This window comes from Cotesia glomerata, unplaced genomic scaffold (genome assembly GCF_020080835.1).
Source record: "Cotesia glomerata isolate CgM1 unplaced genomic scaffold, MPM_Cglom_v2.3 scaffold_13, whole genome shotgun sequence".
Lineage (NCBI taxonomy): Eukaryota > Metazoa > Arthropoda > Insecta > Hymenoptera > Braconidae > Cotesia > Cotesia glomerata.
The window spans coordinates 524,222-646,197 of record NW_025401664.1 but is presented as its reverse complement, the minus strand read 5'-3'; the positions used below and the strand labels follow the sequence as shown (position 1 = coordinate 646,197).

At 35.5% G+C, this 121,976-nt stretch overlaps 1 protein-coding gene across 1 annotated transcript; it reads right to left on the bottom strand.

Annotated features, from left to right (window-relative positions):
* Positions 1 to 5,620: 5,620 nt before the first annotated feature.
* On the bottom strand, positions 5,621 to 102,424 carry LOC123273767 (glutamate receptor ionotropic, NMDA 2B-like). Its single transcript, XM_044741245.1, has 6 exons — positions 102,181 to 102,424; positions 101,671 to 102,060; positions 88,156 to 88,599; positions 49,831 to 50,014; positions 6,933 to 7,071; positions 5,621 to 5,674 (listed from the first exon to the last, which is right to left on the bottom strand). Exons 1-6 carry the CDS (start codon positions 102,422 to 102,424, stop codon positions 5,621 to 5,623), a joined length of 1,455 nt encoding a protein of 484 aa, XP_044597180.1.
* Between the last annotated feature and the right edge of the window lie 19,552 nt (positions 102,425 to 121,976).

The following is a 121,976-nucleotide window of genomic DNA, read 5'->3' as shown; positions in this document are numbered from 1 at the left end:
CCGTAGCAGATGGGAGAACGCTCGCTGTCCTTGGATGACACTAGGTCTCTTAGTTGATGAAGTACAGAGGGTAGGAGCGAAATAAAATACGCTACCGTGGATAAAAATCCCCCCACCCCCTTTAATAGGTTGGTCACACTAACTAACCTAGCAAGACGATCATCCCCTGCTGTAACTCACTGGGAGTGTCCGGAACCCGTGTCGATTATTTCCGACGATGCAGGCTACGGCTGATGTGAGCTTGCTCTGCCGAGGTGTAAGTTGCAGTAGCGGATTAGGAGCCAGCCATTTCGGGCCTTGATCAGGAAGTACGCAGTGAGTGTTAGAGATCGGAATCTTCACCGCCCCGAGCGAGTCTAGTCCGTCCGTGTATTCCGGGACTGGCTAAGTGTCGGCTAGGCCTCAGGGAACTGGGGTAGGAGTACTATCTCCGAGGGTACACCCGTTCCTAGTTATGGCAACCCGCTCCACTCCATACGATGCGCTGGTAAATCAAAAAGTATGAGTAATTTACAGGAAACAAACAAGAGTGGAAACAAGCTTCATGCCCAACAAGCAGCGATTGAAGCAAGTGCTAAAATGAAGAGAACGCAAGCGCTGGAGCGCCTGGAAAAGCTGACCATTGAGCTGCAAGAGTTTTGTCCAAGCTAAGGTCAATATCCACAAGGAGATAAAGACCAAGACAACCAGTGTAGTCAATGCTCTTGGAAGATTCTAGAAACTGGACGAGGAATGGCAGTCATCACAACGACGCATTCAAACTGAAGTTGAGACGGAAGAAGCAATGGACACTGGAGCCAACGGTGACGGCGAATATGCTGCTGAGGACAAGGGTGAAACTGACACAAGGCCTGGAAAGAGAAAGGACCGAAATTCGCCAGAGCTAACTGACAAAGTCACAAAGAAGAAGGACTTGAAAAAAAGCCCTCCCCAACGACTAGCAGGGTAGGGCGATGAACCTAAGAAGGTGACTGATTGGGAAAAAATAGCCCAGGCCAGAGCCTAAGCGGAAAAAACCACGTAAATGGATCAGACCCGATGCACTGATCATCCACCCGGCCGAGAAAACAAAGTATGCCGAGATTCTGCGTCACATAAAGCAGGACGTCCCAGCTGAGCAGGTTCGTTCAACGGTAGATAAGATCAACAAGACCAGAAGTGGCGACTTGTTGATTATGATTTCGAGGAAGAGCACTGACAAAGGCCAAGCCCTCCAAAAGACGATCGGAGATATCCTTGAGGAGGAGGCCAAAGTGATCTGCAAAGGACCACAGGAGACCATCGAGATCCGAGATGTTGATGACACGACGAAAGAGCATATTCAGACCGCTCTAAAGAGGGAAGCTGGAGAAAGTTGTGAATCCCACTAGATGCAATCAAAATCCGTAAAGACTTTAGGAGTACGCAGACAGCCACAGTGTTACTACCAGCAGCTGCAGTACAAAAGTTACTGGATGGAAACTGCAAAATAAGGATCGGCTGGGTCAATTGCCGAATAAGAGCAACGGAGAGACCCATACAATGCTTCAAATGCTGGCATAGTCAACGCTCTCAGTATTTGACTCACCCGTACAGGACCATTCTCTGTATTTGACTCGTCCTTGTCCATAAGAGCTGGGTAAAATCGTCAAATACAGAGGAAGAATGTGGTCAAATACAGAGAGCGGTCAAATACAGAGAGCGTTGACTGCACTTTGAGCACTTCGGATCTCAGTGCAAAAGCGAAGTCGACCGGTCTAAGCACTGCATAAGGTGCGGAAAAAGCACGGCGTAGAGAAGGCGGCTCACCATTTAGGCAAGAACAGATGCCCCGTCTTCCAAGAAGCGCTCCATAAGATAACGAAACAAACTGTGCGTGAATTAGAGGCAGACGTAGCACTTATAAGTGAGCCTTATAGACACCTGAGTAACCAACCCTGGGAATCCGACAGCACTAACAAAGCCGTCATCTGGTCCTGCGGTAAATGTCCTTTTCAGAGAACAGTCAACAATAAAGAAGCCGGCTTCGTAGCAGCATGGGTAGATGGCCTCCGCTTCTACAGTTGCTATGCACCACCTAGTCTCACTAATGAACAGTTTAAAGACTTCCTTGATCGGCTAACTGAGGACGCAAGAAAACACTTGCCATGGCAATAGCTGGTGACTTCAATTCCTGGGCAGCAGACTGGGGCAGCAAGTTCACTAATACACGTGGAAAAGCACTTCTCGAGGCAATGGCCACACTGGACGTGATCCTTCTTAACACCGGTGACACGCCAACGTATACTAAGGGAGAGGCAAACTCAATTGTCGACCTTACATTTGTCAGCAGTTGCTTAGCTCGAACAGGTTTTTCTTGGAAAGTATTGAACATCTACACAGCCAGTGACCATAGTGCGATACTATGGGAAATATCAATTGGCCAGAATCTAACAAGAGTCAACAGGAACGCCAGCGCGGTTGGGTGGACAGTTAAATCTCTCGCCCTCACTGCTTTAGTAGTAGCCCTAGAGTGCGATCCAATCATCGTAGAAACTGCTGAAGAGAAGACCAAGGACCTAATGAGAAGAGTCACCCTGGCTTGTGACGCCAGTATGTCTCGGAAACGTGGCATGAATTTAAGACCTTCGGTACACTGGTGGAACGATCATATTAGCATTCTACGTTCAGAGTGTCTTAAAAAAAGAAGAAAGTCTCAGTGTGGCTACAGACGACCTAACTCCGCAGAGCTGTTGGCAGAGTATGAAAAGGCCCATCGAGAACTTAACAGAGCCATTAAAGAAAGCAAAAGACGCTGCTGGAAGGAACTGGTCGCAGAAGTAGAGAAAGATCCATGGGGCAGACCGTATAAGGTGGTTATGACCCACCTGAAGTGCCAGCCAATGCCATCACCTACGTGTCAACAGCTCCTAGAGAAGACCTAATGTTACTCCGCTGTTTCCCCAACAGCCGGTATTCACCTACAAGTTGGAGCAGCTCAACCCTGAAGACATCCCAACTATCACATTGGACGAAGTGATAGAGGCAGGCAATCGAGTAGGGAATAATAAGGCGCCGGGATTGGACGGAATCCCTAATATTGCCCTGAAATCAATCCTTAGGGCAGCACCGGCATTATTCCTGGACGTTTACGATACATGCCTGAAGGAAGGGACTTTTCCCCAGAAGTAGAAACAGCAACGGCTAGTTCTACTTCCGAAGGGGAAAAAGCCGCCGAAAGAACCGTCATCTTATCGACCACTTTGCATGTTAGACACGGCCGGCAAGATATTCGAGCGCATAACTCATCAGAAAATAGAGGCTGTAGTCGATCCACTCCTGGCAGAGAACCAGTTTGGTTTCCGAAAAGGACGGTCGACTCTAGATGCGATTAAATTGGTTGTTGATACAGCCAAGGATTCAATCGCCGGAACGAGATGGAAGGGTGGAAAGAAGAAATACTGCTTGGTGGCTGCTTTGGACATCAAGAATGCCTTCAACTCCGCTAACTGCGACTGCGTTGTGCAGGCTCTAGAAGAAAAAAAAGTATCAGGATACCTTCGCAGAATGGTAGCGAGCTACTTCACGAATAGGGTTCTAACTTTTCCGTAAAAGTTGTGATTATTTTCATAGAAAAAATTCGCTATAGCAATCGTTACCATAGCAACGGTTACCATAGCAACAGTTACCATAGCAACGGTTACTATGGCAATAGTTACCATAGCAACAGTTACTATGGCGACGATTACCATAGCAACGGTTACTATGGCGACGGTTACCATAGTAACGATTACTGTGGCAACGAAAAGCGACAACAATGAAAACGTCACATCAACTTTTTATTAAAGGATTATATTTGACGCTCTACAGATATTACACGAAACATCAAACTATAAACTGCGTTCGATTGTGTAACTTGGTTTTACCACGATATGCCAGAGTCGAGTGGTCATTTGATGAAAATTATAATTTTTCACAAAACTTCGGCGTTTCTGGAAGTGCCTAGGTTTTTCATGGAATGACGAATTTTACGAAATGACTACGAGAGATATACATCTTCCAAATCAAACTGCTGCCTACTGTTTAATAATTCACGACCGAATAGAAAACTTACTTAAAATGGGTGTACAGTTTGATCCTAACCCTGCCATACATAACATGTAAGTGTGATACTTTGCATCCAGACAAGCAAGGAAAGGTCCATGGGAACAAGCATCAAGAGATAGAGAACGATTTCGTCGACAAATTCAAGAATTAAATAAAATTATTGAACCTGTATTAATTAGTAAACTTAATGTAATAAAAAATAATTAATAAAAAACACTTTTTTTTATAATTTAATGATTGTTTATTCATAAAAACCTTATTAGAATAATTATTTTAAGATCCATTAGCACATAAAAAAAATTTATTGTTACTTTTATAGCAGTTCTTCTTTAATAGATAAGGGCCATCAAGAACATCATTATACATAGTCTTATAATGCTTGGTACATCTTGTGTAATCGATCAATTTTGAGTCCATCTTCATGTGATGAGGGAGCTTTGGCCCTATAGCATTTATTTCATGTTTTGTGAATTGAAGTATGAATGATTCATCCAAACAGGCAACATCTTGTGGATCCATCATGACTAAAGACTGGAGCTGATAAAAAAGCTGTAATGATTTTTCCAGCGATGGACTTAGGCCCCAACAGCTGAGAAACCAGCATTTCATTCTCTGAACTGTTTCGTAGGCACCAGCATAATTGCTTTTCCGTAAGTGATTTTTCTTCAGGAGACACGGTTGGATAGGATCAAAGTCTTCAAGATGGTTGATAAATCTCATTTTTGATAGATCAATTATTTCGGATGAAAAATTAATTACTTTTTCGAGCCAATGTTTTTTTTTCTCACTCCGAACGTAAACGTATGTATTGTGCTTGAGAGTCTCTCGCAGCACTTCTTCGAGTTCGTTGTAGAAAAATGATCCTTCATCCCATCTAACACCATGGCTTCTCAATTAAAAGTCTTCGGTCTCCAAGACCATAAATCCATTGGTGTACTCTGCTGGTGGTTCGAAAGTTGCTAGTGCAGCAGAACTTTAAAAACCACTTCATTACTAAGCGAGATAACAGCAAGCTCTATTGTTTTGTCGGAAAACACTCAATTTGAGTGGTTCCCGTAATTCTTGTTTTATTTTATTAAGTTTAATTTAGGTTAGGTAGGTTGATTTTTTGTAAATGATTACACTCGATATTTGGGGATAAATTATGATAATTTTTATTGCCCCAAGAGGAGAAAACCCCCAGCAAGTGCTGAAGGAAAAAACTCCTCGAAGTTGTACAGAATAAATGTGAATGAGTTGTGTGTGTGTGTATGAAAAATGTGTGCAGAACACAATAGGGGTGAGCTCAACTGCCGTAATAAATTGCTGGTGTGGGAACCAGCTATGATAATTACTAGTGTAAGAACTAGTTGATGCATAAATACTAATAGTTCGGGGACTAGTTAGTATGTTTGCTAGTGTAGGAACTAGCTATGAATAATTACTAGTACAGGGACTAGTTAATATGAATAAATACTAATAGTTCGGGGACTAGTTAGTATGTTTGCTAGTGTAGGAACTAGCTATGAATAATTACTAGTACAGGGACTAATTGATATGAATAAATACTAATAGTTCAAAGACTAGTTAGTATATTTGCTAGTGTGGGAACTAGCTGAGCAATGATTTGCTATAAAATTTAAGTTAAATGTTTTAAATGCGTATAATCAAGTAAGCTATGGACAATGGCCGCGATGCCGTTTAATTATTAACTACGACGCAATTGACTGCCTCGATGGCGTCACCCACAATTATTCCGTTGATTTTAATTATACACTAATATTTATATGTTAAATTTACTATAAAGACAATGAAATAAATTAATATGATGTTAAATTCAGTTATTTGAAATTATTTGTGGCAATAGATGCAAATAGATTTATTTAGATTAATTTTGTCACGAATGCAACGACAGAAGGTCGTTCTAGGACAAGTGTTCCAGCACAACTGTTGTGTGCAATCCACGCTGCTGCGTACCTCGTGCCGGCCGGCTTCTCTCCCGCTTCTTACTCTGCGCATGTGCAGCAGCCATAATGTTGAACGTGCAGCTACGATAGTCTCCGAAATAACCCGAAGTTACTACTCTCACATATATTGACTAATACAATTAAATTCTAAGTATGTATGTGGAGATCGCTGTCAATATTTGAGGCATTAGTCGAAACATCTATTACAATAAAAGATCCATCGAGCGTGTAGAAGCCTTCAAAATCAATGAAAATCACCATCTTCTCGACTTTACTCAATTGCTCAAGTTCAAGAACAAAAACATAATAACGATCTCATGGTCACGAGCTGACTTTATATCATTGATTCCCCCACCACAATACACGATAAAAGTGGGGTTAAATTGCGCAGTAGGGATCGCATCAGAAAATGACCACATAAGTAAGTCCAAACTAGTTTTATAAAATGGTAGGGGGGAGGGGTTAAATGGAGCTGATGAAATAGTGGGTTGAAATGACTGAAAAAATAGCAGTAAAAGGGTTGTAGATAAGGTCAAAATGGTGGCTACCAGGTGGCAGACCAAAAGGGATAATGTAGTCGCGGAAAATGGCGGCTACCAGGTGGCGGACCAAAAGGGGTGACGTAGTTGCGGGAAATGGCGGCTACCAGGTGGTAGATCAAAAAAAGTGGCGGGAAATTACGGAAATAAAATTCAAAAAGGGGAAGGCGAAAATGGTGGGAATAAAAATTAAAAACAGTTGGTAAAAAAGGGTTGAATATATGGTCAAAACGGCGGTCGATAATTTAGCATAGACACGGACCATTCAGTCGGTGATGCAGATTCCTACACTATCGATATCCAAAAGCCCTCGCTATACTACTAAAAATCATTACTTGTCTGCTAGTTATTATCAATTAAAAAAATAGTTAAATTTACTCACCTCTTCCCAAATCAATTGTTTGCTAAGCCCAGGTCTGAGATTCATGATTTTAAGCTCAGTCGCTCTAAGAACACCATCCTGAGTGAATTCCACGTTTGGTTTTGCTTGATCACCCTCAACAGAAACATTTCGTAGATATCTATAAAAGTAATAAATCACTGTTTTTTTGATAAATCATTTCATTATAATACTTTTCCGCTTCACTTTTCATAAAATAATATTTATAAAAATCTATATATGGGGTATTCCATGTCAACTAATACTCCCAATTGACTTTGCATCTCCGATTTGGCTAAAACTTGGGCATCTATTTGTACCTTTCGAAAAAGGTTTCTGTGATTTTTTTCGAATTTTTTTATCTAGCTACTTCGGAGATATAAATTTTTCAAAATTTTGAGTTTTTTTTTAAATAGCCGTAACTTTATGACAAACTAGCTGATACCCGCCCGCTTCGCTGGGCATGCAATAAAATTTTCTTGTGTTTCCTAGACGAAAAATATAAACAAAATAATTAATTTCAACAATCTTAACGAAATTATATCGCTTTTTATCTATAAAATAATTGTTTTTACAGCTCTGAATTTATCAAGAAATTACATAAATAAATATGTTATTATTCTTTTGTTTAAGCGTCAACTTCAATAACGTTATTAAGATTGTTGATTCAGATTATTCTTTATTATCTCAGTGCCATTTTTTATAAAAATATGAATATTAGTAATCAACAATATGAAATTAATCACATATTAATTGAGAATACAAACAGCAATGTTATTATATTAATTTGACTGAAAATTAACATTGATAAGTTGATGAATAAATTTATTTCTGCTTGTAAATATAAAAATAAATATTTTTAATCTTTGTTATTGAGAAATTCGTCACAAATTAAGTGGTATTAAAAAATATATTTGTTAATATTAATTTTATTAAGAATTAACCTAAATTGACTGTTTTTTATAATTTAACGATATTGTTGTGAAATTTTAGAGAAGATAAATCAGATACAATTTACCATTTCAGTTTTAATCATTAAAATCAATATAATCATTTAACAATATCAACTTAATAAATTAATGTTTTATTTAGTTGTGTTATGATATAATCGAGTTCATCCTTTATGATCATTACAATACATATTAGCTATTTCAGTTATTAATGATTTATCTAGTCTTTCTTAAAAAAAGTACGATTATGAATTCCTACTATCCCATCAAACAATCGATAAAATTTGAAATCAAAATGTATTTGCCTAACGTAAGAATATTAGTATTTAGTAACTTTCTACCTTTATTCTAATCATTCCTCTGAATTTAGTTGACAACCGAATTTGTTATTACAATTTATTTATTTTGACAGTTATTATGGTAACATTAACCATGGTGACTGTGACCATAGTAACGGTTACCATGGCAACGCTAACCATGGTAACGGTTACCATGGCAACGGTAACCATGGTAATGGTAACCTTGGCAACGGTAACCATGGTAATGGTAACCTTGGTAATGGTAACCTTGGTAATGGTAACCTTGGTAATGGTAACCTTGGTAATGGTAACCATGGTAATTGTAACCATGGTAATGGTTACCATGGTAATGGTTACCATGGTAATGGTTACCATGGTAATGGTTACCATGGTAATGGTTACCATAGCAACGGTAACCATAGCAACGGTAACCATAGCAACAGTAACCATAGAAACGGTAACCATAGCAACGGTAACCATAGGAACGGTAACTATAGCAACGGTAACCATAGCAACGGACCATTTCTTTTATGAGCGGGAGTCAATAAGTGAAAATCCATTTCCGATAGGATTTCCGTAATATCGGTTCTTATCTATTATCTACGGTGAAAAAGGAGTACCTATGCAAAATTTTGAATGAATCGGTCCAATAGTTTCGGCGATCTGGTGATGAGTCAGTGGTATTTCACTTATATGTATATAGATTATGCAATTTGGGTTTTTTTTTTAAATTCGTGTTTTAATGAATTTTCTGAAAATTTCATACAAAAAATTACACCGGCCCACGAAAACAAAGGTTGTCAGTACTTCTGACGGGACCCATGTATTTTTATGTATTTTGACCCGTATTTGAGGTCAGTTTGACCGGTACACCGTCAGATTTTCGAGGAAACATTCAAAAACTGAAAAAAATGACAAAAATCGGACGTTTAATACTTATCTGAAGTTTATTTAGACCATAAGCGATTAAAAGTTTAAGTAAATTCCAAAAAACTCTGAAAAATAATGAATTCCTTTTTTTTGTATTTTTTAATTGTTTTTATTTTATAGAATACTTTATTTGTTGAATAAATAAACAAAAACATTCGAAATCACTGAAGTTTTTATTATTTAATCATTCAGCTACTATGTGGCACTGCCTTCGCCTGTCATCTGATGTTTGTTTTGGTTCTTAATCTTATTCCAGTCTGCTGCTAATAATTCAGTGATTATAGGTTACAATATCTACTTAAGTTTTATGATAGCAAAGATAATGAGCAGCAGCCAGAACTAGTCTTCAGTTAGCATTAGATAAACGAATTTCAAACGCCTGAGAGTTGTATGAAATGGCCGTGCAACCAAATAACTTGCCAAAATTGAAATACGATATTCAAGTACTGCTGATTATGAAAGAGCAGCAGAAAGTTTAAATGTATGATATTCTCGAGCTAAAACGATCACAGGTACACAAAAGTATTATTGCGTTGTACCAAAAACAGGTGGATCTCTCACAATGGAATTGATTTCATGTTCAATCACAATATACTCTTGTAAAATATTTAAACGCAAAAAAAAAAAAATTTTTAGGTTATTGATACAATTTACCCCGAAAATTTTAACTTTGACTTTAACTATTAATTATGTTCATGTATGCACTTTTTTCACATAACGATTAATTATTTTCATGTATGAGCTTTTATCACATTTCGTCTGAAAATACGTCGATGATACATTAATGTAGTACTACCGGTTTTAGAATTGACGTTCAGAATTTAATGAAATTTGGCATATTGATACTTTATAATATCAAAATTAAGCAGTAAAATTTTTGGAAGCCTGGTGTCCTGAAAAAAAAATATTAATATATACATATTTTTGCTTTTACCATTGATCTTTATGGAGAATCACAGACTTTATTTTATTTCACAAAACTGGACGTTCACATTTTTATAAAAATCAAAACAACGAGAGAAAATAATATCTAAAACATATTTAATAACAATCAGTATGGTTTCCAAGAATATGAGAATATTTGTTGATAAAAAACATTCAAAATTTATCTCTGTCTCTCTTTCTCCAACGTGATTTAGTATAGGGAAATCTACTACGTTAATCAAATAAGGTTAGGTTTTGGAGTTTGACTCTTGTGGTAACAGTAGTGCTACCTTAACCGTAAAAAAACACAAAAAATAAAGAATTCATTATTTTTAAAATTCAAAAAAAATTATATACCATCATTATCCCCTTACCGGACTAGGCTTAAAATTTGTGTTTTTAAAAAAGACCCAAATTGGACAATTTGTCATAAAGTTACGGCTACTTAAAAAAAAACTCGAAATTTTGAAAAATTCATATCTCCGAAGTGGTGGGATAAAAAAATTCGAAAAAAAATCACAGAATCCTTTTTCGAAAGGTACAAAAAGATGCCCAAGTTTCAGCCAAATCGGAGATGCAAAGTCAATTGGTAGTATGAGTTGGCATGGAATGCCCCATATATATAAGAGATTTCCACATATATAGTCACTCATCACGATATCTTTGGAACCATAAGACCTAGAGACTTTTGGAAATTCGGTAGGAATATTCTTTTTACCGAGTAGAGGTCAGCTAAGAACGGATTTAACAAAATTCCAATCAAAAGGAGGGTTGTGGGGGCGTTAACAATTAAAAATTCCCGTTTTTAAACTATAGCTCCTATCGACTCCAAATTTGGTAGGAATTTTCGATTAGTAATGTAAAAATAATTTATGAACCAATTTTACGATATCCCACCCCACAGGGAGTTGCGGAGGTAGGTGTTAACAATTAAAATCTTTAATTTCCAAGCTATAGCTCCTATAGACTTCAAATTTAGTAGGAGTCTTCTATGTGTGATCTAGAAATGATTTAAGAACGGATTTTACAACGAATCACCTCCAATAAGGATCGCAGGGATGGGTGTTAACAATAAGAAATGTTAATTTCCAAAATATAGCTTCTAAAAACTCTAAATTTGGTAGGAATCTTTTATTTCTCCTGTAGAGATCATTTCAAAATGGATTTTAATAAAGTTTACTTCCGATAGGAATTGCGGGGGTGGGTGTTAAAATGTAAAATTTTAATTTCCAAACTATAACTTCTACAGACTCTAAATTTAGTGGGAATCTTCGTGTATGATGCAAAGTTCAGCTAAGAATGAATTTTATCAAATTCTAACCCCAAAAGGAACTGCGGGGGTGTTAACAATGAAAATCTCTCTTTTCGAAACAATAGTTTCTATAGACTCGAAGTTTTGTTGGAATCTTTTATTTATAATGTAAAAATCATATCGAACAGAATCTTACGAAATTTTTTTCTCACATCGGAGTGCAGTAGTGATAATTGTCAAAAAATTTATATTCTTCAAATACAGTTCCTACAGATATAAAATTTGATAGAATCTCAAGAGAAACAGGTAATTACAGGGATGTCCTCCAAGATTAACGGATTAAAATATTTTCCTTTTCTAATAATTATATTTTCTTACAACAATCGTCTCTTTGGCAGCGGCGAAAAAGTCATTGTCAGGTTTTCAAAATTTAACTTTACATGTAGCTATATAGCCAACGGACTAAGTATTTTGCATATATTTTATTTTTGCTGATCACATAACCGATGAATCGTTCTTATTACGGGATTGCAGGAATGTAACAGATCAAAATAAATACATTTTCTAAACACTTGAGTTGTGGAAAATAACTTTGGCTACTCATTTTAAGAGAATTCGTAGAAAACATGTACAAACAATTTTCTATGAAAAATTGATGTAACAGAAAAAAATTTAATTAACGGCAAAATTCGTCGCCCCTCAAGCTAGGCAGATTTCAATTTTACTTATAAGACATTTAACTGAAACTTTCAATGCTCATTTCAAATTTTTTTGTTCGTCTCAATTATTATTCATTTTTGAAGAAAGCCACGGGAATGTTATAGTTATTTGCACATTAAAAGTTACAATGGATATTTGCTAGAATTATGACATGAATAAAAGGTACAGGCCAATCCGATAGAATTTGGAATCTATGCAAAGTCAAAACAATACTCTAATTGAATTTCAAGTCTAGATCTCAAAATACAATTCTATAAAGTGCCCAGCGGAGCGGGCAGGTAACAGCTAGTAATATATGACTTAATTCATCGATTAAAAAAATAATAATTTAATAATAAATCTAAAACTATATAGGACTAAATTTGTTGAAAAAATTATTTGAAAAGTAAAAAGTTTTTCGAATATTTATCAAAGAATTTTGAAGATTATAAGATTTTATTTATCAATGTCCAAATTTTACGTGACTGCTTAGAAATGACAGTTTCCAAAATGTTCAGAATTTTGAAACCAGATGAAATTTTAATGGAAGGAAACAATATTCCGAACTAATTTGTGACATATGATTATTAAATGTCAATCCAATTTATACTATGATACAACCAATTATAAAATGGCTGCAACAGTAAAACTGTTTCATTGAACAAACTCTAAAGGGAGTAATATTGAGGCTATTACCACTTCTATGAAATGAAAATTGAAGCTTAATAAAAGAGCTTTACGATGCAATTTACCGAATTCGAATATCTTGTATAGTTCAGTAATTACACCAAGTTAAAGTAGTAGAAACATCAATTTTTACGATTTTCAAAATTTCAAAATACTGTCATTACCGAACTACTCGCCTGATTAAGCTTATCTTTGAACTTAACCATGGTCTTTATCGATAGATGAAGCATGTTGAGTTTGAAAAGAATCAGTTAAAAACTGAAAACGCTATTGTGCTGACATGCTGCGTTATACCTTATAGAAACGTCTAAAAATGCGTTTAAAAAAATTAAATTTAAATCGTTTTTATAATAAATTAGAATAAAAAAATTTCAATAGTTTCACTGTGAAATTCCGGAATGTAAAAATTGAGCGATTATTCGTCGTTATTTGTGTAAGGAATCATTGGGTCTTAAAAACGCATTTATATAATATACGTTTCATATCATTCGTCGTGTAGATCATAACCCACTTGGTCGTTTGCAAAAATATTGGCTACCAGTATATGAAACCTGGAATTGACCCTTTAAGGGGGTCATCTTTGGGGGTTGGTTTTATCCCCTAAGAATGTTTTTCCGCCGATAAAAAAAATACGTATAGCTTAGAATTTGGCCGAGAATAATATATTTCAGTAGCATCAAAATCGGAGGTGGACACCTGGGAACCTTTCCTTGCAAGTAATAAAAACGGACATATCATTCTCTATTTCCAAAAGTAAAGCTTCCTTACATTTATGAATAGGGTAAAAAATAGTTAAAAACCTCCATTCTATCAATATGAGCTAAAATTTTTATAAAAATATCTATAATTTATTAATTTAATAGATAAATTTGAAAAAGTTATTAAAAAATTGTTGAAATCAGAAAACATCGGAGTTAAGTTACGAATATCTTTCAAGGGTTGCAGTAATCAAGTAAACATATCAGACCTTTTTTGTATTGCGTTAAATTTCCTATTAAAATATAGCATGTTCATTTAACAACTATTATTTTCCAATGTGGTAGGAAATTTAAAAAAAAAAATTAAGAAAACGGTTGACCCTGAAAGCCATCTCTGCAACTTCCCGCTACTTTTATAATTAAGCGCTCGAAATTACACTTACTACGTTTTTGAGATCTTAATGCTCAAAAATATAATTTTCGTGTAATTTTGAGCTCTCCGAGCTCAAAAGTCTGATAGAAGTTTAATGAAACACTATTTTTTGAATTTTCAAACCGCAATAACTTTTGAATCAATGTACTGATTAGCGGTTAGCGGCATTCGACGCAGTTTTTCAAATTCTATAATATGTTTTTAAAAACAAATTCATCAGACCGAAAATTTCGGTGTGATTCGAAAAAAACACTTTTTTTCGATTTCTTTCGTCAACGATAAATCACGGATGAATCAACCGATTTTGACTGGCTTGGTGGCGATCGACGTAGTTTTTTGATGTTAAGAGGTGATTAGTTTTTTAAATTGATCGGTCAAGCCGTTTGAAAGTTATTAAAAAAAAACCACATTTAAAAAAAAAATTTTTTCGCAGTTTTTTCAAGATTTCTCAAAATCGATCGGTCAGAATCGATCCAACTTGTATTTAAAATCTAAGTTTACTCAAACCCTTTTGAATGGCACCAACCGCGATCAAATCGGTTAAGCCGTTCAAAAGTTATGAGAAGTTTACATACATACACACATACACACACACACACATCGGTTTGGCAAAAAGTTCAGTCCAAGAAAGAGCTAAAGCGACAGATGAAAGAGGTACTCTCAAAACAGATGACAAAGGAGCCCCGATCTGAACCCAAGCGAAAGAAGCCGCGGAAACGGATCAGACCGGATGCCCTCATCATCCGGCTGACAGAGAAAGCAAAATACGCCGAGATCCTGCGCCGAATAAAACAGGACGTCCCTGATGATCAGGTCCGCAGTACGGTAGAGAAGATCCATAAGACCAATGCTGGAGATATGCTGATAACTCTTTCGAGGAAGAACACCGACAAAGGCCAAACATTGAGAAAGACCATTGCAGACATACTGAAAGAAGACGCAAGAGTAACCTGCAAAGGACCACTGGAGGTAATTGAGATCCGTAAGGTCTATAGAGGTACTCAAATTGCCACAGTAATTCTACCAGCAGCAACAGCACAGAAACTACTGGATGGAAGTAGCAAAATCCGGATTGGTTGGGTTAATTGCTGAATAAGGGCAACGAAGAGACCTATCCAATGCTTTAAATGCTGGCATTTCAGACATCATGGATCCCAGTGCAGAAGCAAGGTGGACTGGTCGAAGCTTTGCATCAGGTGCGGACAAGAAGCGCACAAGATTGCTGATTGTAAAAATCCAGCCAAATGTGCATTATATGCTGAGATTGAAAGTGCAGAGAATGATGCCCACCATGCCGGTACTGATAAGTGCCCGTTATTTTAGGAGGCACTTCAGAAGTTGACGAACAAACAAACATGAGGATACTGCAGCTCAATCTCAACCATTGTGAAGCAGCGCATGACCTGCTCATTAATGCAGTCGACAACAGCAATGCCGGCTTTGTAGCAGTATCAGTAGAGGGCATCCGCTTCTATAGCTGTTACGCACCACCTAGCCTCTCTACTGTCGAATTCACCACATTTCTGGATCAACTTACCGAGGACGCGAAGCATTACCACACAGTGGCAATAGCCGGGGACTTCAACGCCTGGGCAGTAGACTAAGGGCAGCAAGCATACAAACGAGCGAGGAAAGGAACTACTAGAAGCCTTTTCTACATTAGATGTAGTACTGCTCAACAATGGTGATACACCAACCTACCCAAAGGAGACGCAAGTTCTATTGTAGATCTCAATTTCGTCAGTAGCAGCCTCACCAGAGGTAATATCAACTGGAAGGTGATGAATATCTACACAGACAGCGACCACAACGCAATTCTCTGGGAAATATCAAACGTCCAGAGCCCGAGAAGACCTAAAAGTCAACTTAACACCATTGGTTGGAAGTGTAAGGGAGTGATCGTTACTCGGTAAATTCCCCTATTTCGGTACCCAGTTATTTATCGACTGCTCACAGTGCGCTGTGATCTAAAGCTCGTTTAAAGCTAGTAAGAAAGGCCCCAAGGTGGAGAAGCCGGCGTAGTGGTCGTGGGGAGAGCAGAGGGAGCAATAAGTGTAGAACTAAATTTGGTAAGAATCATTGTGACTGAGTAGCTCGAATGGACGAGACGCAAATTTTTCCAAAACATCCAGCTAAGGCGTAATAGATACCCAGAGAGCGAGTGTTGGTGACCAGAGTTTGCCGCCAAATTGAGAATACCTCACCGAGGAAAAATTCACGCCAGTACCCGAAGACTAGGAGTTGCAGCTCACCGTTGGAGTGTAGATCAAAATTATAAAAACTCCAGGTACGAATAACGAGTCTTAATTATTCCTCGGGGCTGCGGCATCAGCCAGGCAACACGTCGGCTGAAGGTCACCGCTATTTCGTGCTCAGTCACAATCGTTAATTTTATTTAGTATCAGATTTAATATTAATACTAGAGAAAATTATAAAAAAATTAATTAATAATACCAGGACAGGTTTCGGGTTATTGATTAATTTGTTAAGGAAATAATTTGTCTTGTCATTATACATTTTATACGTAGGCCTGTCGGGGTTAATAATACTAGGCATTTAGTTCGGGTTATTAATTCCAGATCTTTACGCTATGTGTAAAATTTATTAATTGAAAATCTTTGAATAATAATTTGGCTTAAGCCAATAGCAATGAAACTGAGTAAACCTCTAAATTAAAATTATTTAAGACTACAATTTATTCCGATCTAAAATTATTTGTAATAAATTATTCGGCACATTATTTAATATTCGTCTTAATTTAAATAAATCTAGAGTCAGGAAATAATCATTAGAATCAATATAATTGTTAATCTAAATTATTTAGTAAAAAAAGGGTAGAAAATAAAAATGATAAAAATTCGTCAGAAAAAAAAATTACCCTAAAAACTTGCGACAGAGACGCAAGACCGAGCGAGAACGTCAGCCATCTTGTCCCGCGCGAAAACGCTTAGTAGAGAACATTCAAGGTTGAAACAAAATTGTCTCCGTTCGTTTGAAATGAAATAAACTCAAGTAAAATGAAATATTAAGTTTTAAGAATCACATAATAAAATACAATAGAATAATCTTTTGCCAAGTTTCACTTTTGCGTTGGAAAATAAATTTAGTAAAATTTACTGCTGATTACTGAATTAAATAAAATAGGTCGGAATAAAATAATTTGGATTAAATTAAATAATATAAAAGATTTAAGTTTACTCGATTATAGGAATTTATTTAATTTTGTTAAAATAAAGATTAAAATTTATTTAGTAATATCTCGGACACAATGAATGGATTTAATCCTCGATGAATTGGAATTTTAATTTGGATAATTATTGTTGTAGAAATTGAAGATACGGCAGTAATTTAGATAATAGGAATTTGTAATTTATAATTCGGAAAATGATGAATAAAAATTTTAGAAATATTAATTAGGAAAATAATATTCTGGAAATTAGTTATAAATTGGAATTCAAGCGTTATTATTATTATTATTATTATTATTGGAATTGGAATAGAGTGTGTTTGTGTGTGAGTAAAGGGGCTATCCTGCTTCGGGGTAGTTCTCTTAGAGTAGCGTGAAGTTTGGGGGACAGCGTGCGCTGTGTGGACAACGTGTGCAGTCACGTCCGGGTCCAGCTCAGTGGCGTGAGAGTCCGTGAGACCGCGCGAACTAAGTTAGAGTAGCGTTAGAGGTCCAGGGGACGACGCGAAGTAGATAGAGTACCGTGAGAGTCCAGTAGGCATCGGGTACTGCAACCACGTGAGGGTCTAGCTGGACAGCGTGAAATATACCGTATAAGAGTGAGTGTGAGTGTGATTGTTATCTATGAAATTTTATATGTTGTTATCTTGGCCATTATTTCAACTGTAAAAGGGAGTGGGAAATAAAGAATTTTGTTAAACGAATTTCTGTGTCTAAATTTTAGTTTCCTTTCAGCAATCTCTCACGACCCTGACCTAATACTCCATGTTCTGGTCCAGTTTCTGGATACTGAGTCCAAAAATCCAGTGGCGCCCTTAAGAGTAAAAAGGGGCGACCAAGGGAAACATATCATTCCGTTTCAGAAGGTAAAAACTCTTGACCCAAGTGCATTGTTAGTAGCTCTCAATAGTGACCAGATTATCGCGGGCTGCGCAGAAGAGAAGACCAAGAACCTGATGAAAAGAGTGACCCAGGCTTGCGACGCCAGTATGTATCGTAGACGTGGCATGAACACAAGACCTTCCGTTCACTGGTGGAACGACCACATCAGCGCCCTTCGTAAAGAGTGTCATCAGAAGAGAAGAATATCTAAGCGTGGCTACCGACGACCTAACTCTGCGGAGCTGGTCGCAGAGTACAAAAAGCCCGTCGATCCCTGAACAAAGCCATCAAAGATAGCAAAAGAAAATGCTGGAAGGAGCTCATCAACGGGGTGGACAGAGATCTGTGGGGTAGGCCGTATAAGGTGGTCATGACCCATCTTAAAAACCAGCTAATGCCATCACCCATGTGTCCTCAACTCCTACAGAAGATCGTAAACGCGTTGTTCCCCGAACAAAGCAAGTTTAACTACCTATTAGCGCAGAATGAAATGGATGACATTCCATCTGTCACGGAGGGAGAACTGATGGAGGCTTGTAATCGTGTAGGGAACAATAAAGCGCCGGGATTGGACGGGGTCCCCAATATTGCTTTAAAAACAACTATAAAAGCAGTGCCATCATTGTTCCTGGACGTCTACGACACATGCCTCAAGGAAGGGATTTTCCCTCGGAAGTGGAAGCAGCAACGACTAATACTACTTCCAAAAGGGAAAAAGCCACCAGAAGAACCGTCATCTTATCGACCACTTTGTATGTTAGACACGGCAGGTAAGATATTTGAGCGTATAATCTACCAAAGAATAGAAGCAGTTGTCGATCCACTCCTGGCAGATAACCAGTATGGTTTTCGGAAAGGACGATCCACCCTGGACGCAATCAATCTGGTTGTTGCAACGGCTAAGGAGGCAATCGACGAGATCAGATGGAAGGGTGAAGCAAAGAAGTACTGCCTGGTGGTCATTTTGGACATAAAAAATGCCTTCAACTCCGCCAACTCGGACTGCATTATGCAAGCCCTGGAAGAGAAAAACGTACCAGGATACCTACGTAGGATAGTGGCTAGCTACTTCACGGACAGAATCCTGAGATACGACACGAAGAATGGTCCAAAAGAGTATGATATTACCGGAGGTGTACCCCAGGGTTCCGTTCTGGGTCCACTTCTGTGGACTGTCATGTATGATGGCCTGCTGAGACTGACTCTTCCAAGAAGTGTCAATCTTGTTGCATATGCAGATGATGTAGCTGTCGTAATCGTTGCTAAACACCTAGATGAGATATACCCCATGTTCAGTATCACCTTTGAGAAAGTTAACCGGTGGATGGACTCAATGAATCTACAACTGGCTAAACAGAAAACTGAGGCTGTGCTTATTACCAACAGAAAAGTGATAGAGACCATAAAGCTGAAAGTCGAAGAACAAGAAATCACATCACAACCATATGTCCGAAATCTGGGAGTGATGCTTGATGCCCGACTCAACTTTAAGCAGCAAGTCGAACACGTGAGTGCAAAAGCATCAGCAGTGGTAGCTAGCTTAGCCAAACGTCGGAGGCCCAAAGCAGAGCAGAAGACTACTGCTATCATCTGTAGTCACATCAATGCTTACTTACGGAATATCTATCTGGGCGGATGCACTAGAGAAGCAAGAATCATGGAGAAAGGCTGGACCAGTCTACCGTCTGAGTGCCTTAAGAGTAGCAAGCGCCTTCTGCACAATATCTACGGAAGCAGTGTGTGTCATTTCCGGAACTTTGCCTCTCAGAGTCTTAGCTGAGGAAAGACGGATCCTTTACCAACGAAAGAAGTCAACCACACTAAACGCTGAGGAGCATAGAACAGAAGAACGGCAGAAGAGCATAAGTCGATGGCAACTATAGTGGGATGCCACAGTGAAGGGTAGGTGGACGCACCGTCTCATATCAAGGATCAACATTTGGCTTAACCAGAGTCACGGTGAGGTCAACTATCATCTTACGCAGATGTTATCAGGACACGGCTGTTTCCGGGCGTATCTCCACCACTTTAAGCATGATAATTCCCCAGATTGCCCGTCCTGACCAGGAGTCAATGAAGATGCAGAGCATGTCTTCTTTGAGTGCCCACGTTTTTATCCACAGCGAGATGAGCTGGAGAATATCCTGAAGAGCAAAATCCAACCAGAGACAATAGTAGAAGCAATGCTGTCATCAGAGGCTGCCTGGAACGCCACAAACACGTTTGTCACGGGAGTCCTCTCGAATGACGCCAATAAGAAGGAGGAAATAATAACACCTTAGCCACCAGAAGAAAGAGCAGTAGCTAGATCCTCCCCTCACGAAGTACTGCCTGACGGCGGTTTCCATGAGGGATTAGGGAAAAGAGGAAAAGGGGTTTAGGGCTTAGTGGGTAGGGGCGCTAGCGTCGAGTTTTAGTATGACACTGCGTCGAGTCAGCACATATCCAGGCCAAACAACTATGCCTAGAATCCGTAAAAAGAATTCCCCCCCCCCTTAAAAAAAAAAAAAAAAACACATACACACACACACACATACATACAGACAGACATACAGACACCATCGCGGGAATAGTCAGGGAAGCTTCCTAGGACCTCAAAACGTCAAGATCTTATGACAAATCGATTTTCGAAAAACGGGGTAAAAACAATAACTTCCCGATTTTTGAAAATTTTCAATTTTCTTAGCGGGAAGTTAAAAATTAGAAAAACGGTTCACCCTAAAGGCCATCTCTGCAACTTCCCGGTATTTTCGTAACTAAGCGCTCAAACTTGCATTTATCAAGTTTTTGAGCTCTTTGAGCTCTAAAATATAATTTTCGTGTCATTTTGAGCTCTCCGAGCTCAAAAATCTGATAAAAGTTTTATAAAAGACTATTTCTTGAATTTTAAAACCGCAATAACTTTCGAATGAATAAACCGATTTTCACGCGGTTAGTGGCATTCGACGCAGATTTTCAAGACTCATGAATAATCTTCAAGTTTTAATCGATCGAAGTAAGAATTTCGATGTAATTCTGAAAAAAAAAATTTTTTCGGGTTGTTTTCGACAACGATAACTTACGAACGAATTGACCAATTTTTATGAGGCTAGCGGTGATCGACGTGGTTTTTTGATGTTTAGAGCTGATTAGTTTTTGGAATTGATCAGTAAAGCCGATTGAAACTAATTCCAAAAAAACCACATTTGAAAAAATTTTTTTTCAGTCCAAATTGTATTCAAAATCTAAGTTTGGTCAAGCCTTTTCGAATGGCACCAACCGCGATAAAATCGGTCGAGCTGTTCAAAAGTTATGAGAGGTTTACATACGGCTACACACACACACACACACACACACACACACAGATGGCAGCTCCAGTGGGACGCTGCAGAAAAAGGAAGATGGACGTATCGTCTTATACCGAGGATCGACGACTGGCTGAACCGGAGTCATGGAGAGGTTAACTACTACCTTACGCAGATGTTGTCAGGACACGGCTGCTTCCGAGCCTATCTTCACCGCTTTAAGCACGACGATTCTCCGGAGTGCCCATCCTGCCCAGGTGTCGCTGAAGACGTGGAGCACGTGATCTTTGCATGTCCTCGTTTTAACCAACAGCGCGATGAATTAGAGAAGATTCTAAAAAAGAGAATTCAACCGGAGACAATAGTAGAAGAAATGCTGTCATCAGAAGCTGTCTGGAACGCCACGAGCACCTTTGCCACTGAAGTGCTTACAGAGTTGCGGTCCATCGAGAGAAAAAGAGCAGAAAACAGAAACTAGAAGGGAGATAGAAATAAAAAACATCTTAGCCACCAGAAGGAAGAGCGGCAGCTAATTCCTCCCCCCGCGAAGAAATGCCTTACGGCGGTACCATGGGGGATCAGAGGATAGAAGAGAAAGGGGTTTAGGGTTTAGTGGGTAGGGGCGTTAGTGTCGAGTTAGTATGACGCTGCGTCGAGTCGCCACATATCCAGGCCAAACAGCTATGCCTAGAATCCGTAAAAGGATTCCCCACAAAACACACACACACACACACACACACACACCTCGTGTCGGGCTTGCTGGGTCCCGCATCGGAAGCCTCCCCAGGTGGCGGATAGGGGAATGCTCGGCATATCTGCACGCCACATGCGTCGGGTACCGAGGAAATAGAATACTCGGGGTGGACCAAAACCTAGCAAAAGATGATATGAAAATGCCAGATCAATTTCAAACATCGTCTACGGTGCAGAGGGGGGATACCTCAGTGCCGGCGAGGGAAGGCGTGCAAACGGACCTGAACTCGTCGTTATCAAGCGACCGTTTGAACAGCGGAGTAGACCCCATGGCTCTACTGTCTAGCAATGCTAGCAAGGTTACAGGGAGTACAAAACTGACTCCAATATTAAAATTAATCCGGTCCCTTAATTATAAATTATTTATTTGACTAGTAACATACTTTTATTTACAGAAAAAAATTGAATAATAAGTCAAAACAAATAAAATTAATAAAAGAGATAAAAAATCATTTTATTTTCCTTTATAATTTATATTTTACAAAAAAAATTTTTTAATTATTATCAAATTATGACGAAGGATCAGTTGAAAAAATAATTATTCAATCAAATTACTTTTATTACAATTTGGGTATTTTTTCCGATGTTCACTAACGGCTAACAACAAATACTGAAGTTTTTCTTCGTTTTTAGTGAGACACTTATTGTAATCTTCAATTAATGATACACCACGTTCTGCAACATTATTGACGACAGCTAATTTTCCAAAAAATTCCTTACACTCTTGAAAACTATCATTATTGGACCAATTGCTTATATCTTCATCGATAAAATCATACGGCAAATCAAATTCTTTGAATATGGTGAGCGATTCTACAGAAATGAAGTCACTGATATCTTTTTCTAGCAATTCATCTGAATCGCTTGCTACTTCATATTTTCTGGTTTTAGTATTTGATGATTTATTATTTATTAGGTTTTCAATCATTTTTTTCTTCACAGTCAGGTCAATCGAATCATCAAATAGAGACATTATGGCTAATTGATCACTCAAATACCATAAATGTCTCACCATTTTCTTGAGAGCAGCTTCCGATACAGTCGAGTTTATTTTTTTATATAATATCAATTGTTGCATCAAAGTCAGATCATTATTTGGAGACAAGATTGCCGAGTATGAATTAAACCAAGCTTTTATATAAGTTGCAACAATGAAAATACAAATATGACGAAGATTATTTAACTCATAAACTGTCATCTTAAACTCTGTTCGAAAAATAAATATTTTCAAACAATAAATCGCCTTCGACATTCAACGACATCCAACGAGAAGTTGAAATCTGTAAATTATTCCAGCAGTCTTAAACGACACTAGCAGTTTTTGAAGCACAATCATAAATTTTTAATTTGAGAACTTTATGTTGATAAAAAAATAATTATAAAACTTCTTTGACAGTCGGAAGTTTACGGTTATTAATTTTCTCAATAGGAACGCCAATCAAATAAGTTTTCCCCAATGACATATTGTCGATTTTTTTATCAAATCGAACTTAAACGTAACAAAGTAACGTAATGAAACAATTTGTAACAAAAATTACGATCCAGCTGACAGTAGAGCGGTCAGTGGACACGTAATTTTGTCCAGGTCACCCAAAAATTGACCAAATTACTAAATAAACAAACCAATGACTTGGGAGGTAGCTCTTAGCCTCCCAAGTAACCCGCAGCTTTTCCTCAGGCTAGGTTAGTGCACGATTTTGGACGCCAGTTGTTCTTTTAACTAGGGAAACAACAAACCCTTTGATTTTCAGGGCCGATCTGCAGGTATTCAGGGGAAGATAAATAATAGACTAATATTAGGAGAGAAAGGAGGAAGTAATTTACGTAAATTAAATTATTAATCAATTAGCAAATATTAATAATAAAACAAATAAATTATTTGTTCAAAAGACCAGAAATTACTTAAAACTAAGTCCAGTGACGAATTTCTTAGCCCGATGCAATATATATCAATAATAATAATAATTTTGCCGCGTACAAATGTTGATTATTAATCTAAATCCTGAGTAGACCGTTTCTTTACGACGACGTTGATTACAAAATAGAAATTATATCTAATAATATTGAACAGAGATATACCCGAAATCCCCAGTCGGGTTATCTCGACAAAAGATAATAAAACAATAAATAAATACTGGCTGACTCAAATAATTAATACCAATTTTTAATACCAATTTGTTCGCCAGGAAACAACGCGGTGCATGGTTAATGAAATGGCTCAACTTGTGAGTACTCACCAAAAAAAAAGGGAGCTCGAACGAAGGTGCCAGATCCACACTCCTTACACTTTGCGGGTTACCGCGTGTCTCCCGATTTTTATTTTATCGAAACCTACGAGACCTCGTGTCCGATCACGAGAGCCTCTCAAGTCATTTACCAAAATTAATGGTCCCTGTCCTCGCAATCGATACTTTAGGGAATTACCCGTGCGAGCAAGGGCTATGACATTACCAATAATCAATGTACAATGAAATAATAAAATTATAAATATTCCAATACAATTTTCTGAAATTGTGACGGGTGGGCTTACCCTCCCGTCAATATTGAGATAAATCATATATATTTCTATAAATCGATGGGCCAACTTGCCCACCTGAATTGGACACCGAATTTCCGTTGTATTTCTAGCCTGACTCTGGTTATCGAGAATCGCTGCTTGCACGTGTTGCTGAGGAGACGCTTTCTCATGGGAACCGAGCGAACAGGTACTCGAGCACAGGGAACCGCTTTCGGCGCCTTGATACCATTTTCTGCTGACTAGGGAACTTGACAATAACCACCTAGTTCCTAAGGGCGGAATAATCTGCGTTCAACCGCGGAATAATACAAGTTCCGCGCAGTGATACAGGTGTTTGGCGGTATCCACGACCAAGGTTACATAAACCTGGGACCTCCAGGAGGAGCGGCCACTTGTAATCAGTCAGTCGTTTAGTCTGTCCGAATCTATGTCGAGTCCGAGCTGTCTTGCATCGTGATTAATTGTCTCCTAAGACTCTCATTCTCGTTGCTGTCCCATCTCTCTCTCTCTCTCAATTATAGAATCAAAAGTATTGCATCAAATGGATTATTGTACTGGATTGGATTTGCTTTCATAAATAGAATTAGGTTGTAAAAGAGACTCTCAGGGCCATTTCGGGCAACTCCCATGCTTTGGGAACGCCCAAAAAACAATTAGTACCGTAATTCACGAGTATTCTTCATTCACTGAGCGACCTACCCTCTTATCAACATCTAAATATTTTTCAGTGAGACGCTGAGCTAGTCCGGAGGTCTGTTTACGTGACAGGTAAATAACCAGGTGTAGGCTCACACGTAAGAGAAAAATTGGCGCCCAACGTGGTTGTCGCCTAGCTAAGTGAATTGAGTGAATTGAATTGTGCGGAAAATTTAGTGGTGAGTACACAGAAATCGGAAAAACTGAGAACACTAGGAAATACCCGGGTATAAAAGTACAAATTATTGAAGAAAATTAAAAGTGAAAATGAAAAAGTGAATTGAAATAAAGAAGACATTTGAAATTGAAACAGTAAACTGAAATAAAGAAGATAATTAAAATTAAAAAGTGAATTGAAAAAAGAAGATAATTGAAATTGAAAAGTGAGTTAAAAAAAAGAAGATAATTGAAATTGAAAAAAAGTGAATTGAAATAAAGAAGATAATTGAAATTGAAAAGTGAATTGAAAAAAAAAAAGAGAAGATAATTGAAAATGAAAGAGTGAATTGAAAAAAAGAAGATAATTGAAGTAGGAAAAGTGAATTGAAACAAGAAAAATAAGTGAAATAGAAAAAGTAATCCAAGGCAAGGACAAATTTGGAAAATGCAAAAAAGAAATCAAAAGAATACTACGACCGCAACGCAAAGGAAAGAGTTTTCAAAGTAGGTATGAAGGTGTAGCTATTAAAAGAACCGCGGGCAGATAAGATAAACTACCATTATGAGGGTCCATATGAAATAACTAAGGTTTGTGATCCACAGATTCGGTAGAATCTGGCGCCAAGTTCCGTTCAAAAATCCCGTTGTAAACGGAGCGCCAGACTACCGACTGTGTTTACTGTAAGCAGAACGGTATTTCGAGGTTGCAAAATTTTATTTAATTATATGGTTCTCCTTTTTCCAAAATGATATATTATAAAAGTAATTTATACTTTATTTTACTGATATTAATTAATTATAATCAATTATAACACTTAATTCACTTAAAATGATTAAATTTTATCAGCACAAACTATAGTAAGCCCAGAAATTTCGATCCTGACTTTTTTTCGATGGGGAATATCAGCGCCACAGACTAGATAAAATGAATATGTGTAGTAATCCTTCCTATAGACACGCAACTACAGTAAAAAAAAAGTGATTCGTAGCTTGCATCTATGGCCGCCAGGGTGCACTGGAATTACATCTACATAAACTGTAGCTTCAAGGGGATAGTTTGCAGTAAAAAATGCAGTCAACACGAGATTTAAGTTGTTATCAATTGTAAATTTTCATTATAATTACAAAAAATACTAAAATCCGAACAAAAACAGTTTCACTGTAAAAAGTCGCGCCAAGTCCACGTTCATAAGACTACTAGGAAAAAAAATTTTTTTTTCTTTACAAAAGATACAAAATAAAAAATTAAAAATCTAAGTAACCGATATGATTGTTTATGATTTTCGGAAATTAAAAAATTTTATTGTAAATTTAAAAATTAAAAAATTTTTAGAACGTACTTGGTGTGCGTCATTGTGTATTTCAATTTTTTTAAAGTCCTAGTAAATAGATTTTACGAATTTCATTAAAAGTAAAATATTTTGCAACCACGCACACTAAATACGTTCTAAAATTTTTTTTTTATTTTTAAATTTACAATAAAATTTTTTTTAATTTCCGAAAATCATAAACAATCATATCGGTTACTTAGATTTTTTAATTTTTTTATTTTGTATCTTTTTGTAAAGAAAAAAAAAAATTTTTTTTTCCTAATAGTCTTATGAACGTGGACTTGGCGCGACTTTTTTACAGTGAAACTGTTTTTGTTCGGATAACAATAACGTCGAAATGAATGTAATAGGGAAACTTCGAGTGGTACACCAGGACAAGATCAAACTGACGCAGACAGCTCCAGACTCTGAATCTGAAGACTTGCTATTAAATATAAGTTCTGCATGAAGACAAAATAAATTTCTACCCCCGTCATTAAACAAGAACGCAAAATTATATGTTGACAGGGACTAAAATTTTTTTTGGAAAGCACCCACGAATAGAACAGGAAACCATGGACGTCAAGGCAGTAAACAGGAGGATGATCACAGCGGTTATGGACGAAGACATCAAGCAAATAACCAACATCGTGCAGGACTATGGCCTGGGATACGTACCAGAATGGAACTACGGATGAACACTTCTAGGGAAAGCCTTGGCAAAATGGAGGAAGACATCGGCGAGTGAGTTAATCAGATTAGGAGCCAAAATAGATGAAGCAGATCAAAAAAATTCAACAGTGCCCTTGTGTAGAGCCCTAAGCCGAGAAATGATGGAGGAAGCCTGGCTTCTTATACATCGGAGAGCACGACTGGATGCCGACAATGATGACAGTGGTAATCGGCCAATACACGAATTAATAATAGACAGAGATTTTGAATCAAGACGCGTAAGAGTCACGAGCAGAAGAATGTTATACCACATGATCTGACAAGGGGCGGATCTATCAGCAAAGAATAGAGAAGGTCAAGCAGCAATCCACCTAGCCGCAAAGCAAAGTATATGGGACTTATTCAACGTCCTGCTGGAGGAATGCTCAACAATCAACCTAGAAGACGACAATGGAAGAACAGCATTATTCTACGCAGTAGAAGGAAGACAAGAGGGAAAAGTGAATAAACTACTTCGGATGGGGGCTGGAGTAAATCACACTGATAACCAAGGAATGACGCTATTTATGATGGTCTTTAACAGACGGGTAGACTACGTCTACGCAATAAGAGATGGCTGGAGCAATGAGTACACAACACTCTTCAATATTGTAAAAATTTTGTTAACCTTTGGAGCAAAAGTGAACCGGTGTACCACAGAAGAAGGCATCACAGCACTGCACATGGCCAAACACAGAGAATATGAAGAAATAACCAGGATATTGCTAATCAATGGAGCAGACATCAATGCTAAGACAAAAAAAGAAAGGTACGTCCCGCAGTTCAGCAGGTATCACAGAGAAGTAGCCGACATGCCAACGGGTTACGACTCTGGCATCCCGAGGAATACAAGGAACCACGGAACCCGCGGTCAGACACAAGTACGCGACCTAATCATATGCTGGCTTTTGAAGTTTCGGGCAGGAGGCAGAGAAATAGTGGAAGAATTAAAATCAGAAATAGCATGTGTTGAGGAAAAATTCGAAGACTACGAACGCGAAGTACTGAACGAAATGGAGATTATGAAGAGTACACCTACGACAAAATAGTCGATAACCTTGTTCGACATCAGAGGAGCAGATGATTGTCTACTGCAGGAACGCGGAATTCCTGAACATCCTAGAGGAGAGGTTAGGAAATACAAACAACTTCAGAGAAGAGTTGAGAGAGAAAGTGAAACGGGCATTACGAAGAAAGAAGATGATTGATACTGCAAGAGAAGAGTTAGAAAAAGTCAAGTCTCTGCGCCATCTACAAGGGCATGAACTAGATAGGGTCATGAGCTACCTGGAAATAGAAGAATTGGTAAAAATAGTGAACCCGAAAAACATCTCAACTACGGAAGAAGAATAGTGAGAGACAAAAATACCAACAATGACCAACAACACCAGAGCATGAAACGACAAGTGAAATAGCTGCATAGGTGATGTAATCAGGAAATTATTAATAAATCTTAATACTATAAATATTAATAATATATCATAGATATATTTATATTTATATTTGTAGTTATATATATTTATCAGATGTATTTTTCCTTTCTCTCTCTTTTCCGTGCTGGAAGATAATTACATAACCAAACTATAATAATACAGCATGCTAATTAGGAACACTACTCTTCGTACACACTATCTTTCATTTTCATTTTTCTCATCTCAAAATCCAGCAGGTAACTCTTTCACGCATAAAATAATAAATATTCTTTAAGCTTATACTAAAATGAAACTACATATACTAACGCATTACTTGGGAAATGTAATTCCTTCCAGAACAGAAATTGATATAAAATAAAATAAGTTACACATTATAATGGTCTTTTCACCGGCACTGGCATCGACAGGGCCGGAGAGCACCACCTAAAATGGCTTACTTAGGTTTTGACGGTAGTTGGGCGCCAGGAACTTACCGTTCCACGATTCGAAGTCGTTGTCGTTTGTCGTCGGGCAACGGGTCGATGACGAAGAGATTTAAAATTCGAATGAACGGCGAAACGTAAAATGCTTAAATTTAAGTAAGCTCGGGAAAAGAAAAAAAAAAACAGTAATCGCTGAATGCCCAGTCTACAATTCATTTCAACAGTCGCCAAGAATTATTAATAATTTGCCAAAAATTACTATAATAACAGTTAAATCTTCGCCGAATGAACGAACAATAATGACTAAAAGAAACAACAATAATATTGATACGTCGGTGGCTCGCAGATAATAATTTAAATGACATAATTAATACTACGAGGACGTAAGCAATTAATCGATCTTCAAATTACTCAATCATAACCCAAAATTATATTCGCTCCGTCAATGGCACGCAGAATTCCCAATTTAACTTATAATTAATAATACAAGGTAATAAACAAGTAGTTTTGCTCAAATTAATTAATAATTAAATACAGAATTAAATTCGGTCCGTCAACAGCTCGTAAGAATTCCGAATTAATTTATAATTACTAATACAATGAAATAAACAATTAACTTTGCTCAAATTAATTAATAATAAAACAAAATAATAAACTCAATTCGGTCCGTCGGTGGATCGCAAATGCTCAAGAGCAATTATACTTCATAATACAATACTCTAAATAATTAATTTATCTCAAATTAACTAATAATTACTTATACGATGAAATAAACAATTAATTTGTCTCAAATTAATTAATAATTCAATAAAAGCTTAAAGTCGGTCCGTCAATGGCTTGCAAATTACCACATTAATTTGCAATAGCAATTTAAACACAATGTAGCTTTAATTCGATGATGATTCGCAAAATAATAATTCAAATAAGTCAAAATTCAACAATTTGGCGGGCTCGTGGTGGATAACTAATTACGGTCGGTGAATCGACTAAGCTTGCAGGTAGTTGAAGCTCGAGATAAGTTTGGGCTCGCACTCGGAGATGGCGCGTCGGTCGGGCTAGCTGTCTTACACAGCTCCAAATTTCTCGGGCGTTACGTTTAATAACAACAACAAAAAGAAATTAAATTCAATTGTTGGCATATATCAATGTTCCAACCAATAAGACCATTAATAATAGTAATAATCATGTCAAACAGTTGGTTCAATGACAGCGTCTCGAACAAAAAAAAATGAATAGTAAGAAGTGAACGCTCGACTTTGAATCTACTTTTTAATGTACGAACACACACACAATTACACCCCGATGGTATTGTGCCTCTGAGTGTCATTACACACGTCTAGATAATCCGAAAGGAATTCGATAATTACTTTCGTAAAAAAAACTATTAATAAAATTTTATAAAAAAAAAATTACACCAAAATCAAACTGGTGAAATTTACTAAAATTGATCGCGAGATCGCGGTGAAGACTCCCTGGGGCTAAATTAGCGATCAGACTCACCCTGCGGCAGCAGTGAACCCCTCGGGTCGGTACTCGTCCAGGTAGCTGACTCTCAACGAAGTTGGCGGGATAGCAGACGTAATAGCGTCGATGTCTTGGCAATGGCGTCTCCCACGTGCACGTAATAATAATAATTAATCGTCATTCGGCAATAATCCACACAGTGGTCGTGAACAATAGCTTCGACAAGGTTCAATCGTAAATAAATCTTAACAATGTGCAATATTTAACTCAGTAATGATGGTTAATTGCGTTGTAAAATATTTTAATGCTTGTAGCGGAATTTTTGCGACTAACAGGCATGGCGTCCAGATCAGAATCCCTTTTAATTACGGCTGCCCCCTCGGCAACATGTGTTCTCTACTTTTCCGTTAGTTCAAAAACTAGCATCCAATCAGCTCACGGCTTCTTCTAGCCAGCCGTTATATTACGGGATGCGTCCAGTACTCCGTTGCGATCGATGATCAGTCGATATGTCACTCAGTTCGGCTTACGGCATCCAGATGGTGCCTCGCTCGACTTAAGTTGCTGAAACGCCGCCGTCATTCGTCGGTTTCAAATTTTGCTTCGCTCTCGCCGTGGTTCTCCTTCAGATGTCACACTGGTCGTTGCTGGCTCCGTGTAAATTCGTGGGTTCGTCTGATTGCTCAACTGATTTTCGCTCTCACTCGAACATACTCTCTACAATATTCACACTCATGCATGCATACTTTTTAAATTCGGCGCATTTTCTGTTATAAGCCTTACCTCGAGCTTCACACTCTGATCAGGAGGCCGCTTGGGGCGATACAGGCACGTCGAATCTCCGCATTCCTTCAGCTTATCAAAAATAATTAATAATGATAAAAAAAAATAAACTAAACCAAATAGCCAAACTAGTCTTTTGATATGGGGAATTTTTCCCATGTCACAACATGTACGTGTATATATGTGTGAAAATTTTTCTCTATAGAGAAGGTAAAAACAACGACTGAGTACAAAAAGGGGAATGAAATGGGGATTTTGCATTAAAACCGGGATTTAATGCTCGAAATAAATTTTCCTTTTTCTTTCGGTATCTACCGATAAGGGCCAGCAATAGGACCTGACTTTAAAATAGTAATATGTTGAAAATTACTAATTCAGCAGCGAGAATCCCTACTGACCCACATTTAAAAGATTGAAATTCCGTAAATGATAATTCTGTAGGAATATAGACGGTTAGAAATTATACTATCATATATGTATAGTTTCTGCTTTTTGATAGTTATTTCAATTCTGTTTATGATCGAAAAAAAAAGATTAACTGTATTGAAACAGAATTATTTTCACACGCAATTTTCACAAGTTTTTTTGCAAAGTTGTCGTGTTATCAAGCCCATAGCTCCCGTGAATACCATGCTCTCATCCGAATTCATCAAAAAAAAAAACGAGTTTTCTGAGAAGTCTCATTTAATCGATAAGAATTTTTTTTTTAACGCGTTCTGTAGTTAGTATTATTTATTTCAATATACTTTTTATCTATAATTTTTTCGTTTAAATTACGAAAATTATGAAAAAGCGCTTCGCGCTTAAGGCATGCAAATTAATACTAATATTATTGAAAATAAAAATTAAAAGGATACGATTAGGTTGTGTGGTAGATACCACCCAGAACTGTGAGGAAAATGAAAATGCTCAAGCGTCAGAGCACCACCATTGCGCTCTAACAGTGGAATTGTCATTACCAACAGCAGCAGCAGTGACGAAAAGGATCAGCACCATTCAGCCATCAGCAAATAAAACCTGGAATAATTTTTTTTTCAATGAAACAAATGAACATTAATAAACGACGAAAGGAATAAACTCACCATCAATCACGAAAATTATTAACAGCATCAGTAACAGCAACGCCATCGGCGGCAACGGCATTGACCAGCGACAGAAACAACGGCAGTGGCAGTCAACCACGAAGGAGTCATCGAGGAAAACCGGCACGAATTAATAACGGCAAGGAAAATTACAGACATTAGAAGGGAACCCTACTTGGAAAAGGGGTCTCTAAAGAAAAAATGTAGACAGAGGAGACAAAATCTTTAAAAAAATTTTATATTTTTTTTTTCCTCTCTTTCGGTTAATTTTTCTTATCAATTGTCCCGAGAAAATGTAGCTACCTGAAAAAAAAGAGAAGAAAAATTATAGAAATAGGTAAGACAACTCAAAAGATAACATGTGGGACCAAAATACGTACTATAGGAGCAGAAATGGACTGAGCCATGCTCACAAGGCTCTCTGACAGGACCTCAATGTCAGCGATGTTGGACAATCTCAAAGGCTCGAGCTCAGGCGAAGGCATCTGGAGGATGGCCTTAGCCAACTTCAGCTCAGGCGGCAGAAAACCACACCTCTCCTCGATCACATGGATTGCATCTAAGGCCGCCGCAGGTTGGTCAGTAGTGGCCACGAGTGCGACCATAACGACCATTCGCAACATGTCCTAGAATTTTTTTTTCTCTCTCAAAAAAAAAAAAGAACAAAAAACTTTTGGAAAATCCCTTCGCCCTACCCATATTTTTTTTCCCTCTCTCTCGAATTATTACCTCTGGACTGCAATCGACTGCTGCCCACTGGAAAAAGGTTGTAAACCCGTTATAACTCTCACCATCAACGTACATAGCGACCTGGAAACGCAAAATGTTTCAAAACTTGGGTACACTTGTACAGAATTTTTATTCGTTGGAACAACTCCGTACAGTAGCTGCGATAAGCACGTGAAGAGTGAACAAAATTGAAGAATAAAGACATTGGAAAAATTAACACGGGGAAATCAAGTAAAATAATTGCGGAAATAAGTACACAAGAATAATATTCATTATTAGAATTTTTATCAAAAACGGCGAAATTATAAGTGAAAGAAATAATGAGGAACTAATTCATAATATTCCAAATAAAGAACTTTGATAAGACCCACTCGTAAAAATTCTCGATATATTGTAATAATTCAATTTTATTATTAAAATATAATAAATAACGGCAAAATATAAAACAAAAAAAATTATTACAAGTAAGACTTTCAAACGAATGCGCGACACTGGCTGTGCACCAGTTCGGGACAGATACATATAGATATACACACACGTACTGTTGTATCTCTTAAAGCGTTACAAGACATACGATATGTATATATGTATATATATATATATATATATATATATATATATATATATATATATATATATATATATATATATATATATATATATATATATATACTTACCTCAAGAGAACTTGTAAGTCCTTTAAATTTCGTTTTCACAATTCACAATTTTTACGCCTAATTCGGTCGAGATTTAAAAACACATTAATTGTAACACCGGCACACAAAAAAAATTAAGTAGAATGTGCATTTGACCGGACCTACCTAAGGGTACGTATTTTGGTCCGCTGAATCCGAATTCGATGTCGGTTTGACCCTTACACCCTCGAAATTTCGAGAAAACTTCAAAAAATCGTAAAAATGATGAAAATTGGCAGTTTTAATGATAAAAAAGTGTTTTGGAACTAAACTAAGCGTGATTTTCATGTATTTCGATCCGCTACATATGAATCGTAACTTTATTGAGACCACGAGCCATTTTAAATGTAAAAAAACCACACAAAACTCTCGAAAATTCCGAAAAAATATAGTTTTCATGATAAAAAAACTTTTTCTGGTCCAATTCAGATAAAATTTTATATCTTTTGATGTCTTCAATTCGCATCTTAATTTTTTTAGTCTATTCACACTCTAAAGCTGGAAAAATTCAAAAAAATTGTAAAAATTACCATTCATAAGAGAAAAAAAATTGATTGAACATGATTTAATGCCTAAAATAAATACTCTATAACGTAGATATATCAAATAACTTGAAATCTGTGAAAAACACAAGACATAAAAAGATAGAAAGAAATGATTTTTACGAATCCTAAATTTTCCTTCGTTTGTATCACACTCTTTTATCCTCAAATGATCTTCGTAGTGGATTCCTCTTTCGTTTACGATTTTTTTCGGGTACTTCTCTTTTTAACATCCAACAAAAATCTGCCATCATGTTAACACTCCAATTTCCTTGATATCTACTCTCTATTTCACTGATGTCTTGGTGAAAACGTTCTCCCTGTTCTTCACTATAGTCTCCACAATTGTCAGGGAAGTGGTCAAGATGAGAATCTAAAAAGTGTAATTTGAGATTCATTAAACAACCCAAATTTTTGTAGTTTTCCAGCAATGCGTCAACTAAATTGCTGTAATCCTCACTTCTGTTATTTCCCAAAAAGTTTTGTGAAACATTTTTGAAGCTTACCCAAGCTGCTTTTTCTGTGTCGTTCATTGTTCCTTCAAAATTTGCATCCTGAAATAAAGATCGTATGTGGGGTCTAACAAAAGTTCCCTCTTTCAATTTCGCATCACTTATTGCAGGGGACTTTCCTCTCAAGTACGCAAAACAATCACCATCTTTATTCACAGCATTCACGTACTGTTTTATGAGTCCCAGCTTGATATGTAGTGGTGGCAGCAAATATTTGGAAGGCTGAATTAAGGGTGGTCGTATAACGTTATGGGAACCTGGATTCAATGCAGATCTTGATGGCCATTCTTTTTTGACATAGTGATTTTTCCGGTCTCTGCTATCAAACAAACATCAATAGCAAGGATATTTGGTGAATCCCGATTGCTGACCTAAAAGAAGTGTTGCAATTTTGAGATCACAAATTTTCCAGTTATGCTCTGAATATTTTATTCTTCCCAATACAATCTGTAAATTTTCATAAGTTTCTTTCAGTTTTGTCGAATAAGCTATTGGAATCGGGGCAAATTCATTCTCAATATGAAGCAAAACAGCTTTAAGACTTCGTTTCGATGAATCGATAAAGTCTCCACTCATCATCCTTACACGTGTTCGGTTTCAATTCATCAACTAAAGCTTTAACATCTGAACAGTATACCACCGAATTTTGATTGTCGTTCATAAAAAATTTCCGGAATTTTTTTTCCCTATTTCGATAGAATGTCACTGATATACCTTTAGCCAACAAATGTTTTTCTTTCAACCTTGACGCAAGTAATTCAGCTCCATCTTTCGGTAAAGCCAAGTCTCGAACCAAATCAATAAGTTCTTCTCGGCTGAACGTTTCAGGGTCTTTTGTTTTTCCGCCAGGTAAGTACTCTTCATCTTCTGAATATTCTTCTTCCGAACTTTCTTCAACTGGCGTATCGTCTTCTTCTACATCCATTTCTTCTACCGTATTAATTTCCTTGACAACTTCTATTTTCTGCGGCTTAATAGCTGATGAAACATTGGCGTATACAATTTTGTTTTTTGTATTCCAGGTGAACCCGGTAGTATCTGTCATACAGAAATAACAATTCTGTAAACCAGTTGGTAAAGACCATATCATTGGTATTGTGAATTTCAAGTTGTCCTGTTTCTTGTTTTTTTTCCTACCGGGTTAACATCATGTTACATCGACTACAAATCGTATGTGGAACCCATGCTGAATCCAAATTAGTAATTTGGAGACCAAAACATTTTTCATAAATTTGTTTGATCTTATCAGATAACGATCTTCGATTCGTTTCCAAATTAAATTCTCCACAAATGTAACAAAATGAATCAGGACTTTTATTACACAGATGATAATTACTTCTTGTGATAGTATATTCTCCAGTAGTCAAGTTTTCCACTTCTGAAGAGCTGCAGTCGCTTGATGACGATGCCTGCGAGCCTGCTTTCTCACCCTGACTAGACGCCGATACTGGGGCTCCAACTCCCTGCATCGTAAAGTACTTATCACTTGTACCTGCCATGACGGCACACACGCCGTTAACCCAGGGACTCTGCCAGATGGTTCTGTTGCCCACGATCACCACGTGGAGGTGCCCTGGTTACAGGCACAAGCAATTAAGTCTTCAAAAGTCAAAAACGAGAGTAAAAAAACAAAAAAAATTACTTTCTTCGGAATTTTGGAGGCTTTGTGTGATTTTTTTACATTTAATATCAAATATCTCACTGAGAAACTCAATGGACAACAAAAAGGCCGTGATAGCTAAAGAGCGACACAAACCAACTCGCAGGAACTATAAACGTCGTCATGTTGACATCCGAGGTTTCGATGAGACTTGGCAAGCTGACTTGGTTGAGATGATTCCATATGCAACATTTAATAAAGGATACAAGTATCTGCTTACAATCATAGATATTTTTTCAAAGTATGCCTGGGCAGTTCCAATCAAGTCAAAAAGTGGTATTGATGTCACTAGTGCTATGAAGTCTGTACTCCAGCAAGGTCGTATACCGAAGAATCTCCATGTTGATCAGGGTAAAGAGTTCTACAACAACGAATTCAAAGATCTGATGAAGCAGCACAAGATAAATCTTTATTCAACATTCAGCAATCTCAAAGCACCCATATGTGAACGTTTCAATAGAACACTCAAGAATAAAATATGGTGAGAATTCACAGCTCGTGGTGGTTACAAGTGGACTGATATACTGGAGGACTTGGTGAATACTTACAATAACACCAAACACCGTACCATCAAAATGAAACCTGCTGATGTTACCGCTGCTCAGGAGAAACAACTGCTTGAAAAAATCTATCAACCTCTGCAAGCTAAATCACAACAGAAGAAAAATAAATTCAAAGTTGGTGACAAGGTTCAAGTAAGCAAGTATAAGAATGTATTCGAGAAAGGATATACACCAAACCGGACGACTGAGATTTTTACCATCAAAACTGTTCAGAATACAAGTCCAACAACATGCAAGCTTGTTGACTACCAGGATCAACCAATACAAGGCGGATTTTATGAAGAGGAACTCAGTAAAGTCAAATATCCAGAGGTATACTTAGTTGAAAAAATAATTCAGAAACGTGGAAATAAATACTATGTTAAATGGTTAGGATTTGATACTAAACATAATAGTTGGATTAATAAGACAGATATATAATTAATAAATATTTATTAAAAAAAAACTAAAATCTATTCATTTACAACCTTAAATCTAATTATATACAACCTTAAATCTAAGTACTTACAATTATTTACATTTTTCTACTTTTCTTGCTAGGTCTACAGACATTTACTTGGGTATAACCCCAAGGAACTGTATCAGAGCTATCACTAAGCAGTTGAAGTTTGTTATCATCCCAACTCAGTGCTAACTTCTGTTTTTGTAAAACTGTTTTAACTCCATTTCTTACACTTCTAATGAGGTATTGATCTCTTTTCACTTCAACATGATCAAACAGACATCGCTTGAAGTCATCAAACGTGATGCTTCGTAAGGTTGAACCTTTAACACCCATAAGCCCCCGAACTTTTTTATGTGCTTGAGGCATTCTAAATTTATTATCAAGAGGGTAGTCAGAGGTGTCAAACTGATGAATAAAGTCGTCCCAGTGAGAGTTTGGACCTCGGGTTTTTTCAGATTTTTACCCCCACTATAGCGCAATATTCATGCACGGTCTAAAAAATGGTTACTCCGCCTGAATGAAATAGTCCTCATGTAGAGAGCCTAACAAACGTCATTTTTTGTAACCTGCAGGTGGCGACGGTGGTTATGGCAACTGCGAAGGTAAGGTAGGTTACAGCTGACGACTAGTGTTTCGTAAATTACCAATTAAACTATGATTCAATAACAAATAATAGATAAATGAATAAAAAATTGTTAAAAAATATTTGAATTTTGTATAAAATAATATATATGGGTCATTCCACCAAATAAGAACATTTTTACGGGGCGACCCTCGCGGATTATGTTTAAAATTTATGGAGGTGTTCTCTATCATAAGACAAAAATTCCCTGAGAGTTTTAGCTCTTAATGCGCAGCGGTCTTGAAGTTATGATTTTTTGAAATTTGGGAAAAAATTTTTTTTCAACTTTTTCGTCAATTTTTCTGATATGAAAAACATTTTTAAACAAAATCGAAAAACGTTGTATTTTGTAGGAAAAATTCTCAGCTTTTGAATGAATATATTTATTTTTTCATAAACTTATCAGAAGACCCTTAAAAATTGAATTAAAGTGGAAAAATTGATTTTTTTCGGTGTGCAGCCCAAAATTCTTCAAATTTGAATTTTTTTTCTGAAAGCTGAGAGTTTTTTACACAAAATGTAGCGTTTTGCCGATGTGCATATTTTTTGTTTCGTCACAATTAAATTAAATGTTAGATTCACTATGCAGTAATATAATTCAGAATAGTAATATAATTTTCTCTTTAATACTAAAATTATAGTACTCAGAAATTTTGAACCACCTGCTTAAAAGATGAGTCTATACTTCGTCACTTATCATGCAGATGGCGCTCACAACTCCCTCTATTTACTTTCATTTTGAGATTCTTTCTTGAGCGATTTCTTTTCGGATCGTTTGTTCTTAACAAAAATATAATTGCTCAAGTTTTTAAGTAATAATTATTGCGTTACTTTGATATTTCATCGCCATGAGTAAACGTATACGGTCAGTAAATTGTTGTAATCCATTCAATGAGTCACGTAAGTAACTAATACAGTGCACTTGACCTCTTATGTATAACCTCTACGTAGAACCAATTAAATTAATAGCCTTGTGTTTAATATTGACTTTTGACATCTAATTAAACGAAACTTTTAGATAAAAAAGCATTTAAAGATTTAAGAAAATTCCCGACGAAGATCGTTGGAAATTTCCTGACTTAGATGACACTTCAATATTATGTGTGCGTTGTTGATTCCGTGTCAAAGAATATATTCCGCCGGCATCAGAGGAAGAGGAAATTATTTCAAGTCAAATTAGTGTTGAAAGTATGAGTATATCAGCTGAAATTTGTACTCAAGGAAGCAGTTTATCTCGAACTGTCAGTAAATTTAGCGATAATCTATGTGATTACAATGATCATTCTTTAGAGCGATTTTTGAAAATTCCTCTTATTGAAAAAGACAGGTAAAAATTTTCTATTGATTAAGTTTTTCATTTACTGAGTGAAAACTTACTTAATTATTTTTCTATGCGTTTAATTTAAGGTTATATTCTGAAAAAAATTATGGAGTAAAAAAACTTGATGAGAGCTATGCTGCCCTAGAGAATAAGTTCCAATCACAATTTGGAATAGTACCTGAATCTACCTCCAGAAAGATTAATCAAGATCATTGTTCCATGATAGCTAAAGTGAAGAAATTATATAACGCTGAAAGTGTTATTTTTCATTTTCGTGTTTTATGCTATTGTTCATTTTTTCATATTAATACAATCGATCGTTTGCTTTACAGATCAATAAAAAAGAAGCTGCTTTCAATTTTACCCGACAGTTGGAAAGTCAGTCGTATAGCATCTGAATTTAACTGTTCTCGAAAAATGGTACTGAATCTTAAAAATGATATCAGTGAATCTGAGAATGTTGATTTAGACTCTGGTGAAATGACTACTAATACTTTGAATCCCACAAAAGTTCCAGGCAATCAGCTGCTTAAGTTAGATGTAAAAAAACTTGTCATTGATTTTTATGAAAGCGAAGAAAACTCAAAACAATTAGCGGGCATGAAAGATTTCAAATCTGTGAAGGATTATGATGGAATTCGAACTACACATGTCGTATGTGTTTGTACTATTCATCAAAATGTAAAATTGATGTTAGAAGGTACTTGTGTATTTGACATTCTCTATAATTGTACTAAAACTAGTCATTAATCTTATTACATTTATTCCATTTAGGATGTAATTTTCCAAAATTTGCGAAAAACACCGATTGGGTTGTAGAATCTCAGCCAATTTACAAAAATTTATTAAATAAATTAGTTTGTAACAATCCAAAAGAATCGTGCTTTTCCAGAATGTGCAATAGTTGTCCAAATAATGAAGAAATCGCTGATTATTTTCGTTTGTCGTTTAATGAATCTGATGTTAATGAAATCCAATATAAAATGTGGACAATCAACAGACCGTTGTACTATTGTGAATGTTACTTCAGATTCCGAAGACTTCATCGAGACTTTAGTGACGCAACTTGATAAGCTTTTGAAACATGATTTTATTGCGAAAACACAAAGTCGATTTTTTTCTGATACAAAACTAAATTTAAAGAGCGGGGAATTCGCCGTAGTATTTGACTTTGCGGAAAATTATGCATTCGTTGTGCAGGAAGCAGCTCAAGGCTTTCATTGGAATAATGATCAAGCTACTATATTTCCAATGGTGATTTATTATAACGAAAATGATACTATTAAGCATTTGAGCTTTGTTGGTATTTCAGATTGTCTTAAGCACGACACAGTTTTAATTTATTTATTTCAAGAGAAATTGATTGCCTTTCTTAAAAAGAAAATTGCTGTCATCAATACGATTTTTTACTTCTCTGATAGAGCTCCACAACAATTCAAAAACAAGAAAGCATTTACAAACTTATGTTATCATTATGCTGACTTCGAAATCAACGCTGAGTGGCATTTTTTTGCAACTGCCCATGGCAAAGGACCATGCGATGGTCTTGCGGGTTCATTAAAACGATATGCCACTAGAGCTTCATTATGAATGAACAATAAAGAGCATATACTGAAACCACAAGATTTGTTTTCCTGGGGAACGAAAAATTTTACAAGCGTTGACTTTACTTTTATAGCTAATGACGATTATTTAATAAAAAAAAATGTGTTAGACGTACGATATTCTCAATCGAAAACAGTGAAAGGTACACAGTCATTACACACTTTTGTGCCTTTAAAATATGAAATTGGATATGCTTTCATTAAAACTGTGTCCACATCTCAAAAAAGTTCAAAAATAAAAGTATTTTAATTATAATGAATTTGCGTTTAATTTAATTGTGACGAAACAAAAAATATGCACATCGGCAAAACGCTATATTTTGTGTAAAAAACTCTCAGCTTTCAGAAAAAAAATTCAAATTTGAAGAATTTTGGGCTGCACACCGAAAAAAATCAATTTTTCCACTTTAATTCGATTTTTAAGGGTCTTCTGATGAGTTTATGAAAAAATAAATATTTTCATTCAAAAGCTGAGAATTTTTCCTACAAAATACAATGTTTGTCGATTTTGTTTAAAAATGTTTTTCATATCAGAAAAATTGACGAAAAAGTTGAAAAAAAATTTTTTCCAAAATTTCAAAAAATCATAATTTCAAGACCGCTGCGTATTAAGAGCTAAAACTCTCAGGAAATTTTTATCTCATGATAGAGAACACCTCCATAAATTTTAAACATAATCCGCGAGGGTCGCCCCGTAAAAATGTTCTTATTTGGTGGAATGACCCATATTAAAAAATAATAAGTATTTATATTTAATTTCTTTCGTAGATTTAACGCAAAAAATGAATCGTAGCTACTTTTATTTTTTGTGGTATTTAACAAAAATAACGTAATAATTAAAACAAATGTTATATTATTAATTGCGTTTTTAACTATTTTTTAACTATTATTAATACTTTGTTAAAATATTGCATTGACTTCGTTGATCTTGGTTAGATTTTAATTGTTAAATCGTCAATAATCATAATTTTTGTATTAGATAGCCAGCATCAAATGAAAAGAGGGAGAAGACAAGTGGCCAAATTTGTTCAAAAAACGATTATAACATTTCAAACCAAGGATATTGAAAGCAAGAAAGCAGAGGAAGTTGACGAAATGTTATGACTCTGATGGAAAAAATGTTGTGATAATAATGCCTACTAATTTTCAAAAATTGTTATTCAAACGAAAAAATATTTATTAATATTTGCCATGTCTTTCATTTTTTAAATTTAACAATATTGTAAGATAATATAATATTAATGTATCCAATATTTTTTAAGCAGTAAACAAAAATATATCTTAACTTAAACTATAATTCTCATCCTTGTGCATATTATTTCTTATTTTTCATAAGCTTTAGTTATTACAGTTTTATTCCAGTTGATATTTTTATTAGTATAATAAGTATTTCGTTTTTCCTGCATTAAATAACAAATAAAAATTGCACTTCAATATTGTTGTAATACTTTTGGTATGACATTATATTTTAAAAAATATGTCATTCTCATTATCATTTTAATGAGTAACTCCAGAACCAGATTTATTGTTAATTGATTAATATTCTTATATATTTTCAATTTTATTAAATGTAATGTGGAAAACGAGCGGATAAAATTTCAGTACATTATATTAAATTAAAAAAAAACAATCTACTCGAGCCAATAAAAAATTTTAGTGAGAGCGAAGTTCTTTTGGAGCGAGATACAATTTTATTATTATATGTCAAGAAAAATTTTACTTTGTTCAAAGCAAGAAACTTTAATTATTTCAAAATATTCTCTTGAGTTGAAAATTTTTATTTTCTGTGCAGAATTTAATATGATATGAGTTATTATCATTATCACTCTCTATTTTTTACAATAATGAATCAGCTTTGATTTGTTTCCTTTTTATTATTTGAATACTGCAAACTTTATTGCAAATGCTAATAATTGATATCTGTTGACAGTGATTGGACAATGTTGTAATTATGTTGTTATTTATGTTAATTCACTGAACTATTGAACTGATTTAAATGAATTGAGAATTTAAGGTATAATTGAAGCTAATATAATTATTTATATTTAATGAATAATTTAAATATTTAAATGAAAGTGAGATGTAAGTAAGAAATATCAGAATCGATTCGCACAGAGTAGTCGTACTAGTACAAATGTCCAAGCACAACTGTTGCAGCCGACCACGTGAGCCGGCTTCTCTACCGCTAACCAAGGTGCGCATGGGCGACGGCCATAGCGTGATACGATTATGCCCGAGTTTTAACGATTAAGCCCGAAGGCGCAATTCTTCTTATAAGTATGTGACTAGATCCTTTTCCTAGCGGTTAAACATACTCCCCCCGTTGCGAAGGTTGAGCAAGATATTATGAATAGTGTTTACAATCAGTGATATTACATGATTACAATACTTTGAATTTACAGATTTTAAGAATTGATTGGTAATGGACATAACAGAGTAATATTCCGTTTATATATGCCTTGAGCTGTTCGAATTGAAGCCACTCGTGTTATGTTATCCTCTCCTGGATGAGTCTCGATCACTACTCCCAGCTGCCACCGCATACAGGGTTGGTTTTTGTCCATCAGTAAGACAATTTGATTGACCTTAATATCCCCTCGATTGGAGTCCCATTTTTGGCTTGTCTGCAACTCATGAAGGTATTCCAAATACCAGCGTTTCCAGAAATCTTGTCGCGCCTTGACAGTGAATTGCCATGAGCTTAGTCTATTATCTGGAACGTCAGAAAAATCATTTTCAGGTAGCATAGTGAGAGGACGACCTATTAAAATGTGTGCAGGAGTTAAAGCAATAGGATCATTAGGATCACTTGACAATGAACATAAAGGACGAGAATTTAATATAGATTCAATTTGTATAGCCAGAGAATTTAATTCTTCAAATGTTAAAAGTTGCTCTTTCACTACTCGTTTAAAATGATGTTTAAATGACTTGACTGCCGCCTCCCAGATACCCCCGAAATGAGGAGATAAAGGTGGATTGAATTTCCAGACAATGTTTTTCTTTATTGCATAGTTGTTAACAATGTCCTGATGGGACTTAGAGTTGAATAGTTGGTAAAGTTCTATTAATTGATTATTTACACCTACAAAATTGGTACCATTATCAGAATATACATGAGATGGAACCCCTCTTCTACCAATAAAACGTCCGAAAGCTCCTAAGAAACCCTCGGTAGTTAAGTCACTTACGATTTCTAAATGTACAGCCTTAGTAGCCATGCAAACAAAAACACATCCATAGACCTTGACTTTAGTTCTGTTTCGAAATTTACGTTCCTTGATAAAGAGAGCTCCAAAATAATCAATTCCTACGTGAGAAAATGGCGGAGATTCCGAGACTCTAGAACTAGGCAAATCGGCCATTTTACTTTGTAAGAGAATTGGTTGATATCGAATGCATTTAACGCAATGCCTAATGATTTTACGTACTTGATTTTTGCCATCTAGCAGCCAAAACTTATGTCTAAGATTTGAAAGTGTACTTTGTATACCCGAATGATACAAACTTTCATGAGTTTCTCTAATAATTAGATCAGTAACATAATGACGTGAAGGTAATAAAATAGGATGTTTTTTTGAAAAGGATATAGGAGCATGTTTCAAACGGCCTCCCACTCTCAATAATCCGTTTGAATCAATAAATAGATTAAGGCATCGTAATCGTAGATTTTTAGTCTCTCCGGTTTCTTTAATTTGTTTGATCTCATCATGATATTGTTCGTTTTGAATCAGAGTTAAGATTTTAATTTCAGTTAATAATTTTTCTTCTACGCTTAAAGGTTTGTGTTTGAATGGATTATCTTTTAACATTCGTAAACAATAGGAAAAAGAATTTATAAGTTTAGAATATGATGAAAACCGTTTAAATAAATTGTCAGTGGAAGCTAGTAAACAAGTAATTTTTCGAACACCAGGAAGTTCAGAAAGAACTGCCGGCTTTAAGTTAGGCCAATTGAGAGGATCCTGTGATAGCCATTCAAATAGTTGAATGATTTCGTCACGCAATTTTAAAATTTCGGTCAAAGAATTGGATCCGGTTAATAAGTTGTCGACATAAAGATCTCGTTTTAATATTTTTGAAGCTACAGGAAAATTATGAGATTCGTCATCAGCAAGTTGATTTACAGTGCGTATAGCTAGAAATGGAGCTGCAGAAACCCCAAATGTAACTCGTTTAAGTTCAAAGGTACTAATTTTGTCATTATGATAATAAAGGATTCGTTGAAATTTATGATGATCCGGATGTATGCAAATTTGTCGATACATTTGAGCGATATCAGAAGTCATAGCATAGACAAAAGTGCGAAAACGTAAGAGAATGGTGAAAAGATTATCTTGTATAGTAGGCCCTGTTAGTAAGACTTCATTCAAGGAGATACCTTTATCGGTTTTAGCTGAAGCATCAAATACAACGCGTACCTTAGTGGTAGTGCTGGATGTTTTTATTATCGGATGATGGGGCATGTAATACCCTGGTCCACTATCATCCGGTACGTGTACCATGTGGCCAAGATTGATGTATTCATTCATGACTTTATTGTATTCGGATTTTAATGATGAGTCTGAATTTAATCTCTTCTGTAAAGACAGAAATCTATTTAGAGCCTTTTGTTTGGAATTCCCGAACTCGACATCGTCTGCGCGAAAGGGTAGTTTTACTATATATCGACCGTCTGTATCGCGAATAGTAGTGTTTTGATAATAAGTCTCACATGTAGAATCCTCAATAGATCGGGAATCACTAGAACTTATGTCTTCAATAGTCCAGAATTTTGTTAATTGACTCGACAGATCAGTTAGTTGATAAGTTACAGAAAGTATATTTTTGTCGTCAATGACTCCTCCCGCTACAACCCATCCTAGTTGCGTTTTTTGTAATATTAAATCACAATCATTTTGTGAGCAGTTAATCTGTCCGACAGATAGAAGAGAAAGTGTGGTACCTGAACCGATAAGGACATCTACGGGTCTTGGTATATGAAATTCCGGATCAGCAAGTATTATCTTTTTAGGTATGTCTATTTTATTACGCGGAAAGATTTCATTTGGACTCAGCTCTTCAATTTCGTTAACAGTTAAAAATGATAATGATCTTTGAAATTTATTATTTAAAGATTTACAACTTATTTGAACGACATTTTTTGAAAAGGTTTGCATTCCATTAACAGCCCCGATCGGAATAGAACAGTTTTGCATTGGCAATTTTAATTTGCTAGACAAATTTTCAGTAATGAAATTAGCTGTTGCACAGGTGTCAAGTAAAGCGCGAGCTTGTATGAATCCACCCGTTGAATCACGCAACTGGATGAGTGCGCTCATCATCAATTGGAAACGCGGTGTTCTGAGAATTGTCGTATAGTTGTGTACTACTAGTCAAGATGTAGATCCCTTATCAGTTGTAACAGTAATAGGTGACTCGGATTTTACGGCATTGTTCTTTGAAGTATTCGGATTAGAGGGTTGTTGAATTGTCTTTTGTTGAATGTGCAATTTGGTATGATGGAATTTCTTACAGGTTTGACATCTACTGCTGGAAGGGCAAGTTCCTTTGTGTTCGCGAAGACAATTATTGCAAAGTTTAGCAGATTTTACAAATTTTATGCGTTCTCCTATAGTTAATGCATCAAACTTATAACATTTATAGAGCGGATGAGATAGTTTGCAACATGGACAGGCAGTAGAAGTGGTTGTTACTAAAGCTCGGACTGGTGAGTCTGTTTTTTGTTTCTTGAAATTGTTACTCGAATGTTCATTACGTCGTCTTTTAAAAGAGCCATCGGAGTCGCGCTGTTTATTAGGTTTACGTGTACTGAGTCGGAAAGCAGTTTTTATTATAAATTTGCTAAATGCGTCAAACGTTGGGAGAGTGTTATCGTCTTCATACGTTTCGTCCCATTTGTCTCTAATTTCTGTTGGTAATTTAAGTTCTAATAATCTTACTATAAATGCGTCAGTTGGGTTTGCTTTTAATGATTTTAAATCATTCAAGTGTTGTCGAGCATCATCTATGAATTTAGTGAGATTTTCATTAGTCGGGGTTGATATTGAATTAAGATTTAAAAAAGCGTCATAATGTTTAAAAACTAAAGCGCGCTCTTTCTGATAAGTTTCTGTTAAAAGGTCCCAGGCCTGTGTATAGTTTTCTGCACTTGCATCCAAAAGCGCGAGCTTGTTTGCAGCAGAACCAGTTAAACATCCGCGAAGGTATAAAAACTTATTAAGATCATCTAAATCTTTACGTTCGTCGATCAGTGTCTTAAATGTATTTTTAAAAGAAAGCCAATTTTCAAAGTTGCCATCGAATTTTGGTAAATCCGTGGTAGGGAGCTTAGTAAGTCGTTGAGTCTCGAGTGTTCGATTAAGAGTCGAAGCGTTAATTGCAGTTTGAATAGTAGCATTGAGAATATCTTGATTAGGAATTTTTATTTTAGTTGCAAGATTGTAATAAATTTTGCGAATTCCGTCCGCGAGTTCTATTTCTGGGTCCTCAGGTTTGTTCACTTCTAATTCGTCGATACTGGCATCGTACTGATCGAACATTTTTTCGATTTTAGGAAAACGTAAAGAAGCAGTCTGAATGTCTGTGATCTTTGCTGTTAATTCATCGTTCAATGCGGTAATTTTAGCAGTTAATAGAACACGTGTTTGTTCTAAAGTCATTTTTGTTTTAGTCATTTTGCGATAAATTTATATGATAATAATAGTAATAATAAACAATAATAATAAATATCAATTGATAATTAATTATCCTATTTCTGTAATAAATAGATCACTTACAGTAATCAATTGATTTGAGAAACAATTTAAATAATTAATTATAATTAAATACTAAATAATTTGAGAATTGATAATTAATTATTCTGTTGCACAACAATTAATCCCCGGACAATGATCAATTGATTGTGAATTGTCGACTAATTAATTAAATTAAGTTATACGTAAATAATTAAAATAATAACGTAAATAAATATTTGAATGATAACCAATTGCACTAGTTGACCGATGAATTGATTGCCAAGTGACAATCGATCAGTCAGCCAAAGTCAAACAATTAATTAAATTACAAATAAATAAGTTGGATATATTATCAAATGATTAAATAATATATTAATTAATATTATAAATGATTTAGTGTTAAAGACTTATCTTATTTGTATTGAAGTCCAACGATGCTGGCAGCAGCTGGGTGGTATAGTGACTGGATCTTCGGCACGTCTTGCTCGTCTTCGCAAATCAGGGCTCGTGTACACTTCAAACCTCACAGGAGGCACCAGATGTTTTGTCGAAAACTATCCAATGCGGATAATTCCCGTAATTGTTTTAAATTATACGATAAAGTTGGGATTAGGAAATTAAATAAAAATACTTGGATTTTTTGGGGAACAATTTAGAAGAATTTATTTGTCCCCAAAGGAGGAAAACCCAGCTAGGCTGGGAAAAAACCTCCTTGATGAAATTATACAAGTAAATTGTGTATGTGTAAGTGTGAATGTGTAAAATTACGTTGCAATAACGCAATAGGGGTGAGCTCAACCGCCTTAGATAGAAAATTATCGATAATTTGAATTAGATAAGTCCCAAGGTGGGAGCTAGTAATATCTAATCACTTTGAACTATCTCAGAGTGAGATCTATTAATATTCAATTGTCTCAAGGTGAGAGCAAATAATATTCAATTGATAACAGAATGTTAGTCAATTGAGTTTGATGTTTTTCGTGTAGAAATTAGTCAAATGATTTGAAGTTTGACTTTAATTATTTATAAGCTAAATTAAATAAGATCATAATTAAATGTCAATAACTAATTTAATGTAATTAATTGTTAATATCACGCGTCAATTATGGATTGACTAAAGCCGCGTGGCTGATGCAATCCTTTGTTAACGGTGGCGCGTAATGGCCGCGTGGCGTCACTAAATAAATTTACTTGATTTTATTTATGTTAATTCACTGAACTATTGAACTGATTTAAATGAATTGAGAATTTAAGGTATAATTGAAGCTAATATAATTATTTATATTTAATGAATAATTTAAATATTTAAATGAAAGTGAGATGTAAGTAAGAAATATCAGAATCGATTCGCACAGAGTAGTCGTACTAGTACAAATGTCCAAGCACAACTGTTGCAGCCGACCACGTGAGCCGGCTTCTCTATCGCTAACCAAGGCGCGCATGGGCGACGGCCATAGCGTGATACGATTATGCCCGAGTTTTAACGATTAAGCCCGAAGGCGCAATTCTTCTTATAAGTATGTGACTAGATCCTTTTCCTAGCGGTTAAACACTTGTGAAAAAATTTTCAATTGTCTTCTCATGAAATTTCGTTGATCGTCAGTAGAGAATTGAAGGTCATTGCCAACATAGTATCCAAGGTCACAAGTAAATTAGCTGAGATCTAAGAACCGACAATTTATGAGAGGAAATTTTTAAATTTGTTAATCGTGTAGGGCTTGAAAATTCTACAATTTGTGACAGTGGTTAATTTGAAGTTAGAGCAAGGAGTGTCAGTGGAATTGTTTTTTCCTCGAATTATCATTGTAACTAACAGGGTTTATTTGAAGTATACATGATTTTTGGCAAATAATTAAGATAACGTATAAAATTCAATATTAATTCGATAATATGTTGGATTAAATCAAATACTTACCGGAAAAATCTATCTCCTGTATTCCATCGAGATTCTCCTAAGCCCTCACAACTAAGAGCTGTATTTAAACTGTAATTGAAGTTTTTTGGATCATTGACAAAGTCTTCGACACCGTATGCATATACTTTTATTGCTGTTGATATTTCATTTACAAGACTGGTACTACTTGTATCAAAATGAACTCCTGGAAGTAAATAATTTTTATAACAAAATAACGTTGATTGCTTATTTGAATCTGTGTCAATAGATTTCACCAGCGTACATAAAACATTTGGCCTTAACCGAGATAGAAGATAGATTTCATAAGAATAGATTATTTTTATATTTAACTTCCCGCTAATAAAATCGGGAAGCTATTGTTTTCACCCCGTTTTGCAAAAATAGAGTTTTCATCAGATCTCGACGTTTTAAGGTCAAAGGAAGCTTCCCTGACTACCCCTGCGATATTGTCACTGTGTGTGTTTGTGTGTGTGTGTGTGTGTGTGTGTGTGTGTGTGTGTGTGTGTGTGTGTGTGTGTATGTGTGTGTGAAAGTATGTGAACCGCTTATAACTTTCGAACGGCTCGACCAATATCATCGCGGTTGGTGCCATTCGAAAGGGCTTGACCAAACTTAGATTTTGAAAACTATTTGGACCGATTCGAACCAGTAGATTTTGAGAAATCTCAAAAAAACGAAAAAAAAATTTTTGGAAATGTGGTTTTTTTTTCAATATCTTTTAAACAGCTGTACCGATCAATTCCAAAAACGATTCAGCTCTTAACTTCAAAAAACCACGTCGATCGCTGCAAGTCCAGTCGAGATCGGTTGATTCGTTCGTGAGTTATCGTTATCGAAAGAAAACCAAAAAAAGTGTTTTTTCGGAATCACTCTGAAATTCCTAGTTCGATCAATTCATACTCAAAGATTCTTCATGAAGCTTCGAAAACTGCGTCGAATGCTGCTATGTGAAAATCGGTTCATTTATTCAAAAGTTATTGCGGTTTGAAAATTCAAAAAGTTATGTTTTATTAAACTACTATTAGAGTTTTGAGCTCGAAGAGCTCAAAATCATACAAAAATCATATTTTGAGCCCGAAGAGCTCAACAACGTAATGTGTAATTTTGAGCGTTTAAGTACAAAATGAGCGGAAAGTTGCAGGGATGGCCATAAATTCAAACACGGTTCGATACTTGGCCCAATGCTTCAAACACTGATAGAAGAATTTAATAAATAACTTGTCAACAAAAAAATTAGAGGTGTGCGAATATCGTTCGAATCGAAAAAAATAGAACAATTCGAATTCCGACGAATAATTCGAAAAATTCCGAATAATTCGAAAAAAATCGAATACTTCGAAAATTTTGATTAAAAATCAATTACCCGGAGAAAACAATTACTCAATTTCAATATATGTCAGAGTGGTGAGTAGAATGTAAAAAAATGTTTTCGTTTATAATCTAGGATTTCTTGAGATAATTAATCCTTTATTAAAAAGTTGATGTGACGATTTTATTGGTGTCGCTTATCGCTGCTCTAACAACCACTTCGGCAACGATTACCATGGCAACGATTGAATATTAAAGAATAAAATTTGTAAAAATATTGATTAATTAAATTTTTGATAGTAAACATTTTAACAGAAGCGTACTCAAATGAAGGGTCGCGATGAGCGTAACATCAGGATGAGCTTATATCTTCAAAAATGTTAATAATTAAAAAATGATGTTGTATTTTGTCTGATGATGATATTTTTAACTGTATAAGCTCATCCTGGAGTGACACTTATCGAGACCCATCATTTGAATACCCTCACGAATTTTTCCATATATTTTATACATATAATATTTTTCATGCTTGTGAAATATATAAAATATATCAAAAATTCGTGTGGGTATTCAAATGAAAGTTCTTAATGAGTGTAACATCAAGATGAGCTTATATCCTGATAAATGTCAATCATTAAGAAATGATTGCAAACAATTGATTATATTTACAATTGTTTGATAATATTTATTTAATACCATAAGATGGACGGCGGAGTTCCTTGGGTCCACCTTTACAAGCATGAAATGTGAGTGTATTCCATACATTCTTGTAAATTAATTGATCTGAGTTATTTATGTATCACGTTGTATTTTCTCCATAGTGATGATATTCTAACGATATAAGCTCATCCTAGAGATACACTTATCAAAACCTTTCATTTGAATACCCACACGAATTTTTCCATATATTATGTATATTTCATAAATATGAGTAATATATATATATATTAGGGTGTGCCAAAAAAAGACGATATTTTTTTTTTTCACTCTTAGCCCAAAATATGATAGGATATGTCTAAAAAAAAATTCTGTCAAAAGGCCAGCTCTTAATTTCAATTTTAAGAGCTCCTTCATCGAACTTTAAGTTTTCCCATATAAATAACATGGAAAGTACGGTTTTAAACAGTATTTTACCCTGCAAGCTGTGAAGAAAATTTTTTTTGATAAAATGAATGATTGGACCTTTTTAAGCATTAAATTTCTGAGAAAAAATTTCATTGAGTCATAAATCAATCGTCATTATTTAAGTTTTTACGGATCTTTGAAATTTGAATTTTTTGAAAATTTTACGTTTTTTGCATTTAACAGCCAAACTATTGGAGATAGAAAAAAAAATTAAATAGCAATTTTGTAGTTCGTTTGATGCTCTATAACAAAGTTTTTAACAATTTTTTTGTATAATCAATAACAAAAAAGCTACAGACCTACAAAGTTTTGTTTTTATTATTTTTCACTTTTTTCAATTGAACTATCGATGATATAGAACAAAAAATTTAGTATAAATTTTTTAGTATATCAAATCTGCAACAAAATTGTATAGGTGAGATTTTTCGTATTATTAATGGTTAAAAGTTACAGGCTCAACAAATTCTATTTTTATGATTTTTCATCTATATCATGTAGTATATCAATAATATATATAAAAAATTAATAATAAATATAAAGTACATTCAATTTTTTACAAATTTATGCTTGGTAAACTTTATATACTGTCTGCAGTTCCTAGATCAAAAATTGTTTACTAAAATCCAGTAAGAATCAGAAGAACTACTATAAGAATTTGTGAAATAGAACCCTCCTTCAAGTTGTTTACTATGACTAGATTATTATAATTATGGTTTATGATGAAATATACACGATTAGATTAAATAATGATGATAATAAATTTATAATTACTTTGCAAATAAAACAGATAAAAAAGTTTTTATAGTTTTGATTATATATTTAGACTCTAAAGAAATATGTTTCCTTTTCAATATCAATTAATCGTAATTTAACCTCTCCGTTTAAAAACTCAACATTTCAAAATACTATTTTTGTCTCTCGTTCAAGCAGTTATTGATGAAAGTACCGCCTTTCAAATATCACTAAAAAATTAAAAAAATTCATTTGCTCCTTTAGACTTTTGACTAGTAGTCGAATTTAACTAATACTGAAAACTGACATGAGATTTAATACTAGATCATAGTGGTTTTTTCAGATAACAAATGACTATTCGTTGTAATGTATAATTTGATCGTAATTTTTGAAATAATTTTCTAAAACTTAATGAACATTTTTATATTCCAGAAAAAGCATGACAGAGATGATTATAAAGAGCTTTTGGAATTAGTGTTAATATTCTTAGGTGGTACTCCAAAAAACGGGATCAAATTTAGAGCTCCAGGACCAAATCATCATGCAAGATGGATGGCTAAGGCTCTATATGCTTTAAAAATCTTCATTTTTAAAAAACAGTTTAAAGTCAATGCAACTGAAGTAAATGGACTGAGATATGTCTGCTTATTTCTAGTTAATTTCTACACGGTTTCATGGTTTAATGCACCTTCTGCGATAAAGTCATCCTATCAAGATTTAAATCTGATCAAAAATCTTTATGAATTCCGTTCTGTCCATAAAAAAATGTCTGAAGCAGCAACGGTGACATTTTCAAGACACTTATGGTACTTGTCAGAAGAGTTGGTCGGGTTAGCTTTGTTTGATGACAGAGTTTCCTTACATGCTAAGAGACAAACCGTAACTGCAATAAAAACGCGAGAAAGTAATGCTTCGAATTCAAAAAAATTTATCGTCAAAGACGTAAGCTTATTATTATCGAAAAACATCGAAGATTTTGCTAGCAAGCAATCTCTATTTTTGTTTGAGCAGTATCAATTACCGTATCAATTTATGGACAAGGATCCAGAGCTCTGGGCATTTGATCAAGATTATCTACATTGCAAATCTGTGTTTTCAGACTTAAAAGTTGTCAACGATCTCGCTGAAAGAGGTGTTGCATTAATCCAGGACTACAACAACTGCTTAGCGAGAAATGAAGAACAAAAACAATATTTATTGCAAGTTGTCGAAGAACACAGAAAAAAATTTCCTTACGTTACCAAAAATAAAATTGTAGCTACTTATTCAAAGAAATAAAAAAAAATTTAACTACACGATTGAAACTATGATAATCGTTTTTGTCTGTTATTTTTATTAAGTGATTATAAATTTATTATCATCATTATTTAATCTAATCGTGTAAATTTTATCATGAACCAAAATTATAATAATCTAGTCATAGTAATCAACTTGAAGGAGGGTTCTATTTCACAAATTCTTATTGTAGTTTTTCTGATTCTTACTGGAATTTAGTAAACAATTTTTGATCTAGGAATCTCAATCTTGCTGATTAAAAAAATTAACCATTTGTCTCGATAATCACTCAATTTGTATTCATTGAATATTTCTTTAACGCAAAACATTACTGAAGTAACAATAATATTGTAACGATATTGAACTGCAGACAGTATATAAAGTTTACCAAGCATAAATTTGTAAAAAATTGAATGTACTTTATATTTATTATTAATTTTTTATATATATTATTGATATACTACATGATATAGATGAAAAATCATAAAAATAGAATTTGTTGAGCCTGTAACTTTTAACCATCAATAATACGAAAAATCTCACCTATACAATTTTGTTGCAAATTTGATATACTAAAAAATTTATACTAAATTTTTTGTTCTATATCATCGATAGTTCAATTGAAAAAAGTGAAAAATAATAAAAACAAAACTTTGTAGGTCTGTAGCTTTTTTGTTATTGATTATACAAAAAAATTGTTAAGAACTTTGTTATAGAGCATCAAACGAACTACAAAATTGCTATTTAATTTTTTTTTCTATCTCCAATAGTTTGGCTGTTAAATGCAAAAAACGTAAAATTTTCAAAAAATTCAAATTTCAAAGATCCGTAAAAACTTAAATAATGACGATTGATTTATGACTCGATGAAATTTTTTCTCAGAAATTTAATGCTTAAAAAGGTCCAATCATTCATTTTATCAAAAAAAATTTTCTTCACAGCTTGCAGGGTAAAATACTGTTTAAGACCGTACTTTCCATGTTATTTATATGGGAAAACTTAAAGTTCGATGAAGGAGCTCTTAAAATTGAAATTAAGAGATGGCCTTTTGACAGAATTTTTGTTTAGACATATCCTATCATATTTTGGGCTAAGAGTGAAAAAAAAAAAATATCGTCTTTTTTTGGCACACCCTAATATATATATATATATAAAATATATGAATAAAATCTTGTGCGGACTCAAATGAAAGGTCTCGATGAGCTTAACTTAAGGATGAGCTTATACCTAAAAAATGTCAATAATTAAGAAATCAAATTTATAAAAATATTGATAAATTAAATTGTCGATAATAAACATGTTGGCAAAAGCGCGCAAAATGCGCTCGATTTTCTAGTTTTCTATAAAAAATAGATGTCACGGAAAAAATTTTTATTAATAGAAAATTCGTCGTACTTTAAGGAAGGGGGGGGGGGGAAGGGTTAAGTTAATTCGTACAAAAAAAAAGGCATGTTTTTTGTGATTTTTTTGCGACGACGCAGTTAAAATCTCTTTATTAAAACTAATGACAGTAAAATATGACATTCGAAGTATATTATATAAAATTTTCACGAAGAAATATTAAAAAATACGGCAATGGCAGCAATTATTCGGACGTGTCTTGGAAAAAAAAAGTTGAACTGCGGTGCCTCTCATAACTTGGTGCTGAATCATCTAAAATCAAAAAATTATAGTTCATTCGTTAGGTAATAGTTTTCCCCAGGTAACGCTGTCGAGGTTTTTTCGAAATTTCAATTTTTCACTTTTTTGGAACACTTTGAAGGCTCAGATTTTTTTTTGTAAAAATGGCGTTTTTCCCTTTAAAGTGTTCCAAAAAAGTGAAAAATTGAAATTTCGAAAAAATCTCGACAGCGTTACCTGGGTAAAACTATTATCTAACGAATGAACTATAATTTTTTGATTTTAGATGATTCAGCACCAAGTTATGAGGGGCATCGCAATTCTACTTTTTTTTTCGAGACACGTCCGAATAATTGCTGCCATTGCCGTATTTTTAATATTTCTTCGTGAAAATTTTATATAATATTCTTCGAATGTCATATCTTATTGTACCATTAGTTTTAATAGAGAGATTTTAACTGCGTCGACGCAAAAAAATCACAAAAATATGCCTTTTTTGTACGAATTAACTTTACCCCCCCCCCTAACCTAGGCAGATTTCAACTTCACTTTTTCCATGTGCCAATTATTGTTTATTTTTGTAAGAGAGCCACGGGAATGTTATAGTGATTGCACATGATAAATTACAATTAATATTAGCTAGAATAATCACATTGATAAAAAGTAAATGGTAATTCGATGAAATTTTCAATCTGTGCAAGTCAATATAATAATCCAATTATGCAAGTCTAGATCAAAAAATGCAATCTTATAAGGCGCCCAGCGGAGCGGGCAGGAAACAGCTAGTAAAATGTATATTAATTGTTGATTTTATATTTGAATATCAAACATAATAAACTCTAAATTTAAAATACTTAAGATTTGCGAATAATATGATAATTCACGAATAATTTGGTAAAAATTCGAAGTATTCGAAATTTTTCGAATTATTCGGGAACTTTTAAATAATTCAAATATTCGAATTATTCGATTCGAGTTTCGAATCGAATATTAATATTCGATTCGGAACGGATAATTCGTAAATTCAAATTATTTGCACACCCCTAAAAAAATTTTTAATAAATATATTTTGTAACGGTTGTTTATGCCTGTTCATTGGCCTCTAATTAATTTAAATAAAGAACAATCCAATAAACAAAATGATTCTAAATTAACAAGGGCGCCACCAGGATTTTTCAACACGGTTCCTGGAACCGGAAACCAGAGCTGAGCTTATAATCTACAGGGAGAGAGAGTGGAAGAAGGTGATCATTCCAGGAATGAATAAACTTTTATTTAACAATATCCGGACTTTTATTAATAACAAATCAACTTCAACAAATTTGCTGACTATTCAGCTCACTTATAAACTAACAACTTATTACCTAGTGACGCGGAGAATTGACTGCGAAATAAACGATATTTACAAACGACCCTTTTTCCAAACGACGATACAATGACTAGCTGGGATGTTCTAACCGACGGTCTCCCACAACCTGGTTACAACTAGTTGGGCTTTTTCAGAACGAACGGTCTCCCACACCTGCCTAAAACTAATTGGGCTTTTTCAGGACGAACGGTCTCCCACACCTGCATAAAACTAAACTTAATCCTGCAGTACCCTCCCTTGAGCGTCTATCTGCAGTTTCTATCTTATTACCGTGGTACCCCACTTGGCGTCTATACCATGGCTTCTAACTTACTGCCGTTGTACCCCACTTGGCGTCTATAGCACGGCTTCCAACTTACTACCGTTGTACCCCACTTGGCGTCTATACAACGGCTTCTAACTATATCGCGTTGTCCACTTGGTACACACGCTCTGGAAATGCCTCACAGAACCCGCACGATCTTCACACACATAACCCACTCACACACACACACACACACACACACTGTCTCTACTTAACTTTTATTTTTGACTTATAAAATTAAACTCCAAAAATTACAACATTCATTTTTATTAAAATTTTCAGTCATTAGCTCGTAATTAAATCATAAACCATTTTCACAACTAATAATTTAATTCTGAAAAAATCTACACTAAAAACCGATGCTTGAATTTATTCTAAATTATCCACGAGTTTAATACTCAACTTTAAATAAATTCTCAGAATATTCCTTATAAAATCAACCAAATCTTCTCGGACGTAATCCACACTGATAAATATTTTTACAAAGAATTTTTATCGGAATTCCTTATTATTAATTATAAAAAATGTGATTATAAAAATTTTCATCAATTAAATTTGGCTAATTGTAAATTCCCAGAATTAATAGCCACGTAATTAATTAAATTCTAAGGAATTTTTATGAATGATGAAATTGCAACTACTGATTAATTTACTTAAACATAACCCAAGTTTCAATTTTCAAGGGAAAAATTAACCACGTGGAATTTTCGATTAGCAAATTATTATTATTGTTATTGTCGACTAGATAGTTGATTAACAATAATTTATCTCGATGAAAAATAACTTCCGAAAATTTATCCACGGGTGTTTCAAATTTCTAGTTTCGTCGCAATTTCTAAATAATTAAATTTTCAGTAAATAAAATACTTTTCAAATAAACAATATTATAAAACAATAAAAAATAATAATTAAATGATAATTCAATTGTTATAGTTTATAATAATAGTCCAGTTGTTAATTTTGTAAATTGTTGCGTAGTAAAATTCACAAAGGAATTTGCGCGCTCAAAATGGACGCCGTTGTTCGTAACTGCGTAGCACGTTTTGGACCTCGGGTACCGAATGCTATGTCGTGTCGATTGGAACCTTCTCGATGTTCAGAATTTAATTAATAAAATAAATTTATTTAAACCAATCTAAGATGTTAACAATTATCAATTGGCCAAATTAAAAAATCAATTACTCACGACTTCCAAACCCAAGAGGTCTAGAACATCCCTCAGGTATAAAATCCCCAAGAAGAATGTTCAAACTGCTAACGAACCAAATTAATTAAATAAATAATTATTATTAAGAAAAATTATTATAAACAATTGAATTACCAAAAATTAAATTAATAAATGAGAAGTGGTACTATTAATGAGCCGGGTATGCACCCCAAGGCTCAACAAAGAGACAAAAGTCTCAATACCTTAATAAGTTATATACTTGAAGAAAACTCTGGTACCGAATCAGCTTCCTTCTTTTTGGATACTTTGGTTGGTGATGTTGCTTCAGTGGACACTGCACTACTTCTGATTTTCTGCAACTACTCAACTGACCGAGAAACCCAAAATTTCCCCCACTTAATGCTAGTCGGGTCCCGAAGACCGAGACGCGCCAGTGCTACGTCGAATAATTATCACGCGTGTGCGGTTTTACCGTCACAGGGTGTAACGGGTATTTTTCCGCTCATTGGCCCCTTAATTAATTTAATAGAAATAAAACAATACCTAGCAAAAATGATTCTAAATTAACAAGGGCGCCACCAGGATTTTGTATCTCGGTTCCCGGAACCGGAAACCAGAGCTGAGCTTATAATCTACAGGGAGAGAGAGTGGAGGAAGGTGGTCTGAAAGAAATAAATTTTTATTTAACAAAAATGACCGGTATTTATTTAACAACAAAATATGATAACAACTCGTGCCCTTGCACGTACAATTAACAACTTAAGACTACAGCCTAACTAACGGCTGACCAGGACTTCTTAAAACTAACAAAAATTCTTAATCCTACAGTACCCTCATATGGAGCGTCTATACTGCACGGAGAAAAAAATTTTGCTATAGGAACTCTATAGTAGTTAGTTAGTTGTAAAAAGTTCCAGTAGGTTAACGTAGTCTTGTGGTAACTATACCGTTGGGCTCCTGCAACTCTACATCGTTGAGCTGTGAGAGCTAAACGTTGTTTACCTCTCACAACTCTACAGTATCGTTCTGAGACTATAACAAATTTTTGGCGGTCTACTTATTTCTTAAGCAAAAGTGCTGTAGTACGTTTTTTATTAAAATAAAAAAAAAAAGTGTTTTGAAATGTAAAACAAATTATTAATTATGGATTTATATGTGAAAAATATTCTCACCGAGTGGAATTTTTTTAATTATGTGGATGCTTTCATTGGTGAGTATTGCTTTTTAATATTAATAGTATCAATTTCTAACCTAGAATTCAGTGATACGGAAATAAACAGATTTTTTTTGGTTTACTTAAATAAATAAATAACCAAAAAAAAATTATCAGCTGTTTCATTTTGGTAACGTCGAATATAATTATTTTATCATTTTCATCAGGGAGTATTAACAATAAATACAAGTAATAAAAAAAATGTAAGCAATAAAAGAATGTTAACAAAGTTATTTTTTAGTTATAAAATATAAAAATTAAATTAGCTGACATTGAAAAATTTTTATAACTTATTCTTTTGAAAAATGATTTTTAAAAAATTAAAATAAAAATTTTCACATGTAGAAAATTTTAAAAATTATACGTATAAATTTAAAAAAAATAAAAAATTTATGAGTGTCGGCTAACTTAATTTTCATTATAAAATTAATTATTAAGTAATTTTTTGAAATGCTTATTTATTTTTTATTTACTATTTGTATTTCTTGTGTATATGTATAGATGAATGTATAAATTATACGTATGCGTTTTTGTACATAAATTTCTAGTTTTGCATGTATGTATGTTTAGAGCAAGAGATTAATCAAGAATCTTTTGAATGTCTGGATGATGAAACAATCAAACTTCTGTTTCCAAAAGCCGGACCTCGGGCGATTTTTAAAAAAAAATGGACAGCTTTAAAAGAGCTCGAGTTTAGTTGTACAGAAATAAAAGTGGGCAAAATAAATTATTGAACTAATCCTTTGTTAATGTTGAAAATATTTTATAATCTATTTTAATTTTTATTGCATTAGGTTCCTAATTTGTCAAATAATCAAAATCAAGACACTTATGATCCTCTAGGTAAATTCAAGTTTTTTTATAAAATTAGTTTTTCAAAATTTAATGATAACAATTTATTTTTCTTTACGTATCATGGTATTTTATTGTATTTAAATTTGTAGTAAATGATGAAACGGGAGTATTAACTATGGAGGTAGTTGCTGAGACTATTACTGATCCGTTTGAAAAAATAGACAACGCTGACATATCAATGAAACTTTGTAATCCTATTATTAATTTAATAGAATGTTTGCGTGATTCTACGATGGGGGTTGCGGTCTTAAGTTTTTACCGGAAGAATCGCTCGCTAAATGACAACTACCGGAATTTATTGTGTGACACTATTTTGCATGTTGAGTTACGCTCAAATACAGATTTACAGTAAGCTACTTCGCTTTTTACTTGGCAATCAATATAAAAATATAATTTTCTTACTGAGCATGTATGGTATTGTCTTCTTAATAACTTTTTCTTTTTACGTGGAAAAAATAATGATGTTAAAGCTGTATTTCATGTATTATATTTAATACACTTATACTATGAAACATGTACGATTAAAATTTCTGAGCTGATTATTGTGTCACTTGATAAAAAATAGATAGAACTTTTTTCCGTGTAATTTAAAAAGAAATTTCTGTTATTAATTACAATATATTTAAATTGTGTCTAATTATCATGTTATTATTTAACTATTCTTTTTCAGAATTTCGTCAGAACGCTTCAAAGAGTTAAGTCAACTTATAGTTGAAGTTTTCTGTACAGAAAAAACAGAGATTTACTACATTCCCTATCAGTACGACAAACTCACGAAAACTAAAGTATTTCCTAAAGGAAAATTATATCAGAGATATTCCCATCATAGAGGAATTTTACTGGAATCTAAAATTATTGTTTCTACACGGGGAGTGAAAAGAAAAATACTCCATAAATCTTTGGTTTATTTAGGATTCTATGACAATTTTTACGGTCAAGGTAACTTTGTACTTTCAATAGTTAAAAAAAAATTTTTAAAAACAATTGACCCTTCAGACTATCTTTGCTACTTCCTGATAATTTCAAAAACAAGGCGTTCAAAATATCACTTATTCGAAAGTTTTTTAGCTCCTGATGATACCATTTTAGTATGCTTTGGAGCTCTGTCAATTTTTTTTAAGTCTCTAGTTTAGCAGGAAGTTGAAAAAATTGCTGATTAAATAGCTGAAATAACTTGTTGATTAAAATTATAATTAACTTATATTTGTTTTTTAGAAGCAACCGATGAATTAGAAGAGCAAATAGATTATTTGCAAGATAATATTGATTCGTGGGAAACGATTGAAGAGTATTGGAAGAATACATCTGCTATAAGATTGAAACGATTGATCGAAGACGAAGCTACCACCAGTACTGATTACATTAATAGTTTCCCAATTTTATTACATAAAGTGCATGCGTTGACATTGGTAAAGTTATAATAAGTTATAATTATAATTAATTTGATACAATTTTTAAAAATATATATTCATAAACTTTTTTCTTTATAAAGATTAACATCTACTTCGAAAGCCAATATCGCACCAAAACAAGACAATTACATCAGGAGTTGAATTCTTTTAAAAAAGAAATTTACAACTTTTATAAATCCAAAAAGAGACCAGATAAAGAGATAAAAGAACTTATATTTCACTTGGAAAGCACAAAAAAAAAGAGGATGAAAGTATGATTAAGAAATATAAAATACTTTAAGCACGGAAATAAAAAATAAAAACAAATATTTATAACAATATACTGTATTTTTTTGCAGATACCGTTGAGATTATAATTTTTCGTTTGCTGCCCTTGTTGTTACCTTGTCCGCCTGCTATTTATTTGCCTGGAAAAGAACCCTACCGACCGAAGAAATTAAATGTCCAAGAGGAATTTCTTTTTCACGCCAAGGTTTAATCATTTACTTATTTCTTTTTTTTTTTTTCAAGTCAAATTATTTATGTCTAATTTGATATTATTAATTTTTTTCAGAATGAAGAAGAACTGAATACTTTTTTAAACAAAAGAAAAGCGAACTGCATATTATACGGCCTAAGTGAACAGCCTTTGTCTGCGATAGTTGGCGAGACGTTTGAATCAATAGTCAAATATTATTTAATAATTAATAATATTAAATACGAAGCTTCATCAATTAGAGATGTTATTGATTTTAATTTTAAAAGTTGCTTCAGTTTCCAGCTAGCATTCTCGAAGATAGCGCTCTATCCTTGGCTCGTTCTTCAGCAAAGAATTTATGATATTCAAGGAGAAACAGACGAAGTCAGACCAGCTGTTTCTACATTTATAACGACTCTAAAAAGCAACGGTTAAAATTTTCCAAATAACATTTTATAATTATTTATCTATTATTTTTATAATTTTAATACTTATTTATTACTTTTATTTATTAATTTTAATACTTTTTTTTTGTGAAAAAACAATATTAGAATGACTGTATGTTTTATTTGTAAAACCAATATTGCAATTAGTCAATTACAAGACCACTTCAATATTTACCATCATTATGGTAAGAACTTATCGTATAAATGTGCCGAGCAACAATGTTCATCTGTTTTTGATAATTACACATTATTCAATCAACATTTACAAGCTCAACATAAAAAAGTGCAATTAAAAACTACGAAACCAAATCCAGATACAGAATTAAAAGTCTCATCAATAAAAGTTCAACAACATGTTAAATCTATATTAACAGAAACTCTTACGAAGTTTTATGAAACAAACGTACCCACAAACACATACAGGAAACAATTACTATTATGAAAGAAATAGTTACTTCTGGATTAGAAATTATTAGATCAGAATTAGAAACTGTTTATAAAGATAATGTAAATAACCATCAACTAATATCTGATGTAAAACTGCTGTTCAATACTTTTAATAACAGTTTTAAAAATTTTGATACTGATCATAAGCGCTTAACATTTTTATAAAATAGTGATTATTATTTACCTCCAATCGAATTAATTATCGGTCGACGGCCAGTACCGATTCAAAACCCTGAACACTCTGAAGAACAGTATACAGAAGCAAAGGCATACTTATTTCCATTACGACAAATTTTTAAAAAAATTTTTGAAATTCCAAATGTTTATGACACGGTATTAAATTACAAAAAAAAATTAGAAAACTCAAATTCAACCGTTATTTCAAATTTCGTTCAAAGTAAACTCTGGAAATCTATATTGAATGACTTTTCTTCGAAAGTTGTTTTCCCTTTATTTCTGTATTACGATGACTATGAAACGGGCAACACACTGGGAAGTCATTCAGGAGTCAATAAAATTGGAGGCACTTACATTTCCATTCCTTGTTTCCCATTGGAGTATCAATCATCATTAGGTTCGATTTTTCACGCTCTTTTATTCTATACAAAAGACCGAGTACAGTATGGAAATAATGCCGTTTTTCGGAAATTGATAGAAGAGTTGATATTTTTAGAAACAGAAGGAATAGAAATCAAGTTATCAAATAACGAACACAAGATTTACTTCAAGTTGAGTTTAATATTAGGAGACAATCTCGGCTTGCATTCTTTGTTTGGATTCGTTGAGTGCTTCGTAGCTAATTATTCGTGTCGAATGTGCAAATTGAATTAAGTCCAACGATCATTGGCCACCTTAGAGGATAAGTTCTATTTGCGAACAAGAATGTCTTATGAAGAAGATCTAAAATTGCATAACTTCAATTCAACTGGAATTAAATCTGAGTGCATTTTTCACAACATCCCAGGATTCCATGTGACAAAAAATTTATCGGTAGATATAATGCACGATCTAATCGAAGGCGTTTGTCGCTCAGACATGATTGCTATTATAAATTTTTATATTAATAATGAAGTGTTCAGCTTAGATGATTTAAATGCTCGAATAAAAAGCCATGATTATGGTATGGTTGATAATAGTAATAAACCACTAGAAATCAACATTAATCATTTAAAAAAATAATACTATTAAGATGTCAGCATCTGAAATGTGGACTTTAGTTCGACATTTCAGTATTATAATTGGAGACCTTATCCCTGAAGAGGATTTGCCATGGCAGCTTCTGATAATTTTAAGACAAATTCTTTCACTCGTATGTTCTACTTCCATTCAAAAAGAGTGTAGCATAACTCTCAGGAATTTGGTTAAAGAACACCACCAGTTAGCTAGAAAAATTTTGAAACGAAAATTAACAGCTACTGACCATCATCTTCTCCACTACGGACGTGTTATGGATCAATCTGGTCCTTTAATTTTCATGTGGTGTATGCGCTCTGAATCCTTACACCAGGAGTCAAAAGCAACTCTGGACTCGTCTAATTCTAAAACGAATGTATGCAAAACGATTGCTAAAAAACAGCAATTAAAATTGGCCCATATGATTTATTTTGATACATTATTTAACGAAAATTTAGAAATGGGACCAACCACGATTTATAAAATTTCAGATCTGCCAATTATATGCGATACAAATTAAAAAAAAAAGTATCTAGTAATACCGAAATAACCATCTGTAATTGGGTAAAAAAAAATGGCAGTACATATAAACCTGGTATGATTATTTGTGTTGGAGAGAACGATAGCCATCCTCAATTTGGTCTTTTAAAATTTATTTTTCTATTAGAAAATTCAATTCATTTTATTTATCAAAATTTAATAACCATTTTTAATTATCATTATTATGCCTAAATCGTTTTAAAAACCGAAGAATTCCATAGTGTAATTAAATATGAAGACTTATTTTATCCTCGTCCAACAGGGTTAATAAATAAAGAAAATAAAAAATTCATCGTACCTCACGACTATTTATTAATATGTTAAATAATTTATCTAATATAAAAAATAAAATGTTTAGTGTATGTAAGCTCTGTTTGAATAAAACTTTATTGACTAAAATTTTTCTTTTATTTAATCAATCATAAGATTTTGTAAATATTAATTAAGAAAAAATATATGACAATAAAGTAAGCTGTCACTAGAGAATTTAAAAATTTTTTTTAACAAAAAAATTTGTTCCAAAAAATTATTTTTAAAAAATTGCATTTTTAATTTTTTAAAATTTCTACACGTCAATTTTTTAAATATTTTTTTTTGCCATAATTTATTTGTTAAAAAAAATCTAAAAACTATTAAATATTTGCTTAATTTATTATCATTAAAATTTATATATTTTCTATTGTACATACTTTTTGATTTAAAATTTATAAATATAAAGTAAAAGACCCAGTTATTGACACTATCCTAGTTACTTGACACTTGCTATCTATTGAAATTAATTTAGCTGATATTTAATAGTTTTAAAATTTTATGTAACAAATAAATTATAGCAAAAAAAATTGACATTAAGAATTTTTAAAAAATTAGAAAAGCAATTTTTTTAAAATAACTTTTTTTTACAAATTTTTCTTGTTAACAAAAATTAAAAATTTTCAAGTGATTGATAACTTTAATATCGTTTGCAATTTGATTCTAATTAAAAAAATAAATTGTTCTCAAAAAAACCAATTATCTTGAAATTTATAATTAAAAAATTATATTTATTAATTCATTAAAGTCGATTTGTTTTATTTAATTTAAATAAAACTGCAAGTGTCAATAACTGGGTTTTTAACTTAAATTAATTTTAGCTAAAAACTTTTACGATTTTTTCTGATTATTGAAAAAATGATCTTTTGAAACAAAAATCCAAATTCAATTTGACAAAAAAAATACCTATTTCCTTAAATAAATAAACTGGAGATTTAATTGTCCTCATATATTATTTTTAATAATATGGATGAGTAACAAAATAAATTATGTTTGTCATTTTAGAAGGTTATGAAATATGTCAGCGCACTCCACTACTGCGCAACGTAGGGCGCTCCCAACTATACCGTTTGGCTCTCAGAACAAACCCGTTGAGCTCTGAGGGCTCAACAACGTTGAGTTATCAGAACTAAATAACATTGTGTTACTGTAACTCTACAACGTATAGTAAACTGTGTATAGTTGTGGTAACTCTACAGTTAGGTTACCAGAACGAAATTTTTTTTTCCGTGTGCAGTTTCTAACTAAGTCGCGCTGTCCACCGGACCCTCACGCTCTATCAAAATTCTTAATCCTGACGGTACCCTCTTATGGAGCGTCTATACCGCAGTTTCTATCTTACTACCGTGGTACCCCACTTGGCGTCTATACCACGGCTTCTAACTTACTACCATTGTACCCCACTTGGCGTCTATACAACGGCTTCTAGGATTTCCCGCCCCGGAGTCAGATGGACTCACGCGTGCTCAACGTGCCTCTTGAGCGGTACTATCTCACACACACATTACCCACGCGTCTCCACACACATATCCCGCTCACACACCCAACTGACTCTACTTTACTTTTATTTTCTGGATTACAAAATTAAACTCCAAAAAAAGTCAACGTTCAATTCTTACTAAAATTATTCAGTCATTAGCTCGAGATTAAAATCATAAACAATTTTCACAATTAATAATTACTACTTAAAATTTCCGACTTAAAAATCGACACCTAAACTTATTTCAAAATTACCACGAGTTTAATACTCAGAACATTGTATAATCCTCAGAATATTCTCTATAAAATTAACTAAATTTCTCGGACGTAATCTACACTGATAAATAGTTTTTATAAATAATTCCAATAATAATTTTAGTCTTTCATAGTTCAATATATAAATGACCACGTGGAATTTTTCGATTTATAAATAATTAATAAAGCAATTTGTCTCAATATAAAATAAATTCACGAAAAATTATCCACGGTTAATTCGATCTCAATTGCGTCGAAACTCAGTAGCCGATTCTCAATAGTTAATTTTCCAAATAATAAAATAGTTTCCAAAATTAATACGATATCAATATTTAATTCCAGATAATAAATAGTCTTAATAAAAGATAATTCAATTGTTGTAAATAGTAATAATTATCCAGTTGTTAGTTTTACGATTTATTGCGTAATAAAATTCACAAGGAATTTGCGCGCTCAAAATGGATGCCGGCGTTCGTTACCGCGTAGCACGTTTTGACCTCGGGTACCGAATACTATGTCGTGTCGATTGGAACCTTCTCGGTGTTCAGAATTTAATTAATATAAAATATATTTATTTAAGCCAATCGAAGATGTTAATAATTATTAACCAACTGTATTAATAAAATTAATTATTCACGACTTGCACACCCAATAGGTCTAGAACATTCCTCGGGTATAAACCCCCAGGAGGAACGCTCCCAGCAATTAACGAATCAATTCAATTAAATAATTAATTATTATTGAGCAAAATTATTAAACAATTGAATTATCCAAACTTGGATAAATAAAATGAGAAGTAGTGTATTTGATGAGCCGGGTATATGGCCCCAAGGCTCATCATTACCAAAGTCCAATACCTGGTGTAAATTTGGTTGAAGAAACTCTATGGTTGATACTCGCTTCCTTCTTTGGACTTCTTGATGTTACTCGTTTCAACACTTTACTACTTCTACGGACACCACGCATGGCTCGTCTATATAACGACCCCAAAAATACCCCCTCCTGCTCTCTCTCTAGGCCCGAAGATCGATGCGCTCAAATGCTAGTCGAAAAGTTATCGATCTCTGGCGACTTATCGATTAAGGGTAATTTACCCTGTTACAAGGGTAAATAGCCCTGTTACAATTTATTAACCGTTAACAAATTATTTTTAAACATCATTCATTTGTGGCTGAAAAATATATAATACCCTTGAAACTGCTCAAAACATTTTCGAAATCATTTTCCATGCAACTAAAAAATGATAAATGTAACACTGATAAATATTGTGAATATTTTAAAATGTTTGTTTCTTCCCAACAAAAATATTGAAAAAAATTGTTAACAAGTAAATTTATCTATCACTCTCTTATACAAATACAAATTCTTCTATCAGTGAAACTAAAGTTTTTGGAAGTCACTGACACCTGAGGCTTGGCTCAGGTCTAGCTCGAGACTTGGCCCAATGGTTCAATACTTCCAAATTGAGCCTTGGGACGTTCCCATTGGACCAAATATAATTTCAGAACTAGCTTGGTGCTTTAATTGAATCATAGATAAATTTTTTTTAATGATAAAAATATTAATTTTTTATGAAGAAAATCAAAAGCTAAAAAATGCTTCAATTATTCATAATTTATAGTCACATTATCTTAAATAATAGTAAGATCATTCCTTGAAAAAATTATTAAATGAAATTATAATAAGTAGTTACTTTTCTATAAATGAAAAGTGATAATTTCTTAATTAAGATGTACGTAACTATGATTATGTATTTATTTTTGGTAATAGAAATTTTAATTATTCCGTTGAAATCGAATGAATTAAAAAAAAAATAGGGTAGAAGTACCGTTTTTGGCCACTTTAGCAGCGTTTTGGCCAGTTAACATTTGATTTAATTTATAAAAATTATAATATTATAACCACATTTTTTTGAGTTTTAAACGAATTATATAAAAACAAATTAAGTTTGTAATGGTTTATTAATATAAATTTATTTCTATAGTTTATTTAGACAATAAATGACCATAATTATGTATAGTTATGTACATAGTTGAGTACATCTTAATTAAGAAACTGCCACTTTTCATTTATAGAAAAGTAACTACTTCCCAGGTAGGGTTTGCCAATGCTGACAAATGGCCCAGCTTTGGACCATTTAATACTTTGCCAAGCCTTAGTAAGTTACCAGTGGCCTAGGCCTGGCCCGAGGCTTGGCCCAATGGTTTGACATTCTCAAACCAAGCCTTAGGGTGCACCACTAGCCCAAACCTGGCTCAAGGCTTGGCCCAATGGTTCAATATTTTGAAACCAAGCCTCGAGAGATCACGACTGGCCGAGGCCTGGTCCGATGCTTGGCCCAATGTCTCGATTCACTTCAACCAAGCCCAGTATCCCCAACTCTTGAAAAACCTTTTCCCTAAAACTTTCAACAAAAGCCCCTAAATTAAAAACAAAATCCCCTAAAACTAAAATTGAAATTATTTAAAAATTAGTCAGATTATTTTTTTTTTAACAGTTTTTATTTTTTAGAAAGTTTTAAAATAGAAAATAAATTATTTTGTTTCTTTTTTTAAACTTCCTTTTATAGACTATACATTATATTTTATATAAGTTGAAACACTAAATTTTTGCTTAATTTAAAAATTCAATTATTTAGACCATTAAACCTCGCGGATAAGAAATAATCGCCTAAACTTCTAAAAATTAGGATTCGCTGCTCTGGGATATTCCGCTCCCGTGAACCAATGAGTGTCTTTGTCTTTAGATGATTTTATTAGTTTGAGACAGAAGTTCTCACACGTGCCAGTTAATTTATTTTACTTACTTACAAATTTTAACTGCAACGATGTTGAAAATTTGTGAATCAGCTGTAACTTAGAACTAACTAGCAGGAGCTTTCTCCACGGTCCGCGCCTTTTTCGGTACCCAATTTTCTTCAATTTTCCTGACGCTCTCTCATTGGTCGAAACGTCCCCACTTCAATCACCTCGAGCAAGCTATCTCATTGGCGCACGCTTTATTCCCCCACTACCCGCAACGACAGTATATAAGTAGCAGCGCAGCGGGCCTCAGCCAGTCGTTCCAGTGCCTTCAACTACAACAGCGAAACAGTGACTACTCTACAACCAGCGAGCAAGGCTGGCAAAGCATAGTAAAGTACGGACAAGCAAGCGCGCAAAGCTTGCTTACTCCCAACGAGCACTTCAGCTTACTACAAACCATCTCATCGATACGGAACATCTCATTTGCTGAGTCCTATTCAAGGACCTTCTCAGCCCCGTCGGAGCTAGCGGCAAGCTAACAAGGCTTGATTATTTTAAACGCCTCCTTCACCAACATACGGATCATCTCACCATCGGTTTAGTCTTCAACCAACATACGGATCATCTCACCATCAGTTTAGTTTTCAGTAAGCGCGCAAGGCTTGCTCTGCCTCACACCTAGACTATATCAACGTATAGTCATTGAAAAACAGCTCTTCTAAGAGCTAAAACCACCAAATAGCACTTCTCAGCGCTACTTAACTGCTCTTCTCAGAGCAACCCAACTAGCTCTCTTTTGAGAGCGTGTGACAGTACGTCATCATTAGCCAGTTAGGGCTTTATTCAGTAGTTTGCTGACTCAAACACCAAACTAAACTCATCAGTCTTTCTCGATCATCAAAGTGTCAATCAATGCTCAAGGTTTGAGGTTCGTAACCGTTTTTTTCCCCTCCTCGTGTCATCCTGTGACGGCACGGGAGCTACACATTAATTTAGCGAGCGTCCGTAACGAAAATTTCGGGTGGTAGTTCGCCAGGCTGATAAGATCGGGACATTTGTAGTGTCTCAAAGTATTCATATTATTTAAATATTTATATCATATAAATAAATATATTTACTTTGTGTGTATTGTTAATAACAAATTAATGAATAAAAATTTCTTTATCATATAAAATCACATATTTAAATGAACCATATTGCATTCGTTACATTAAGCAGTTCTTGAAACTCTACATCACTTACTTTTTCAGTGTCGTTTTTAAAATCATACATGTGTACCGTAAATGCTCAGTATTTCTTTAATGGCGACAAATAAAGTGCACTGTTCGTAATCTCGTTTTAATGAAAATTTAACCATCATAATACTCTGAACCATTTCTAGTGCTAACTTGTTCCTTAATTTATCCTTTATCACAGCATATATAGAAAATGCTCTCTCAACATCAGCATTTGAAATGGGAGTAGTTAACAGTGCTAAAGAAAATTTAGAAACGTTTTCAAATCTCCTATTACCGCCTGAATCACGATCCTCGTAAACTTCTGACCAAAATGATACTGTTTCATTCGTATTATCCCACTGTTTATGAGATAACATGTTCTATTCTTTGATAATATTATCTTTTGATCCATACAATGATTCCCTAGTGAATTGTTCCAACAATTTGGATAAATCAGGTTTTTTCTGTGATGTAGCGTAAGTCGGTGTCAAGACATTCATTGATTTCAATATAGAAATATTCATAGGCAATCGTTCCTGAATTTCAGTACATAGTTTCAATAAAAAATCTTTACACCGAGCTCGAATATTAGATATTTCATTTGATGGCACTGATTTAGCTGCTTGATCAAAGTTGTATCCAAAAAAAACTGATGATGGATACATTAGATAGTCTTGAAATTTAAATTTAACTAGATCGTCGTCCTTAATTTTCTGCAGTTGAGATGGAACCAAAATTTTCTGCAGAATACTCTTATATAACAAAAATAAGTCTTCTAGCAGTTTAAATATTTCAACGTTACTACTTTGAAATAGCTTATTTAAATTAGTTAATAATACTAAATTTGAATGCAAAAAAATCATAAATAATTTATACGCTGGACAAACCATAATATCATATAAGTACTGTGCTTGTAAACATTTGTCATTATTTTTAGCTAATTCGAATAGTAGTTTTAACTCTTCCCATTGTTCTAAAATAGTATTAATTGCAGAGTATCTAGCCAATCACCGAGTTCCGCTCAGACCAGCAGTTTTTTTCGGATCCTTTTTAGCTTCATTACCATTCATGACTTTATAAAGTTTTTTATATTCATCCTTACGCTTTGGACTATTGGAAAACCAATTGTGAGCTTTTCTGACAAGATATTCTAGTTGGCGAGGTAATGTTTCTGCAGCTTTTTCAGCGCACAAATGGAGAGAGTGACAGATACATTTGATAATTACAATATCAGGTACTTGTTGTTTCAAAAGCGATGAAACAGAATGGTTCACACTGACCATCACATTTGCACCATCAACTCCAATACCAACTAAATTTTTTAAAGAAAGTCCATCAGCTTCTAATTGTAATTTCAAAGCCGAATGAATACCATTAGCAGTTGCGTCAACTATTTTTACAATACAATAAAATGTAGTCAATAATTTTTTCTTTTTAACAGAAAAATATCGTACCATTATGCATAAAATTTTTTCAGTCGCTATATGAGTGCTTTCATCAATAATAAGTGAGTAGGGAGATTCCTTTATATCATTCACTAAGTCTTCGAACATATACGGGCCTAAAATATTTTTTATAAGTGCTGCACACTTGGTTCGATGCAATTTCATCTTACTAAAAACATCCGAATCCGGTTTAATTTTTTTCAACAATTCTGTCAAGTGATCAACTGTGATAATTGATGTATGTTCTGCTATAAATGCGGCTAGTTGAAGTTCAGCAACTTTAACTTTATTGTTAGGAGGTTTTATCACGTTTATTGGACGACATAATTTTGCTTGTTTATCTTTATCAACAGCTTTTTTATGTTTAATTGATATCGCATGCTTGCCTAAATCTTTTTTATGTGCTACTAAAATAGTACGGCGATATTTACAATAAGCTTTTTGACATTTACCAGTAGGATCAGGAGCTATCCAATCTAAAACAATATTGAAAAAAAGTATTGTTAATAAAAAAATATCTTTTAATTGTGTAACTAAATAAAACATACTTAAGATTATGGAAAATGCTTAAAAATTATCAAAAATATAACAAACTAACCTTTCAAGTTTTCGTCTTGTTCTCATTGCTTCCAATATTTTTGAGCGTATTTTTTCTCTTTAAAACAATTTGTTTTATTGCTCATATCAACTATTTGTGTTATAATAAAGCTGCAGTTATTATATACGATATATTTAAAAAGTAGAACTTGATTCTTACTAGACTAAAAACATGTCAACGTTTAAATGTCAAAATCCAGTGGGTATCATATACTATAATATAGGGGCGTAAATCTATAGCTATAGTATATCTACAATAAGTTTGTAATATATATAGGTATAACTCCCGAGGGCTCTACTTATACTTTGCTTTAGTTCATATATACATTGAAAATGTTCTTTTATAAATTAATAATTGAAGAATTGTTATTTTTTATTAATTTTTTATATTAAAATATATTTTCTGACGAATTAAAAATTCCCAAAAAAAACCCTAAAAAAATTTATCCCCTAAAACTTTCCCGCTATTAGCAAAATACGCCTTAATTTAGGGGAAAATCCCCCAAGTTGGCATCACTGCACCCGACGCTTGGCCCGGGTCTAGCTCGAGACTTGGCCCAATGGTTCGATATTTCCAAATTGAGCCTTGGGATATTACCATTGGACCAAATATATATTCAGAACTAGCTTCGTACTTTAATTGAATCATAGAAAAATTTTTTTAATGGTAAAAATATTAATTTTTAATGAAAAAAATATAGGGGAGGGTGGGGTGTAATGGCCCCCTGGGGTATAATGGCCCACCTTCAAAATTTGGTCAAAAATAATTTTTTTTTACCAAATTATCATAAATTTGATATATTTATATATTTTTGAGCTAATATATTATACCTGGGGTATAACGGCCCCCCTTCAAAATTTGATCAAAAATGTATTTACAATTATTTATTATTTATATTATTAGATCCTAAGAAAATTATTAATTGTTTGATTAATTATGATAATTTTTGATAAAACGTAACAAATTTAAAATGCTTAAACAAAACATTAAATGTAAATTATTTACAATTAATAAATTATCTATTTTATATCATTAATTCCTAAGAAAATTATTAATTGTTAGATTATTTATAATAAATTTTAATAAAACGTAACAAAATTAAAATCTTTTAACAAAACATCAAATATAAATTATTTACAATTAATTAATTATTTTTTACAATAGTGATAAACTTTTTATTAATTTTATCAACCGTGATTTTATTATAATTCTTCTAACCCGTTATCACCTATTCGGTCATTTTCATGCTAGTATAAATCTAATTTCAAGTGGATGGAAATTTCCATCTTCACTCACAATTTGAGTTATCTCAAAGGTTAGAAGAATTATAATAGTGATAAATATATTCTTCAGAATAATCTTCATTGATTCCCGCACATGAATCATGGGACCATTTCTTGCAACTTTTACACTGAATTCATGATTCAGTTGATTTTGAATAAATTCCATTGCAGTAACGGCAATGACAATCACTTTTTCCATTTTTTAAGCCTTTATTTTAAAAAAATTGTTTTTTTTTATTTGACTATTTTTTGTTTTTGAGTTACTTTTTTCTTAGCTTCACTTCTATTTTCTCTTTCATCAAGTTATTTTACATTTCAGCGGCAATTTCAAATTTAAATTTAGCAGGAGTATGATGATTTTCATGGCGATTGAATAACCATTATAATTATAATTATTTTTTAGAAAATAAAAGAGGTTAGGGGCGCAAAGAAACGAGGTGCATTAGGTATAGCAGTTATTTTTCGAATGATAGTGAAATCTAAAGAGTGATGAAAATGAGGAAATACTTTTATATTTTTCACAGTATTTTTAACCCTTACCGGCCACACCTCACCCAGGCCACATAACGGCCACATGGGGTAACTCATTACCCCACGCTGAAAAACCCGGTTGGACAAGATGTGTACATGTTTTGAGACTTTCAACTAATTGTGTCATGTTTGTTGACGAGTTCTTCCAAATTTCTAATGGTTTTAAACTTGGTTAATTTATAGATGGCGTTCTAAAAACTGGTCACATAAGTCAAGATTTTGGAAAAATGGTTTTTTTTGCAAAAAATTAACTTCTCAGATTCACGGCATATGCCGTTTATTGTATTTATTTGAAAGTTTTAAGACCTCTAATTCCGCTTTTTTTAAGCCTGGGGTAACTAGTCACCCCGTGTGGCCGGTAAGGGTTAATGGTAGAAAAAAAAAATTTTTTTTTATTATTTTTTGGTGGGGGCCGTTATGCCCCAGAAAAAAAAAATTTTTTTAGAGAATTTTTCAAAAATTTTGGTAAATTTGTTCATTGCAGAGCAAAGGTGAATTAATAAGATGTTAAAAAACCACAAAAAGTAATAATCGGCTTAGGGGGGGGGGGCCGCTCTGCCCCACCCTTCCCTAACGCTAAAAAATGCTTCAATTATTTATTATTTATAGTCATATTATCTTCAATAATAGTAAGAACATTTCTTAAAAAAAAATTATTAAATGAAATTATAATAAGTAGTTACTTTTCTATAAATGAAAAGTTACAATTTCTTAATTTGGATGTACTCAACTATTGGTAATAGAAAATTTAATTACTTCGTTGGAATCGAATAAATTAAAAAAAATATATTTCATAACTTTATTTTGTCAACAATTTTTATCATCTGAACTATACAAAATTTTTAGCAGTTATAAGTTTAATTTTAATTATGGAACATCAAGTAATAAAGCAAAAGGACTGACTGATGTTTAAGTAACTAAAATTAATCTATTATAGTTACTACCACGTGCAGCGAAGTCAGTACCTTTTGAGACTTACACGCCGGTGACTCAGGTTTAATTCCCATCGTGAGCAAAGATTTTTTCACGGTAATCTGGTGTAATCGCGAGCTACGATAACGGAAGGCTGATAGTAAACCGTAAAATCGTGAATACAATTAAAATCAAATTTAATTTTTTAATTACATTCGCATTTTTTTTAGTCCTGTCAAATTAGTTCCTCAAGGCTTGGTCCGAGCCCTGGGCCATTTGTTTCTCAAGACCCGGCCCAAGCCTTGTATTTTGGTTCCCTTAGGCTTGGCCTGAGCCTTGTTTTTTGGTTTCCTAAGACTTGGGGACATACCCTGATAGCCACAGTTTCAGACCAACCAAGTGGGTGTCAGATAGATGCCACCAACTTAGCGACAACTTACGGTCAACTTCCGAATTTGTAACTGTTGGCGCCAAGTTGGTTACAAGTTTCTCTGAAAAAAGAGACCAATCTACTGCCGCAATATGGTGAGAAACCTGTCGTCAAATTCCTTGAGAAACTTGTCGTCAACTTGGTGTGAAATAGTTTCAGAGCAACTTTCGCTGACAACTTAGTGAACAAGTTGACACCAACCAAGTTACTTTCCAAGAGTTGCCGCCAAGTTGGTGACAAGTTGCGGCAGTAGATTGTCAGAAAGTTGCGTCCACTTGGCTATCAGGGTAGTTATGATCCTAGGCCTGGACCGATCCTTGGCCCAATGTGTAGCCAAGGCTCGTGCCAAGCCTTACCAAGGCTGGTGACGCTTGGCTCAGGCTTGGTTCAAGCCTTGCCCAGTTGTTCTTTCTTACCTGGGTTATTATAATTTCATTTAATAATTTTTTTTTTTTTATCATAGGAATGATCTTACTATTATTTAAGATAATGTGACCATAAATCATGAATAATTGAAGCATTTTTTAGCGTTAGATTTTCTTCATAAAAAATTAATATTTTTATCATTAAAAAAATTTTTTCTATGATTCTATTAAAGCATCAAGCTAGTTCTGAATTTATATTTGGTCCAATGGTAACATCCCAAGGCTCAATTTGGAAATATCGAATCATTGGGCCAAGTCTCGAGCTAGACCTGAGCCAAGCCTCAGGTGTCAGTGACTTCCGAAAACTATAGTTTCACTGATAGAAGAATTTATAGAAGAATTTTTATTTGCATAAGAGAATAATAGATAAACTTACTTGTTAACAATTTTTTTCAATATTTTTGTTGAGAAGAAACAAACATTTTTAAACTATTTACAATATTTATCAGTATTAAATTTATCATTTTTTAGTCGTATGGAAAATGTTTTTGAATATGGTATGACCAGTTTCGAGGGTTTTATATATTTTTCAGCTACAAATAAATGATGTTTAAGAATAATTTGTTAACGGTTGATAAATATATTGAGACACTACAAATGTCCCGATTTTATCAGCCTGGCGAACTACCACCCGAAATTTTCGTTACCGACGCTCGCTAAATTAATGTGTAGCTCCCGTGACGTCACAGGACGACACGAGGAGGGGAAAAAAACGGTTACGAACCTCAAACCTTGAGCATTGATCGACACTTCGATCTATCCCCCGGTGTTAAGGGGTTAGGGGTAGTCAGAATTTTCAAAAAATCAATTATTTTTTTTTGCATTTTCGTTATGTGTAATCTCTTAAAAATCTGAACAAAAACAGTTTCACTGTAAAAAAATCGTGCCAAGTCCACGTTCATAAGACTATTAAGAAAAAAGAAATTTTTTTTTTCTTTACAAAAAGATATAAAATAAAAAAATTAAAAAATCCAAGTAACCGATATGATTGTATAAGATTTTCGGAAATTAAAAAAAATTTTGTTGTAAATTTAAAAATTAAAAAAAAAATTTTAGAACGTATTTAGTGTGCGTGGTTGCAAAATATTTTACATTTAATGAAATTCGTAAAATCTATTTACTAGGATTTTAATAAAATTAAAATACACAATGACGCACACCAAGTACGTTCCAAAATTTTTTTTTTAATTTTTAAATTTACAACAAAATTTTATTTAATTTCCGAAAATCTTATACAATCATATCGGTTACTTGGATTTTTTAATTTTTTTATTTTATATCTTTTTGTAAAGAAAAAAAAAATTTCTTTTTTCTTAATAGTCTTATGAACGTGGACTTGGCACGATTTTTTTACAGTGAAACTGTTTTTGTTCAGATTTTAGTATTTTTTGTAATTATAATAAAAATTTACAATTGGTACTAACTTAAATCTCGCGTTGGCTGCATTTTTTATAGCAAACTATCCCCTTGAAGCTACAGTTTATGTAAAAATAATTCCAGCGCACCCTGGCGGGTATAGATGCAAGCTGTGACATTTATTTTTTTAACTGTAGTTTCCCATCTATTGGAGGATTACCATGCATTCTCAAATTATTTAGTCTGTGGCATGTCACTTTTTACATCGAAAAAAAGTCAGGATCGAAATTTTTGAGCTTGCTATAGTTTACGTTGATAAAATTTAATAATTCCAAGTAGATTAATTGTCATAATTGAATATAATGAACTAATATCAGTAAAATAAAGTATGAATTACTGTTATAATATAAAATTTAGGAACAAAAAGTACCGTAGAATTAAATAAAATTTTGCAACCTCGAAATACCGTTCTGCTTACGGTAAACACACTCGGTAGTCTGGCGCTCCGTTTACAACGGATTTGAACGGAACTTGGCGCCAGATTCTACCGAATCTGTGGATATTCTCTGAAAATTTCGTTGATCCGATACATAGTTTTTGAGTTATTCGACAAATAACAAAGAGAGCTCGGGTACTTCAAAGCGCTCGGGAGCAGATAGCTAGCGGCAGCTTCAAGAAACCCCCTTTTAGGGTTCTATTGTCATCCTATTCTGGAATTATAAAAGCAGATCCTTACAAAAATACAACCATAAATAAAAAGGAATGTATAGGCCATGTTCAGAAGCGGATGGGGACTCGACTGCGTAATCTGAAAACTAAACAAAAAGGTCTTGGTGGTAGAGGTAGGCTTACAGGAAAAGTAATAGACAAATTAACTGTGTACTATGGTTTATCAATACGTCGTCATTGCGATTCTATTGAAGATTTGAAATTTGCTATTATGGCAACTTTTTACCACTACGGTTCGACTGATGAAAATCCGAATCATGATATGTGTCCCAAAGGCGAAGATTCTTGGTGCTCTTACCAGCGCGCTGAAGCAAGTGGAGATCTTGATACTTATACTCAAGATTATTCTCCCTTACCTCCTGATGTTTTAAAAGCTATTAAGCCGATTTACGACGATCTCAGTAATGATAATTTACTTTCAAGATGTGTAGGTGGATTCAATCAAAATAATAATGAGAGCTTCAACCAACTTGTGTGGAAAATATGCCCAAAAACCGTGAATACTAGTTCTACTATCGTGCAAATTGCTGCATACATAGCTACTTGTATATTTAATGAAGGTATAAATTCATTATTAATGATTATGGATACCCTAGGACTTAATTGTCGGTCTAATTCCCATCGGTATGCTGAAAAATTGGATGCTGCACGTTTGAAAGTGGCAGATCAGCGCGCCAACGACAACACTCAGGAAGGCAGAATGCTTCGTAGGCAACAGCAAATTGATGTTTTGGAAACTTTCACAATGGCTGAAGAACTATTATATGGCCCAGGAATAGATGACTCAATGTAAGTAATTTAATAATTCGTATTTCTGTACGTGAATCTAGTGTGAAACTTTAAACGCGTTTTTCTCAAAACTATGTTTTTTGAACTGGTGACAACTGTAACTCGAAAACCGTTCAGTAGATTTTAATAAAATTTATACAACTTTTAGAATACATAATAAACTCGGGCCTGATCGAAGGATTTTTTTTTTTTCAAAAATTTCGATTTTTTAAGACCAATTAACTGTTGATTTTTTCCCAAAAATCTAGACAAAAATTTCCCGAGGCCGCCATTTTGTTAATTTCTGAAAAAAAAAATCCTTCGATCAGGCCCAGAATTATCTATTTATAAAACTAATTTTTTTCATCCGATTGATTTTAGATGAATCTCCAAGGACTTATGATTGTCACCGCAAGGACCTTTTTTTGGAACTGGGTCAACACAGACAGCTATAACTTTGGAAATTAAATTTTTTTTTTTTTTTAATTTTCGTGACTTCAAGTCAAAACATTGTATAATAATGCCATATAACTACTTTTGTAAAATAACATGATTTAATAGCAAAAAAAAAAATACTGAAAATTCTCATTTTTTCGTGCCTCTGACTACCCCTAACCCCTTAACCACCACGCTAGGTTTTTCATAGTCAAAAATTTACATACTAGTATACTACTATTAGGTGACTACTCACCAAAACCTCAATTAATCTAAAAGTTTATTGTTTAATATAATATTTTTTATTATTTTCTATTGATATTATCATTTTTTTATTAGGTGATTACTCACCGCGTTCACTATTGTTACTATTCCATCAGCTATAATTTTAAGTATAAGTATTCTGTTTTATAAATATTTCGTTAGTTGCGTTACCAAGATATTATAAGTTTTGTTTAAAGTGTTGAATTGGTGTAATAAAATCAAGTTTTTATAATAATCCTTGTCGCCAATCATCATTCATTGTTAAGACTATCAACATCTATTACTACTATTATTTATAATTCATCAGAGGGTCAGTCAAGGAATAAAGGGTCATCTTTGCAGCAAAAATATTGTAAGTAAGTAAAATAAATTAACTGGCTCAGATGAGAACTTTTGTCAAAAGAATAAAATCATCATAAAAGGATTAAGACATTCAGTAGTCAGGGAGCGGAACATCCCAGAGCAGCGTATCCCATTTTATGAAATTAAAGTGATTATTGGCCTATCCGCGAGGACTTAGTGACTTAAATAATTAAATTTTTAAATAAAGAAAAATTTAGTGTTTCAATGGCACCCGAACAGGGATGCTGTTCAAATTATTCTCAAATTATCCTATAATTAATCTTAAAAGTAATTTCTGAATTGACAAAATTCTCACGTCTTCATGATAATTCATTTAGTTTTAAGAGTCATAAATTGAAAACATTTCTTTTGTACGCATAAATACTAAAATTATAAAATCCTAATTGCTGTAAAGACATTTATACTGACATTATTTACTTTGTATTGGCTGAGAATTGCTCTCAGTGGAAATTTAGAAAATTCATTTTAGTAATAACTTTATCAGTATACAGATCTTTATAAGCCTATTGTCAAGTATATTTTGTGTGCCGGGTCGCAAGTCATAAATACGTTGTACGCTCTGGCTACAAAACAAACAAATCTTTTGTCCGGTCGAGTCGGAACTAAATCTTTCATCTAAAATAAATATCAGAAAGTATTTTACCATCGAAACTAAATCTCGTATTTAATTTTAATCTTGAAAATAAACATTTAGTAAAAATATGTTATTATTAAAATAAAATATCGCCGTTAAAATAATTTATTTTATTTAACCTTGCAGTTCGAATTTCAATGATAATAATAATATTAATATTATTTATTACGAGTATAAAACTTAATAATATTAAAGTTAAAATTTAGGGATTAAATTAATAACACCGAGTATCGAATACTCACTAAATAAAATTCGGGATTATAAAATTAATTTTGAATGCGTCACCGAGAAGGTTTAGGATTAAAATTCTTTGTCAGGTGTGTCATTATAAAATAATACCCTCAAAATTTAATCCATTCGGAAAATAATTAAATAAGATTTAATATTAATTATCTAAAATGTTTCTTCGAACGCCAACGAATCTACTTCCGGCACCCGTCAGCAGTAATGCGAATCAGATCCCACAAAATCCTATTCCAGTGGTATCTAGCCAGAATTTATCGAATTTTAATCCGACTCAAGCCCCCAGTTCAAGTCTCTATCCACAATTATCAGACGATTTACTTGGACTAGGCAATTCACGAAATGACCTACACAACAGTACCGGTTACACCAATAATGATCCCGCTCAAGCAGTTCATAATAACATGAGTGGAGTACAAGACCTAGTGAACCCCGCAGATACAAGCGGTAACGATACAAGTCGAGTACAAGATTCGTTAGACCCGATAGATTCAAATAATAATAGTAATACAAGTAGAGCACAAAACCCTGAAAATACCAATACTGCTACGCAAACAGTTGAATAAGTAGTTAGACAACTAAGATCTGAAGCAGAGGCTTGGAAAGCCGCCTATCATCAGTTAATGCCACCCTTCGCTAGCACTCTAGCTAGAACGATGTTCAACACAAGTTGTAACGGGTGGTTTAATTCCCGCTCATTTGGCCCTTAGTAAAATTTAACAACAACAATATATTCAACAATTGACTCTAAGATTTACCAGGGCGCCACCAGGATTATTTTCTCGGTTCCTGGAACCGGATACCAGAGCTGATTCTATTAATCTACAGGGAAGAGAGAGTTGGGGAAGGTGGTTCTGAAAATGAATAAATTTTTATTTAACAAATTAACCGGTTTTTATTTAACAACAAAATTAACAACTGTGCACTTGCACTTACTCCCACTCACTTACAACTAACTCACTTACAACTAAACTTATTACTACTCTCCTCAACTCTACGCTACCGCTTTGTCACCCCGCAAAGAGACTAATCGTATGCAAAGGCTCGTTAACTCGGCTCACGAAAGTAGTCGACCCAGTGACTAAACGTAGACCGATGTCCTCCCGTGAGCTTACAAAAAATTGCTTAATCCCACAGTACCCTCTTATGGAGCGACTATACCTTGGTTGCTACCTTACTACCGCTGTACCCCACTTGGCGTCTATACAACGGCTTCTAATTCGGCTCACGAAAGTAGTCGACCCAGTGACTAAACGTAGACCGATGTCCTCCCGCGAGCTTACAAAAAAATTTACTTAATCCCACATTACCCTCTTATGGAGCGACTATACTGTGGTTGCTACCTTACTACCGCTGTACCCCACTTGGCGTCTATACAACGGCTTCTACGCCAGCGAAACACCTCGCAAAGAGACTAATCGTATGCGAAGGAACGCTGGTAGCACTCACCCACTCACAACCCACTCTTCTCCACACACACTGACTCTACTTTACTTTTGACTAATCAAAATTTTACAAAATTAACTCCAAAAATTTACAACGTTGATTTTATCACTAAAATTGTTCAGTCATTAGCTTACAATAAAACCATAAATGATTCATCACGAATTAACAAAATTTACTTCTTAAAATTCCGGCTTAAAACCGACGCTTCTTTTATTCCAAATTTAACACGAGCTTAACTCTGCGCATTAACTTAAATTCTTTCGAAGAACATTCTTTATAAAATTAACTAAATTTTTACTCGGACGTAATCCACACAATAAATAGTTTTATAACAATTTCTACCGGAACAATGATATTAAATTATTGACAATTTTCCAGTACATGACTTCAATATATAAGACAACCCAAGTAGAAATTGGCAATTAAATTAGATAATTAATTAGTAATTTCTCAATATACAAATTACTTGCCGAAAGTTTATCTACGGGTACATCAGTCTTATCTGCTCCGAAATTTAGTAAATTAATTCTCAATAATTAATAACACGTGGAATAACTATTTTCTAGTAATTTGAGAATGACGATTGGATAATTAATAATTCGCCTCGGTGTAAAATAATTACAGAAAATTATCCACGACGTTCAATTACTAAATGCGTCGCAGTTTTCTCAATGAATCAATTTCCGGTAATTAAAATTGTTTCCAATAAATAATTAAATAATTTTCAATAAAATAATAATTTTAGTCTTCGATAGTTCAATGTATTAATGACCACGTGGAATTTTTCGATTTATAAATAATTAATAAAACAATTTGTCTCAATATAAAATAAATTCACGAAAAATTATCCACGGTTAATTCGATCTCAATTGCGTCGAAACTCAGTAGCCGATTCTCAATAAATTATTTTAAATAAATAATATTTTTTTTTGTAACAAATAATATTAATAAATGATAATTCAATTGTTATAATTTATAATAATAGTCCAGTTGTTAATATTGTAAATTTACTGCGTCACAAAATTCTCAAGGAATTTGCGCGCTCAAAATGGACTCCGTTGTTCGTTACAGCGTACTAAGCTCGACCTCGGGTACCGAAGCTTGACCAGTCGTGAGTTGCTGATTGGAATAATTCTCGATGTTCAGAAATTAATTAAATTTGATTAATCAAAAGATGAATTTAATTTAGCCAATCTTAAGATGTTAATAATTATTAACCAGCTGAATTAACAATTTAGATACTCACGACCTAAACCCAGGAGGTCTAGAACATTCCTCGGGTGTAAAATCCCCAGGAGGAATTGTTTACAAGCTAACAAATTAAATTGATTAAAATAATTAATTATTATTAAGCAAAATTATTAAACAATTGAATTATCCAAACTTGAATAAATAAAATGAGAAGTAGTGTGTTTGATGAGCCGGGTATATGGCCCCAAGGCTCATCATTACCAAAGTCCAATACCAGGTGTAAATTTGGTTGAAGAAACTCTATGGTTGATACTCGCTTCCTTCTTTGGACTTCTTGATGTTACTCGTTCCAACACTTTACTACTTCTCCGGACACCACGCATGGCTCGTCTATATAACGACCCCAAAAATACCCCCTCCTGCTCTCTCTCTAGGCCCGAAGATCGATGCGCTCAAATGCTAGTCGAAAAGTTATCGATCTCTGGCGACTTATCGATTAAGGGTAATTTACCCTGTTACAAAGTAAATAATAATAATAATCCTGCCAATGACACCTACGCATTTCAGCCACGAGAATTATTCCCTAGTTCAAATTTTTCAGCGGGAAATTACTCCGTGCCGCCAGCACCTCGCTTTCCTCCTCCGAGTATACCTCCCTTCTCTACAGTACAAAGCTCGACGCTCAGTGGGGCTGCGCGTTTACCGTACGCGCCGCTGCCGCTTTCCCCACCACTCGTACCGCCGATGCCTCAGCATATACCAGCGACTCATATACAATCACACACCACGTTGCCGTATATAACTCAAACTTATACAGCACCACCGGCGCCATACTACGTACCAAGCACACACGTACAGTTACACACTACTGCACCTCATGTGACACACACCTATACAGCACCGATCGCTTCTTTCCATGTGCCTGCGTCACAGACATAACAATACACATATACTATTCCAGGCATAGTCCAAAGCGTTGCTCCCTCGTACATGTACCCGAGTACAGTTGCACCCTTACGGACTAATGACATTTGCCGAACTGCGAAATCATGGAATGTATTTTTCCCTCCACGCGATTCATCTGTAAAGTTAGATGCCAAAAAATTTATTAAGACATTAGAACAGCAAATGGTCAGTAATGATATACCTTTGGACAACTTTAGGCCAGTAGTAGCTTCAACTTTAACTGGTAATATTTTAGACTGGTATTATTAGAATGAGCATTTATTTGTTGACTGGTCAGTCTTTAAAACACACTTCAAAGTATGGCAAACTCACCAATCAGACGAAACCTTTTTACAAGAAATCTATTCATATCGACAAGCTGACGATGAACAGGGAGCTGCATTTATTAATCGAATGCAAAGCGCGTTTGCTCAATTAGAAGAGCCATTACCCGAAAGCCGACAAGTAAAAATTATTATCCAAAAATTTAATTCCAAATTCTTATTTAAATTTGCGGAAGAACGTATTAATACTTATTCAATGTTATACCAACGCGTTGGCGCATGGCAATCGATTATGGATACTTGTAATCCACCTAAACCGGAACAACCGAGTAAATCGAAAACACAAAATCAGAATTAAACTAAATCAAAAACGCGAATGAATGCCGTTACCGATGTAGATCCTGATCGAGACGTGTCAATTACTGAGAATAATGAAAAAACAACTTTGGACGCGGTTTCAACAAATAAACAATTTAATTCGCGTAAAGAAACCCCAAAAAGCGACACCTCAGACGTGATCGTATCTTCAATAAACAATCTCCAGGCCACGATACAAGGCATGTTTGAGAACTTACAAAAAAAACTCTCTCTACCGCCATCTTCCGAACCTTGTGCACGCTGTGGACGTCATGGACATACAGCTGACAAGTGTTGCGCGAAAACCACCGACGAGATTCGGGCTAGGGCCGGTTTACCACCGATACCGAGAAACCCGAAGCCAAAAAACGAGTAGGTGCCCTGGTGTATCCCTCTACAGCAGCCAGGGCCAAAACCGTTGCAGTAGAGACAAACAGTACTGCTGAAACAGCTAGTCAAACACACGTTTTAGATCAGAATAATATATTTTGAAATAAAAATTCTTTCCCGCTTCACAGCATTATTTATATTTATAAAAATGCTTACCGTAAGATGGACGGTGTGGCTTAATGTATATAGAATAATCGAAAGGAAATTTAGTATAGACCGGATAGATCAAATGGTAGAGTAGCCGGCATGTCTTCGGAGGGTTCTGGGTTCGAATCCCAGTCCGAGCTATCTAATAATTTTTTCTCGCATATTCCATTACAAATATAAATAATGCTGTGAAGCGGGAAAGAATAGGAGTTACGGTAATTATTACATGAAGCGTTCCAAATTCACATAACAGGATATTGGTAGAAAAGGATTGAGAAAGGAATGTGGAGAGGATCATCTTAATGTGAGTTTATAGAATATGCGAGAAAAAATTATTAGATAGCTCGGACTGGGATTCGAACCCAGAACCTTCCGAAGACATGTCGGCTACTCTACCATTTGAGCTATCCGGTCTGGACTAAATTTCCTTTCGCTTATTCTATATACATTAAGCCACACCGTCCATCTTACGGCAATCATTTTTACAAATATAAATAATGCTGTGAAGCGGGAAAGAATAGGAGTTACGGTAATTATTACGTGAAGCGTTCCACATTCACGAAAACATACATCTTTGATCAGAATAATATATTTTGAAATAAAAATTGTAAAAATTCACATTGAATAACGATCCTTTTTTTTTTAACTTCCCGCTAAAAAAATTAAAAATTTTCAAAAATCGGGAAGTTATTGTTTTCACCCCGTTTTTCAAAAATCGAGTTTTTATCAGATCTCGACGTTTTGAGGTCCTAGGAAGCTTTCCTGACTATTTTTGCGGTGATGTCACCGTGTCTGTATGTATATATGTGTGTGTGTGTGTGTGTGTGTGTGTGTGTGTGTGTGTGTGTGTGTGTGTGTGTGTGTGTGTGTGTGTGTGTGTGTGTGTGTGTGTGTGTGTGTGTGTGTGTGTGTGTGTGTGTGTGTGTGTGTGTATGTATGTAAATCTCTCATAACTTTCGAACCGATCATGCGATTTGATCGAAATAAGCGGTGTTCTGAAGAATTCTTTTGTCCCTAGAATTCTGATACTAATTTACAGAATTTGAGTCAATCAATTTTGAGAAATCTCAAAAATAAAATTTCCAAAAATTCGTTTTATTGAAATATCTTTCAAACGGCTGAACCGATCAATTTCAAAAACTAATCAGCTCTCAACTTCAAAAAACCACGCCGATTGCTACCAGCCTGGTCAAAATCGGTTGATTTGTTCGTGAGATATAGTGTCGAAAAAAATTGAAAAAAATGTTTTTTTCAGAATTTCTATGAAATTTTTAGTCTGACCAGTGTACGCTCAAAAATTATTTCTAAAGAACTCAAAAAACTGCGTGGAATGCCGTAAACCGCGAAGAATTCGGTTAATTCATTCAAAAGTTATTGTGGTTTGAAAATTCAAAAAATAGTGTTCTATAAAACTTCCATTAGCATTTTGAGCTCGAAGAGCTCAAAAGCACAGAACACCGATTTATTTGAGCTCGGAGAGCTGAAAATTACACAAAAATTATATTTTTGAGCTCGAAGAACTTAAAAAATAAGTGAATTGTTGAGCACTTAGGTATGGAGGTAGCGGGAAGTTGCAGGGATGGCCTTTTGGGTCAACCGTTTTCCTTTTTTGTTTTTTTTTTATTATAATCAGTCTTATTTGATTTGAAGCGAAGCTTAAAGATCATATTTTATGATTAAAATAAAATGAAATGAACCTACCAAGCATACCAACTGGAAATTGATTGGGAGTTTGAAGATTTCCTATTACACTTTGAGTAACTATCCAAACATAATTTTCTCCAGTAATTTTAAGTTCTTTTGCAGCAGTTAATATATGGATAGCTTCTTCTCGAGTTGCATAGAGTAACATCACTCGTGATTCACTTTTGACTAGCTCCAACAAATCCAATGCTTCAGTCACCAATACTGCATTTAGAATAGTTAGTTTGAATGTTTCTTGCATTTCAGAAATTCGTTCTCTCACTGCTTGAATAAAATCATCGTGTCCTGCGATCTGTGATGTAACTACACTGAATTGATGCCATTTATAACGTTCTAATATACTCAACATAGCAGCAGTTTGATGTTCTAATGAAGGCGCTAGTTGTAGTTGCAAACTGCTTTGTGATGCTCGCTGTTGAATGAGAATATTTTGAATTAGTTCTTACTTTATTTGTGCTGTTTTTGTGATGACAAGAAAATTATATGAGTAGTAAGGAAAATACGCTTATAGTATAAGAACTATAAAGATCGTTTCTTGTGATATTTACCCGTATTTGCATGCAGTTCAGCACTGGAACCCCTATGTCATACGGCTTTCAAATAGCATTAGAGAAATAATTTTGTATAGGTTAAGTCTGAACATGCTTATTAGGCTGAAGTGAAAAATAAAATTTTTTTCCTTAATTAGGAAGTAAAATTTATAGCTAATATAGACAGAAAATTTTTGAAAAACGAACTATTATTCAGTTTAATATTCTGAGGTGGATCGATGGTATTAGAAATAAAATATCAATTTTATTTGTTGGCTGTGACAAAATTTTTTTTTCGACTAAAAATCTTTGAAAACATCATATAATCGATAATCATGATGATTTTCAACTCAATTTTCAGCTCAATTTATCAGTTTCAAATTCACAAAGTGATGTTAATGTACTACAATATAAGGAAACTATGTCAGTGCAAGTTATAAAATCACAATCAAGCACTAGCGTTAATTAATTAAGTAAAAACGAGTCAGAATGTGATTGCAAGAAAACTAAGGATCAGGTTTTGGTCTGGATATCTTAATTAAAACGCGGAAATATTATTAACAATGTGAATGCATCGAGTGTCGCACACAGTAAACGAAGCTCAATTGTGCTCACCCCTAGTGAACTTTGAAACGGTGTGTTCCGCTTTCTTGGTAGCCCCTATTATTTATTTAGGGTGCCACTGGATTTTTCACACAGTATCCAGAAACTGGACCAAGCATGGAGTGATAACAGGGTCGTGAGAGATTATTAGAAAGGATACAGAAATTATTAAAAGAAATTCATTTTAACAATTTATTTTATTTAATCAACCCTTATTACACAAATAAAACCTCTTACAAAATAATCGAATAGACTTATTCCCGACGATACCCTCTTATGGAGCGTCTATATCGCGGTTTCTAGTTTACTACCGTTGTACCCCAAACCAGGCGTCTATACAACGGTTTCTAAGTGCGCCCAGGAAGCAGAGGAGAATACCATGAATCCCTAGGCTACACTGCAATAATATTTTCCACACACACCCACAATTTAATAATTTTTTCAACTTACGCCTAGTGCACCCCCAACCCGGGCATCTATGAAAAGGACTCTAAGCGTGCCCAGAAAGCAGAGGAGGATACCATGAATCCCTAGGCAATGCTGCATTGATAATACTACCTACTATAATACTACCCACACTATAAATTAAATTTCCAAACACACTAAATATTTCCCCAGATTTTATAGATTAATTTTTCAAAAGTTTTCCCAATTCAATTCTAATTTAACAAAAATTAATTTCCCAATAAAAATCCTATTAACTAAATCCCTAAATCCATTTATCCCAACTTAATTATAAATCCTAATCGAATTTCAAATTAAAATTCTTAACTAATTTATTGCCGTGGTCTTAATAATACAACAATAAATATTCAATTACAAGAGGTCTTCGTATCTTGAATTAATATACTAAAATCTGTTGACAGAGGTCTTAATAATCTGCTAGCAATGTTTTGTCGCGTCCGAGATTTTATAAATTTATTTTGTTAAATTAATTTACTTTATTCTATCTAATTTATTTAACCAGAATTTATTAAGTATTTTATTAGATTGTTTGTAATTTAGTCCGAATTATTTTGTCAGAATTAGTTTATTTATTCAATTAAGAACTTTTTTTTATCAACTAAGAATTTATCAATTAATTTTATTTGATTTATTTTCAACTAAATTATTTTACTTGTCCTTGAACAACCGAGTTTTATTTTACTTAAATTATTTCATTTTACTTTCTATTGTGTTTGCTTGAAAAACTTAGCATTTATTTTATTTTATTTTAACTGAGGATTCTGCCTAGCAACGCAGTAAGATTTTAGTCTTGACCTTGCGTGTCCTCTACCAAATTTTCGCGCGGGAAAAGATGGTTGACTCTCTCGCTCGGTCTTGCGTCTCTGTCGCACGACACTTGGCGATTATTTTTTTGACCGAAATTTTACAATTTTATTTTCTACTTTGGGCTAAACGTTTTAGACTAACAATTTTATCGGTTTTAACTGATTCTAATTTTACTACAAATGATTTTATTTTAACAATAAAATTTATATTATAACTTATTTTGGCAATTTTAATTTATTTTACTTCAAATGATTTTACTAAAAATTTACCAAAATATTTTGATGATTTTACTTTATACAATTAATTAAATAAATTCACCCAAACTCAATTACCAAAGACAATTTTTCACGTGGCGCCGAAGTCATGAACCAACAAACTGAAATAATTCCTAGTTAAATTAATCCAGACTCTGCCTACGTGCTAATTAATAATCCGAAATAATTCCTGGTATTATTAATTTAACGTTTAATTAAATAAACGTTTAGTAATTTATTTCTAACTCGTTCTTAAATTCATTCTTAATTTTATTCTGATTTTGATTCTGGACTTTTCTCAATTATTCTTAAATAAACTCTAAATAACATTCTAAATAATATTCTACTTAATATTCCAAATATTTCTGATAAATTAATTCTAAATAATATCTAAGTAGAATCTAAGACTAAATTCTTAAACTAGTGATTGTGACCGAACGCAAAATGGTGATGACCTTCAGCCGACTTGAGTGCCTGGCTGACGCCGCACCACCGAGAGATTATTTAGACATGATATTTGTGCCTGGAGTTTTTATCATCGTAATGTGCACTCCCTCGATGAGCTGCAAACTCCTTGTCTCGATGTTGGTACAGAATCCCTCTTCGGTGAGTTATTCAATTTATCGGCAAAGACCTCGGTCACCGCGTCGCGTCACGTACTCCTCGGCAAATATTTTACCTGTAACTGCAAATCGGCATTAGAATTTATTACAAATTAAATTAACTAATGCAAGCTGACAGAAAGGCCTAGCAAGAAATAATTAATAAAGTTTTTATCACTTCGTTCCACTGAGGTCGAGTGAAATAAAATAATGACCTTGGATTAATGTTCAGTAAGTTTTGCGTGTCTATTCAGCTAGACTGTTCGCTCACAATGAATCTTCCGAATTTTGTCGATGCGTTTTTTTCTTCCTCTGCTCTCTCCACTCTCACTACGCCGACAACTCCACCTTGGGGACTCACTTGCTAGTCTCAAACTATGACAACGAGGGCTCACAGCGCTCTGTGATCCGTCGATAACTAAATCAGTGCGGATAAAAGGGTTTTTAACGGGTAACAATCACTCTGTTACAACTTCCTGCGGAGACATTGCCAATACCCTGGAGTATGACCATGTTGCGTTGTAGCGGCTGTCCAAGCTTCTTGAAGAGCTCCTGTCTCATAAATGAGAGCTCTGAGCCTTGATCAATCAAGACTCTTGCGGTGATGTGATTACCATGATGCGGACGGATCTGAACTAAAGTGGTAGCTAGCAAAACTTGAGTGGAAAGCGAATCAGAAATAATCAACGATTAATGTCAAGCTGTAAACGGTCTAAAGAAACGATTAGTTGCCTGTGTTGAAGATGTAGGCTGCGACGAAGCTGATGTCGTTGGTGCATCCAAAATGGATGGACGTGTGGTGACGTTGACCACATTTTCATCAATATTGAGCGGTCTTGCAGTCAGCGGTGCGGTGCGGAACACAGCAGTTGAAGGACAAGTTGCATTTTTCAACTATTTCGCGTAGTTCTCCATAGCGAGGTTATTTTAGGCCCGAAGTCGAGTTTTCAGTCTTAATAAAGCGAAAATTTCAGCGTACCGGCGTAAGAATGATTACCAGGAGTAGCACTCGATGTGCTCAGCAATGCTCCTGACACTCGATCCTTCCTAGCAGTAATAAACTTCACTCACACAACACAATTTTTAGCGGGATAATGAATTAATTTAATTGAGATAGAGCCAGCCTGATCCATCTAGAGAGACCAAATGTAAAATGATGTAATTGCGGGAAAACTAAAGATCAGGTTTTGGTCTGGATATCTCAATTAAAACGCTGAAATATTATTAACAATATGAACTAGAAATTTATTTATACAATATACACTTAATATTTATTTAATCAGTTAGCGGATTATTGTTAATAAAGCGGAAAAGTTAATGAAAGCCTATGTAATAAAGCGAAGCCGGTTGACACGTGGTTGAACACACAGCCGGAACTCAAAAAGAGGTGAATTAATTGCACAAACAAACTAAATTATCTGTAACAAACTCAAGAATAATTAATCACAATTTAGTAAAGCGGATTTATGATAGAATAAGCGAAAAAGCGGAATTTTATAACTCAAGCGAATTAAAATAGCGGGATAACGAAGCGTAAGACTCAATGGCGTTGTAGCGAAAGATAATAATAATAATGCGTCTTCTTTATTGTCAGCTTCGGGAAGAAAGCTGACCGCGCATGTCTGCGGAGCAATCAGCCAATTACACCGTCCAGACATGGCGTGATCGGGCAGGCTATGTTTTGCGCAGGCGGTTAGTTTTTGCGGGAACTAGCGGTTGACAGGTGCGGCTCGTGAATTTGGGAGTCCCCCAGGGCCGACTTCATCGCAGCTGGGCCTGTTCACTGAACAGAAGGGAAAAAATTAGAAAAACGGTAGACCCTGAAGGCCATCCGTGCAACTTCCCGCTAATTTCATACCTAGGTGCTTAAAATTGCACTAATGATGTTTTTGAGCTCAGAGAGCTCAAAAATACAATTTATGTGTTGTTTTGAGCTCTCTGAGCTAAAAGGGATAGCTTTTCTATACTTTTGAGCTCTTCGAGCTCAAAAGTCTGATGGAAGGTTAATAAAACACAATTTTTCAAATTTTCAAACTGCAATAACTTTTGAATAAATGAATCGATGTTTACGTGGTTGGCAGCATTCGACGCAATTTTTAAAGCTCCATAATAAATTTGTAAGTTTAGTTTGACCAAATCAGGAATTTTGGAGTAATTTTGAAAAAACACTTTTTTCGGTTTTCTTTCGTCAACGATAACTCACGAACGAATGAACCGGTTTCGACTGGACCGGCGGCGATCGACGTGGTTTTTTAATGTTAAGAGCTGATTAGTTTTTAGAATCTCATTGGTAGAGCTGTTTGAAATACTTCAAAAAGAAGAGCTAGGACCTTAAAATGTTCATCAAAGGTCTTGCTTATCGCGATCCAATCATCAAGATAAGCGAAAACCTGTTCAGCCCATTTTAATGGAAGCTCTCTTTGGACCAATATTTCGCAAAAACGTGTTTTTACGTGGTCCATTGCTTTTTGAAAAGTACTTGGAGCTCCCACGAGTCCGTATGGCATACGTAGCCATTCGAATTGGCCATATATATATATATATATATATATATATATATATATATATATATATATATATATATATATATATATATATATATAGATAAAATGTAAAATTGTATTTGCAGTTATGAATATAAAGTGCGTGAGTTAATTAAATTTAAAAGTTTTTTGTTTTTAGCTATGACATTAAAGTAAGCAGTCACTTGACTATTTTTTTATTTTTTTTAACAAATAAATTTGTTCCAAAAAATTATTTATAAAAAATTGCATTATTAATTTTTGAAAATTTCTACATGTCAATTTTTTTTTCTAATTATTTTTTACCATAATTTACTTGTTAAAAAAAATTCTTAAAATTATCAAATGTCAGCTAGATTAATTTTCATTTTTAGCTTTAAAAATGTAAAAAAATGTTTTAATAATTTATTAATAAAAAGAAATATCTGAAATTATATGATGTTTAATTTTCTTAAATATAAAAATAATCTGAAACTTTTTATGAAACTATTTACAAAGCATTAAAATTTTTATTTATCGACCTATTATTTTCCATTAATTTTTTATAAGAAGTGATTAACAATTAACTTGCAAAAAATTTTTTTAAATCATGGTTTTCTAATCAACTTGAAGGTCCAAATAAATATAACTTGAAGTAACATTAATTTTTCTATAAATTTTATAGTTAAAGTTACAGTAATTTTTCATTAAAAAATCTTCCAACGTTAAGTTACTATACAATTTCAACACAAATTGTATATAAGTTTTACTGTACGAGTCTTGGAGTAAACTTAACGTTAACTTTGACTAAACTTCCTATACTACAAATATTTTTACAGTAAGTGTGGCTATCAGGGAACTGGCTTGCTTTCTATAAGAGAGAGAGAGAGAGAGAGATAGACAGAGAAACATGCGCACGCCTTACGGCTTACAATAGCTTACTATAGCAAAAAGTGTCGTTACAACTTTTCGTCTTAATTTTTTCCGTCTAGCCCCCTTTCGCAACGCGCGATAAGAAACTTCGTTCCAAAAACTGACGCCATTTTATTCAGAAAACAATATATTTTATGGAAAAAAATCAATATTTGATGAAGTTTGAGCAACATATATTTATTCTGAAGTTTGAAATTACGAACTTCGGTCAGTCGCTTAAAATGAGACTAAAAGCATGGAGATCTTTGTGACGTATCACAACTAATTGCGTAGATTTCAACTGACAACAGATAGCACACGAAGTCTTACTTATAAATTTCCGTCTTAATTTTAATTTTCCTCAAAGTTTGCCTGGGGTCCACTGGACCCCTCGTGTCCTCAGCGGGTTAAACAATACAACCAAATTTACAAAAATGTAAATTAAAATGACATTAAAATCTTACATTTGAGGTTACCACTCTTGTAAATATAAGTTAAATTCGGAAAATTTTATCGTTTTAAAGAATCTGAATAAAGTCAGACAAACAACAAACATTAAGATGGTATTCTAACCCGGGAAAAAATGATCAGACCTGACCATGCCTGTTCATGTATGATCAGGCCTGAAATTAGACCTGATCATGCCTGTTCATGTATGATCAGGCCTGAAATTAGACATGATCAAGCCTATTCATGACTGCTCATGTCTAAAGCGTCAAATACGCTCAGGCTTGAACAGGCTTGTTCATGTCTGGTCAGACTGTTTATGCCTGAACGGTTCAATACGCTCAGGTCTGATCAGTCCTATCAGGTCTGATCAGGCCTGCCCATACCTGTTCATGTCTGAAAGGTTAAATACGCTCATGTCTGATCAGGTCTGTTCATGTCTGAAGCGGAAAATACGCTCAGACCTGTTCATGCCTGGTCATATTTGAGTCATTACATATGCTCAGGCTTGTTTATGCCTGTCCATGTCTAGAAAAGTTTATTAAATTTACCCTACGGTAGGTTTTTAATGATAATCAAAATACTTTCATTTATTGAATAATAAAATATACTGTTTATTGATAAGATACAAATTTATTAATCGAAATTAATGTACATACACTGAACATATTCAAAAATTTTTTCTTAGCATATTTGGTCCTTAGCATGAACAGGCATGGACAGGTATGATCGGGCCTGAGCGTATTTAACGTTTCAGACATGAACAGGCATAAACAGGTCTGATCAGACATGAACAGGCCTGATCAGACATATACAGGCCTGAGCGTATTTGACGCTTCAGACATGAGCAGGCATGTGCAGGCATGACCATGTCTAATTTTAGGCCTGATCATACATGAACAGCCACGAACAGGTTTAATTTCAGGCCTGATCATACATGAACAGGCATGGTCAGGTCTGATCATTTTTTTCCGGGATAGATCTGATCAGACTTGCATAGTCAGAGATGTGATAAAAATTTTTTCTTTGACGAAAAAAATTTTTTTGTTCATCTCAAAATGTGCAAAATTATTTTTATCATTACGTTTAAATAATTTTGAAATAAAAAATTTGTTAGATTTCCTATGGGATGTTTTGGTCTTCTCTGCTCCTGCCTAATATCAAAATCATTATAAAATCATTACTTATTTTATTATTTTAATAAATGAGATGTTATAATGAGATTTGGTTAAATAAATAAATTAAGACCATCAAAATATATTATAAAATCAATTTTTTTATTATATTTATGATAAACTTATTTGATACGTTATGTACTTCATAACCAATTGTTGTCACATAAGATAGCAGCGCATCAGACGGGAACTACGGTCATCTCCAAATTTCAATTTTTACCATTTTTAAAAAATTCGAAAAGCAGCTGATAAAGTGGGGGGGGGTCTCAAAAAATTGGCACGTGACCATGCCCACGATTCCAACCCTCCTAGCAATCTGAAATAAAAAAATAAAAAACATTATTAATCTAGAGTAATGTCGCTATGGCATGAACTATGGTCATCCCCAAATTTCAATTTTTAAAAAATTCGGAAAAGTCAAAAAAAGTAGTAAAATTTTTTTTTTTTCAGGCAGTCGCCATTTTGTGAAAAATTTTTTTTTCAACTTTTTCCTAGTTCCTGCCATAGCGACATTACTCTAGATTAATAATCTTTTTTATTTCAGATTGCTAGCAGGGTTGGAATCGTGAGCATGGTCACGTGCCAATTTTGTGAGACCCCCCCCCCTCCCACTTCATTAGCTGCTAATTTTTTGAATTTTCTTTTTTTATTATTTTCTGTATTCTTGTAATGTTAATTATTAACTTAGAAAAAAATGGATCGTAAAAATATTGATTGCCTTTTTTTACGGCACTTAAAAAAATTACTTGAAATTAATGCTTCTATACTAGAATACTCCCTTAAACAAGGAAACTTAATAGATATCTTTCCACCAGAAAAATTTCGTTAAAAAATTACCATAATCATAAGACAGACAGCAAAAGTATGAAAGTAAACAACTGTTATGGTTAAAAGAGTTATATCTCTCAATTCTACAATATCGACTTCTAACTTAAGAAAATACTAATAGAATTCTTTCTTTGTTTTTAAAAACCACCAACCACGATATTTTCTTTTATTTGATATTTTCATGTTGAGATATTGTTATTTCAGCATTGCTATTTCCGAAAATAAAATCAAATTTGCTTTAGATATCTTATTTACAAGCAATACAATTTCATTGTCGATCATAAACGCACTATTTGAACACTAATCGCTAATATCTTTGTTGATGATATTAGCATGGATTTGCTATCATATTTGACTATTACAATGATAGTTTAATGAAAAGCTACCATTTGATAAATTTTACTTCAACTGTAAACAGCTGTTTGATCCTAGCATCAAATTCGCGATTGCAGTACCGAAATTCTAGTAAATTAGCAATAAATTTTGAGCAAAATATTTTTAAGTTCCGCCTATTTTACTCGGTCAGCATTTTGGACGTCCATATGTAAATTTGAACCTCAACATTGCGCATAACCAGTACACCTTCATTAAGGTGATTCATTTCCGCCAAAAAATTTTTTTTCCTCAGAGCTCAGGCAAAATATTCATCTGCTTATAGAAAAAAAAGTTCTCATCAAGTTTGAGCTCTTAATATCAATTTCAAGTACTTACAATTTTAATTTGAAGTTTTCCCATATAAATTGCATACAAAAAAAATTTTTTTTTTTTTAAATTGGAATGCTTAGCAACCTTTTACAATATTGTGAACCGGTTTGATGGACCTTATGGGGGATTTCACGTCCTTCAAAATTGCTTTTGTGTTTTTTTTGTTGAACTCGCACTGGTTCGCCAGTAGGAGTCATCAAAACTCAGTTTTTTGGATAAATAATTTTTAACTTCCCGCTAAAAAAATTGAAAATTTTCAAAAATCGGTAAGTTATTGGTTTTACCCCGTTTATCGAGAATCGAGTTTTCATCGGATCTCGACGTTTCAAGGTCCTAGGAAGCTTTCCTGATTATTTTCACGATGATGTCCGAAGGTCTGTATGTATATGTGTGTGTGTGTGTGTGTGTGTGTATTTTTTTTTTTTTGTTTTAAGGAGGGGGGGAAACCTTTTTACGGATTCTAGGCATAGTTGTTTGGCCTGGATATGTGGCGACTCGACGCAGTGTCATACCAAAACTCGACGCTAGCGCCCCTACCCACTAAACCCTAAACCCCTTTTCCTCTTTCCCCTAATCCCTCATGGAAACCGCCGTTTGGCATTACTTCGTGAGGGGAGGATCTAGCTACTGCTCTTTCTTCTGGTAGCTAAGGTGTTATTTTACCTTTCTTCTAGTTGTTGTCATTTGCTCTTCTTCTTTCGATGGAACGCAAGTCTATAAGGACTTCTGTTGCAAATGTGCTGATGGCGTTCCAGGAGGCTCTTGATGACAACATTGCTTCTACTATTGTCTCTGGTTGGATTTTCTTCTTCAGGATCATCTCCAGCTCATCTCGCTGTGGGTAAAATCGTGTTGGGCATTAATCGTACTAGGTTGGCTACTACTGCTGATGCTTTGGCGGTCACGTGTTCAACTTGTTGTTTGAAGTTAAGTCGGGCATCGAGCATCACTCCCAGATATCGAATGAATGGTTGGGATGTGATTTCTTGGTCTCCGACGTTTAGATTGATCGTTTCCACCACTTTTCTGCTAGTGATAAGTACAGCCTCGGTCTTCTGTTTAGCCAGTTGTAGATTTACTGTGTCCAGCCACTGGTTAATTCGCTCAAAGGTGATAGCGAACATATGTTTTATCTCATCAAGATGTTTGGCGACGATTACTACGGCTACGTCGTCCGCGTACGCTACCAGTTTGACATTTCTTGGTAGTTTCAGTCTCAGCAATCCGTTGTACATGACATTCCAGAGAAGTGGACCGAGAACAGAACCCTGCGGTACACCCCAGTAACATCATACTTCTTTGAACCATTCTTCGTGTCATATCTCAGGACTCTATCTGTGAAGTAGCTAGCGACTATCCTTCGTAGGTATCCTGGTACATTCATCTCTTGAAGGGCTTGCATGATCCAAGCCCAGTTGGCGGAGTTGAAGGCATTTTTTATGTCTAAAGTTGCCACCAGGCAATATTTCTTCGTTCCCCCCTTCCATCTGGAACCGGCGATTGCGTCTTTGGCTATACCGATAACCAGGTTGATCGCGTCCAGGGTTAATCGTCCTTTCCGAAATCCGTACTGATTGTCTGCTAAGAGTGGATCAACAACTGCTTCTATCCTTTGGTGGATTATACGTTCTAGTATCTTACCGGCTGTATCCAGCATGCAGAGTGGACGATAAGATGACGGTTCTTCCGGTGGCTTTTTCCCTTTAGGGAGTAGTACCAGCAGTTGTTGTTTCCACTTCCGAGGAAAAATCCCTTCCTTCAAGCAGATGTTGTAGACATCGAGGAATAACGCTGGCGCTGCTTTAATAGATGTTTTCAAGGCAATATTAGGGATTCCGTCCAATCCCGGTGCTTATATATAATATGCTTATATTATTACCGACGCGGTTACAAGCTTCCATCAGTTCTTCTTTCGTGACAGGTGGAATATCATTCAATTCGTCCTGTGTCAACAGATAGTTGAAAACGCGCTGTCGTGGAAACAGCGCAGTCACGATCTTCTGTAAGAGTTGAGGACACGAAGGAGAGGGCATTGGCTGATATTTCAGGTGTGCCATGACTACCTTGTAAGGTCTACCCCATATGTCTTTGTCCACCGCGTTGATTAGCTCTTTCCAGCAGTTCTTCTTGCTATCCTTGATGGCTTTGTTTAAATGTCGACGAGCTTTCTTGTATTCTGCGACTAGTTCCGTTGAGTCAGGCCGCCGATAACCACGCTGAGATATTCTTCTTTTCTTGAGACACTCTTTCCGTAGGAAGCTGATGTGTTCGTTCCACCAGTGCACCGAAGGTCTTTGGTTTATGCCCCGTTTACGGGGCATGCAGGTGTCGCAAGCCTGGGTCACTCTCTTCATCAAGTCCTTGGTCATTTCTTCTGCAGATCCAGTAGTAAGCGGTTCACTATTTAGGGCAGCTGCTAGAGCACCTGGGTCAAAGGATTTTACTTTCCACCCAACGATGTCAAGTTTCTTAGCCGGTCTTCTAGGATTCTGGTCCTTTGATACTTCCCAGAGAATCGCATTGTGATCGCTGGCCGTGTAGATCTCTATCACCTTCCAGTCGTAGTTTCCTCTGATGAGGCTGCTGCTGACAAAAGTAAGATCCACAATAGAACTTGCGTCTCCTTTAGTGTACGTCGGCGCATCGCCGCTGTTTAACAATACTACATCTAACGTAGAAAAAGCTTCCAGTAGTTCTTTACCTCGAGCGTTGGTGTGTTTGCTGCCCCATTCCACTGCCCAGGCGTTGAAGTCTCCAGCTATTGACACTGGGTAGTACTGCTTCGCGTCCTCCGTCAGTCGATCCAGAAAGTCCATGAATTCAACAATAGTGAGGCTAGGTGGTGCGTAGCAGCTGTAAAAGCGGATGCCATCTACCGATGCTGCTACAAAGCCGGCGCTGCCATTGTTAACGACACTCTGGAAGGGGAGCTTGCGACAGGACCATATGACAGCTTTTGTGGTGCAGTCAGTTTCCCATGGTTGGTCGCCGAGGTGTTTATACGGTTCCGATATAAGCACAAGGTCAAGCTTCTGTTCACGTACTGTCTGCATGAGCAAATCATGTGCCGGCTCACAGTGGTTGATGTTTAGCTGCAGTATTCTCATTTTCGTTCATCAGTTATCTTCTTGAGTGCCTCTTGGTATACTGGGCATCTGCTTGTGCCGGCATGATGGGCGTTATTCTCTGTACCGGGTTGATCCGCATACAGTGCGCATTCAGCAGGCTTATTACATTCGGCGATTTTGTGTCCCTCTTCTCCACATTTAATGCAAAGTTTGGAGCGGTCGACTTCACTTGTGCACTGAACCGCACGGTGTCCAAAATGCCAGCATTTATAACATTGGACTGGTCTTAGTACTGTTTGAATACGACAATTGGTCCAGCCGATCCTAATCTTGCCGTATTCTCCTACCACTTTCTGCGCTACGTTGCTGCCAGAGTCACCGACGCAATTTTTGTTCTGCTACGTAAGACCTTACGATTTTTAATGGCCTCTACTGTTATACCACAATCGTTTCCAGCTGCCTCTTGTAAAGCTGTTAGAATGTCAACTTTAGTTGTAGTATCGTCAATATCGCGAATTTCCAGGTCTTCTTCAGGTCCTGTACTAATGACATTTGCGTCCTCCTTAAGTATTCCCGCGATAGTCTTCTGCAGGTCTTTACCTCTATCATTACTGCCTTTCGACAGCGTGATGAGAATGTTCCCTGTCGCGGTCCTGCGTATCTTCTCGACTGTATTGCGGACCTGATCTGGGCGAACGTCCGCCTTAATCCGTGTAAGTATTTCAGAATACTTATCTTTGTTCGCTGGACGGATAATAAGTGCCTCCGGTCTCGTTGCTGTTCTTCTCGGCTTCTGGTTCGGCTTCGGTGGAGGCACCGGAGGTTTTTCTGGGGGCAGTTTCCTGCTCTCTTTCTTCTTGTCCTTTCTGGACTGCACCTTTTCCCAGCCTGGCTTCTTGTTCTGTTCACCAGAGTTTTGTGGAAGATCCTTAACCACTTTCTGCTTCTTGATGGGATGACCAGGTCCAAGGTCTTTCAGCGTCTTGGGAGTATGAAAAGCTCCGCCTTCGGGAGAACGAATTTTTCTTTCCAACTTCCTCAGGATGCGGCCGCCTTGGTCAAAGGATTCAGTCTCTGCCGTTGTGATAGTTTCACTTTCTTCTTCAGCGACTGATTCTCCGTCACCTTCGGCTCCAGTGTCCATCGCTTCTTCAACAACCACTTGACTGTTTCTCTCTGATGTAGCACAAGGCGTGCAGTGTAATGATGAGCGCCATTCTTCGTCCAGTTTTTTTAAACGTTGAAGTGCGTTCGCTACACTAGTCGTCTTGTTTTTTATCTCCTTGTGGATGTTGACCTTTGACTGAACTAAAACATTTAACTCGCTGGTCAGTTTCTCTAGGCGTTCCAACGCTTGTGACCGCTTCATTTCAGCGCTCGTTTCAATCGCTGCTTGTTGGGCATGTAGCCCGTTTCTACTCTTGTTTGTTTCCTGTGGGTTACTCATACTTTTTTGATTTACCAGCGCATCGTACGGAGTGGAGCGGGTTGTCATAACTAGGAACGGGTGTACCCTCGAAGATAGTACTTCTACCCCAGTTCCCTGAGGCCTAGCCGACACTTAGCCAGTCCCGAAATACACGGACGGACTAGACTCGCTCGGAGCGGTGAAGATTCCGATCTCTAACAGTCACTGCGTACTTCCTGATCAAGGCCCGAAGTGGCTGGCTCCTGATCCACTGCTGCAACTTTCACCTCGGCAGAGCAAGCTCACATCAGCCGTGGCCTGCATCGTCGGAAACTACGATGCAGGTTCCGAACATTCCCAGTGAGTTACAGCAGGAACCAATCGTCTTGCTAGGTCAGTTAGTGTGACCAACCCATTAAAGGGGAGTTTTGTCCACGGGAGCTTATTTTGTTTGGTTATTTTGCTTGGCTCCTACCCGCTTTACCTCATCAACTAAGAGATTAAGTGTCATCCAAGGACAGCGAGCGTTCTCCCATCCGCTCGGGGAAACGCGCCCGGTAGCAGTATCTCTTCTGCCCCGAGTATGTGTGTGTGTGTGTGTGTTTTTTTTTTTTTTTTTTTTTTAGGGGGGGGAATCCTTTTTACGGATTCTAGGCATAGCTGTTTGGCCTGGATATGTGGCGACTCGACGCAGCGTCATACTAAAACTCGACACTAACGCCCCTACCCACTAAATCTTAAACCCTTTTTCCTTCTTTCCTCTAATCCCTCATGGAAACCGCCGTCAGGCATTACTTCGTGAAGGGAGGATCCAGCTACTGCTTTTCCTTCTGGTGGCTAAGGTGTTAACTACCTTCCTTCTATCTTCTGCTATTTGCTCTTTTTCATTCGGTGGAACGCAAGTCTTTAAGGACTTCTGTTGCAAACGTGTTGGTAGCGTTCCAGGCAGCTTCTGATGACAACATTGCTTCTACTAGTGAATCTGGTTGCATTCTCTGGTTCAGGATCCTCTCCAGTTCTTCACGCTGTGGATCGAAACGAGGACATACAAAGAAGTGCTCCGCGTCTTCAGCAGCTCCTGGGCAGGACGGGCACTCCGAAGAGTCATCGTGCTTAAAGCGGTGTAGATACTCTCGAAAACACCCATGTCCCGACAACATCTGCGTAAGATAGTAATTGACCTCACCGTGATTCCGGTTAAGCCAAATGTCGATCCGAGGTATAAGGCGGTGCGTCCACCTACCCTTCTCTGCAGCATCCCATTGTAGTTGCCATCGGCCTATGCTCTTCTGCCGTTCTTCAATTCTAAGTTCTTCAGGGCTCAGTGCAGTTGACCTTTTTCGTTGGTAAAGGGCCCGTCTTTCCTCTGCTAGAACTCTAAGAGGTAGGGTTCCAGCAATGACGCACACTGCTTCTTCTGATATAGTGCGGAAGGCACTAGCTACTTGTAGGGCACTCAGTCAATATACTGGTCCAGCCTTTCTCCATGATTCTTGTGTCTTTAATGCGTCGGCCCAAATGGATATTCCATAAGTGAGCACCGATATGACTACTGATGACAATAATAGCCTCCTGCTCTGTTTTGGGCCTTCGACGTTCGGCATCAGTCGTGCGAGATTAGCCCTCACTACTGACGCTTTGGCACTGACATGTTCCACTTGCTGCTTGAAGTTGAGTCGGGCATCAAACATCACTCCCAAATATCGGATATAAGGTTGTGATGTGGTTTCTTGTTCGCCGACTTTCAGCTTAATGGTCTCTACCACTTTTCTGCTGGTAATAAGTACTGCCTCAGTCTTGTGTTGCGCCAGTTGCAGGTTCACTGCGTCCATCCACCGGTTAACGTGCTCAAAAGTGAGATCGAACATATGATTTATCTCGTCAAGGTGTTTGGCAACGATCACTACGGCTACGTCATCTGCATATGCTACGAGTTTGACGTTTCTTGGCAGAGTTAATAGACCGTCATACATAATGTTCCATAGGAGCGGGCCTAGAACTGAACCTTGTGGTACCCCTCCAGTAATATCATACTCCCTCGGACCGTTCTTCGCGTCAAACTTCAGGACCCTGTTTTCAAAGTAGCTTGCTACGATCTTAAGCAGGTATTCTGGTACATTCTTCTCTTGGAGGGCCTGCATGATGCATTTCCAATTGGCGGAGTTGAAGGCGTTTCTGATGTCTAGTGTCACCACCAGGCAATACTTCTTCGTTCCACCTTTCCATCTGGTTCCTGCGATTGCTTCCTTGGCCGTATCAACAACCTGTTTGATTGCGTCCAGGGTTGATCGTCCTTTCCGGAATCCATACTGATTGTCTGCCAGGAGTAGGTCGACTACTGCTTCAATTCTCTGGTGAATTATGCGCTCATATATCTTACCCGCCGTATCTAACATGCAAAGTGGTCGGTAAGATGACGGTTCTTCTGGTGGTTTCTTCCCTTTAGGTAACAGTACCAATCGTTGCTGTTTCCACTTACGAGGAAAAGTCCCCTCCTTGAGGCATGCATTATAAGCGTCGAGGAATAATGTTGGAGCTGCCTTTATGATGGTTTTCAAGGCTATATTAGGGATTCCGTCCAATCCCGGCGCTTTATTATTCCCTACACGGTTACAGGCCTCCAGTAGTTCTTCTTCAGTGACAGGTGGAATGTCGTCCAGTTCGCCTGGCGCCAACTGGTAATCGTAGTTGCGTTGCTGTGGGAACAGTGCAGTGACGATTTTCTGAAGAAGTTGAGGACACGTAGGTGATGGCATTTGTTGTTTTTTCAGGTGGGTCATAACCACCTTATAAGGCCTACCCCACACGTCTTTATCCACCTCGTATATAAGCTCTTTCCAGCATCTTCTTTTGCTCTCTTTGATGGCTTTATTCAGTTCACGACGCGCCTTTTTGTACTCTGCGATCAGCTCCGCAGAGTTAGGTCGTCGATAGCCACGCTGGGATATTCTTCTTTTCTTTAGACACTCTTTCCGAAGAACACTGATGTGGTCGTTCCAGCAGTGCACTGCCGGGCGTTGGCTTATGCTGTGTTTCCGGACCATACTGGCGTCACAGGCCTGGACAACTCTTTTCACCAGGTCCTTGATCATTTCTTCTGCGGATCTAGTAGTAATCGGTTCACTATTAAGGGCTATTACCAATGTGCTTGTGTCAAAAGGCTTCACTTTCCATCCAATGGTATTGAATGACTTGATTGGTCTTCTTGTATTCCGGTCATGTGATATTTCCCAGAGAATTGCCTTGTGGTCACTGGCTGTGTAGATATCCATCACCTTCCAGTCGTATTTCCCACTGATGAGGCTGCTGCTGACGAAAGTGAGATCTACGATAGAGCTTGCTTCTCCTTTAGTATAGGTTGGCGTATCACCACTGTTGAGCTGGACTACATCTAGTGTAGAGAAAGCTTCTAGGAGTGCATTTCCTCGCGCATTTGTCTGCTTGCTGCCCCAGTCTACTGCCCAGGAGTTGAAGTCACCGGCAATCGCGACCGGATAATGCTGCTTGGCGTCCTCGGTCAGTTTATCCAAGAATTCAGTGAATTCAACAATGGATAGGCTAGGTGGTGCATAACAGCTGTAGAAACGGATGCCGTTAACTGTTGCTGCTACAAAGCCGGCATTATCATTGTTAACTACACTCTGGAAGAGATGCTTATCACAAGACCAGATGACAGCCTTGGTGGTGCTGTCAGATTCCCAAAGCTGGGTATTCAGGTATCTGTATGGCTCTGCTATCATTACTAAGTCTAACTCTAGTTCTCTTGTTGTTTGCATAAGCAGATCATGTGCAGCTTCGCAATGGTTTAGGTTTAGCTGCAATATCTTCATGTCTGTTTGTTTGTTATCTTCTGGAGTGCCTCTTTAAATACTGGGCACCTGGATGCGCCGGCATGATGAGCCGAGTTCTCCGCACTTTGATCCGCGCATAATACACATTTCGCTGGGTTTTTGCATTCAGCAATCTTGTGTCCCTCTTGTCCACACCTAATACATAGCTTAGACCGATCCACATTGCTCTTGCACTGGGATCCAAGATGTCCAAAGTGCCAGCACTTAAAACATTGGATTGGTCTCCTCGTAGCTCTGATTCGGCAGTTTGTCCAGCCGATCCGGACTTTACCGCTTCCTGTCAATATCTTGCGCGCTGCAGCTGCTGGTAGTGTCACAACAGCTGTCTGAGTACCTCTGTAGGCCTTATGAATCTTAATTGTCCCTAGTGGTATCTCGCAGGTTTCTCCGATTTCCGTTTGCAAGGCAGCCTGAATATCCTCCTTGGTTGTGGTACCGTCAAGATCTCGGATTTCGACGTCTTCCTGTGGCCCTTTGCAGATTACCTTCGCGTCTTCTTGGAGGATGTCCGCGATGGTCTTCTGTAAGGCTTGGCCTCGGTCAGCGCTCTTCCTCGGAAGCGTAATCAGCAAGCTCCCGGTCCTAGTTCTTTGGATCTTATCCACTGTAGTACGGACCTGTTCGTCAGGGACGTCCTGCTTTATTCGCTTCAGAATTTCAGCATACTTTGCCGTCTCTGCGGGGCGGATGATCAGTGCGTCCGGCCTGATCCGTTTGCGCGGTTCTTTTCGATTAGGTTCTGGCCTGGACTCCTTCGGCGGTTGCTTCTGGAGCTTTTCTACTGCTTGCTCTCTCTTGGACTTCTTTGACTGGACTTTTTGCCATTCATTCACCTCCTTTTTTCCGCCGTTCTGTGTTACCGCGTTTTTCGGGGGACTTGGTTTAAGGTCCTTCTTCTCCTTAGTACGGCTGGTCATTGAGTCTGGGGAATTTCGTTCTTTCCTTTTCCCGGGCCTGATATCAGTTCCAGTTTCCTCTCCGTCTTCGACAACTGACTCGACGTCACCCTCGCCACCTGCGTCCATCTCCTCGACAAACCTGTCGGCTTTTGCTGGTGAAATCGCTCTCACACTCGTCTTCATCACGATATTACCGTGTTGTTATTGGATCTCCTGCCATTCTTGGTCCAGTTTTTTGAACCTTCTCAGGGCACTGCAGATGTTCGTCGACTGCGACTTGATCTCCTTGTGGACATTTTGCTTGGTTTGGAGAAAGTCCTGCAGTCCACTGATTAGCTTCTCCAGATGTGCCAGCGCATCTGTCCTCTTCATCTTTGCACTAAGTAGCAGTGCGTCTTGCTGGGCATGAGGCCCGTTTTCACTCTTGTTTGTTTCCTGTGCATAACTCATACTTTTTAATTTACCAGCGCATCGTACGGAGTGGAGCGGGTTGCCATAACTAGGAACGGGTGTACCCTCGGAGATAGTACTCCTACCCCAGTTCCCTGAGGCCTAGCCGACACTTAGCCAGTCCCGGAATACACGGACGGACTAGACTCGCTCGGAGCGGTGAAGATTCCGATCTCTAACAGTCACTGCGTACTTCCTGATCAAGGCCCGAAGTGGCTGGCTCCTGATCCACTGCTGCAACTTTCACCTCGGCAGAGCAAGCTCACATCAGCCGTGGCCTGCATCGTCGGAAACTACGATGCAGGTTCCGAACATTCCCAGTGAGTTACAGCAGGAACCAATCGTCTTGCTAGGTCAGTTAGTGTGACCAACCCATTAAAGGGGAGTTTTGTCCACGGGAGCGTATTTTGTTTGGTTATTTTGCTTGGCTCCTACCCGCTGTACCTCATCAACTAAGAGATTAAGTGTCATCCAAGGACAGCGAGCGTTCTCCCATCCGCTCGGGGAGACGCGCCCGGTAGCAGTATCTTTTCTGCCCCGAGTGTGTGTGTGTGTGTGTGTGTGTGTGTGTGTGTGTGTGTGTGTGTGTGTGTGTATGTAAACCTCTTGTAACTTTTGAACGGCTTGACCGATTTCATCGCGGTTGGTGTCATTCGAAAGAGCTCCGCCAAACTTAGATTTCCTGTAAGTTGGAACCGATTCAAACCAGTAGATTCCGAGAAATTGCAAAAAAAAAAGTGACAAAAAAAGTTGTTTTTTTTTTCATTTTTTTTAAATATCTCCGAATTGGCTGAACCGATCAACTTCAAAAACTAATCAGTTCTTAACCTCGAAAACTCGATCGCCACATAGAGCGTCAGAATCGGTTGATGCGTTCGTAAGATATCGTTGTCGAAAAAAATCGTAAAAAGTGTTTTATTGTAATAACTCCGAAATTTATCATCAGATCAATTTTTTGTTCAGAATTATTTATAGAGCTCAAAAAACTACATCGATAGCCGCCCAGCTCGTGGAAATCAGTTGATTTACTAAAAAGTTACAGCAGTTTGAAAATTAGAAAAATCGTGTTACATCGAATTTTGATAAGACTTTTGAGCTCAAAGAGCTCAAAAGTATATCAATGCTATCTCTTTGAGATCGGAGAGCTCAAAATAGCACATAAATTGTATTTTCGAGCTCGAAAACATGATAAGTGCAATTTTAAGCACCTACACGGAAAGAACTATAACCCACTGTACATCCTCGTATAGTATACTCCGTGGTATTTGTAATGAAAAAAAATTTCAGACTATAGTCAATATCCTTCAAAGTATACTAAATTATTTTTGGACTGTACTCAGTGAAGTCTTCGATTTAATCGATTAATTTTTCTGGTTATATCGCGTTGCGGCGACGATTTGAATAACATCAAGCAGCGTGCAGCTCTGTTACGGCGGTGTTACGGTTATGTGAGTCGAGAATAAAGATTTCGTGTTGCGGCGATTTTGTCTTCTAAACGGCTGTAGTGAAGCGGTGTTGCGGCAGTGGATAAAAATTTTATTTTTTAAAAATCAATTTTTATTTTTACTCGGGGCAAAAAAAAGTTTTTTTTGTTTTTCTGCATTTTCTAAATAAAGTATGTTATGATGCTGGTCATCGTAGCATCTCGGGTAGCCTCAGTCACATTCGATCAGTGCAACAGCATGGCCGCTGATACTATATAAGCACGTGTGACCATGCTGTTGCCGACTTTTTTGCTCTAATTACCTTTTGTGCAAGTAAGTCCTGCCAGCCTAGTGCGGTTTGAATATCTTACGGAGTAGACTGAGCCACTCCTCTTTAATTGATTGAATCTCACTTAGTCTGAAGTGATTTGAACAATTCAATCAATTACAGGTCGTTTTTGTCTGTTTTGTTATAAACAGTTTGATTATTGTTTTGTTTATTTTGTTATAAATACTCGTACTTACTTGCCTGTTTTATTTAAACAGTTTGACTAAATAAATTAGTAATTTTCGAAGCACTTATTATTACTAATTTACCCTACGTTTTGTGTGAATGTTGCCAAGTTGGGCATCTGTGGTTAAATATAATTCATTTAAAGTGAATGAATAAATTATTAAAACGAAGAAACCAGTTCATTATATTGCATTCGTGCCACGACATCCTATTCTAGTCTGAGGTTGAGGGACGATTCACTAGTTTACGTACCAGAGGCCACGTATTCCGGTTCATCCACGGAAACATCATTTACTCGAGCCATAACTAAGTTTTCCATAAGTATTGGTGTTAGTTTATTAGTTTGTACGGCTAGTTCGAGGTATTTATTATCAGATTAATATATTAGTGAGAGTCTAGCCAGGCGAACTCACAAACTATTTGAAATGTCCCTGAATAACTGATTAGTCTGATATTACTTAATAAATAATTAACGTAAATTTCATAAATGTAATTTACGTCTCAAATCACGTTTTATCAAAGTGTGAACATCTCAATTACGTTTCAAGTAAAGTTATGCAGATACATTGTATTGTAAATTTGAGCATCAAAAAATTAAATGCACGATGTGGAAATATTAAATAATAAATTGATTTTGATTTTTTAACTTTCCGCTAAGAAAATCGAAGATTTTTAAAAATCAGGAAGTTATTGTTTTCACCCCGTTTTGCAAAAATCGAGTTTTCATCAGATCTTGACGTTTGAAGGTCACAGGAAGCTTCTCTGACTATCCCCGCGAGGTTGTCACGGTGTCTGTATGTGTGTGTGTGCGTGCGTGTGTGTGTGTGTGTGCGCGTGTGTATGTGTGTGTGTGTGTGTGTGTGTGTGTGTGTGTGTGTTTTTTTTTTTTTCCTTAGGGGGGGGGGAATCCTTTTTACGGATTCTAGGCATAGCTGTTTGGCCTGGATATGTGGCGACTCGACGCTGACGCACCTACCCACTAAACCCTAAACCCCTTTCTCTTCTATCCTCTGATCCCCATGGTACCGCCGTAAGGCATTTCTTCGCAGGGGGAGGAATTAGCTGCCGCTCCTCCTTCTGGTGGCTAAGATGTTATTTCTTTCTTCTAGATTCTGTCTTTCGCTCTTTTCCTCTCAATGGATCGCAACTCTGTAAGCACTTTTGTAGCAAAAGTGCTTGTGGCGTTCCAGGCAGATTCTGACGACAATATTGCTTCTACTATTGATTCTGGTTGGGTTCTCTTTTTGAGAATATTCTCTAACTCATCGCGCTGTTGGTTGAAACGTGGACACACAAAGAAAACATGCTGCGCATCTTCATTGACCCCTGGACAGGACGGGCACTCTGGGGTATCATCGTGCTTAAAGCGGTGAAGATACTTCCGGTAACATCCATGTCCTGATAACATCTGCGTTAAATAATAGTTGATCTCACCGTGACTCCGGTTGAACCACACATCAATCCGAGGTATGAGACGGTACGTCCACCGAGCTTTCTCTGCAGAATTCCACTCTTGTTGCCATCTTGCGATGCTGTGTTGCCATTCTTCCCTTCTAAGTTCTTCAGGGCTCAGTGTGGTTGACCTTTTTCGTTGGTATAGGTTCTGTCTTTCCTCAGCTAGGACTCTGAGAGGCAGAGTACCGGAAATAACGCACACTGCTTCCTCTGATATTGTGCGGAAGGCGCTAGTTACTCGTAGGGCACTCATACGATATATTGGTCCAGCTTTTCTCCATGAATCTTGCACCTCTAGTGCGTCAGCCCAAATGGATATTCCGTAGGTGAGCACCGATGTGACTACTGATGACAATAGCAGCCTCCTGCTCTGCTTTGGGCCTCCGACGTTCGGCATCAATCGTGCGAGACTAGCTCTCACTACTGACGCTTTCATACAGACGTGTTCCACTTGCTGCTTGACGTTGAGTCGGGGATCAAGCATTACTCCCAGATATCGTATATGAGGTTGTGATGTGATTTCTCGGTCACCGACTTTTAGCTTAATTGTTTCAACTTCTTTTCGGCTGGTAATAAGCACTGCTTCGGTCTTCTGCTTGGCCAGTTGTAGGTTCACTGTATCCATCCACTGGTTGATCTTCTCAAAAGTGATGTCAAACAGATGTTGAATCTCGTCAAGGTGTTTGGCGACGATCACTGCGGCAACATCATCCGCATACACTACCAGTTTGACACATCTTGGAAGCTTCAGTCTCAGGAGCTCGTCATACATGATATTCCACAGAAGTGGACCAAGAACAGAGCCCTGTGGCACACCACCGGTTATATCATACTCTTTCGGACCATTCTTTGTATCGTATTTCAGCACTCTATCTGTAAAATAGCTAATCACTAGTCTGCGAAGATATGTTGGCACTTTCTTCTCGTCGAGAGCTTGCATGATGCAGTCCTAATTAGCGGAATTGAAAGCATTTTTGATGTCCAAGGCAGCCACCAGGCAGTACTTCTTCGTTCCACCCTTCCATCTAGTTCCTGCGATTGCCTCTTTGGCCGTATTAACAACCAGGTTGATCGCGTCCAGGGTTGATCGTCCTTTCCGGAATCCATACTGGTTGTCTGCCAAGAGTGGGTCGACTACTGCATCTATTCGCTGATGGATGATACGCTCAAACATCTTACCCGCCGTATCTAGCATGCAGAGTGATCGGTAAGATGACGTTTCTTCTGGCGGTTGTGTGTGTGTGTGTGTGAAAGTATGTGAACCACTTATAAATTTCGAACGGCTTGAACAATTTCATCGCGGTTGGTGCCATTCGAAAGGACTTGATCAAACTTAGATTTTGAAAACTATTTGGACCGATCAATAGATTTTGAGAAATCTTCAAAAAACCAAAAAAAAAATTTTTTTTCAAATGTGGTTTTTTTGGAATAATTTTTAAACGGCTTGATGGTTCGACTCCAAAAACTAATCAGCTCTTAACATCAAAAACCATGTCGATCGCCACCAGTCCGGTAAAATTCAGTTCGAGAGATATCGTGAACGAAAGAAACCCAAGAAAAGTGTTTTTTCGGAATAACTCCGACATTACTAGCGCGATCAATTCAAAATTTGAGATTCTTTGTGAGGCTTAAAAAACTGCGTCGAATTCTGCCAACCGCGTGAGAATCGGTTTATTCATTCAAAAGTTATTGCGGTTTAAGAATTCAAAAAATAGTGTCTTATCAAATCTCTATCAGACTTTTGATCTCAAAGAGCTCAAAAGCATAGGAATGCAATCTTTTTGAGCTCGGAGAGCTCAAAATAACTCATAAATTGTATTAGGTATAAGAAACACTTATAAGAAACACGTATAAGAAACACTTTTTATTTAAGAAAAAAAAAAAAAACAGTTCTGTAAATTTCAGGATCTTTTGAGATCAGTACAAGGTATTATACAGAAAAAAAATTGAACCAAAATTTTAAAGTCAATCATCATTTTTGACAATTTTCAAAAATTCAAAATTTGACAAACTTGGCATTTTTCAAAATTTTTTTCGAAAATTTTTTTTTAATAGTCCCAAGTGTTCTATTTCAAACAAACGAAATGCCATTCCTGTATTCAAAATACGGTTCGACATATTACAAAAACAAAATTAAGAAACTGAAAAAATCGCGAAATTTTGAATTTACATATCTTTTGAAAAAAATTTTTTTATTTTTTTTCTTTGGCATAACTTTCAAAGCACATATAACTTATATGATAAAAGAAAATTCTTGACCAAAATTTGTCCAAATCGAAGGGGTTGATTCCAACTATTGATCGATTTGACATGGAATGATCCAATTAAAAAGAAAGTTGAATTCAAATAGCATGGCTGGCAAATATTTATCAATTTCTTATGTTTTAGGGTATAAAAATGGCTGCAAATTCATTAAATCTTGGTTAGAGAACTTTTTTTTACGAGTCAGTATTTTTTTCTCCCTACTTTGTGTGGTTTGCTCAAAAAAATAAAAAAAAACAATTATTCATTCAAAAAACTGAGCTTTGATGACTTCTACTGGCGAACCAGTACGAGTTTCACAAAAAAACACGAAAGCAGTTTTAATTATTTTTTCTATATGTAGATTTACCCTTTAACGGTTGACCTTGAATCCCTACTTCCAATTTCAATCGTCTGTCTTCATCTTTAAGTGAGAGAGCTATAGTCTGTTTTGTAGAGAAGGGGCTTGAAAAATGGTAGAAGGGGGCGCACGGAAACATTATACAGTCAAGCCGCTACTCACACAGCCGTATAACGCATTATGATTGGTTTTGCCCCTTCCAGGCTCATACCCAGATTTCTCGAGACTCCAGAACGTTAAAGGGTTAATATTTTGGCTGAGCACCGAGAAAAAAAAATTTTTTGGCGGAAATGAATCACCCTAGCCTTCATATATGTCATGCACATAAATTTCAAAGTGCTTACTATGGAAAAAAAGTGAACCGCTATTGTCTAAGAAAAAATTTCTGAATACAGAACCTCTGTATATAATTGATTGCTCCAAGCAGAATGAATCAATCAAGTCTGGGCCTGTGAATATATACTGAGACAATGCAAATTGCCCTTTTTTTCTCAGCCCTCAACTGACTATCTAAAAATCCTCGTTACCGATACTGGGTTAATTTTTCTTAATTTTTGGCGGTAGAATCTCGGAAAATAGTGGGGATAAACGGCCCACGCGACAACACCGAAAATATAGGTAGAGACTTCGATCCAACCCCAACCTAGCGATCACGCTAACTTTCTATACTACTATTTATTAATTGTTAATTAAGCAAATTACAACGTCTTATTATATCTTAAAAATTTATTACTATTCAATTTAAGTTCTACTATTATAATTAATTATTCAAGTACCTATTACACTCAGGAAGTAACAAATAAATAATTAGTGTGTGAAATAAATTAGTTATTTTTTATAAATTGTGCATCATCATTACTGTAAATCTACCCATCTACTACGATTATTTTACCTACACTCTCTTTGAAGGACGAATATTCTTAAAGGACTAACTGATATCTCACGGGCTGCTGTGTTAATCAGAATCTAATAAAACTGTCATCGCTGCATATTGTTAGTAATCAAAGAATATTTACTGACACACGTGAGACTTCCTATTAGACTATGTCATTTTTCTATAATGTTCTATTCATTCAAAACTTCTAAAAATTAAATACGTCAACCGTAAGGAAGCGGATTTCTGAGTGCTGATGGTCCTAATAAATAAATTTAGAGAAGCAATCGATCAAATTCTTATCCGCGAGGCTTTGGTGGGTTGATAAATGAAATTTTTGCATTAAAGAAAAATTTTTATGTCTTAATGACGCTCGAAGAGGGGCCCAGCTCTCATACGAATGACGCATTTCGTGAAGAAATTGATTAAAATTAATTATTTCTAGAACTTGAAAAATGTTTGATAAAATTCTAATTCATTTAAAAAATCTGCAAAGGAAAATAATTAACCATATAAATTCTATCGAAAAATTATTTTATTTCATGAAAAATTTGGTATTATGCCAATAATCCTGTAAAGATAAAAACTCTCACGACTTCATGACTCATCATTCACTAATTTATCAATTATTTATTATTCATCATTTATAAAATTGTAAACTAATCCTAATTATTCATTTATTGTATGTATAATTTATTAATATTTTCATTGTTAAATAAGCTGCGACGTACTGTCAGGATAATCGTTTTCGCTTATAATACCCAATGAAATAAAAATTATTTACTTTATTTTGTGTGCCGGGTCGCATGCCTTAGATCTGTTGTTTACACTACAGTATAGAGTATTATAGCATAAACATAGAGTCAATGCTTTCATATACGGGTCTATTGTGCTAAGCACTCAACGTTACCGGAACTTCTGAGAATCAGTGAGTCTACGACACTTATTTATTTCGTTAAAATTATTTTATTTTATTTTATTATCGCCTAAGTTCTCAGAAGAAAAGTCTTTCTTAAGTATTTTGAAAATTTAAGCTAGTAGTTAAAAGTCGATCGCCTTATAAAATAAAATTATTAATTACTTTCCGGTTTAGTATTACTGATATTAAATTAAAAATTTATTTATATATTTCTCGTACCACATAAAATAAAACTGCTTATTACTTTTTCAGTTTAACATTACTGATAATAGTTCAAAAGTTTATCTTATTTGTTTTGCTTTATACAGGGTGTCCCAAAAGTAACGGACGCCATTGTACCATCTGATGAAAAAAATCATTCTGAGACGAAAAGTCCTTAGCCATTTTTAATTAACCGCATAGATAATTAATTATTAATTAAAAATAACGTCTTTTTATTTGTTAGAGAGAGAGAGAGTGCCAGTGTCCAGTAAAGTATGTGCCAAACAAAGATACAACTAACTGTATGACTAACTAGCTTCTATATAGCTAACGTAGTCACACATATTTACTTACACATTCACACGTGCAAGCGTCTTCGTTTGGAACGCACTTGACTGGACACTAGTGATCTCTCTCTCTAACGCATAAAAGGACGTTATTTTAATAAATAATTAATTATCTATGCGTCTGATTAAAAAATGGCTAAGGACTTTTTGTTTCACAATTATTTTGTTTATCAGATGCTACAATGGCGTCTGTTACTCCTGGGACACTCTGTATAATAAAACTTTCAATTATTTTTCAATTTAATATAACCAACGGCAATTTGAAAAATTTATTCAAGAAATTTATTTTGATAATTAAATAAAATTAGTAAATAATAATAATAATAATAATAAAATTAAATTAATCAAATTGTTTTCTTGCACCCCAGTATCACGTCCACCTGTACCCGGAGTTAGTACATCAAATGCAAATGAACAAAATAATTTTGATCCTTTATATCAAAATCCGATACTCTCTCCTCCTGTAAATGACGACTTGATGCATCCGGAAAACCCCCAAAGTCGCGTCATGAACAGTACTGCTAACCCATCAGTCGATCCCGGCAACGTTTCTGCAGTCCACGTGAGTGGTGTTCCCTTAGCTGAACCTGAATCGGTAAATGGTTTTTCACAGGTATTGCAGGGAGTTATTCAACAGCTCCGCGCTGAAATTCAAGCTATGCGAGTAGCACAACAAAGCTTGCCACCAACATTTGCAAGTAACACGTCACATACAAATACCGCCCCGGTAAACAGTAATTTTCCTTTAGATTTATTCGGGAATAGTTGCACTTTTTACCCCCGTGAGTTGTTCCCAGGGCTGAACGCGCAACCAGCACCTCAGCCCCCTCCACCGGGTATACCACCATACCTCTATTCCCCGCCTCAGGCGCTCAGCGGAGCTGCGCGTTTACGCGCCACCACCAGTCCCACTACCGCGACCAACAGTACCTCAGTACAGTACAGTCCCACATGCACAGGCTGCTATGTCAGCGCCTCCACAGAGGCCACCGGTATACTACTACACCCCGGTCCCACACGGACTGCAACAGAACACACTACCATACCAACACAATTACATCGCTCCCAGATAATCTACAGCTCTTGTCCCCACACATTCGTGGCAGAGCGCTAACACAACATTACGACCCAACGATATATGCCGTACAGCAGAGTCTTGGAATATTACTTTTCCACAACGTGATGCCTCAGTCAAATTAGATGCAAAGAAGTTCCTCATGCTAATGGACCGACGTATGGATAGTTATGACATCCCTACTGGCCATTTCAGATCAGTAATCACTACCACCCTAACTGGCCATATTTTAGAATGGTATTACAAAAATGAACATTTATCTATTAATTGGCAAACCTTCAAAGAACATTTCAAAATTTGGCAAACACATTATTCAGATGAGGCACTGTTACAAGAAATTTTCTCTTTACAGCAAGGTGAAAAAGAGTTAGAAATAGCTTTTATTAATCACATGCAGTGCTCTTTTGCTCAGTTAGAGGAACCCCTTCCGGAAAATAGACAAGTCCGGATTATAATTTAAAAATTTAATTTTCAATTCTTATCTAAATTTGCTGAAGAGCCCATTAACACCTATTCCCTATTATATAAGCGCGTTAGTGCATGGCAATCGGTAATAGACGCAGTATGAAGTAACCGGACTGAACCAACAGCTAATAATAAATCAAAAACTCAGTCTAGCAATAATACTTCGAAACTACGTACTAAGATAAACGCTGTTACCGACCCAGACCCGCTGATCCAAGATAATTCCGAAACAGTCACGAAAAATGACGAAAGGACCATTCTTGACGCTATTACTAGTCCACCAAATCCTCATGTTTCTCCGAAAAAGATTTTACTAACCCTACTGCACTCACGTCTGCCGATCTACAGGCCATAGTGCAAGTCATTATGGAAAAATTCCAACCAGTTTCTAATAACGCGACGTCACCAACTACTTGTGGCCGTTGTGGATGTATCGGAGATATTGCAGAAAATTGTTGTGGCTTAACCACTGATGAGATTCGCGCTAGAGCAGGCTTAGCACCCTTCGAGCGAAATACAAATCCAAAAAACGAGTAGGTGCCCTGGTGGCTCTATCTACCCCACTCAGGGCCAATATATCTGTAGAAGAGCAGACTAATATCACTGACGAGACAGTACAAGCTCTCACGATATCAAACTCTCCTACCCACACCTCTCAGGAGTCCATAACAAACGACATGGAAACACAAACCCTAACATTCTCAGAACAAATATCGAGTTCTTTAAATTTAAACCTTTCGGATTCAGAATATGAAGATGACGAAGACGATTCGGAATCAAAAATATTAGACGATAGTCCCGACCTTAAGGTAGTACTACCGGTTTTAGAATTGACGTTCAGAATTTGATGAAAATTGGCATGTAGGTACATAACAATATCTTAATTAACCATTTAAATTTTTGGAGGCCTACCGAGAGCTGAAAAAAAGATATTAATATTAACATATTTTTGCCTTTACCATTGATCCTTACGGAAAAGCACAGACTTTATTTTATTTCACAAAACTAGACGTTCAGATTGTTATAAAAATTAAGACAACGAGAGAAAATAACATCTAGAACATATTATTTAACTATCAGTATGGTTTCCGAGATTATGAGAATATTTGTTAATAGAAAACATTCAAAATTGATCTCTGTCTCTCTTTCTCCAACGCGATTAAGTATAGGGAAATCTACGTTAATAAAATAAGGTTCAGTTTTAGGATTTGACTCTTGTGGTAACGGTAGTACTTACTACCTTGAAGTAAAATCAGACTATAATGAAATAACAGACTATTTAATGCCCATACACGGCCCAAATGCGAATTAATTTGAAAACGTCACCGGAAATTCACCTCCCACACAAGTATGCCGAATGATTGCAGAAGTAAGGGGCTGTTCATAAATTACGTAAGCATAATTTGGAGCAATTTACAACCCCCCTCCCCCCATGATAAGCATTAGTAAGATTTTGAACTGATAACATCCACCCCCCTGGAATCTTACGTACGATATACATCAATTTTGGGCTTTAAATAAGTTAAAAAATATTTTTAATTTAATATTTAATTACTTTTACTTTTTTTATATGTATTATAAAACTCTGGTTTAATTAATAAATTATTAAAATTTTTAATGCACTAACATTCAAACAAAAATAAATAAAATAAGATATTATACTGATTAAATCAGTAATTGTAATATAAAATATTTAGAACAGTGTAATAAAATTTGAGTTATAATTAAACTTAAACTTTCTGTCCATGGTGAAGCAATCGAGTCTTCAAAATTTTCTATTACTGGTATGTCATTCGTTTTTTCTTCTTCTATTTCTTTTGATATTTCTTGATCTACAATAACTTCGTCTTCAGGGAGCCATTCAATGGTATTGTGACCATATAATTCTAAACTATGAATACACAAAATTTCCCCTGGACGTCGTGCAGCTATTGCAAATGGCCTAACTCTAGCAGACGTTTCAGCAGGCAATTTACCATGAAGGTTAACGCAGAATGAAGCCCCAAACGCACTATCACGACTTTACGAAGACCCTAGCTTGACAGAACAGATTTCCACCACCCTGTATAACTTAAATACTTTAAATCTTTCTTGGTATGACGAAAAAGTTAGTGTAGTACAGAAATTCCCTGACAAATATCCTGAGTGGAAATATGAGAACAACAGACTATACTATTACCGGACTACATCAACTAAAGAGATTCTAGGTGACATTACCGCCTGGAAAATTGTTCGCACAGAAGCAGAAATCAATCCTCATATCAAAAAATTCCATTGCGATATCCAAGCTGGCCACTTAGGCATTGACAAGACTTATTGGCGCATACGTGAAACACATTACTGGCCCGACATGTTCCGAGACGTAGTTTCTTACATCAACTCATGTAAAACTTGCTTAAAGATTAAAAGTAATCAACCCAAGCCGCAAGGATATATGGGAACTCGACCATCTACCCAACCTTGGACCATTATCTCAATTGATACAATCGAGCCCTATACAAAATCCTTCTCAGGTCACCAATATGCCCTAGTAATTGAAGATATCTATACTCGTTACCTTGAAATTTTCCCTCTTAGACAGCAGACAGGTAAAGAAATCGTAAAACATTTACGCACCATAAAACCAATGATTGTAGCATTTACTAGCTAAAACCAACGTGACTGGGATTTTCACCTCCTGGATCTAAAACTTGCGTATAACATTGCAGTACATACTGCACTAGAGGTATCACCATTCTATCTTAATCACGGATGCGATCCACATCTAATATCTGACACTTACGTTACCGAAGAATTTAACGAAGCCGATACAGCTCTTTGGAAAGCTCGTATCGACCGCATGGATGAACTCCGACAATTTGTTGAGCGTTACATGCTTAAAGCTCGAAAACGTACGCGTAAACAGCATGAGAAATGATTCTCAACTCAATTAATTGACCTAAAAATCGGAGATCAAGTATACTATCTGAACAAACGTCTTAGTAAGAAAGTCAATGGTTATAGTGCCAAGTTAGCACCCAAATATGCAGGTCCAGCAGTAATAACTGAAATTATAAGCCCATTAGTTGTTAAATTAGCAGATTCAGCGTGTAATAGCCTTAGCACACATTATCTTAACGATTTAAAATTGCCTTGTAGATCTAAAAGACATCCATTGTTACAGATTACTTCTGAGAATACGTCAACCATGTCATTGAGAGTAACACCAGAGTCTTTAAGTCAGGAATCACTGATTTTTGATTTTCTGAGTGAGACTCAAAACAATGATAAAATATCATCTCACACACATACACCTCGTCTATCTCCATCGCTATCACTGCCCCCAACAACAACGTCAACAAAGATCCAAGTGTCACCAGAGATCATCGCCCAGCTCGACTTCGGCTTGATACTCAAGCCAGCAGTAGTCAAGCCTGACACCAGTGATGTTATTCAACAACCGGAAAAATCTAATTCAGCTACCAGTAAAGTCAATGTCGGGACTAAGATTTCACCATCGCCGATAACTGAACAAGAGAGACTTTCCTCATTGTACCCACGATTTGAACCCACCGGTTTGATGCTATCGAGCCTGAGATACAATTAGTAGGCCAGGAGCCTCAGCCAATCACTGAGCCAATCACTGAAGGCTTGACAACGGCCCCTGAAGTGATCCTTCTTTTCGTTGTCATGTGGACAGAAACACGTTTCCGTGGTCACCTTGTCCTAATGGCAGACCTGGCACATATCAAGCCGCCAGGGCAAAGGACATTGTCTGATTTTGTGGTCACGTTGTCTGTAATTTTGACAGGCGTCAGCGATGAAGAGTGACTGCACTTGGGTCGTGACCGTCTGCGTCTAAGATTCCTGAAGGTTTGACAGCTGGAATGCTGGTCTGGCAGCTAAACAAGCTGCACGTATTGCCTTGCAGAATGTTTCGTATTCAACGAAACGTATTCCATTGTGAACCATGACCCCCTGAGTGGCGGTGATCTGTGATGTCGATTCAGCTTATACTACAGCGTACGCTATAAGTTCTTGTAGGTACGTGATTGCAGATAAGTTAGTGACAAGTTATTGTTAAGTTAACGTCAAGTCCACAAATGCTTATCCTCATATGCAAGTTGACAATAAGGTAGTGCCGATATTTAAAAACAAGTTATCTATAAGCTTATAATAAACTTGAATAGAAAATTTCGCCAACTTAACAGCAATTGTTTCACTATAATTCGTTGAAGTAAAGTTGACCATAACTTTACGATAAGTTGTAGATTAACACTTATTACCAACCTACTTTTCGTCAAGTTATCTATAATTCACAACATTAGGTAATCTGAAAGTTATAGTATGAAGTAGCTATCAGGGAACATGAACACAAATCACCCCGTCGACGATGTAGATTCTACATGATTGACATAAGAAACCGCTGTTATACTACTCATAGCAACTGTTACCATA

Excerpts from the sequence above, each read along its gene's own strand:
- LOC123273767 (XM_044741245.1), bottom strand. The coding sequence starts at position 102,424 with ATGAAGCGGTCACAAGCGTTGGAACGCCTAGAGAAACTGACCAGCGAG. Across the intron at positions 102,061-102,180 it reads GATGGACACTGGAGCCGAAG|GCGGAGCTTTTCATACTCCC; the intron begins GTGACGGAGAAT and ends GTTCTCCCGAAG. Across the intron at positions 5,675-6,932 it reads AACAATTGATTTGGGAAGAG|CAAATCATTGCTCAGCTAGT; the intron begins GTGAGTAAATTT and ends TAAATTTTATAG.